At 44.4% G+C, this 141927-nt stretch overlaps 4 protein-coding genes and 1 non-coding gene across 18 annotated transcripts in view; 2 read left to right on the plus strand and 3 right to left on the minus strand.

Moving 5' to 3' along the window:
- The window catches only part of CD40LG (CD40 ligand), a 5290-nt gene extending 2476 nt beyond the window's left edge, over positions 1–2814 (plus strand). Inside the window, exons 3-6 of the mRNA XM_035541744.1 lie at positions 441–486; positions 732–779; positions 994–1056; positions 2447–2814. Of these exons, the coding sequence (XP_035397637.1) occupies positions 441–486; positions 732–779; positions 994–1056; positions 2447–2814 (525 nt within the window). The remainder of the gene's footprint in view (positions 1–440; positions 487–731; positions 780–993; positions 1057–2446) is intronic.
- A 4758-nt stretch (positions 2815–7572) lies between these two features.
- Positions 7573–46468, minus strand: ARHGEF6 (Rac/Cdc42 guanine nucleotide exchange factor 6). Of its 12 annotated transcripts, XM_035541729.2 has the most exons (22): positions 46240–46468; positions 45163–45246; positions 37470–37554; positions 32510–32637; positions 31895–32096; positions 29126–29196; positions 27590–27684; positions 26376–26471; positions 25607–25729; positions 24231–24369; positions 22341–22400; positions 19867–20013; positions 18853–18939; positions 17782–17860; positions 17274–17407; positions 16853–16978; positions 14189–14209; positions 13267–13360; positions 12195–12284; positions 11325–11424; positions 10342–10396; positions 7573–9941 (listed from the first exon to the last, which is right to left on the minus strand). In XM_035541729.2, the coding sequence occupies exons 1-22, from the start codon at positions 46402–46404 to the stop codon at positions 9801–9803; spliced, it is 2322 nt and encodes a 773-aa protein (XP_035397622.1). In that variant the 5' UTR covers positions 46405–46468; the 3' UTR covers positions 7573–9800. The 12 variants fall into 12 exon arrangements, with proteins under 12 accessions (XP_035397622.1, XP_035397623.1, XP_035397624.1 ...); XM_035541730.2 differs by lacking the exon at positions 14189–14209 and having other exon boundaries at positions 46240–46429; XM_035541731.1 differs by lacking the exon at positions 16853–16978 and having other exon boundaries at positions 46240–46419.
- A 356-nt stretch (positions 46469–46824) lies between these two features.
- RBMX (RNA binding motif protein X-linked) lies at positions 46825–64886 on the minus strand. 3 transcript variants are annotated; one of them, XR_007708808.1, is made up of 10 exons: positions 64726–64886; positions 63254–63380; positions 62955–63061; positions 57425–57596; positions 56239–56355; positions 55731–55845; positions 55487–55612; positions 55307–55395; positions 52589–52675; positions 46825–50308 (listed from the first exon to the last, which is right to left on the minus strand). XR_007708808.1 is itself a non-coding variant. In XM_035541742.2 (9 exons), the coding sequence occupies exons 2-9, from the start codon at positions 63360–63362 to the stop codon at positions 54499–54501; spliced, it is 1143 nt and encodes a 380-aa protein (XP_035397635.1). In that variant the 5' UTR covers positions 63363–63380; positions 64726–64885; the 3' UTR covers positions 54200–54498. The 3 variants fall into 3 exon arrangements, 2 of the variants coding, with proteins under 2 accessions (XP_035397635.1, XP_035397633.1); XM_035541742.2 differs by lacking the exons at positions 46825–50308; positions 52589–52675 and adding an exon at positions 54200–54806 and having other exon boundaries at positions 64726–64885; XM_035541740.2 differs by lacking the exons at positions 46825–50308; positions 52589–52675 and adding an exon at positions 54200–54806 and having other exon boundaries at positions 55307–55410; positions 64726–64885.
- On the minus strand, positions 63130–63201 carry LOC118245649 (small nucleolar RNA SNORD61). The gene has a single exon (XR_004777921.1). It is a non-coding gene; the product is annotated as a small nucleolar RNA SNORD61 (small nucleolar RNA).
- A 3489-nt stretch (positions 64887–68375) lies between the features above and the next one.
- LOC118245499 (transmembrane 9 superfamily member 2-like) lies at positions 68376–100439 on the plus strand. Its single transcript, XM_035541739.2, has 17 exons — positions 68376–68687; positions 69176–69243; positions 70595–70688; positions 72397–72524; positions 72747–72876; positions 75085–75212; positions 77605–77716; positions 80264–80343; positions 81241–81349; positions 85003–85135; positions 86651–86770; positions 86948–87005; positions 89037–89196; positions 89803–89954; positions 90864–90975; positions 92177–92348; positions 99822–100439. Exons 1-17 carry the CDS (start codon positions 68571–68573, stop codon positions 99887–99889), a joined length of 1941 nt encoding a protein of 646 aa, XP_035397632.1. The 5' UTR covers positions 68376–68570; the 3' UTR covers positions 99890–100439.
- The last annotated feature ends 41488 nt before the right edge of the window (positions 100440–141927 follow it).

Genomic DNA, 141927 nt, shown 5'->3' on the forward strand with positions numbered 1-141927 from the left:
AGGATGCTCGTGGCCACTTGATGGTGGGAGAACCTTTATGTTCTCTTTGCCTAGACATTGATGATGGTGCAGGGCTTGGGCCAGGCAGCACAGCTCCTGCGAGGAGGAGGAGGAGGAAGGTGTTATGCAAATGCCTCCCCATGGCTCAGGGACATCACCTCCCGCCAGTCCAGAGACTTTTCTCACTTGGGTGCAGAAGAGCCACCTTGCACAACATTTTAATTGCACAGCATTTTTTAAATTAATTGCACAGCATTTTAAACCTAAGAACAAAAGCCTTGCAACCCCGCCTTCTGCAAAAATCAGGGCAGACCATGGCCACGCACAGTCCTGGGGGGCTTGGTAGGCTTTTCCAATGTTTGATTTGTACATCTTAAAATATTATACTTTAGAAATGTAAGAATATATGTTTTGAATGTATATTTTTGCTGTTGTTTCAGGATGGGGCAGCCAACAAGGAGTGGCCAAAGTTTGAAATGCAAAGAGGTGAGTGTCCTGGTGCTGCTGGAGGGCAGGGAGATGAGCGGCTGCAGGGGAAAGGGTTTGGTCCTTTGGTGCCCATGGTGGGGTCAGCCGGGCATAGCAGGGCGTCCCCATGGGGGTAGGACTGTGCACGACACAGAGCTGGCAGAGACCGGGCACCAGGCATGGCTATCTCGCCAGTCAGCTGCACTGCACAAAGTCAATGAAAATGAACCCAAAATTAAAACCGCAACCTTTTCTCCTTGCAGGCCACGAGCACCCCCACTCGAAGAGCAGGAATGAGACATCTGTGGCAGGTAAGGAGCGGACACGTCCAGGTCCTGTCGTTGCTAAGAAGGGGCCAGACCTTGCCTCACTCAGGGGCTGCTTTGGAGACTGTGTCTCTGAGCTGGATTTGGCCCCTGGGGAAACCCCAAGGCTGGGAGGCACTGCTGTCCTAGTAGAGAGCCATGCTGCAGGGGGGAGAGAGGGTGCTCGGCCTTCAGTAACACTGGCCTTTCCCAATTTCAGCCGAGAAGAGGCAGCCGATTGCAGCCCACCTGGCAGGGCAGAGGAGCAGCAAGGCGGTGCCAGGTAAGGCAGATCCCTCGGTGCCACCAGGCAGGGCTGGGCATGGTGGTGGGTATCCAACAGGGACGGGGACACTGCACCTCCAGCACAGGAGCATGTCCCATGGCACAGCAAACCTCCCAGCTGCAAGAGCAGGGCTAGCCGAGGTGAATAAGAGTTTGCAAGGTCAGCCTCTCAATCTGGCAAGGATTTCTCAATCTGAGCATGTTTGATTTAATTCTGGAGTAACTGCCAGTAATCAGCAACTGCTCTTTCCATCTCTGACGCAGCAATTCACCCAGAGCTCAGTCTACCTGTGGAAAGCTCTGTGTTAGATAAGATCAAAGAAGCGAGATGCTAGCTGCATTTTAAAACTCCCCGCTCGAGCACTTGTTGCGATTACAAAGCAGGCTGACGCTGCCCCGCGCTCAGCAGGCTGCCTGGAGCTGACTCCGCAGCTCAGTGGTGGGGAGCAGGGGTGTCCCCGTGGGATGCACGGGCACAGACCACAGGCTGCGTGTGGTTCTCCCTGGAGCAGGGTTTGGAGCTGGTTTGCTCACTCTCACTGCTTGCATGATTGTCTCTGTAGGAAGGAGGTGCAGAACCCTTCCCAGAGCCGTAGCCCGGCTCAACACCCATGGCCATAGTTTCCTGGTTTCTGCCCCTCAGCTCTCTGTGCTGGCTCCAGTCAGAATTAATGTCCATGAGCTGCTCCAAGGACACCACTAGTGCCCCAAAAGCTATGGCAGCAGCAGGTCTGTGAGGTGAGCAGAGCTCTGGGAGGTGGGAGCAGCACGTACCATGCAAACCCTTGGAGCTCTGCACCCTGCCAGGGACCCAGTGCACCAAACCTGAGGGACGGTCATTTTTGTACTTCCCTGGAGAAGTCTTACCTTCTCCAGGAGCTGGCGAAGGCTAAGTGGAGAAAGGACTTTGGAAGAAATGCAGTTTTTCCAGCTTGGAAAAACTCTGTGGCTTGGGATGGCTGCCTCTGAATATATGAACTGAAGGGTGTTCTGGAAGTGCTTGCGGGGCTTGGAGGCTGGGCCACCAAAAGCCATGGAGATACCAGGGAACTTGGCCTGTAGTGGCAACTGTTTGCAGTCTTCCATCCCAAGTATTTCCACTTGGCTAGACAAAGGAAGCAAAGCGCTCCTCCACTCACATCATCAACACAAGGGCTTGTGGCAGGGCAGGCCAGCAACCAGAAACAGGGGTTAAGCACGCCCCGGCCTCGGAGACAGGGACCCCTGTCCCATGGGCTGGAGAAGGTGTCCTGAGATGGACAGCACCACCCTGCCTGCCCCATAGGGGATGGACGCTGTGATGTCCAATATCCATGGGGCTATCCCCCAAAAATCAGCCTCCCAAGCTGGATCTGTCCCAGCTCAACAGCCGTGCTTTCTCCTCACAGTGCTAGAGTGGAAGACGACGAGCTACGCCCCAATGAACAGCTTGATATCCTACCACGAGGGGAAGCTGAAGGTGGAGAAGGCAGGGCTCTACTACATCTACGCACAAGTCAGCTTCTGCACCAAGGCAGCGGCTTCGGCACCGTTTACCCTCTATATTTATTTGTACCTCCCCATGGAAGAGGACCGGCTCTTGCTGAAGGGACTCAACACGCACAGCACGTCCACGGCTGTTTGTGACCTCCAGTCCATCCGGGAGGGAGGTGTCTTTGAGCTCCGGGAGGGCGACATGATCTTTGTCAACGTGACAGACTCAACGATAGTGAACTACAGCCATGGCAGCACCTACTTTGGCATCTTCAAGCTGTAGGAGGGGGCCACTCCAAGCCGCCCCCCCCCCCAGGAGGCCCAGCCCGACTTTGTTGAGCCAAGTGGCTCTCCGTGTTTCCCGTATTTATGTTCCTCTGCCTCTTTATTGTCCTTGTTTGTTAATTTGTATATTTTGTTATTTATTAATGGGGGCCAAGGGGCCCTAAGAACAGAAATGGAACAAAGTTTGAAGCTGTCATTGTCTGCACTTTGCTGTTTTCTTTCATTGCTGACCATTTGGGAGGTGCTGGGGCTGTGTGCCACCGTGCCCCGCTCGCCTGGCAGGGAGGATGGCTCCGTTGTACCACATAAGCTTTATTTAGCAGGCTCTAGCAGCAGCCTTTCTTTCCTAACACCATAGGATGGCTCAGGGTACTCCCTCCACGCTAGGTTCATGCTTATCTCCTGTACCAATCTGCTTACAAAACATCAACGGAAAAAACATTAAAAGGCTTAGGAACGTCTCCTCTAAAGGAATCAATCAGCCATGCACTGTCCTTACGTGGTGGCTGCTGGTGATGCATCGTTGCCACCCTAACTGCCTGTGTTATCTTGAGAACTCCCTTTTTTCCACCCGTAGCTATCTACAGAGCTCAACAAGCCTTCTTGCTCAGAGTGGCATTGCCTTGGCCAGGTTTGCACTGGGCGGAATTCGCCCCACACCAGAGGGGCTATTGGTGGCCAAGGGGTGGCCGCTGATTTCAGCCCAGAGCTCTGGTAAGGCTCTGGTGGTGCTCTGCTCTTGGTGAGCTGAATGTGCTCATGAGGCTGTCCTCCTCCCAGGTTGAGGGTCCTCTGCCTGTGGATTATTTCAGACCCTGTGGAAGGGGCATTGGCCACCATGGTCAGATTTGGACCAGCTTCCTCCCCCGAGGCCTGTCTTCCCCTGGAAGGAGGACCAGGAAAGCACAGGGGTGGCAGAAACAGCTTTCTTCCAAGTCCTCCAAGAAGCACATGTAGAGCATCTCCCGGCTGTCCTCATGAGGATGGATGTGTCCACAGTGGCACATTTTCTGGTGCTGCAGGAGAGCAGGACAATGTAGACGGGCAGGACATGCTCTCAGGCAGGGGCACCCAGGTGACACAGCTCACCAGGGCATCCCCTGACCCTCTTCTCCAGCTTGACACACAGGGAGGGTGAGCTGAGCCATAGCAGGACACAAGGCTGCTGGTACAGTGATTTTAAATATCCAGGTGATACTCACCTGAGCACAAAGATTGGCAATACTCTTACAAGTCAGCAGGTCTGCAAGTGGAAGAGATTTCAGATTTGAGCACTCGTTAGGGTTTGCTTGGCTTGAGGCTGCGGACCTGCTCCTGCTGTAGTGCTCAACTGCAGGCAGCGCCAGGACGGACGGGGCAGTCGTTGCACAGGGCATTGCCAGTGGTGGGTGCCTGCCGCTGGTCCCTCCCAAATTCAGTAGAGGATTGCTCGGAGGCTGCCAGCCTGGTATCGCTGTAATTTAATTTGCAGTTTGGTGGCTGTTCTCCAAAGCTGTATAACTTTGCCAGAGAATGGACTGTTCTTGTCCAATGCTATGTATAAAACTGTTTATTTAACTAGAGCTAAAACTGCCTTGTGTTTGTGGACAGAAAAGAGAGACTAACCCAAAGTGCATGGGAAACTGCCTAGCGTGATGAGGTGAGTGTGGCCATGGTTGTTTTGCAGTTTATTTCGACATTTAGGGTCCCCCTTTCTGAGCACATCCAAAGCACCGTGCAGGCTGCATAGCTGTGTGCCCCACAACATGTGCTAGTGCAGGGCTTTGCACGCCACCACGCTACAACTAACGCAAGCAATGAATTAGGACATCTGCGGCTGGGCACTTTGCTTCGGATGCCACCGCCCCTTCTCACCTGGGGCTGGGGCTTGCTTGGGGCATGCTGAGGCTTCCTGGGGCCCTGCTCGGGGTCTGGGGGCTAAGAGGGCAGCAGGGCAGTGCAGGGGCACAGTGGGGACGGCCAGTCCCAAACACTTCCTGGGGCAGCCTCTGCACCCTTCTTGGGGCACAGTGGGATTTGGGGCTGGGCAGCGCTGGATGCATTTTGGCCAGGCTGGGCACATTTTGGCCAGGTTGGGCTGGAGCAGGGGGCAGGAGGGCAGTGATGAGGCATGAGGTACAGCTGTAGGGGCTCATTTAGGGGGATTTACAGCACCTGGCTAGAAGAGAAGATTCCTGCACCTACTTGGACCCTGCAGGGCTGTCTGCTTTGGATGCTGCGTCAGGTCAGATACTGCAGCTGCCATACACGGGGTGGCAGGGACTGGTCAGCACCTACACGGGCACAGGTTTGGCTGCGTCCCTGCTGCTGCCAAAACCCAGGCAGCCCCTGCAGGACGGGCTGGCGGGGGCAGTGAGGGGTGGCAGGGACGGTGTGGGGTTGGGGATGTGCGTGGCCACCGTGGGGATAGGGTCTTGAATACTTCAGGAGGGAAAAGAAAAAATGATCAAAGTGGTGCAGTCTGAGAAGGGAGAAAAAGCAGGATGGGTGCGAGTGGGTGGGGAGGGAAGTGCTTGCCCTCAGGCGCAGGAAACCTTCAGGAGCAGAAATGCTGTTGGGCTGAAAAACCACTAAATGAAATTGTGCAACAACAGCTGCTGCCTCCCCCTGCAAGTGGGGCTCCTTGCCTTGTGCCGCTGTCTTTCCTGGGGCTTTTGTTTCTTGCCTCTGTTTCTTCGCTTGCCAAAAATAGCCTGTGGGATGCAGATGAGAGGTAATGCGTGGGAGGGGAGGAGATGCGTGTGCTGCCATCCAGCTGTGAATTTGAGACCGTGGCCTTCTCCTGAGCGGCTTTGTTCTCCTCCCCTCCTCGGTGCCGTGGCGGACAGTTTTCCTCTCCCCGTGGAAAGTTTGAAGGTCGTCAATACATTGATTTTTCCCTCACTGTGGGGCCTCTCTGTCACTTCTCTGGGTGTGGAATTTATAGTTTGTGAGCTGATTTTTCTTTGTTCTGAGTAAAGTGAAAAGGGGCTGAGGGGGAGGTGAATACATTGGGCACATTGGCGGGAGTGGCACAGAGGGACATCGATGAGCCATGGCAGGAGAACAGCATGGTCATCTGCTGGGGATGGTGCTCATGTGGCTTTGCAAGTGTTGATCCCACTGGGAAATGTATTGGGTTTTAGGTTTGTATAAGAAATGAGGCTTTTGGTTTTGTTTGTTTTCCTCAAACAAAGGTCGTGATACCACTTTCCAAGTGGGGTCCCCCCCAGCTTGTGCCACCAAGCCTAGGGCTGTGTGGCTGTGATGTGGCTGCTGATACGACAAGCCTGCCCTAGCATCCCTTCCCGAATCATTCAGGCTGGAAAAGACCTCTAAGATCATCAAGTCCAACCATTAACCTAGCAAATGATCTTTTCCTGTCCCTAGAAAGACCAGCCCTGCTCGCCTGCTTCCCATTGCATTGCAGTCGCTGACCCCACACTGGGTGGCGGGACGCAGCGGGCGGTGCTCTGAGCGCCACGCAGCCCCGTGGGCGATGGGAGCCTTCACTTCCCTCATCCCTTTGGCTCAGGCTCGGGGGGGTTTTGTGGCAGTGCCACGTGCCAGGGAGGCTACTGTGAATTGGCACCTCCGGGGCTTCCCCAGTCACGCCGGTGGTTTGGGTTGCACAGATGAAGCTGGTTTTTGGTGTTTTCTTTCCTGGTCTGATTTCACACTGATGGTTGTTTGGTGCCAAACCCTACCGCTCGGAGGATGCTGGTGCTGCCTCCGTTATATTGCCTGTGCAAAGGGGACACTTGGGACCTGGCTTAACAGAAGGGGACAAATGGGCCCCATATTCAGTGGGAGAGTAGGATGGAGGTTTTCTGGCTAAGGCCTGGATTTGGCTTCATGGTGGCACAAGAGGGGAGATGTTCCCTCCAGAATGAGCCTGTGGGATGCCTTGTCCTTGCTCTTCTGACCAGTTCAGGTTTGGGGGCATCTGGGTCTGAATGTGGTCCTGTTCTGGCTCCGCAGTAATTCCCTGAAGCACCACTTGGGCTCAAACATGCTCCCTTGCAGACCTCAGTGTTTTCCACCCATGGTCAGTGTGTCTTGCTTGTTTTTCCTCTCTCCTGCTCTGACTGATGTGCTTGGAGAGGAAGAGCAGGGCTGGACCCTCCTGCATGCTGAGAACAGCCATCCTCAGCCATTCTCCTGCGCCACTGCTCTGCTGGCTCCGAGCATCAGCCACAGCCGAGCCCCAGACCCGCTTCAGGCACAGGTTGAGAATGTGGCATCCTCACCAAAGAGTTAAAAATACCAGCATGCAGGAGGTCTTGTCCAAGTGGTAGACCAAAGGAAATCCTGTCACCACACCTAATCCCCAGAAAAAAAAAAATAATAAAAAAAAAAATCTCAGGCAGGAAATGACTGATCTACAGCAACCAACTGGTGCAACGAAGAGCAATTTCTCCATAAAGCATCCCTGTTAGCAATGTGCATTTGGGACTTGAGGGAGGGAAATGCATCACCCTGCCCCAGGACCAACTCCCTCCCTGCTGTGGGGCCATGCAATGGTGGGAGCGACAGTCCAAATGCCAGCATGACCATTCGCACAAGCACCCCCCGGTGCCCAATGGACCAGAGGGGACGTGATGAAGCTGTGGGCGTTTTGATATCTTTTCTTAAATCAGGAATGCCCAGAGCAAGTGTTGGCTTTGCTTTCATTCTAATGTTTGCTGAGCGCTCAGCGAGGTTTTCGTACTGCACCCACTTGCTTCCCTGGGTGCAGCCCCAGAGAGAGGTGAGACAGACACAAAGGAAGCAGCACTGAGGGCTAAGAAGCGATTTTTATCCTTCTTTATTTGTTGAAAATGTCAATTTAAAAAACTGTTCAAAATAAAAACATGTTAGAAAAGTTGAACTTGCATAAGTAGTAACAGTAAATAAACCTACATGACAAAGATAAACTGGAAGGCAGCTGACACAACATCCATCTAAAGACGGACTCACTGGAACCTATTTACAAAGCACTGTAAACAAAGTAAATATGGAAACATTGCTGTCCATCTGGCATGGCTTCTTTTCCTTTTTATTTTCTCTTCTTTTTTTTTGGCTTCTAGCTCTTGACAAACGCCTGATCCAAAAATGTCCCAGTGTGCCCTCCATCACATTACATCTTAGAAACATGCATATGTACACAGCATGGATTTTAACTGAACTGTGGGCAGCAGGGAAACATTTCTACCTTCCCGTGGGAGTACAAATGGCCCTTGGTTGACTTCCTTGCACTGACTGCATATTGCTAGCCTCGTTTCTAGCCCACCCTCGAGCAGGCAGCTGGACTGGATGATGCTGGGGCATCTGGGCATGGCATCCCAGAACAGCGGTTCAGCTGTGCTAACTTGTGCAGCAAAGGTCGGTATCCTAGAAAATGATTATCCAGCACAGCAGAACTCAATTGTTGACCCAATCTTTCAACTGTGTACCCAGCCAAGGATGCAGAGAGCTGCTGTCTAACCAGGATGCCCTGGAGATAGCAAATGTAGCCAGAGGAAAAAAAAAAAAAAAGGCCCCTGTTTTGTCCTAGAAACAGCTTAAAGAGGGCTTCTTTTTACATTCCTTGTGATGATTCAGAGTCTAGCTCTCCCCAAACACCATTTGCTATGTTCTGGCTGAATTTTAATTGCGATGAGGGAGTTATTATTATTGCCTCTATTACATCCTTCATGAGCAATGTAACGGTATGACTAAGGAGCTGCAGTGTATCTGCACACCCTGGGACCATGCTGCCCTGTGATATACATAAGACTTATTATTAACTTTAACAGAAAGTTACTTGTATAATGCTGCTAAGGAAGGAAGGAAAACATCAGTTATAAACTAGGATGTAACACCAAATAAGATGAAGATAGCCGATACATATGCATGTTGTCCGTGTGCTGTGTTCGAGGAGCTGTGCATGGATCGGGAAGGTACTGCACGTCCTTGCCCCAGGAGCGTTACAGCTCTTGTCAAAGCCTGAATATAAATACCTTTCCTATCCCAAAAGTTCCTTTTTCCTAGAGCAAAGCCCCTTTGGGGCAATGGGGGAGAAGTGACCGTTGGCTGCACGTTCCTAGCCTTTGGGAAGGAGAGCCTAACGTGGGAAGAAGGGAGCGGGGGACAAGCATATTCGGGTGTTGTTTTTGCTGTCAAGCAGTGTTTGCATTTCATACAGAGAAAAGCATGTCCTGCAAGGGGAAGCACAGCAAAACTATAAACTCATACAATACCTGGACACTCAAAGTGAAAAGAAAGCAGGGTGTAGGAGTTTCAGGTCATGCTTAACGAAAGGGGTTGGGGACAGAACAGCAGTTACCTGTTGTGCTAATCACGAGCTGTTAGGAGGCAGTACTGTGCAACATACCTTCCCGTGCGCTCTGACAGGTGCTCCACATCTGACTTCCCCAAGGAGTTAAAATGTCTTCATGTTAATTGCACATTTTAATCAGTATCAAGGCCACACGGGAACCACAGTATTGCTGGGCTCTAGTTCGCTACAGTCAACTAATGGGGAAAAAAGAAGGTGGATGGGAAAAGCTTCCCCAGCTATGATTATCTGAAAAAAAGGAGCAAGGTGCTTTTTGGTTTCTGCTCAATGCCAACTCAGTAATGTTTTCATTCAATAAATAGGTACCGGTGCTTTTGAAAAGAATGAAAGCATTAAAAAGTGCTTAAGCTTCCTCTAGGAAACTGCTGCCATACCCTTTGTGAGCGGCAATCACTAGCAGAGATTGTGTTTGCTCCCAGTAGTAGGTACGATGAGGTATTAGTTGCTGCAGATGAATTGTGAATCATGGACCACTTGCTTACTGTTTTAGTTGTGATTGATTGTTTCTGTTTGCTTTATTTCCTTATTGGATGGAAGAAAAACTATTTTTTTTCTCTCTGACATTTTTTTGGTAACAAAATTCCCCAAACCAACAAAATAAGGAGCAAGAAGAGGCAAAGGATCCAGTTCTGCTTCCCAAAAAACACCTGAGGTCACGCACCACTGCCAGCAGCTTCTCCCCAAATTCAGGCAATCAGAGACGACTTGCGCCCCGTGTCCTCCCTGGCACACTCATCTGTCTGCTTCAGCAGCCTTCTGACCAGCTTCTCCAAGTCCTTCCTGGATTTGAGCTCTTCCTCCAAACACTGTTTCATCCTTTTGTTCTCCTACAAGGCGAAAAGTAAAAGAACAAAGATGCAGTTAATGCCCATGCACTTGATGCAATGAGGTAGTTCTGTTATCCTGGTTGCCTGTGGCTCAGGGGCAGTAAGATACCAGGGACATTTGGCACGTCAATGCTTGCCTGAGAGGATGAACACGCATTACATGTGCTCTGAGCTGTTCAAGCAGACCCTCACCACCTTACAGACATGCAAAGAAGTTCCAGGACTAAGCAGGTAGAAGCATCCTCCCGGAAACCTAGTTGCAAGCCTGGATGGAGGATCCTGTCAAGGCACCATCCAGCTGCACGCACGGAGCAGCTTCAGGATGGAACCAGCAATTGGTGTGACTTTTCCTGGGCATGGACCAGTCGACTCACAGCACAAACAAAACCACTCAAATTACCTGCTTCAGTTCCTTGACTTCATCTTTCAGTGCATAAACTGTGTCAACAAGGCTCCTGCAAAAAAAAAAAAGGCAAAACATCAAAAACCAAACTAAAACAGAACGAGCTGAAGTGCAGTAAAACAGCAACAGCCTGGGAGCTTTTGTGACTGAAGCACTCATGGGGAAGGTGCTTCCAGCTCCCTTTTCTCCACTGCAGGCATGGGACTGCCACTGGCATTGTTACCTATGAAGTCACCCTGGAAACAGAGCCCAGGAGCATTTATGGACCACCAGCCAAAAATTCAGGGCTCTTTTCTCAACACTGAAAAAAAAAAAAAAAAAGCAAACCAAGCAACCTTGTTCTGCTATCTTTAAGTTAACAACAAAGGTCTGTGGCTTTGGCTTCCTTGTTTATGCTACTGCAAAAAAAAAAAAAAAAAAAGGTTTTAAAATTCAAGTGCCTGAGCATCTTTTGTTAAATGGCCCTGATTCCTTGAGGTTGTGCTGATAAAAAAAACAAGCAAAAAAGGAATGTACTGCCTGGGTTAGAAAAGGAGGGGACCAACATCATAACCCAGATGCTGAAGCACTATGGAGCAGACTGGGAGCACTCACAGGCAGCATCACGCAGCCTCATGAGGGGTGGCAGCAGCCTGCTATGTCTGTAGCTTAAAAAAAAACAACAACAAAAAAAAACCCACTTGTTTGGTTCTGTCCTCCCTGACCCAGTTCAGTACATCCGGAGAAGCTCTGGGACTCAATAAACTGGCTCTCAAGACCCAGGCACATGCTCCCAGGAGGCTGCAGCCATGTCAGAGCAGCTGGGAATGTGGCTCTGGTCTTGAAAAGGGACAAAATAGCAACTGGAATAGCCCAGCATTTCTGGCACAGCCAGGACAAGGCTCCTGACCAGCTCCGCTTCTGTGGGCGGAGGACAGAGAGGACACTGGTTTTTAACCATCCTTCCAAAAAGTGACAGGGGAATCTGCAGCCTTGCTTACTTTTCCTCCGTGACAGTCTGGCCGTTGCTTCTTGTTTCCTCGATGATGATTTTCTCTTCCTCAGGAAGAAGGACTTGGGGGATGGATTCTTTACGGGAGCCTGTGTGCAAGAATTACTCATCATGAAGAAAAAGGGAGACTTTCCCTGGCGCCCACGCCGTGCCGGAGGCAGCACAGCAAACGCAGCCTTCGCTCACCCTGGGAGCGGGAGGCTCGGCAGGGTTAAATGCGGGCTGGTGTGCGCGGCTGAGCCAGAGCCAGGCCATGAAGGGAAAGTTTCCAAGAGTGCTCACGGCACCTAAAGCTACATCATTATTTATAAATTAAATCACTCAGTTCGGGTCCAGAGCTCTCAGAAGAAATACGGTCTCCCTTTTGTAAATGTGCCATTATTTGATAGTTCAGTGATTTAATTTGACATCTTACCAGCAATGACAAATAGCTATATTTCCAGAGTTTAAGATGCTAGATAGGTTCTTATGAAGTAGCTTGTTCTTAAATACGCAGCTGATTGAGAGATAATATTCATGCTTCCTTTCTAAAGCTATATGCAACCTGAGATTACTATCAGATTTTCAGTGCTGACAGCCACAGGCACTGACTAGGTTCGTTTAATTCCTAACAAGTGCTGCAAGTGCTGGTGAAGTAGCTGTCTCTCATCTACCCTCCTACCTGCTCATTCTGTGTTTAGAAGAAAAACAATGGCAACTAAACCACTAGGTAGATGAAGCTCCCTTATCTTGAAGATTGAACACCACACAGTTTCCTAGCATGAGTCTCATTGCTGTCTGATGCAACCATCTGTTTTTTCCCAGACAGGTTATCAGTGTTACAGGCAGAATGAACATTAAATAATCTGTTTGTGCCCACCTGAACTGAGAGCTTGCTGGAAGCCTGCCCCGGTACAGTATGCCTCGATCACCTTCAAGATCTGAGCGTCTTCTTCCAATGCAGCAGTACCTGTAAAACATTGCAGACAACAGCTGCCACAAAAAGCCAAGTGCTCTGGATTCTTCTCTCCCAGCCTTCCTGTTAAGGGACTTCAGAGCAAGACAGCATTGTTTCCTTGACTGACAGTCTTGGGGACTTTCCCTAATCCCTTTTTGAGTTCCCTTACATTTTCTGGCCTTTGCAACATCCTGTGACATCAAGCACCATGACTAAATGGTAGGAAAAAGCACTTCTAGGGCTCACCTTAGCAAAATTTGGGGAACGATGCCTGACTTTGGGTGCCAGCAGCACAGAGAGATGGGCAGGCAGAACAGCCTTCCTGGGAGGGCTTCCCAGAGGAGGGCAGTGCCCTGGGGATATCTGGTACAGCTACAACACAACAGGACTCTGAAAGGTGAAGTCTTCATTCCTAACCCTAGCTCGGTGCTGTCTTCAAGTGACCTCAGGTTCATACTGCAGCAGCGCACCACTGGCCTTTCACCCTTCCCTCCCCTGAGGAATATCCCAGACTGGCTTCAGGTAGCAGTCAGGACATCTTTCTTTGCAGGTGAACACCTCTGCAAGAACAGGGCCTTATTTTAATTCTGTTGTCCCCTGTGGAAACGGCTCCAGGACCTGACGGCATGGACAGGTAAGAGTTTGTCCCAGCTCAGACACATCTGGATGACCTTGGGTGTGCACTTTCAGTGCAGCTTTTAACTGCTTTGGCGTAATTTCTTGGCTTCGTAGCCACAGCAAGACCACCCAGAGCCACGTGATCTCACGGTAGGAATCACGATGAGGACAATCGTGCTGCCTGACAGTCACAGCTCGGAGGGGATCTGTATGTGCCTGGGAAAGGCTGCACCTGCAGCAGCCTCCCGTGCTCAGCAGCACGTAGGCTTGCTCGCGTGCCGCATTCAGCGCCATAAGAAAGGTTGTTCTCAAAGCCCTGTGGGGATTACTGAGCACAAAGAAACCACAGAAAAGAAGAGAAAAATTCAACACTTACTTTTCCTAATAACAAACTCTTCATCTGATGCTTTTCTCTCAGTTTTCCTTTTTGGAAGAAACTTCTTCATGGTTTTTGGACTTTTGCTGGAGTCCTACAGAGAAACAGACTCTTGTACTTGACCAGAATCAAAGGCAGCTCAAACAATGGAGCAGCTCAGGCTGAATGTGGCTATCTGTGCTATGCACAACACATTAGAGAACTACAAAGCAGACGACAATAAAGTTGGAGGACATTATGCTTTCTGCCTTTCCCATGCACTAGTCCTGTAGCCACTGCTCCCTCTAACAGCAGTGGGAATTGCACCTGCAGGTCCAGGTCCGGACACACTCCTTTAGCTAATATCCCTCAGCTAATATCCTTTGGCCAAAGAATTCCAACATATTCACAGCACTTTGGGTCTGTTTATCAACTCCACGATCTTTGTTAAAAAACCTTAAATACTGTTTATTTCCTTGACTCAATTTGATTTCTAATTAAAAGGAAGTGGGCAAATGACATCGTTTCTCAATGTACACAATTTGTTTGAGAGTATAAATACCCCCCAACATACACGGAAAACAAACAAATACACACAAAGTTAGTGTTTGCTTTGACTCCACAAGTAAGAAACACAAGCTTTTAGCTCCTTCACTGAGTTACAAGTCATGCTGATTTGGAGAGAATTAGTATATTAATAGGTTACATGCAGTACAAACTTTAAGGAATGACAAGCGGCAGGAGAGGCATGCCAGGAAGTTTAGTACCACAGTCCTAAATCCTTCTTGAAAGATCTCTCAAAATACATTTACCAGTCACCACTGACTCTCATGTTAACTTACTGATACAGCCAGGCAAAATTAGGGTCATGCAAGCACACGAAGCATGAACAGCAACAAGCAGTCTTTGCCACAGTAAGCCAAAGAGATGTATCTACCCTTACCTTTAAGATATAAGACATCCTCTACAATGAATATGCAAAGAAAGAGAAGATGAGTGTGAGAGACTGATGATTTTACTGACCAAGTCCATTAAATCAACATTTCTAAACCACATTTAAATGTTAGTGTTGTGATTAATTTGGCACACCCTCTGTACTGGTTTGGCTATCAACATGCAAAGAACGGTGTTATGCAAAACTGAAAAAGTTACATGTGAAACGCATGGTAAGTGGGCATTAATGCACTCTGAACACATCAAAATAGAGAACATGCCTCCTGTGTTAGTAGTAGATTTCTGTAGATATTGGTTGCTTAAGAGGAAAGTGCTTAAAATAGGCTAGCACGTACACAGCTGGTGCCAGTGCCGCAGCCACCCAGCCCGCCAGGCTCCGTCGAGCCCTGGGGATGAAGGGATGCGCTGCTCTGCCCGACCTGGTGACAATCCTCCAGGACTTTGTCTTCTCAAAGGGGACCCTCCTGGAGGGCACCTGCCATGCTCACTGGAAACCTGACAGTATCAGGCATTCGTGCAGCAGGATTTCCCTCCACACCCTGCAGAGGGTCCCGTCCATGGGATGCCCGGCACAGGGAGCCTCACCGCTCTCCTGCCAGTCTGGCCAACAAAAGCTAGAAATCCCGGTGTTAAAAACCCCTTCACCTAATGCAAAGCAGGCCGCTTAAAAATAGAAAAGGAAAAAAAAAAAAAGTGGAAATCATCTGTAAATCTTTTTCGCTTTGCTAACCTGAATCCGGACACACTGCTTTACCCACAGCACCTGCTCTGTCATTTCAAATGATTACTGGAAACAGAACAGGAAAAATGACCCAATTTCAATGGAAATAACAACAGTGCTGTGCGGTATGCAAGCAGGTTCTGGGGTTTCCTGAACACAACTAGGTATGAGGAAATGCACAAGACTATGCCATCCCATCCTACGTTACTAGAAGCCAATTAAAGTAACACTGGATGTCTGAAAATCTCTAATCTTTTAACCAAACTCCCCTACTCCCTTCCCTGCAAATAACATTTGATATTTGAATTCATTCATTATCTCTTTGTTATAGAAAGGTGACTTGTGCTGAGCTGTTAGCATAGTTCATTTTGTGCCCTACTTTAATTCTGGGCCAACAACTGAACTTATTTCGTGTTTGTCATCACAAGCTTGTGTCCACAGGCTGCATGTCCACACCCAACGCAAGGACGTGATATGCTTTTCTCTATCTGGGGACTTAGTAGCCTCTGCAGAGCCTTTAACTGAAGGCTCATTAGAGTCGGGGGGGATGCCTGTGACCACATTTTTGGTCCTTCCACGCCCTGCATGCTGCCATCCAGCCTGCAGCCCCATCCTGCCCCTGGAGCTCCCTGCCAGCACAGCCTCTCTTGAAAAACCTCTTGGCTCCTTTCTATGCAGCTGGTTTAACTCCTGCTGTGCGCAGCCGAGAATAACTGAGAAATTGCAGAGAGCTGTGGTATTAATGATATCACTCAATTTGTGGTTTTGCCCTACATCATAAATAAATACCATCCTTGCACTTTCATACAGAAAAATTTCTCCTCTAATTAAAGCCTTTCCTTATATTTTAATGCACCATGCAAGCGCAAGACTGTTTAGTCTACATCAGGGATTTGGAACATGCAAAGATTAAGCGTGGTTTCCAGCCTGCTTGTTTGGTTTCGGAACAATTTAATTCCCAAAGTTTAATGAATTTAATGTTTAATGTAATAATTAATGTTTAACGAATTTTAAGAAGTAAGCCTAACAAAACGCCGTGAAGCTACCTAGAATCTGCCTGGAGCAGAGGACCCACGGCCCCGCCGGCTGCCGGGCATTCCATTCCTTGGATGCTGGGGGGCTGAGCCTGACACGAGTCCCATCCCTGTCCCTGTCCCTGCTGGGAGCCTGGGCAGTGAAGCTCCCAGGCTGCTGTACCAAGAAAGGCTGGTGACTCAGAACCGGAGTGCTCATTCAGTAAAAGGAACGTTACAGAGTTACTGGTGAGTAATCCCAAAAGTTTACCACAAGGTAGGGAAGGACAGCGCTGCAGTTGCAACAGGGGTGAGAATGGGAGCTGGGGTTTATTTTGGGTTTCCCCACACCACCTCCTGCCTCCCAGGCTGGGGGTTGCTGCGGGGGAAGCGACACCCCAGCTGCTACATCCCAGCAAGTTACGGGTGTGCAAAGCACTGGGGTTGAGCACCCCACAAAAACATAGGTGGGAATCGTACAGAATACCAACAGGCCTTTTCCTCCTCGCGGTGAAGCAAGGCTGGGGGCTCGATCCTGAGCGCTGCTCTGACACAGCTCTGGCCAAACCCAGAGGAGGAGACCAGTGACATCCGGCAGGCGAGGTAGGGACGCTGCAAGCTACAGCAACAAAATCCCCTGCACCTGTTCCAAGAGCGCTGGCTACAGCAAACACCAGGGACAGGGCTGACTCTGCAAACACACGTGCTCATGCTTTGCTTGCAGCTCAAAGCCAGCTGCAGCGACAAGCATCCATCACTGGTTTGCACGACTGGGCATAGCTTTACACAGTATTTTTTCTCAGCATCCCTATTAACTAAAGGAGCAGCAAACCTGTGCCTTCGCGATGGGTAAGAAACCTGGGCACAAGCGCTAGGGATTGCCATGAAATCAGGGTCCTCTGCACGCACGCAGGATTACCTCCTTGTAACTCAGTGCCGCTGATGGTCTGAGTGGAGGAGCAGGACGGAGGCAGCTCAAGCTCCAAGGCTTGAGGATTTTGGGGGGTTCCAGAGGGCCACGGATCTGTCCGGTTGAGCTAAATGTCTGAGAAAATAGATGAGAAGCAGTGAAGATTGTTAGCCACCAAACAAAGTAGTCAAGCAGAGGGGGATGGACAAAGGTTCACCATGAATGCCTTTTAGACACCTAAGTTGCAACAAAATTAGGGCAGGATATATGAAAAATGGTACAAGCACCGCATGGTTATAAACAAAACTGCAGGATGTGAGAAGTTTTATAGCTGTATTACCTCAATATCGCAGCACGCTGCTGAAAAAGAGAGATCAGCCAGGGCTGAGAAACAACAGGCAGCAAACAGGCTGGGAGGCAGCACACTTACCGAATGAGCGCTCCAGGACTGCGTTTTGGATACGGTGTTGCACGTCCCTTTGGTCAGCCTTTGCAAGTGGTCAAGCCATTCGTGCAAATCCTGGCTGGTGCTGCAGGACACGGTGATCCGCTCTGTCATGTTCCCTGCAGCAGAGGGTCAAACCACCATCTTTAGCGAGTGGTAGAGATGCAGGAAGAAACATAGGAGGAGCTCAGCTCAGCAGGGCAGCAAGTGGCTCCTCTGTTTGCAAAGTTCAGTGGCCAGAGACCACAAAGATGTGGCTGCCTGTCCTGCTCCAGACTGCCAGTGCCCGGCAGCCTTGGAGCAGCACAGAGAAGCCAAGGGAACCGGCACTGGGAGGAGGTAGCCTCAACCAGGAGGGACATGCCCAGAACTCAGACAATGCGCAGGAAAAGAGCAAAAAGCACAGCATGGTGGTTGTGAGGAGGACTGGTATCACTGGTGGCAGCTGCTGTTCGGACTGGTAGGGACGGCCCCAGGCAGGGGCCCCACTCACCTGCGATTTCAAACACGTGCTCGTTTCCTTCGGCGTCTTCCAGCTTTGTCAGCGTCATTCCTGTTAAAGGCAGCTTTCCCTAGGAGAATTGAGGAGGAGTGAATGTCTGCATCTACTTCCAATGTCGTTCTGCTCCTTTCTGCTGACTCTTTGGGAACTGCCATTAAAAACTGATTTGCGAAGGCCTCAGACTGCAGGAAGAGTATCCTTTAATGTATGGATCTAGACTTCCCTGCACAATTAGGTCAAACCCCTGAGAAGAGGCTCCCATGACAACTGAGTCATCCCCAGCTCATCTGCCACCCTTTCTATTCATGAGGTGCAAACCCTTTTTACAAAGAAGTCAGGACTATCAACTTCCCCTCTTTTTTCTGAAAGCCTTCCCTGTCCCTCTGTTTTGCATGGCGCGCTGCCCGTTCACCTTACTCCCACTGGTGGGTAAAAACTAAAGACCCAGCCAAATCCTTCCCAAATCTTCACCGTCTGTCTCACCACCTTCTCATATGACAAATGACACATCAGCAGAGGAGTGTCCTTTTCCTGGAGGGCATTGATTGTTTCAGGCAACTGGAGAGAAGCCAAGCTCGAAAGAGCCCGATGGCAGCCATTCGGAAAAGTAAGACACCTGAAGCGCATCACTCGGGGTGCCTCACACACAGGAAATTTGGGCTTGTTTACAGTGGGCTTTATAATAGCGAGATACTGTACGGAGACAACACAACATTGACAGCCAACTGGCTGTCTGGGGCAAAACCCCACAGCTGGCTCCAGACACTTGACACACACACTGAATTCTTGAGAAGAGCATGAAAGATAGGGACTGGTGTGTTTTATTTTTATATTTTTTCTAATTTCAAAGTATTCACACTTACCAAATGCTGTCTAACCAGTTGTCAGGACAAAGCTACTTGCAGTAAGTGTCCTGGCATGCATGGCAAAACCAAGCCTTGGTTCCCAGCCCATTTACATAAAACAGAGATTTATGGAAGAAGGGGATTTGAATTTGATCAGAGATATCTGATTTCCTTTTTCACACCTAATGCCTTGCAACCTCAAATTAAGCATGCCTACCTGATAGATGAACCCGCTCATCCGTGGGCTTGCAGACAGCATGAGCAAAACATTGGAAAACAACAAGAAATACCGCTCTTCTTTCTCCTGCGGGGATAAGAATTTAGGTTAGTCCAGTCTGCAGTGTATCACAAGTACTTTCCTGCAGCAAAAGGCACCCACTGCAGCTGGAACCACAGCCTTAGAGAGATCAAACCCAAACCAATTATTTTGGCTTTTTTTCTTTACAGCATCTTACATCTATACTGGCTTTTCCAAGGGAGCCTGCATACATTTTTGTCTGCATCCTGCTAGTCCTAAAGATGTTTTTAATTTCCCCTTCCCATCATTTCAAAATGCCTCAGAAGACTAAGACCTTATGTCCCCAGCACTTCACGTCCCAAACAAAACTCTAGGACTAGACTCTGCCGAGTTTTGTTTTACAGGTCTTCCCTTCCCAGAGAAAAGTTGCTACAGCAAGCAAGTAATTCATCGATAGCAGGCACTTTCCCAGACAGCAAACACCAAACATGCGGTATTCGTGGGTCTAACACTATTGGCGAGCATCTGCTGAAAGCACAGGTGTGATACTTCAGGACCAGCGATGGGTTTGGCGGGGATCCCTCCGGTTCCCTGCTAAACACAGTCAGCTCTGGAGTGGAACACCATTACAGTCACCATGCTGCGCACAGGACGTGGCAAAATGATGATGCTAATGCACACGTTAAAGTCACTCTCATTTCTCAGTCACAGGGGGAAAGGAGGGGAATTAATGTGCTGTATGACACTAAGACACTTCTTTTGCTGGAAAAGTGTGTCACTGAAGGGCTGAAGCTAAGCAACCAGGTCTTGATACCTGACTCCAAAGACGTGCGCAGTTCCAGTCGTGCAGTGCTTGTCCAAGTAAAATTATGTATCGGCATTATTTGTGAGCTCTTTGCTGGCCTGGGGTCAGAGTAGTTGTCACCTTGCACAGCTGATCCCCCAAGCAGAGGGCATTTGGTCACAATGTCTTTACCTGGAAGCTGCACTCACCTCGCTCCCCCCACTCTGCACCATAACCTGGGACATGTAGATGATGTTCCCCATCGTTTTTATGTCCTCTCCTTCCCAGCGCTGAATGGATTCAGAAAGGATCTGCAGCTCAAGTTGTTTCCTCTTCCTCAGCTCCTGACACTGTGACTGGAAATCACCACGGTATGTTTTGTTAGCAAAAGTGCAGATGTGAACGCAGACCATCCCAAGGAAGATGGTTCCACCAGCCAAGCTTGCGTGTGGGCTCAGTGCTCAACAGATTGCACCACATGCAAAATTTGCCTGCAGTGCTCCAGGTTTCACCACTTTACCCCAAAAGAGACCCAGAACGATGAGACAAACTTAGCAAAGGTCGATAGTATTGGCCAGAGTTACACACACAAAACGCTTGCCATCTTGTGAAAGCATCACTATTTTTCAACCAGAAAAGCCTGCTTTGGCTCTATTACACAAACCTTGTCAAAAATCACACCACAGCAATTTATGATGTAATGAATATGTTAAAATGTCAAAGAAATTGCATACTGTACCGAGCAAACTTTTCTTTCCAAACCAGTTCTACCTCTGAGAGTATAGGGTCACATTTTCCAAACCAAGATAGCCACAGAGTTAAATGTTGCTAATTTTGCTGGTGTTCAGAAAGATTCGTCCAACTTTGCTGAAACAGCAAAAAGACTTATCCTTGCAGCACTGCAAAGCCCCCACAACCCAGATAGGCAGATATTTTCTTATCAAAATCTGCAAACCCAGAAGTGAGAACTTGGCACAGTATTTCAGCAATGCAGTACAGCAACACGAAAGGCAGCTTCTGAGGCTGCCGTAATTCAAAAGACTGCAGCGATACTTCCAGTTGTGGACTCAGAGCTCCATGGAGCAGCCAGTCTTGCAGCTGCTTTCAGCAAGCAAAGGACAATGCTGACCGAGCAAAGGCAGCCCTGCGAATCCAAGCAAAACTTGTTTTAACTGACCTTTCTGCCAATGGGAAAAATTGCTGCAAGGCCAAATCTGGGCTCAGTTTTCACCCACTGCTTGGTTTTTCCAAACCCTGGTTTCTGATGGAGATTTTCCTCCTTTCAGACTCAGGAAGGAGTCGAGTTTCATGCAAATTCTTTGACTATCCAGATCTTCAGGCATGCCCAAAGGAAAGGCTGCCCTGGGTCTAGTATGAAAAGACACAATTTTGTGGGGGCTTCCTCTGGTTTTGCAACTACCGGGTGCTTCGGCAGCTCCCTGACTGTCTGAATTCGAAGTTCTCAGGATGCAAATTCATACTAAATGCACAGCAGTCCACCACGATCTGTACAGAGGCACCAAATGGCAGAGTTCTGCAATTACTGCCCTGCCTTTGCCCAGGAGCCTCTGGTCCCAGGCACCACGCTTGTATTGCGAGGAGCATCTCTGCCCATCGAACCTCGAACCCATGCCAAACCCCTTTCGTTCTACCATAATTACACTGAATTGCTCAGTGCACTTCTCAAGTAAAAAAAAATACGAGCATTCCTAAAGATGAATGACATCTTATAATTTAACTGAATTATTCCCCTACTACCTACTAGAATTAATGGAACGGGAGCTGAGTTTCTAAGTAAATGTAACATGATCGCCCTTTCCTGTTTTCTATGAACTTTCTCCTCCGCATCTTTTATCTGCACTGCTAAGCACTGAAAGCCTGCATCTGCCATGCTAAGGAAGGAAGTTGGACCACATCTGGAGTGGTTATAGTGAAAGGTATTTATAGTGGCTACAGAGAGAAATGATAGCTTTTATAATAATTGAAAAAAAGCTTTGCTAGGTAAAACCTTTGTGCATGTGGATGGTTTTCACCCCTCTTTTTGATCTCATTGCACCAGGATTTTGAGGGGCATAGGTAATACAGTGCACAGAAACAGAGCTGGTACCTTCCTCTGACTCATCACTTTGCTGCCATTTGTCTTTTCCCCACTGACGGCCATGGCACCAGGAGCCACAAATATCTGCACCACGGCTAGGGCCTCCTGATGCCCGTGGAGCACATCTCAACAAAGCCCTGAGCTGTCCAGTGGCTCAGAGGGGACCCCTCGGCTGGCACCAGCATTTGAGTCAGACACCGGTACTACTCCTTCACAGCTCACCTTCAAGAGCAAGGGGCAGTATAGTTGTATAGTTTCAGGTGGCAAATGACCAGGGTAAAAAGGCAAAAGGAGATGAAAGGGTCCCAGCCCCCACCACTACCCATACATGGCCTTCTGTAGCACTGCGCAGAGCCAGAGACTTCTGCTGCTGGGACCACAGAGCCAGCGTGTAACTGCTGAAGCATGCAACCAGAGGGGCACTCTAGGCTTGAAACCTGAAATTAAGCATCTTTATCACCCATCTTTTCCATTCCAAAAGACCTTTCTTTTCTTTTAAATGAGGAGACAAATGTCAGGCTTGACTCATTCTTCATGAAATGCAGCTCTGAAATGGAGTGCTCTATTTTAAGAATTGCCACCTACCACAAGAGACTTGAAGGATGTGATGGCTTTCAAGATGTCTTCATGATCTGCATGCGCCTCCTAGTGAAGGGAGAGAAAAAACCCTGAATCACGAACAGCAACAGCCCTGCAAAGTGCCCAACATGACTGATGGCTCCAGTGCACCCAGGGCTTGCAGGGCCCCAGGGGCAGGCATCAGGGACTGCAGGGGGCAGCCCAAATCCCCCAGGTACCAGTGCTGGCTTCCTCACCACCCTGCTCAACTTGGCATCTTTTAAAGCAGCTATGCAATTCGATGATATCAGCCTATTTAATGAGTGTAAAGAGGCCAGAGCAAGACTAGAGATGATTTTACAACACTTAAGGAAAATAAATACAAACAGGCAGACCCGACAGGCAGGTAGGGTGGATTTCTAGTTTCACATTCACAAATGGAACTTCTATTAGTGTGCAAATATTCCAGCCATTGCACCATCAAGGGTGCAGTTTCCATGAACATCAGTGGGAGCTCCAACTCTGGGTTTAAGGGAGGGCACATCCCAGGCCAGGGAGGGGAAAGATGCTGCCTCTTATCTCTGGCTGCAGCTGCACGCTGGTACGCTCCCTGGGCATTCAGGGCCCTACATCACAAGCTCTTCACCATCCAGACCTCATGCCAAGCAAATCATAAGGTATTTAGGCTGTGATGGAGCTACCCCCATGGCTTTTCAGAGGCCTGCCCCATCTCCAGCTGTGCAGCAGTGCAGGGAACGTTGTGCTATACATCCACACTGCGTATACCCACATTGTATACATACATACGCTTCCCAGGGCATCACAGCTTAAACCTCAACCCTCCTTACTCATGCAATAAAACCTCTACTCCCAACACCCGGCTTAGAAACTAAAAGAAACAGGTGACGTGCGTGTCCCTGAATCCACTGCTGACCCTGACATGGCATTCTGCAAAGAGCACGCCGGTCCATGTATGGTCACAGTGGCTGCATCCAAGCTCAACTCTGCCCCTGCAGCTCAGCCAGGCCAGGCAAGAGGAGGGGAGGTCAGGTTTGCCTAAGGTGCAGGGTCTTACGCCCTTTCCTATAAAGAAAAACCTCTTGTTCAAACACAGTGGTTATAATCTTTTGGCTGGGACATGGATTCGAATGATCATGGCTAAGTCTGCTGAGTAATTAACTGGTGGTAATTAATATCAGAAGAGGGAAAAGCAAAAACATTTAAAACCAGATTGTTACGTCTTGCTTTCCTCACCTCCTGGTACTGGAGGTCTGCACCATGGCTGGAGCACACCACCAGGCGAGTAGCAGAGCCAAAGCAGTAAGGGACAGAGATGACAACAATGCCTGGGGGACAAACGTCCCAGAGCAGATCTGCTGCCCGCTGAGGAAGTCTCTACCCGCTGGCTGCTCTCCCTGCTCCCAGGCACTCGCTCCTCCGCCCCCGTGTCTGCACTGGCTGCCAGATCCACGCCTGTGTGCGCGACTCTGCTTCCAGCCCGGAGCGCAAGCCTTGGGCGAGGAATGGGGACATGCCTGTGTGCAGCAGGAGTGAGCAGCCAGGGATAGAAATCCCATAAAATGGTTATAAAAATACTGATTTATTAGGTGCTGGGCAAATAAATGCCAGCTGTAGCCTGACGCTGAATTCCACTTTGGGATTGGCCCATATTTGGCTCAGGCAAAGAGCAGGCGATGTCTTCCCACAGCTTCCCCCAGCCTCCCCCACCTTTCCTGCTCTGGGGCAGCTAACGTCCCATGCAGATATAACAGCCCCTTCCAGCTCCTTGGAGCGGGGGTTAAGTACATTTAGCAGTGTGATGCTTCAACACTAGGGGAAGGAGCAGAGATGCCTCCTGCAGTTTGGGGACAGCTCTTGCAGCACCCGGGGGCGCAGCCTGCCTGGTGTCCCACCTACCTCCATGTGCCGCTCCAGCTCCTGCAGAAGTGTCACGTATTTATCCAGCCTCAGGAAGGGTTTGCTGAGGCTCGTGGTTAAGATGAGAATGCCTGGGTTGGCCGCACCCTGGCTCTCCATGAACTTCTCCAGCTCATCACTATAAATAGATACAACAACAAGAAGCTGGGCTCACCACCGCTGAGGGCTGTGTTTTGCTGCCTCCCATTGCTCTCCTGAGGGCCAGGGCTCTCTTCTGAGCTGCACTTGACTTACAGGCGTTCCAGCCTCCCCTCCCAGTAACCACCTGCTAACACAGCAGCACAAGAGTCCGCTCCCTGGGGATGCTGCGTGGTGGTGGGTGTTTGTGCATGCAGTGCCTGGGGCACATCGGTGATGGCACAGCAGAGTGGCCCAGGGCGAGGTGTCTGGTTGATGGTGTGGGCTGGCTGACAGTGCTCATGCCATGCCAGAGGACGTGCAGCGATGCGGTGGGAGCTGTGCCACCGGGAACCCTCTGGGACGCTGCTGTTAGCACACACAACGCCCTTGTCAGCCCATTTGTCCAAGCTGATTCTTTAAGAAAAGGGGTCAGGCTAGTGAGAATCATTTACAGGAACCCGGATCTTTGTTAAGCTGAATTAAAGCTGGATTTCAGCAGGTAAGTAAATATGTTGCAAGCTTCCATTACAGAAACGGAAGAATTAAACAGTACAGCTGGGATCCTGCCTTTAACATCACTGTAGGGAGACAGCTAAGTTGCCTTAGGGATGACACAGTGGTAGCCTTTCAGCTTAGTGTGCTCTTTAGCATGACCTTACACAAATTCAGGTGTCTGCTCAAGTGGGACACGTTGTGAAGGAAGGCGTTATTACTGTGATCTATCAAAGAGTCTGCAAAGCAACCAGACAGCTGAACAGCAGCTCAATTATTAAACTGGGTAACTCTGGGTGGTTTTAACGAGCATCCTCCTTTTGTAAGAATGTGCCCCACACCATCTTGCCACAAGGGAACATCCCCCCCATCCGCAAGTGTGTGGGCACTGCAGCAGTGGGTCTGAAACAGCATGCGGGTCCTTAGCCTATAACAAGCACAGGAGCTGCTGCTGCAAGGGCTGAGGGAGGCAAAGGGTTATTGCCTCTGCTTTACGCAAGGCAAGAGAGCTCTGCATGCACAGACAGGACCTGTGAGACCAGCTCAGGTCAGTGCATGGCAGAGCTGCACGAGCTGACCAAAGCAGCAGGCGATGTCTGCATGCTGCAGCAGAGAGGCAATGCTGAAGAGCCCAAAGCCTGCTGTCAACGTGCGGGGCAAAAGCCATGCCGGCTCACGCACTAATGACAGAAGCAACTTTTAAAGGAGGAATTTCGGTCTGGGTCTCCTCCTGCATTACTCACCTGTGCTGCGTGAGGACATTGACTGCGGACGGGTGGTTAGCACAGTACGTCAGGTAGAGGGACCGGAACTGGGGCATCAGGTTCATAAAGCAGCCTCCCACGCGTTGCTGGTTCTCGGAGAGCCTACAAACACCAACACACCAGCACACTGTTATTGAGGCTCTTCATCTGCACCCTGCAGCTACGACACACTCACCCATCTGCCCAGGAGCCACCCACTGCATGGGGACACTCCCAGGTCACTGCAAGACTGGAGCAAACACCCATGCCTGACACTTGAGGAGGAGGAAGAAGGTCCTCAGGTGAGACTGGATGTCTGTGCTGCAGATAGTATCACAGCCCAGTACCAGCCCGGGACACAGGGTGACCCAGCCTGCCCTGTCCCACCGGCTGAGATGCAGATGGGATGCTGCAGCCCCCTGCGGCTGGTCTCTAAGGGAAAGGATTACCTCTGATAATTTACTTTTTGCTCACAGGCAATCCCACCTTCACGCCTACCATACCTCCCATCATGCATGTGTCTGCATCTTTGGGCTAGTGACACTCTGAAGTCAGCTGCTTCAGCAGACAGCTGAATAGTAGAAATGTCAACGTTTCTTCTACCTCCTGCCAAAGCACTACCTGTTGCCTTTCTTCAATCCTGTTATTTTCTTCTATATTTAACAAGCCTAAGACAGGAGCCAGGAGGAACGTTAATGAATGGGTCTTTCTATTATTTTTAGCTGCAGTTTAATAGCTTAACACCCTCACTGCCGTGGCACAAGCTTACTTTGCAACATCTTCCAAGGCTTGATTCAGCGTTTGCTGAAACGCGCTGATTTCTTCCACATTTCCCAACAATGATGCGATGTCCACAGCGCTGAGCCTAGAAGAGTCAAATCACCAATTAGCACCAAAGAGATGTTGGGCAGTGCCTCTGAGCACAGCTCTCAGGAGCACCCATGGTATCTGCAAGCAGCCCTTCCAAAAAGGCCTAAGAATTTCTGTTTCCCCAGATACACCATGGGGCACGGGGAAACACAAAACCCATGATCTGTGAGCTACAGAACACAGCCTCCTGGAGAAGATGTCTGCTGTCAAGGATTACCTTAATTGGATTTTAATCACTTAATCACGCTAATCTTCTCAGATGTTTAGCTGTCTAATAGACACAGACAGATGGGATTTCTACCAGGGGCGGGGAGGGAGGTGTGTGCACAGACACAAAGACCGTTTTGTCTTCATGGGCTCATGCTGTGGGTTTCTTACACGAGGAGGGTCCTGAAGTGCAGCCCCTCAGGTGGGGGTCGCTTTGTTCCCTAAGGCTGGATTTTTCCTAACCAAAAGTACCATGTCTGCTTCTGTCATCCTGCTTCTGTCACTCCCTTACACTCCTCGTTTCAGCCATTTGCCGCCTACAAGGTAGGCAGGCTGAGAGCATGGGAAATTTTCACAGCTGGAGATATCCCAATGCGAAGATTTGGCCAAGGAAGGCAAGACGTGGAGGGACTTTAGGCAGATCGCTGCATAGATGGGGAGACGGGGAGATCACTTCTTGCTCAGCAGCAGTTTGGGTTTAGCGAGAAGCAACCTAACCACAGGAATATGTGCTGTTGCTCACTAAACAAAGAGATGACTAGGAGGTGCCACCTGGGGCTGAGAAGTCACAGCAAGACAAATTACAAGGGAAGAAGCCATGCAAGGCACACCGCCAGGAAACATGCATGCCAGGACAGCCACACAGGAGCTTGCAGATGGAGGCAGCAGCCAGCCCTCGGTCGGACAGAAATGCCTGTCTCTAGCAGCTGAACGCCTGCATGATTGCTGAGGAATAGGAAAGAGCAGAAACCTGTACAAACGTGTGGGATTTTTCTGGTTCACAGAGAAGTTGTGAGGCTTTACGAGAATGGCAGTAACAGTCCCTAAACATTCAAAAGCAGGAAAGTAATGAACTATGGTCAATTTTACGGGGTTCTGTCCATCTCAGATGCCCTTATATCTTACTTATCATAAGACTGGAGGGGTCTTAAGTAAGTTCCCAGAAGTGACTGTAGTTCCTTCGCATAATCTCGTTCTGTTTCCAGAATATTTTGCAACACCTAGGGTGAGAGACAGAGCACTGAGTAGATCTTAGTACTAGGGACTAGTCAAAGGAACATGACATCAGCTTCCAAGTGTGGCAAACCACAGAAGTGTATTTTACGTCCATGAATGCATTTAAAATTGTTAATGCAGAACCCAGAATGCTCAGGAAAACCCTGGTGGTTCAATTTATGGATTTTACATTGCAAACCGGGGGAGGCCTGGACAGCAGGTGTTAAGGGCTGTTTCTTCTTCTCTGGCAAAGCATGAATATAATGTAAGTTCAGATCTGAGTTTAGTATTTGATTCCTGAGAGGCTCATGCCTAACCCTGCATGCAGAACTGGCTGCCAAGGTATGCAAACAAACGATTCGTGCATGCATCCTGGGACCACCATTTGCACAAAGGCAGGCAACGATTTAAACACAACAGTGGCCGGAATAAGGATGGCTCTTGAGACAGCTCAAGCCAGGGCACAGCTCACTGGCCACTGCAAGGAAGTGCCGAGTTTGGCTTGGCCCTGCGATTCCACCTCAGCAGCCAATTTGCCTCCAGCACAGGGTACATCAAACCCACGGCCCTCGCTCCCAGATTCTCAATGCAGGAAAAAAAAAAAACAACACACTCCAGTTTCTCAATGCAGAAGAGCTTTTGAGACAGTGGAGGTGGTTCCCAGCTGTCTGGAGATATTGTTTCTGCTTTGCTTTGTTTGAAATATATTTAGACATGCTGATGAGCATGTTTCACCTCCAGCACTGAGAGGCAGGGATGTCCACATGCATGCATTTTATCTGGCTTATACCGCAGGGCTTACTCAAGCCTGGAGGAAGGTACCTGCCCCCTCTGCCAGACATCACCACTCTGGTAGCGAGATGGCAGAACAGGCGATGTTTCTCTAACCTTTCTGCAGCCACCCTTCACAGCCTGGCATACCGACCTGCTCCAAAACCAAGCCAACAAGCCAGGCTGGGAGCTGTGACCACTGCCCCTTCTCGGGGGCTGCAGCTTCTGGCGGAGGCAGTGGGCAGACAGCTCGGGTGTAACACCTCCAGCCAAACCCAAAAAAGAGATCGTGGGTCACAGCCCTAATCTGGCTCGCCTTGCGCCATGACATTATCTCCCTACCTTTATCGATGGGAGATAGTAACAGACAGGAAAGGGCTGGGACTGAGATATCGTGCCTTATTCTCCAACACCGATCTCAAACTACCACCTCTGCTATGCTATCTTAGTTGCCTACTTTCAGCCTCTCCTCGTGACATTCTGCAGTGACTTCCACTTGTGGTTTATTGTCTTGATAGCCCTGAATCAAGCAAATGGCAACAGCTGCATTTTAAATACAGAGTCTCATCACCAATTGTTACAAATCGTTTCAATGATTTCTAAGGTAAGGAGACAGTTCAGAAGATTAATAATGTGCTACTTATTAAAATGTATGATCAGCACTTTAAAACTTACCACAGGGTAATAATTCTTTGTCAGCTGAGTGCTTTCAAGTCCTTTTAATGCTTTGGGAGAGAGTGGTTTATCTGTACAAAAAAACACATCAATAAATTATAGTGCACAGCTCTCATTCTAGCAGGAAGAGTCACTGCTGCATCATGTCCAGCAAACATAACATCACCCCTGTAAACACACAACTTCAGTTGCAGGGTTGGTTTTTCTGCTTCAGAAAATTCAGGAGCGAATCGACGACGTGCAGTCGCTGGCTGCAGCCGAGCGAGCCGCAGCCGTGGCACTGCACAGCACCTGGCAGCAACTCGCAGGTTTGCTCCCAAATCCCCGGCAGCAGCCCCGTGTCTGGCACTGCTTGGAGCTACAGTGCGCCTTCACCTGGCCCACAAAATTTGGGTTTTAAAAACGGGTGTCTACCAAAAATGCTGGATACAGCGTTTAGTTCCAGGCAATTCACAAACTGAAGCCAACGCCAATCAGTAAATTAACCCTGATCCACCCCTGCGGTCACCTGTGATGCAAAATCCGTGTGTGAATGAAGGCAGATTTGAAGAAAAAAAGCTCACGCAAACCTTGTCAATTCTTGTCGTCCTTTTCTTATGCATTTGCTGAATCGCTGCGGACGCCACACGTGCACACAGGCACGAACACACCCCCACACCAGTCCCCGCTCCGTTGCTCCTTCCCTCGCAAAGCGCATCCCCTGCCAGCAGACCCACCAACAAGCAGTGTGCGCTCTCAGCAGAGGAAGCAAGACCTCTGCTGCGCTGCTGCCAGGACATGCAGCTGGGAAACTCCCACATCTGCTGGGAGACGTTCCCGTCGCAGGCACGACCCAGGTGAGAGCGGCTTTGACACCTCTGGCCGGGCAGCCCAGAGGCACGGGCGCAGCTGCGGAGCCGGCCAGCCCACAGCCCCTCGGAGGGCTGCGCTGTGCAGGGCGGCCAGGCCGGCCTTTCTCCCTGTACGCACTGAGGGAAAGCAATTACTTTCATGCTGACAGCAGGGGAGAAGCTGAAATTGATAAATGTAGCTGCTGGGAAGCGCAGCTTGACGTATTGTCTAATTATTGCCCTTGTAGAGCTTCCTGTCACTTCCAGCCAGGAGCTCTGCGCCTCGTTTAAAGGCTCCGAGGAGCTTTGCTCCACGCAGCTAGTTATTTCGACCCAAAGGGCAGGCTTAGGACACAGTGGAAGTACAGACACTGCTGAAAAACGAGTGACTCTATTTAGAGTGACAAGTCTCGCGCTTCGGAGGCGAGGAGAGCAGCTCCCGCTGGCTTGCAGCAAGGGCTGTCCCCCGGGCAGCAGTCATGGTGGGTTAGCTGATGCTCCCTGCATCAGTCGCTGAAATACAGCCACGTGCCCTCGAGCAAGCGGAGACCGCTCTTTGGCTTTGTGCCTGCACCACGGGAACAAGCCCTGCTCCCACGTGAAGTGGGAAGACCGGGGGGCAAAAGCTTTGCACATACAAAAATCTGATGGACTCCTACATCGGGATCAATGGGGGATTCATCCGTGGCTTCAATGAGGTGCTGCTACTTCATGCAGCTCCCACCTGACTTATCCCGTGGGACTGAATTTTGCTCTCGTTTTATAAAGTGGTTCTCTTCTCCACTCACTGACTTAATTAGTGATTCCTGGGTTGTGCCAGACAAGGCTTCAATCTCTGCTGCAACGTCCTGCTCCAGCTCAGACATCATTTTCCCAGAGGGAAATAGTGGGAGATGAGATATCCTAACAAAGATCATTTCATTTAGAGTTAAATAAAAACTGGCCTAATTCTGAACACTTACTCATTACTTTTGTTCTTCCTTCCTCTTCTTTTTTGATTGCTAGTGTGGGAGTAAGGATGTCTAATGGGGGTTGCACATTTTGCAGCCCTTTAGCAGCCCACTCCTTATGTCTCACGGTGTTTGAGGCCAGGGCTGATCCTGACCCACACAAACAACACTGATCACACAACAGGTCTGCATCTATTGTAAGTCTTCAAGGCACGTTAAGAAAAAACAAGTTTACTGTCACACATCCTCAGAAGCACAACAGGGTGAACTGCTTGAATGGCTATGTAACACCAAGGGCAGTTCGCCAGGGGCATGCTTCATGTCATCGTCACCCCACATCTGGTTAAAATCACATCTCAGAAGATGTTAAGGACACTCGAGACAAAGCTCAATAAAGGCAAATGTCATCAGCTGGATTGTTCCCTCACTCTTCCCTCAATACTGCCTGTAGCTTCACAGCAGAAAATGCATCTGGGGGAAAACGTACTATGTGAAATCAGCCATTGTTATGCACAAAACCTTTCTTTCCCTACGGCCATACAGTTTTTGTTGCTTTCCTCACTGAGACTGGGAGTATCCATTCCACCACTGCCAGAAATGGCAGGATCAAAGGCAAATGCATTGCCTGCCCTAGGTCTCTAACAAAAAGCTAATTCTGTGTTTCGACACTGGAGCGACCTGACAGCTCCCCAGAACAGCGGGAGGCAAGCAGACCCACGGAGCAATCTCCAGCCTCGTCCTGCAGCGACGTGCCGCTGTGCTGCTGGGGCTCGGCAAAGCACACTGGGGAAGAGGGCAAAGCAGCTCTCAAAGAAGTCATGCGAAAGCCTGAGCTTTCCCCTCCTGGCGCCATTCATACTTCCATTAGCACTGCTGCTTTAAGCACACTAACGGTCCTTAATAAATAGCAGCAATTTCCCAAAGGCATAAGGATCTACACTGCATTATACCACTGTCATTCAATCAGCCCTTGAAAGCAATTTGCTTACCGGTGGATTTGATTTCTCTGACGTAGTTGCTTGGGAACCAGCCTGTTTTTCCATTCAAGGTCCCTTCCCACCAGCCCCCTTCTTCAACCCGGGTGACATAAATAATGTCTCCTTTGTTAACGGAGAGTTCATCCTCATTGGTCTGCTTAAAATTGAACCTGGCCTTTACCACCAGCTGATGACTGCCATTCTCGGTCATCTCCTAAGGAAAGAAACATGGAAAAACATTAGTGGATAGTCCAAAAAAGCAGAAGCCAGTAGGACAAGCCATTGTTCTTTGTTGTTACAGCTGGTTTTTTCAGTATTGCACTTCAAAACAGCAGTAACATCTTGCTCTTGTGTAATCACTCCCGCCAGAGGATCACAAGGTCCCTCCCAAGAATTAACTCAGTCTCACAGTGCATTGGGAAGCAGATAAGCATCGCCCTCTTCATTTCCCAGAGAGAAGCACCACAGTTTGAGAAGCCACCAGGCTCTCTCCAGCCTAGGCAGCAAAGCTGCGATGGAGATCAGGGCAGAACAAGCCACGCTGGCATGCTCGACCCAGAGGTACTGCTCACATCCCTCTGCCCCCACAGCCATTAAACCCTTAATAAAATTTTAAATAAAGGATACCACAGGCTTGGACTGCCTCCTTAACACCCTTGCTGACTGTGAAGCCGTGCTGTTGGAGTCAGCGTGGGCACCTCCAGCCGCAGAGCTAAGAGACGACAGATGCGAACATGGCCCTTTTGACGGCTGATCTGGTAAAGCAAAAACAACGTCTGAGATTTACCCTGCACTCCCCAATCCCTCTGCATCACACCAAGCAAAGAACGAAGCCCACGAAGGAAACAAGAACAGGGGACAACAGCTGGAGGAGCATCTATCAGAGCACAATACCTAAGGCACTCCCAATCAACAGTCAGGATGGTTTTGCTGGGCTGGGTTAACTCTTCCATGAGGGAAGAAGCTGAATTACATCCCAAGGCGCTCCTACATTACGCCAGCCCTGCGACCACATATCCAATTGCAGTATTTTTTTTGAAATCGCCCTTAAAACAGCTGAAAAATAAACTAATGCTTAGCCCGGTGCTGCCCAACTGGGAATGTCTCTGGGATCCAAGCAAGCACCACTGAAGGTGTTTCAAAGGTTAGCTCGCAAGTGAGCGCTCTTAGGTCACCTCTGCAGCTGCGGCGTGGGTTTCCTAAAAGGCTAACAGCTGTTCAACACATCCTTCTCTAGATAAGTCCTTCTGGGTTCAGTACACAGCTGAGAGAGGCTATGCACAATTTTGATTACTGTTCATGGACTGATGCCACGAGCCACGTGAGAGAGGGATTCGGGTTCCTCTGAGGAAGGACAGGAGCTTCGCCCCCAGGAGGCTGACAGCGCACAGAAAGGACGAAACCATCCCAGCAGCTCTCGGAGCTGCTTCCTTCACACGCTCCGAGCTCGTTGCTTTGCATACTGGTCTCTGGGCCTGATCCTGACACCGCATGCCCGATGATGGAAATAGTGCTGCTCTGACACAGATCTGTGTTTCACAATGAGCAATTTGCTTTTATATTGACACCGAGGAACTTGCCAGAGGGTAAAAAGTTTTGTGGTTGCAACTGCCCTGTGCTGAGAGAGAATCACCTGGAAGGGAAGCACCAGCCCCTGCAGGACCTCGCAGCACCTAGCCCTAATCCTGCTTGGATGCTGCACAGCTGTGAAAAGAGGAGTTTCGAGGCGCTGCGGTTTCCAGTAGTCCTCTGCTACTGTACCCCATGCCACGCTGTGGGAAAACAACCAGATCACCTCCTCTCTATGTGCCAGCAGGCAAAAATGAAGCAACAGCAGATATTATCATTTCAGGAAATTGTGTGGAGTACTTTGAGATTTCCCTTCTAGCTTCTTTTCAGATCTAAGAAAATGCCTGTATTCCAGAGAAGTTACTTTCCAACTGCAGTGTGGAGCTTGCATGCCCACAGATCACAAAAGCCCTGAGAAGAGCAGACTGCCGTCTGCAGGTGTCACTTTGCTGGGTGTGCAGGTCCTCTGGATAACATTGGGAGTTCTTCACTGAAAACGCTGCAACTGGAGAAGGTGATCAAGCGACCAAGCGCGTGCACGACTCAGAAAACACAAAGCTGAGACTGCTGTTTCCCTGTTATCCTCCAGTCTGAATGTCAATATGGAAAAATCATTCCAAAGGGGAAGCTTGGTGGGAGTTACTGGAACTCAGCTGGGCTTTTATTCTCCCAAGAGGATTTTTGTTTCAATAGAAAAACACCTCGTCCTTAGATCAGACCTGGAGCAACACAAAGTGCAAGCTCTTTGGAGAGGGGACTGCCTTCTGCTTTGTCTTTCTCTACAGTGCCTTGCACAATGGGACCAGGTCCGTGACTACGACTTCCAGGCGCCGCTGCCTTACAGGTCAACGGCCATACCTTAAACACACACTGGGCTGTCCAATCCCTGCTCCAACGATGGACAACGTTCATGCTAAATCACGTGTGCCATCAGTGAGTCAGTTTTCTCTCTCGCCCTGCTCATTACACAATTGCCTGATGACCACACAGTAAATTCCCAGCTCCCCAGACTGCAGCAGCAATAGCGAAGCCTCTTGGTATGGAAAACCCGCTTTGCAAACACAGGATTTTTTTTCTCTGAAGCACCCTGATATTTGAGCAGGAGTGGTTTCAGCTGCTCCCAGCAACACACAGACCAGGAGGGGTGGCCAGCTGCCAGTCTGAGATGTTCTTCCCTTGATTCCTTCTAAAAAGGGAGGGCGTAGACCGCGAGTCTAGACTTCTCTGCTTATTCAAGCAATCAGCCACAGTCCCACGGAAATGACTTGGTTGCTGCAGATTTTATGCTTCTCTCTGCCCCTCCCTATCTTCCAAAGCTTTTATAAATATCTGCAGCAACCTAGAAACAAATGTAAAACTGACTTTGACAGTTTGGCAGGGAAGTGTATCATTTATATTGCATCATGACAGCGTCCTATTTTATGCCTGGTCCAGCATGGAACACTGCTGCCATATGTTGCTTAAACTATGGTTAAAATAGCTGGGTTTTCTGCTCACATTCCTACACTATTTTGGGCAGAAGAGCCTAGCCTGATCCATCACAGCTGGTTTTCCTCCCCTGCCCTCTCTTTCAGATAAAAGCATCAAGCTCTGTGTTGCTGTTATCTGACAGACAGCTGCTGAATACTGAGTTTAACACTTCACCATGCTCCTAGTTATTTGCATAGCAAGACCCATGAAGACGTAAGGATTTGGACTTCACGTGGATGCTCAGAAACACGTTCTCACACCGCTTCCCTAGCTGTCATCTCCTTCTCGCCGTCTCCTACATGGGTGTCGGGTGCTCTGAGGGGAAGGGCTGTATGTGCAGCTCTGCCGGAGCCCTTGTGAGAGCAGAAGCTGAAGGAGCCCGCACCAGGCTGCTCCTGCCACCCCTTTCAGCCCTGGCGGACAGACAAACCGGGCCATCCGCAGTGGCGGCTTGTAGGATGCAGGCTCCTGTTTCTCAGGAACTTGGCCAAGCCACCAAAAAGCAAACGTTTTAGGCATGTATTTATTTTACCCTGTACTTTTCCCAAGGGTGCTCTCTGCCTGAGCAGCTAATTATATCACAGGCATTGCGCTTTTTAACATTTAAACAGAGAAAGCATATGCTCAAACAGATGTTTGCCATGAAACCAAGAGGATCCCAGCTCCCCCATAGCCCCTTGGGGAACACGTGATAGAAACTATTCCACTGCAAAGCCGTGTCCTGAGCTTCCCCCAGTGATTGCAAAAAAACAATTTGGGGCTGTTAATCCGGGGACTGCTGCAACACCAGCACGGCAGCCTCGCTGTCCCATCGTCACACAGGGAGCAAAGGCATGCTCCTTCTGCTCCAGCAACACGCCAGGAGAGGCAGGAAAGCCTCTGACTCTTCGCTCTCAGAATAGTGAAGCTAATGTCCATCACAATTACAGCGTTTGCAAAGGCTACTCCTTGTCTAGGTAATCTGCATTTTATACCCCCATCATATTGAACTGCGGGAATTTTCTAAATGGGGTCACCGGGTGCTGCCATTTACTGGGCCAGTGAGAGGCTGTAAGACGTGCTGAGGCTGCCTTCCCACCACTGACAGCTGGGGAGCGAGCCGGCGGCAGGGCTGAGGGCTGGCTGCAGAGGGGCAGTCTGGCAACCTGTGGCTCTTTGGAGCAGCACTGCACACCCACGCTCACGCTTACTTACGTGTGCGTGCGTGTGTGTACGTATATATATCATATACCCCTTGATGTTTATATAATATATACATTAGAGTTTATATAATAGTTTATATAAGTATAGTATGTATTATATATAAATATAAAAAGGATTTTATAAAACCTTGCATCAGAACAGAAAAGGGAAAAAGAAAGAAGAGGGTCCTGAGGTTGTTTAACTGAACACCCGAGCAGCTCTGCAGCACTGTGCTAGCAGATGAGAATCCCAAAGCAAAAACTAAATTGAAAAAGTGAAACAACTCAAAACCAAAACAAACTAAATTTAGACAAAACACAGTGAATCAACAGAAAAACCTGCCCATGAAAGGAAAATGGCGTTTTGGGTTTTGAATTTTTCTACTTTTAATCATCTAAAATGTAATCTCCCACAAGGAAATTGAACTCGCATCCTGGTGTTGGATTTTGGTGGGTGTGCAGGACTCTCTGTGCAAATCCATTTTGTATGACGGAGCGATAAGTGTTCTCCACCCTGAAACATCTCTCAAGCTCAGTGCAGACCTGTTCCTCAGCCCCTCAGTAAGGAGGCCCTGGTCCTTGCATCCCTCCCCTGAACACCACACCGGAACCCTTTCCTCTGTCAGTACAAAAGCAGGGAACTGTCTGTGAAAATACAGAAAACCTTTTTGTACCCCCCAGCAAACCTCTGCTTTCAAAGCCCAAGTGACTGAATATATTGGCATATAGCAGGCCGCAGAGAACGGCCAAACATTGGGGATGGAAAAAAGAGAAGATGATTTGCTTTGCTTCAGCAGCCTGCTCCTGCACTGAGTGAGACAGGAGAAGTCATCAGCCGCAATTGTCAGTGTTTGGTTCCCAATTATGGGATCCCACTCCACAGAGCCCCGAGGAGGAACATCAATACAATTGACTGAGCATCTGGCAACGTTGTTTGTTTTGACATTCAGTAAAGATATTACACAGATGGGTCTGTTTTTCTGCTCGGCTCTAAAACACACTATTTGAAATCTGACATCTGCATTTTGAGAGGTACATGCTAATTTACGTCGAGGCTCCTTTACAATGACCTACTTTGAGGTCCCTTAATGCTGTCAAAAATGAACAGAGGTTCCTTAGTGTAAAGTGATAATCTTGTTCTGCAAAGTGCATACAGCAACTCTGAAACACCACGTTTAAACCTGGAGTTGGTAGAAACATGAAGTATTGATCCTAACATTCAGTATCAGGCACACAATGCTGGCAGCACAATTTGACAAGCCTCCAGAAATTATCATAAACAATGAATTACCAAAAAACCCACCCCAGCATGCATACGAAATGGTATTTGAAAATACAACAGAAAAAAAACAAGAACTTTTTCTTACCTTCAGTAGCTTTATTTACAGCTGTTAATGTACTCAGGACCTTGGAGAACTGTTCTCCGGTGTACAAATCATGTGGATCAAATAGCTGCAAAAAAAGAACTTTGTCAGTTTAGCACAAAACATCTCACTCTCGCGTCTGAGCAGCACACGTTGCTGCATGGCACCAGAGATGATTAAGTAGCCCAAATGTTTCTGCAGGGGTAGGGGCTTTACTTGGGGCTGATCAGTCCCATTTCCTTTGGGGCTAGGGCATTGCTGGGGTGCCAGTGGCATGCGGGAAGGGCAGGGGCACCCATTGGCATACCGAGTGCAATGCTGCAGACACAGAGGGAAGCAATTGGTGCTGCCTGCAGAGAAGGGACTCCTTTGAAAATCGCTGAGAAGGTTACTGCTTGCCTTGAGGGAAGGAAAGATTTTGTTGCTATTTTTGTTATCTAAAGCTAAAGAGATTGAGGCTGTACATACACACACACACACACGCTTTCCACAGCAGAAGAAACAAACACACAGAATTTTCTGCTATTGCAGTATAGCACATAGAATACATTTACAATTTTTCACAGGAAGCAAGAAATGGTTATTTTATGTGCAAAAATCCCACTCTCAAGAATTTTGTGCTGCTGAGTCTCAATGACAAAACAGAAATACATGGATAGCAACGGCTTATTTTCTGTGACTGGCAAACCCGATCTTGTAAACCCAGCCCTCTACAAATCGCCCCCACCACAAAGAGGGGCAACCTGAGTTTCCAAAGCACTGCAATCCTCTCTAATACGGGAGAAAAGCCCTGGAGTTCAGACAGACTGTACAAACCCTTTCATTAATGAAGCAGAAATAAGTGATAGAAAAAGCCCCTGGTCGTGGTACCACCAAGACACCACCTGCTAATCCATGAATACATGCTGTCTTGCAGACAGAGGCTACAGATCTGCAAATCCAACAAGTACAAAAAGTGATTTTAAAGCTGTCCTGTCAAGACACCATCTACGCACAAATACTTCCAATGCACTAAGGAGTCTATCCTGCTAAATAAGTACAAGAGCATTAATTATCTTTAGGGTAGTACTGCCCTTTAAAATGGCCCTCTCTTGCTTTCCTCATACAGCTCCTTGGGTACGCTGGGCATATATCAAAGAGGAATGGGACTGGCCTGTTCTGCAGCCCTGGATGCTCGCGGCATCTCTTTCCCCGACACATCCGTGCAGCAAAAGTCCAACACGGGCAGTACAAGGCCACTCTTTGTTGATTATATTTTTAAAACCTGACTCAGACACTCAACACCGAGAGAAAGGCTTTAGCCAAGAGAAAGCAATTTAATCCGTGCTCAGAGGGGAAACACACTGCTGCGGCTCACACACCCAAACGTTACAAGCATTAAAATCAGCAGCTCTGATCGCGCCTACCGCTCCGCACAGTTCTGGGACGTCCCCACCTACCTCGGGCTGATCTGGAGCTCATCTATTGCCCGCTCTCACTCGGTTTTGCTCCTGCAGACCACGCAGACCCTGTCCCCCGTGCCAGCTGTCCACCGGAGTGAGAACTATTTTCCTGCCTCGCAGTGGCAACCGATGCTATCTGAGCATCGCCTCCAGCCCTGAGCAGCAATGTTAGAGCCTCCGTGGAAAGGGAGACGGTAATGGAGAGCCCCAGCGCACACTGACCCCGTTGGCAGCCGCTAGCGGATGCAACGTTACAGTAACGCGTCCTCACCCTCCTGCCAAGCAGAAGCGGAAAGTAAACAGCGAGGCTGCAGCGTTTGCATGCATCTCTCTGGTGTGTCATTTTCTCAGTCATGCCTTTTTTCTTCCACTTCAGTAAGTCCAGAAAAACAAGTCCTGCCTTGAATGAACGGTGTGTTTTTCTTAAAGGACCAAGGTGGAGAAATACTTCCCCAGTCCTTTAATGCACAAAATAATGCTGCAAGCTCAGAGTCATCAGACTGACAAAGTCCAGAGGAAAATGGTGGTGGTGGATACGCAAATAAATCCTAGCACGAAAGCAAGCAAACTTTTAGGACTTTTCTGCATGGAGACTTTGTCTGGAACAGCCACTGTGAAACAACGTGAAAAACTCTTCCAGTTGAGCCAGCGTAATTTAAATGTACTCTTCAGCTTGTTCCAGAATAAACTCACCTTATAGAAAAGTCCTCATTTATGAGCTAAAAGTCGCTTTTTCCAGTGCAATCCATCCATAATTCCATTCGTAACTACAAGACAAGCCTCAAGGCTGGACGAAAAACAGAGAGAGGGAGAGACCTTCTGCTATTAGCTCACGGAAGAGCTGGTGGATGGAAGCAAAACCCCACTTAAATCTACAGCTGCCTTTAGGGAATCTGGGTTAAAAAGCTTCTCCTACTTCCAGAATCGCAGACTGCGGCTCCTGGCAGTGAATCGCTCCGGCTGCTCTGCAAGCACCGCACCGCGGACGGACAGACGGACAGACGGACGGACAGACAGACGGACAGACAGACGGACGGACAGATGGACCGCACTGCTGCTGCCGGCCCTCGCAGCGAAGAGCGGGCTGGGGAGGAAGGGGACAGCCACCGGAGAAGCCCTTCCCTGCAGACACCTCCCTGACCCTCCAAAAAAACAAACCCACACACAAATCCAACCCAGCTGCACCCTTCAAGCCCCCGTCACTGAAAGCCCAGGAGGTGCAGAGAAGTTCGGGGAAGCCGGGCTGCGTTTCGAGCCGGAGCCGAGCCGCTTCACCCGCACGCAGCGACCCCCGCGCCCGGCCGCAACCCTGACAGAGCCCACGCTGCGTGCCAAGCCCACAGCTCGCCGCGACCGGACGCACCGACGGGGCCGGGACCGGGACCGGGACCGGGGCCGGGGAGGGCGCATGGCGATGCGCCCGTGGGCACACCCGTGGGTGCCACCCCCGAGGAGCGGCTGGGGACGCGCGTGGGGGCCGGCGGGGGCGACTCCGCGGGACTCACGGCGGGGGGGGGGCGGGCGGAGAGCCCCGGGGCATGGCGGCGGCGGCGGGCGGTGCTGCGGGCCGGGTGCCGGCCGCTGCGGCTCTGACCCGGAGCCGGATCGCGGCGCGGAGAAGGGGGAAGGGGAAGGGGAAGTGGCGGGCGGCGCCGCCGCCCCGCTCCGCCCCGCCGCGGCTCCCTCAGCCGGCCGCGGGTGGGAGGCAGCGGGAGGGCGAGGGGGGGGAACGGGAGATGGGGAAGGGGAAAGGAGGAAGGGATTGGGGGGGGGGGGTTAGGGAAAGCGAGGGAAAAGGAAGGAGGACAAGGAGAAAAAAAAAAAAAAGAGAGAAAGAAAAAGCGACAGGAAAGACGAAGGGGAAAGGATAGAAGGGAAAATGCAAGCCGTGGAAATGGTATTTACAGCGTTCTTGCAACACGGAGACACACTGCAGCAGGGCTGTGCTTGAGCCGCAGCTCAGCGGAGGCAGCGACATTCCCCGAAACAACGTGTCCTCGCACAGCAAGCGCAGCGCCTGCACTGCGTGTGCCCATCTGCTGGGGAACGCGCTCCTGCGGGGAGCGTGAAATTCCCCCGACACCTCCGCACAGCAGCGGGCTGCAGCACGGGAAGGAGATGAAGCGCCGCGCTGGCATCCCCTGCGGACCCCAGCTGTAGGCCCCTACCCCACGGGGGACGCAGGGGTTTCAGAGACACCCCGTACACCTCTGGGCTGGAGGTCTCCAGGTGCTGGGTCACTGTCTCGGCCATATCCATTCCCAGCGCTTGCACTGGTCGGTGCTGGGCAGGGGCTCTCGTTTTGACATTACCCAGCTAGGAAAGCAGGAGCAAAGACGAAGCAGTGCAGGCTTAGGAAGCACACGGATGGGGAGCCAAGAGGGTGACGATTTTTCAGCTGCCCTCCCAATGTCTCAGTCTAGAAAGACTTTGGTGAAAGTTGCAAGCACCTCCAACTTCAGAAATAGCTTCAGTTCCACCCACAATGCCTGTGACACGCTGCATGCTTCATGGTCATTCTGGACAGTCTGATTTAATCCAGATATTGATTTATCTTCAGAAACCAGTCTTAGTTCACAAAATCCAGCCCCTTGCCAGAAGTTTTGTGGTCATACTAGCAATAAAATGCTGCTGCTGAATGGAAGTTATGATCTCGTGATTCTTCAGCAGTAAGTGAAGCTATTTAGTTGTTGTTATATATGCATAGAGGTACCAACAGCAAAAGCAACTCATCGTTCCCATTTTTTGCCCTTAGAACAAGCTAGGCCTTTTTACCCGCCTCATCGTTTTTCTCTTTCCTTGTGATCCTTCTCCTTGATCTGCTACACTAGACTCCCTCTGGCCCTTGGGACAGACCCCCTTGCCTTCCAGTTTCCCCCTCGACCCACCAGCATCCAGCTGTCACTGCCTTAGCAGCACTCACTCACTGGGCCAGGTCTGGGGTCATTTACACAGCTCGGAGCCGAAGCCAGTGTAAACAAAGTGCAGCGAGGTTATCTGCACTGTTCCTCAGTCCAAACCACCACAGAAACCTCTAAGGACAGTTAAGCTCCAAGTAAGCACCCACATCCTCTGTCACAGCAGAGCTGGGCTGATAGGCATTCCTGTGACTTACAGCAAATTCTGGCATTGAAAAGCAGCAGGAAAATTCTAGACGCAGTCTCATTGTTTCACCTAATTATTACAGCACTTGTCTGGTTAGAAGTAGGTGTTGACTCCTCTGCTTGCCTCCTTTGTTTTAGGACTAACACATTTGAAGCAGCAAATCTTTGCAGAGGCTTCAGTCCTAGGCTGAAGCGAAGGAAGAGGTCGGGTACTTACACCCTGCAACGGGATGCACTATTCCAGCTCACCCCGCCAGCCTGTGGAGCTGCTGCAACTTTACAGAGCCACTCAAAGCAGAAAGGTCACAGTGTCCTTTTCCCTCCCTTCCACTGGGTCCAAGTGTACGTCCGACTGTTTGGTGCTGTTTGCCTTGCTGTATCTGTCTCCCACTTCCTGAGACTTGAGTTACCAGGACAACAAAGAAGGGTGGGAGGAAAGTGCACGCATGTAGCTCTGCGGGAGTAACCTCTCGGCATGCCCCCACCACAACAGAGAGCCAAGCAGCATCTACTCAGCGGAAGGTGGGACTTGGGTTTCAACTGCATTCTGTTGGAAAACCTACCTTCTGCACTAACCCACACCTTCCTAGCACACTAGCGACGCATCGTGAGGGGATGTATTCAGCTCCAAATGGCAGCTGTACAAAGGTGTGCGGTGACTGAAACAAATTTAAGGCATGGTATAAAGGTAGGGATTGCTGTAGTAAGGTACGACAAAGCCATGGGATGCTAGGAGGGGATGCTAATGTCATGAATGCTTGAGATTTCTCTGGATGAGCCTTTCATACAGGTCCTTATCCAGAGGAAGTTCTGGGCTCTGAATGTCCTCAAACATCCTCTTTTGCTCACATCTGCAACAGGAACAGAATCTCTGACCTTAACATGCACTTGTCAGTCTAAAGACAGGAGAAGTAGCTCAGCCCTAGTGCCAGGCTACTGTTTCCTACCTAAGAGTTCTGCGGCACTTGGAGAAGGGCTGAATTTGACAGAACCTTTAGGGTTTTGTTTTTTCAAATCCAAAGTTTGTGTAAGCAGCAGCATGGCAGTCAGGGAACTCAAACCTGTTATTAAACTAAAAGCTTTCCTGATGTTACCCTTTCCTCTAGCCCGGTTACTGGAGCAGAACAGATTTTCTGTCCTGTGTTCATTTTCCTCAGACCTGACACCAGATCACTACAACTTCATTGCTGATAGATCCTGGAACAAGAAGGTTCCCTGCCTGTTCTGATGCTCTCAGCATGCTTTCAGTGCAATGAGCTGGGCAGAAAATCCCTCTGAAAGGCAGCAGCCCTTCTCAAGGCAAACTAAGTATCAGACATGAGGGAGAGCCACCTATAGGCATCCTTTTAGAGTGCCATTGCCAAGACAGTCCAGACAGGGCAGTATTTGGGAGGAACACATGGCAGAAGGTTTTCAAGTTCCCTGTGGCTTTCCCTTTAGAGCACTCAGAAAAGCTGGTAATGTGGGAAGAGAAGAGTTGGAGAGAAAAGTAACACATGTACCATGTATTGTCCACCATCTCAGCTGTCCTGCCTTGAGCATCCCTCTTCACTTGGCATCCTAATCTGGCTACTATTTTTTTGGAAACAAATAATAAAAAAATCATTTTAGCTGGAGAGATCTGAGCATGAGCTTTTATTCAGTTTTTGAGGTCTCCTTTCAGCCGAGACAGGGGCAGCCACAAGAGTATTATCAAAGCTACTGAAGGATGAGAATATTTTAAAGATTAAGGGGGTTATAAATCAGAAACAGAAAAAAAACCCACCAAAGTTAGAACCATTTTCTTAAGTTAAAACAAGGAAGAAAAGGAATGGGGAAGATCAAAGCATCACCCGGAGCGAGATGCAGTGTTGCTAGTCCATAATACCTGAAAATCATGAAAAGACTGCAGTATTGCAGAAGTGGCTTAAATACTATGAGATGTTAAAGCACAACAGTTGAGGACTACTCCTGCCTTATCTTTTAGACGTTTAAGATTTCTATTTTGTGGTATTTTCCATCACAACCATTATGATTAGTTTTTAAATAGAAAAATAATCTCTCTGAAAATTTGAGAAAATCACATGGTCAAGTACCAGAAGACTGTCAACATTGATTTCTGATGTGACAGGCCTTCGGTGATTCTATATATATCTGCTCTTAAACTATGCTGCTGCAAAAGGCTTTTAGAAATGGATTACTGGGAAACAACAGGCTAGTGAAACAGTTCTGGAATAAGCAAATTTTCATGCTGGTTAGCTGAAAAGGTCTGTAGAGAAGAAAGGATCTTTGCTTGCTTAGACCTTCAAAGGAGACATGCAGGAACAGAGTTACCATGAATTGGACTTTCTCCTCACTGTCGTGCGTGAATGTTTTGCATAATGCCCAAGGATGCTGTTCCCTGCTTCTGGCAGATTTTGTCTTTTTCACAATGTTGGTATTTTAAACAAGATGTTGACAGCTCTTAATTACAGGCTTCTTTCTACCGTAGGAATGCCAGTGTGATACAAAAGTCTTTAAAATACATTTTAAATCCATATGCATTTAGTAAGAAATGTAATGGCACAATCAGCTGAAGTCTTAAGTCATTCATTTAGACTCTGATCTTGCAAATATGAATTATACTTAGGCATAAGAATCTGCATGAATATAGAATCAGGAATAGCCACTGATAAGGTACTCTTTGTCTTCATTAGGATTATTTATATGGATAAGGATCAATCTAATATTATGGCTTTGGCAGAATCTCATGCAACATTTGCAAAGGGATGAAAAATACTGCAGGATTAAGAATATTTCACCTTTATAGTAAAACAAGGCTAAAAACTGCAAGCCCTTGCCTCCAATAAAAAACAAAACAAAACAAGGCATGCACAGGTTCACCTGCTTAACTCTGTTTAGACAGAACTCCTGTTATTGACGCATGTATTTCTACCTGACCATTTAGATTCTTCTCAAAGATGTGGAGGAACCTGTTAAGCTCACAATCAATACACTTCAAGTTCTCCAGAAAGAATATTAAATTATTGATCCTCCTATTTATGTTATTAATACAAAAGACTAGGAATGACTACCAGTTCTGTCCATCTAGCATTTGGCTTCCATTCAGAAGGTTTATTAAACAAGCACAATATTACAACAAAATAATGTAAAGGATACAAGCTGACTTACCTCCACTTTAAGAAGTGCACAGCCTTTCAAGAATTCCTGGATATTACTGATGCAATCAGCTTCATTTTTTGGCTCCAGACAATACTAAAGAAACAAAATCCACTGAGATCATTGCATTACCTTCCATATAGCCTCTAGTCAGAAGGCCTGCATGAATATTGACACGTGTGTTTTATACTGAATTAGGGAAGCTTCTTAAGGGGGCGGATGGGGGTGGCAGGCAAGCTGTCGAACCAGGAAGACAGAGCCACTGGAGGAAGTGATGCATAAATTGAAATGGTCGGCATCTTGTTTTGAATGTCAGCATATGACAATGCCCTAAATGACAGGGGGAAATTGATGACTTCTAAGAACACACAGTCCCAAACCATCATATATAAGCAAAAGGAGCTAGCAAGTGTTGTTTTTTTCATAATAAAGGCTCCTGTTTTACAGGGTAGCCTTTTTTTTTTTTTTTTTGAATTTAACAGCTTCTCTTCTGTGTTGCCATTTCCTATCTCTCATTGGACTCCTTCCCTTTTTTTTTCTCCTGCAGTTACATAGCACTTTTGGACTGTCTGAATATATGCCTCGTAAAACTGTAATATGAGGTTCTCACATGATGTAAATGACTTCAGTACCAATGGATTTGCTGGACTTGGAACAGCTCAAAATTGCATGGATATAAGGTTAATTTATTCCTAATCTTGTTCTCTAGTGTACTTCCTGATTAGCAAAGTATTTTACAGTAAGAGTTCTGAAAGAGTATATTTACACTGTTGTAATTCATGGTATTTAAGTAAATACAAACAAACTGCATATCCTATTCAAAACCAGGATTTTCATCTCTGGTAGGCCCAGTATTTCCTGTCACTGAATGAACATGCGCTAACTCAGCCAACTGCAACCGTCTGGGGTTGTTTTTCTGGATGTCAAGAGACAAAATCAAAGAAGTAAGGCGAAATCGTATTCTGCTCTCAGGTATAACTAGCAACTTGAATGTTAATCATTCATCTAATCGATGAAGAAAAGAAAAAGGTATCTCAAAATGACCGTGCAGTTATTTCAGACTAGCAAAATACATCTTACGAGAATTACCTTTTCTGCAGATCCCGGAAGAAGTCGATTGATGAGTTTACAGAGCACGGTTCCATCTTTCAGAGAAGTTTTCAGAAACTCTTCTGGATCATCTACTATTTTCTTAGGGGAATTCAGAACTCCTAGTGAAATAAGCCACGTTACAATTTGCTCTTCTGGATTCATTGCCGAGACTTCTGCCACCAGCGCAGTTCTGGGCAGCAGCTTGCACTAACCCACATCCGTGATTACATCTTCCTGCCTCTTTTGCTGGTTGCAGAGCTCAAATGTGAAACAACTTTTTTTTTCTCCCTCCTTTTTGCTCAGCACCAATGCTCACCAAAGCTAAAGAATCAGAAGTAATGATACTTTAAGGTAAGAAACAACTTTTTTACAAAATGCTTTCTAGCGTGCTCTGTTAAAGAGAGACAGTGAAAGCAGACCTTCAACTACACGTTTAAATTATTGCAAACAGAAGTGTTTAATGTGGAGATTTTTATTCCACAATAAAGATCTTACCTACCGACCTTCTCCTTTTGCCAGACACTATCATCTCGTAAACCTGGTCTTCACTTGTGGCTATTGCCCAAAGTAGTAAACGTCTTTAACACACTGAGATATTTACAGAGTTAAATTGAAATTCCCACTAAACGTGACTGGGGGGGAACGTTACACTAACTTTGAATAACACTTTTAAACTTTTTCTCTAGTAAGCCTTGTTAGTAAAATTGCCATTTTAGTTACCTATTTTCAAGATGTTTTTTAAAAATAAATTATGATCACGCACTTAATGTACAAAAAAATTATTTTTTTCAACTGTTTTATGTAAGAAACAGATATAATCCAAAATGGTTCTTTGCATGAAATGTAATCTCTCAAAACAAATATCACAGGTAAGTCTGAAAGTTCACAACTAAGTCACCCAACGTTGAGAGTGAAAATTTCCAACTATTTTACTTGTCCTATTAAAATGGCACTTCCTACCAGCTCTTCAAGATCTACTGTCTAAAGAACAAGTGGTTTCAGTTTTTCACCCTGAACTGGGAGATATTAACCATCAATATTGGCCACATTAACTTAGACGAGCCCAGTCATTTTGCAATCGCCATTTGTAACTGCTTGCACCAGCACAAATAGAAAATAAAGCAATTTTCCCATCAGTTGATGATGCCTAACTAGAATATCATGGATTAAAGCAATAAAACAGGAACAAATTATCCCAGAGACAATAACTTCTCAATGACAATATTCGAAACCAACCCCTAACCTTGTTATTGCTTTCAAGACACCAGCTCTTCTAAACTGCTTACACAGTAATTTGAGGCATAGAGAGAAATAGAACAGCAACGTGAAAAACTACATACAATGAAAACGCATGGCTTTGTCTCTTCATTTTCCAGGTCTTATGCTTGGTACTTGGACCTACCTACTTATCACTTATAATAGCCACCAATACGAAATCAACATTGCCTTTTTAGGATTATACAGACTTTTGACCTCTAACAGGATGTGGAGATGAGTTCTACGTTGTGTGAAAATATAGCACATAGCAGCAGCCAGTGTGAACAGTAAAGCAGGCTGAAGCTAAATCACAAAACACCGCCATCTGGTAATGTGCATCTATAGCTATCCATATGTGTGCAAAATGTTTCAAATTAATTACAAGACCTTTAGTGTGTTTTTGTTGTTGCTGTTGGTTGGTTGGTTTGGTTTACGGTTCTTCTGAGCACTACTCTGTAGAACTGAATACAGGCAATCTCCATGTTCATAGCTTGCTTCTTCTTTTACCATACCTATAGTAGGTAAGACAACTGGCAACGTTCATTTATCCACTGGGGTCAACATATGTGTATAGGAACAATGTATGCATATGGAAGACACCCACTTCAGTGATCCAATTAGAACGTAGCAAGTTTCTGATATATAAGGCAAGAGATCACGTGCGTAGCAATTTCAGTAGATGGAGAATTACACACTTGCTTCACAGTCCATGTCACAAACCTGAACACAGAATACTTCACTCACTCTCTCCTCCAAAGCAAACTTTTTTTTTTCCCCATAGATTGGCAGTTTTAGAGATTTATGCCTGTTTTCATGTGTTGCAGCCAGGCATGTATTGTGCTAATGGTTTCAACTACAATTAAATGAAAATACTTCCTGCATCTTGAATACTTAACAAGAGCTTGAAAGGGTGACCTCTTACATATTCAGAAAACCCCCAAATTTAAAACATTGCAGGTAAGCCACTTCAAAGCCAACTTTTCAGAAAATCATCAGCATCCAATTAGTAATCTTCCAGTTTGTTCACCTACCCTCACGGTAGAATTAGGTCTGCTGCGGAACCCAGGATATGAAAGTATACCACCCACCAAGCAAGGAACAATTTCTTGTCTGGTCTTTGGAAAAAGCTTCAACATTGATTACTTACTTAAGAGGAACAAAACAAATGAATTGTCTACCATCCCTTGCAGAGTCAACCTCTACCCCCAAGTTACCAACAAGCTTTTATTTGCAGCCTGATTTACACCAATAACGACTATATTACAGTATTAGATTTTTTGTTTTGTTTTAAAGGAAGGAGGAGGTCTAGATCAAATTAACAAACAGCATATACAATCAGTAACAGGAGCAATTTGAGAACATTGTTCAGACATCAAGAAAACATTCTAGTGTGTGTACACAAGTCACTTTTACGTAACTCTCTTTTTTCGGCATAGAAGAAAACACCCAACAATGCTTTACATTTAAGCCATTGATTTTCAATGAAGTCTGAAACACAGCACATGAGCTAATGAGAATACACCAGTGATGTGAATTATGTAACATTTCCAGTACATATGAATCTTCTTTCATACAACTCATACGTTGGCATTAGCTTTCAATTATAATCTGGTTTAGCCTGAAGAGCAGTACTCAAGACTGTAAGCTACTGCTGAAAAAGAAGTCTTCTTACTGTTACAGAGTATGACCGCTTCTTTTCAAAGTAAGGTAAGTTCTCTGAGACCACAGACCACATCTTAACAGTACACCACCACTACGAAGTACTTGTTGGTAAACACTTCTACTATGCAAGTGTAGCTGAGTAACTGATTTTCTTAAGAACAAACACACAATGCTTTTATTTAACTGCTTATTTATTAGCCCTGGAAAATATTGTTATTATACCTACGTGCTATATACAGGCAGACTTACTACTAGAGTCTGCAGTCTGTAACCGAAGTTTAGTGATACTCTTATACCAAAAAAATAAGATAGTTTTAAATGCCTAGAAAGGGTATAAATGCTTTTTCTTTCTTAGCTACTCATTAGTAACAGAACTGTTTAAATGAAAAAAGTTTGTCTACTGTTGAAATACTATAAACTGTGTTAGCCACGACTAATTAGTTAGTTTTCTGTATGACATACCAATGCCTGAGGATTACTCTCACATACATTGGCACATCAACACATATTTAGGACAAAAATGCATCAAAACCAAGAAAATATTCTGAAGAAAACATCGTTTCTATGGAATTCTACACCTGTTAAGAGATGCACTGCTGGGTGGAGTTCTGTAAGAACCTAGTACACGCAAAAACAGATCATTCTCGAGATTTATCACTAACATCACCTCAGTACCTGAACACTTTCTTACTCTAATCCAGAAGGCTTGGACAATTATAAAACTGTTAATGTAAGAATACTGTAAAACTTCTGACGGTTTCTTTGTGAGGTAGAATTTGCAGCAATTTAGTCCTTTGCAATTTAGGTGACTACAACTTACTTTCATATAACTGGCTATTTTTCATCAGAGAGGGAAAACACTGCATGTAAATACCCTGGATTATTTTTCTGCTGCACAATCTACTGATGCATGTACGCTGAGACTCCTGGAAGATGTTCGCTGCAAGAGACAATAACTGATTTCCACCTATCTGAACAGTTTTTGTATCCAAGAGATTAGTAGCACTAGGCAATACCCTGAATGGTAACACAACCCTCTAAAACAAATACTGGGTAACACCATGGTCAAAAGACAAGTTTTGTCGGCTGCTTTATATTATCCTTCGCTTTTCCAAGCATATCCACTGCTGCACTGCCTTCTTCTAGTCTGAAAAAAAGGAAATTCAAGTTAGTATACTCTCAGAAACCAAGAAACACAAAAAAGCCAAATTGAGTTGTTTTTGTATATTCAACAAATACATTTGGCTTATTTCCAAACTGTCCCAGGATCATAAAATACATCAGAAGCTAACCACAATAATTAAAATGATCTGAAAACTATTTTTATTGATATGGAACAACAGTGTCTCTAGACTGACTACCAAGTAACGCCTCTGCAACACCCATGCATATCGTCCTCTCCAAGTCCTGTCTACCAGAAAAACCCACTGGTTTTTGACCACTCAAGAATCTTTTAAGAAACTGGTACACACAAAGGTACAGATTATAAATAATGTGCTATAAATTAAATAAAACGTAGGATAAAAAAGCAATCAGCTTCCTGAACTAGTACAGTTAGTATTTTTTAGGAAGTTACTATTACCTTTCCTGCCAGGTAGTCACTTAAATTCTATTTACTGCTCCTTAAACTAAGATTGTCATAATTCCTGTTAAAAACTTGGAAATGTTTATAAGCTGGAGAGTAGGCTGAGAAAGTGTGTTATTATTTTTGCTATCTTTATTAATTACAACATGGCCCACACTAAGCATTAGTAAGCGACAAAACACATCTAGTAAATTAAGAAAGCCCCCCTTAATTTTTAGAGAGCTTTTTCATTTGCCTAGAGCAAATCGGGGGGGGGAAATCCTCTACTTCCCAACTAATACAAAGAATTGAAGCTGACATGGCATATATGTATTATGAAGTTGAAAACATTCTGACACAATCTATATGATGATTTGGCAAAACCTTTTAAAGTCACTTAGGATGCTGCATATTAAAGACAGGCTGTCATCTCTGTTATAGAATTCATGACCTGGACCAGCCTCAAACATTAAGTTTGATAATTGACTCCTAATTTTTAGTAGGTGGGGAAGGGCGGGAAAAGAACTTAATTTATGATGTATTTTCCCATTTTTTGTTCATTGAGATTTTAACAGTAACAGCAAAATATTAAACTGGCCAGGTAACAGCTTTTATTTAACTATGTGCTTCCTCCAACTCGTATTAGAAAATACACTTGATGCTTCTGTATTTTATCTGAAATAAAATCCAGTACTCTGAAATGAAAGAGGAATTTGTCAGGAGCATGTACAAAGTATTACTGTAATATTCTGACAAAAACATTGTATATAGAATCTTAGAAAAAAACTGTAAGCAAACTGAGATTATAATACCACACAGTATGCAACAAAACCTATTCGTTCAAGATGGATCTTCCCTAAAATCAGTAATAATACATCAAATGAACAACACTATCAAGTACAGCTTTTTCTTCTCACCATTTCAAAGCTGGTTCTCAAAAGCAGCACTTGAAAGTAGCAACAAAATATGTTCTTATATTTATATAGTACTTTGAATACTAATAAAAAAAAATACATAAAAAATAATTCTGGCAAAACTTACCTAAATTTTAAATTTTTAAAATTTTAAATTTTAATTTTTTAAAAAACTATACACATTTCTTACATCAGTACTGCCCTTGAAAAAAGGACTTGTACATATCCTTCACTCTATGCTAGTTTTTAAAAGGCATTACACACATTTTTTTAAAATGATGTTTGTTTAGTGGACAAGTTTGTCAGGGCGCTACGTTAGCAGGGCAGCCACTACTGCTTTCTTTTTTCCTGGTAAGTATCAGAGAAACAGAACAGTGACACTTTCACATGAGGTCTGAACAGTTATTCCAACATCAACTTGTCCCTCCACTCACAGAGAAAAGTAACTTTAATGTGGTGGGCTTTGAAATCATGAAGTACAACTGACCTAAGAAGTTTAAAGCAATTTTTGACATGGGTGTAAGCCTGCAATTTAATCCAAGGACACTTGCAGAGATTAACTCCTAGTCAAAGACTACATTTTACTGTAACCATTAAATTCTACATTCTGCATATTTAACAAGACCAATTAAAGGTCTGTACCAACATCTATTATTTGTATTCATATTTTTTTGGTCTTATTTAGTGAAGATTGCTAGATTAAGTAAACTCCGCATCTTTATTTATTATGGACTTGTTATCATATTTTATTATCTGCTGTTCTTAAACTGCTGGTAAGATTGTCATTCCTAACTTGGCAATTACAAAGCCCAGCGAGACCGCCTCCTCCAAAATTTGCTTTCAGCAGATCATAAGGGATTATTTAGCCACCAAGACCATCCACCCAAATCTGTAAATACAGAACCACCAGAGATCTTCCATCCAGCTACTTCATTAGTACAATAATTACCTGTTCTATTAGTACAGGCACCACTCACGTCTGCCATCCACAGACGAACCAGCGTTACTTCAGTGTCATCTTCTAGAAATTATCACCCTGCAATCAAAGTAAGATATAACAAACTGAGAAGAGTACATTTTATAGTGCAAGTCAACCTACAGTGCTTCCCCCCATTTCAAGTCACAAGCTTGGGTTTGCAGATTAGTCTCTTGCAAGTTTTACTACTTCTCTTCTAAGTGGTGGAAGATTCACTGGCTTGGAATGGACTGGAATGACTTAGTGATAGGTTGCATGGCTTATGGATTCTCATTCCTTTTCAATGGTGCACTGCCATGTTAAATCCATAAGTTGAACGACAAAATTTACTGAGGACTAAACAGTAGCACAATGCTTTTGTTTTGTTTTTAGTTGGAGGTCTTCATGTCTATTACATTCAAGAGCATCTTTTGAACTTCGTGGCTTTACCTGAGTCATAACTTGCCCCAGGTTCTGCCACATGTGCTAGATATCCCTGTAACGTAGTGTCAAACTAAAGAGTCAGGCATCCAACTAAACGTCAAGTTTGCAATGGCTTGCTTCAAACTCCCAATAGCCGAGATGGTATTTGTCAATCTAAACCAATTCCTGATTTCACAAGGCTTTTATTTTTAAAATAATAGTATATGCAGCCTGTTTAAGCATCTTCACTGAGAGATACTGGGCACAAAATATCCCCTCCCAACCCTACTTCACAGTATTTTGTCTATAGCGAGCTGCATTCTCACGTCTTTAGTTTCAAAATCAGTGCCATAAATGCTTTTATCCAAGAAGAAATGTTGAATTTGGAGAACTTCTAATGCATTGAAGTTTTTCGTTTTCTTTTTTTTTTTAATCTAGACAGCACTTCCATTGCCATGACGTGCAGCTTGTCTTACTGTACTAGAAGACAACTTGATTCAATTTTGACTTAGACTGAAAAACTAGTTTGCTTTGCTTACCATCTTTGCTGTTTCACAGGCATTTGATGCTTTAAATCAGCTGTGGAATGCTGAAAGTTTCACTTGTTTTTATGAAGCCATAAGCCTTTGAGAAGTGGAGAGAAAGACTTCCTTGCTTATCTTATTTTCTCCTTTGGAATCAAAGATGCTCCTTTAAAAGTGAAACACTACAGAGTTGCAAAAATTTGAAACAGTATGAGTAAGCATCGTTTTGCAGCTTCTTTGATGGAATTGGTCAAACTTTTTATTTTTTTTACTTTTTTTCATACAGTATTCTGTAGCTGACTTACAAGTACATGGTTCATTTGGAGGGGACATCTTTTTTAATTCCCCATGGAACAGTAGGGAGGCAAAAAAAATAGTATTATCCACTTGCTTTTTCATTCAGGTTAATTGAATGATATCCTCTATTTTCTTTACACAAGGATCTGAAGGCATTTTGAACTGGGAACACTAACTTCAAATTCTAGACAAAACTGAACTTTGTGTGGAATATCCCCACCACCCTCCACATCACAACCAATACTTTAAGAATGAGACGCTGAATATGTAGAACAATCCAGCTCCATCCTAGATGGTTAGATGTTGTGTGGAAGATCGTAAGAACTGCTTATTCCATTCATGAGGAAAGTCAGATGGGAAGTGTGGCATTTCAGGGAAACTTTACTTTGAAAATTACAACACTAGTACACAGCTCAACTTTTATACATTTAACATCTGCCTTTTGAAAGAAATGTTAACAATTTTGAAATGAAATTAAACATTGGTTTAACTTTTCTTCACAAAAGCATAAAAGTCATGGAGGGGAAAACTTAACAGGCAACAATAAAAAAAAGGTAAAAACAACTTTTCCTTTTAGTAGTCCTCTGGTAGTAAAGATAGAACAACTTCCACTTTTTTGTTTGCGAAATTTATCTTGGTCCAAAAAATTTAAGAGTGTTTTTAGTATCTGCTTCTGCCTCCACCTCTGTCAGATCTGCTTCCGCCACGGCCACCACCTCTGGGTGCTCCGCGGCTTGAACTACTGTATGAATCACGAGGCGGTGGATAGCCCCTTTCCATGGATGGGGGAAGACCCCTGTCTTGTCTTCCAACACGATCACGGCCACTTGAGTAGACATCACTTCTGCTGCTTGAGTAACTTTCTCGGCTTCCATATCCATCACGTGTGCTGCCGTAATCATCATACCGACTGCTTCCACCATAAGATGGCGGGGGCCCTCGTGCAGGTGGAGCACTACGTGAGTTACCTGCAGGGTCAATGGTCAGGTAATATGGCAACACCATAAGTTATATATAACAATTTCAATCTGAATTTACAGAACTGCTGTATTAAATGTTTACTGTTACTCTTTTGTATGTATCGAGATGCTCTTTATCTAATCTGCCATGTTAAGGGTACTTAAAGTGGGAATTGAGTATCAGGCAGTGAGTGGATTTAAAGACTTTGAAGGAATGCAGACGGTGTTTATTCAGGCAGGCTCTTTACTGGGTATTCCAGAACAGCTTGTTACTTTAGAGAAGAAACTCAGACATTTTCCAGAGATAGTTGCAATTCTGAACTGTAGACTTTGCTTCTTTAGTTTATAGCTTATTTAACAAGACGATCAAATGATAACCAACAACTGCACTTTCACTGTAGGGGAAAAAAAGTGTGCCACTTCCCCCTAAAACATGAGCAACCTAGTAAGAGTCAGATTTTAATGACACCTGTAAAAATTACTACGTGAATCTCAAAATGAATTCTTACCATAACTCTCATATGAATCTCTGTAGGATCCTCCACTTGGATGATCGGAGTAGTCTCTGTCACGTCCACCACCGTATCCGTCACGATCACTGTAAGAGGAAAGACTACTGAGACTTAGTATAAGTCAGCTGGACCACAGCAGAAATAGAAAGACATGGACAAAAATCCAGTAGTAGATACCTATAGCCCCTCGAGGGGTATTCATCACGTGAACTGGAATGACCATAATCACGATATGCATAGTCCCGTGGAGGTGGCGCATAGTCCCTTGTATCCCTGGAACTGGGATAATCTCTGCTTGAGTAACTACAAAGAACAAGAATTGCGTTGTTAACTACTTGTCACACTTTGAAACAATCAGGGATCAAAATCCTTCTCAGAAGAACTTAAAATTAAGCCAAGCTAAATGAGTAAGAAAATTTACCCGTCTTTAGTGCTGTAGCCATCATCTCTTGGAGACATGTAGACATCTCTTCGTGATGGCATCGGTTCTCTGCGTGGAGGACCACCATAACTGTCTCTTCCACGTGACACAGGAGCTTAAGAGAAGCAACCCAAATTTTAGAATTTAACTAGCACTTGAACACACAGAAGACTCCTCAACACACAGAAGACTCCTCAAGGAAGTATTAGCAAAGTATTAGCAAACTGCTTACAGTGATTTAGGAACACCATCTGTAGTTCACCTTGCAATAATTTACAGTGCTGCTTTAAAACTATACAAGCAGAAATAACAGGAACATCTTTAGAATCACACTAAATTGTACAAACAGCTACAAAGTGGTGTAAATAAGAGAACTGACAGATTAGTGAAGAGAATGCACTAGCCCACAACAGATTTAACTTAAAATCAATGATTTGCATTAGTTTCTGAAGACTAAGGTACTGCAAGCTGGCTGACTAAGCAATAACGTAATTTATCAAGTTCTTACCTCTTCCTCCCATACTACTGCTACGCACTGGTCCTGAAGGTGCGGATCTTTTAGGTGGAGGGCCTCCACTTCGTGGAGGTGGACCTCTCTTCATGGGAAGTGGTCCTCGAGAAGACCCTAAAAGGGTAAGCCACACACCTCGTTACTTCTGTGATACTCACCTATATGCCCTTAAAAGCCTGAACTGCAATAACTGCTGTTACCACTACTGTGTCATCAACAGCAAACCTCTTAATTTTAGGCACCTAAAAACCCCTCCTCTTGTGTTTTGGCCACTGCTAGATACTACTGGCAGAATTGAGAGCATGCCAAATTAACTTTTTCACAGCTTAAATTCCTTTTAAGAATTATCTTACAGAAGTGAACCAAAAGCCACAGGGTGTGATGCAAGGGAGAAAGAAAACTGGTATCTGTCATCAGCCACAGCTTAAATGCTGAACAAGTTATTGTCCTCAGAAGACAAAAAGCCACCACCTGGGAAGATGTACTAGAGAAGATCCTACATAAAGAGGAAACAGAGGTTCTGTAGGACCTACTACACAGACTCTCCAAGAATGGAGTTTTTACTATTTCCATTTTTCCCCTCATTATACCTCAGGTGCTGCTTTATTTTTAAATGACTATTTTGATACTGAAAAGTCTCTAAACAAAGATATATCTAAGTTAAAGAACATCCAGTATCAAGTAGCATATTACCCCTGCACTTCAGAAAACTTCAACTGAAAACACTGTAACAAGTAATGCTTAACTTCCCTAATTGCCACTGTGACCCAGAAGGATCAGTCATTTAAACACCTACAGTTCACTGAGTTTAGACCACTTTCTACATAAGAACAGAAGGCAGTTCCCTGTCCCTGGTGGAAGAGAATCACTTTTTCAACTTGAATACCAGAAAACTTCCTTTCTCACGTGCAGGGCAGGAGTTTTGCTTTTCTTTCATAGCCAAAAGTCAGGTAGAGTGTTAGATGTAGAAGGGAATCTTCATATTTGAAAGCCTTTTTCTTAAGGTGTACTTGCCTAATCAAAAATTTGACTCAACTGCCGAGATCATATTTCATCATTTTTAATAATGAACAAGGAGTGCACTATTCAGCTCTTTGACTTTTTCCAGTAGGATTATTGTCATCTTCCAATGGGATTGTCTTGTATGTTGTCCAAGTATATAATGAGATAGGTAAATACATACCCAAGTGACTCCCTCTTGAAGGTGGTCCTCTTGCGCCACTTCCGCCTCTTCCACCTCTAAGGCCCCTGGGAGGACCTCTGCTTCGTGGAGGGGGTGGCGGCCCACGCCTACCACCACTTTCAAAGGAGGGCTTGGTTGCTTGTTCCACTTTAATTGCTTTCCCATCTAATGACTAAAGAAGAAGCTGCTTTACTTATTGCTCAGTCATGTTTGTATTTCTTAAATTAAGCCCCTCTTGCTTCACTATTATAGGGCTTCCATTTTATAAAGTTAGAGCAACTCTAGAACAGATTTCAGTCTTCAGTATTAGTCCCCACGTACTCAGCAGCATGTTGGGCCTATTTCTACAGTACTTCATTCTTGTTGTATTGATGAAAAATACAGAGCAGCATCGAAAAGGACTTTCGGTCAAAACAAAAGGGTCCAATGACTACGGCAGCCCCATGTCATTTATTCTGTAAATGAAATATGATTTATGAGCTCCAATTTACTTCCAATTGCCACGAACTTTTGTACCAAACTGACTGCACCAGTAGCTACAGGATTAAGCTGAAGGTATCTTAGCTTCAGTTGGGGTTTCTGGCAATGGGGAGGCCGTTTAAGTACATTTGCTTGATGTCCTGATTAAACGGTGATCGCTGAAGTATTTAGAAGTAATTTCAGCATCTACAAAGCAGACTGAGTATGGTAATTCACCCCTCTTTTCTACTGCTTCAAGCTGGGTTTTCAAAAAGAGGTGACTGCCACAAATTACTCTTACTTGCTTTCGCAGAGGGGACTTTTCTTTGAAGTGTATGTTTTTTCTGGAGCACAGACCTGCAGTAACAGGAACTCTGCAGCCAGCTTATTGTATCTCAAATATGAGCAGGTAGTAAGACATACCAAGTAACTTAAGTTTATCAGATTTCTGTATTGCCTTTCAGACACCTCACATTTGGTCAACCAAACAGAGCCAAGATCACAAGCTCTACTGAAGTTGGCTTATTGTACATTTATCCTGGCAAATATTTTTATTTGCCTTTTTGTTAAATATTTGACTCTGCTACAATACCTAATGAATTAGAAAAGAAGTGCTGTTAATTGCACTTCTTTACTGCAATAATGGTCAAAAACTGACTGCTAGTAGTATGTTACTCTTGACTGCTGGTGATTATTTACTGAGGTAAAACAATCTTCAATGAAATCTGTCCCTTTCTGAAATCATCCACTCCAGTAGCTCATGTATCCTGCCACCAGAGTTGTACCTACTGTTTGAAAAACGTGTGTGTATCCAAAGGTCTGACTTGATCCATTGTGGAAAAAAATACTAGCAAAATCACACTGGTCTTGTCTTTGACTTAATAGAAGTCTTTTAATTATATAAAGTTTCTCAAAAACACATCTGGCATGACAAGCTGAAACATTCCAGGAGAAAGCATTAATACCACTAATCCCTGGAACTTAGTTTGTATCTTAGTTTGTAATTTTACCATCACATCTCATATCTCAGTCATCCTTCTCAAAACTGGAAAAAGTAGGCTTGAAGCCTTAAACTTTGCCATCACAACCGCTGCTGTCCCATTTCATGAGAAATTCCTGACAGCTTGTTTGAATTTTGGAAACCTAATATCACCACTTTTCATTACCATGGGGTTTTGAGTATCTGGATGCCAAGTCGGTGTTTTTTGGTTTTTTTATTTGCTTTTCTAAATATAGGGAGCAGAGTTTTCCCAATGACTTCTACTATTTCCTTATGTCTTGAACCTATGCATCCTACCCAGGCAAAACACATTTCTTTTCAAAATGCTTTCCAGCAGTCCTGAAGTCCAAAAAGATCTTTTAAACCAGAAGGTATCTGTCAAAGTTTGTCCTATTTTAAAGCAGAGGGAACATTTTCATGTTATCAGTTTTCAGGTTAAGTAGAGAAAGTTCTCATCTTACTGAACAGATAAAACTCAGACAAGCCATCTCAGAATACGGAATTGTTTTTCCAATGGGCCCAAAGCGAAAAAAAAAAAAAGCTGTCAAAATGAACTTATTAGTTGGTGTTTATAATCTTGACACAGAGTGTTACAGCAGCATTTGTAGTATGATCCGGGCACCACTGAGTGGCATCACCTTGGTGCTAGAATGTAGGGAAGTCTACTGAACAGTCATCTAAGGCTAGTAGTAGATTTGCAATCATAATTAAAACTCCCGTATGTGGAATGAACAACCTGTACCATTTTGTATTGTGCCAGGGAGCCTCAAGCAAACAGAATTAGAGAACTGTCCTGCAAATTGCTCCCTTTCCAACAAAAGTTAAATGTAGTGTATTTGGAAGGTTTCAATGGCCGTAATTTGAGAGCTCCAAAGAAACTTGCATGAAACAGCAGCCTAACATCACATAGGGCTTCAATCTCAAATGGAAGATTTTACTATTGATGCTGCAGTGACTCCACCATTTCTGCATGTTCCTTGACATCACATCATGAAGGCTTCCTTCCACCAAATACATTCAAGAACTGAAGGTAATTTCCTATCAGGCTGAGCTTCTGCATATTGTATCAATTCTTCACCAGAAGAATGGGAAATAAATTTCTGACGATTAGACGAAGGCAATCTTCTCTAGTGCTGAGTACAGTTTAGACTGTCATTTGGATTGTAGTATTTGCTTCCAACATCTCAACACGCTCCAGCTGGCTTGGCAGGTCTTCAAATGGAAGAATGGAATGCTTCAAATGGAATTTTATCTCTGGCTTGTCCCGGATGTTTCTCTAAGGTCATATTCTCTTTAATTATAGATTATTTTTTTCCCCTCAGGACTTAAAACCAGAAGATCACAACAGCCTACTTCATAGAATGTTCAATACATACTTGGAGTATTCACACTTGTATTTAGACAAGCAGGTCCATTTCATGACATCAGGATGTTGATGTTACTACCATGCAATTAAGGTTTTTCCTGAAGAATTCGCTATAAGATACTTCTAACATTTTTACTGTGCTGCTCAGGCTAAGATTGATCCAATTCTGCAGAGAAAGTTTAAATTGAAAAAATTGCCCTTCCCCCAAAACTATTATCTCCTGACCTTCTTCAGGACTAAAATTTTCAACAAGCATGCTGAGACTAGTTTATGCCTGTTCCATTTTAAAGTGAGCTATTTAGCCCTTTTCTTCCCTTCCCCCGTCCCTAACACGGCAACTGCAGATACACTCTTGCAGAAATCATTGAAGTCAGCCTCTTCTACTGGCTGCAAATTTGATTTTTCTTTGGAATGACAGAATGAGCTATACACAGGCCACACAGAACCTTCTTCCCTGGCTAGACTGTAACTTACTCCTTATAGACTGCTTGAACTACTGTCTGCACAGTACTGCTGCTGCTGCGTCTTTTGAAGTGCCTGTAATTTTCATGAGAACTCCAACCCATCGCTTCCAAACGTGAAGAGAAGCTTCTATTTCAGACAGATTAGAATGATCTCTTCCCACAGCATGCCTCAAGCATCACAGCTCTTCAGATCTAGAGTACAGAGTCTTTTTGAAGTACAAGCATCACTTATTGTCTAGAAGGCTTTCTCAAGATGAGGACGAGAGGCTACCTCCCAATCATCTTCCACATCTTCCATACCCATGGTTAAACCATGCTAGACCACTACAGAATTGGCATGATATATAGCAACACCTACAAGATTTATGTTAAACGGTCATTCTTGGCCAAATCCTGAGTGAGGAAGTTCTTTTCATACTTCAGTGTTCAGATTTCAAAGCAGATGGAGGCATGTTTAGTTTTCCAGCTCTGAAGACAGAATCCATTAGAATGATGACCCACAAGGCAGTACTTTCTAACAGTTCTTGAGTGATGCATATGGTGCAGTCCAAAACAGGCATCTCAGACAAGCATTAAATTTCATTTAGCTACTTTACTAAGCATTATTTTCATGAATGTTTCCAATGTGATCGAAAAGACAGTACTAAAGATCTAGACCAGTTGGTGATTTATTTTCAGAGGCATTAAATGAAAACGGTGCACTCCGCAAACAGTTCCTAGGATTAGTGACTAAACTCCTTTCAGTCTGACAGTTAGTTGTTGGTGCTTCAAGTTACCACATGTGAGGGTTCAGTGGAATGATTAATTCAGAGGAAATCAGGGTTTCAGAACTGCAGGTAAACAGGTCTTCAGAACTGTAGCAAACTACACAACGGGAGGTACATTCAGTAAGGAACGCACCTTTAAGGATGTTTAGACCAGCAATAGAAAGGACGTTATCTGACTTGTCACTCTCCACCTTGAGAAAAACGACTAACTTGAATAAGACAAAGCAAGTCTCTGAAGAAAGCAACACTAACCATCATGAGACTGTCCTCAAGCACACAGGAACTAAGAAGCACACACAGCAGACAGCCCACTATAACACAAACCAAGGAATAACTACATTTTACTATATGCGTTCTCTGTGAACACTAGAAAAAGATTTTTTTATTGCCAGAAGCGCAAATATTTATATGCATTACCTATGGACTGCAATAACGGACATTTTTCTTTCAATTCAATATCTTGCACCAACAGCTACCAAAAACTCAAGTGTTATTCAATCATTGTAAGTAGAAGCTTTTTTAACCTTACAAGAAAGCACCACCAGAAGCACTGCTTACAGAAAGGCCGATTCAGCATGACCTTAACACCTGACCTGTTCAGATTATGCATTAAAGACCAGCGATTGAAATTCAAGTTAACTGAGATGACAGCTTGCACTGTCTAAAAAGACAGCATCTCTTTGAAGATAGGCTGCTGTTGACCGTTAAGTTACAGACTTGCATCTAGCTTTTCAAACACATCCTGAAACAGACACAGATCACAATAGCTTGTTGAAGGAATTCACGCTATCCTGATGCTAATCTCAGAAGTCTTTGTTCCAAATTTTCAGGTTTGATTTTCTTTTACAAACATTAAATACATATTAGTTATTTAGTATTTTCTCCAGTAAGTCATATAGTTCCACTGTAGGGTGTAAACAAGCGATTCAATTGCTAGTTAACTACAGAACTATTTCACAGTAACTGGAAAGATGCTCCACATACATACCAAGCGGGTTGACGATGCAACTCGCATATGTAAGGACACCTACAAATTAAGGGTGCATCAATGCACCACAGAGTAGGGAAGTCATGTTAAACCCACGTTACAGGGAACATTCATAGTTTTCAGGTAAGTCACTTCCCCAAATTGTAGTTTCTACAGCACTACATTCAAATACAGTTTAAAAAAGCATCATAGAACAGAAAATAGTGAAGAGCAGTCTACTAGAAAACCATCCATCACCAATTGAAAAAGTATGACTGACTGATGGCCAGGCTTCACTTTCTACTGTCATATCCAGGATCAGGAGAAAGTGATTCCAACGTCATGGAAGCTCAGAAGTAATACATTTTGACAGATTTAAAGCTATGACTTGTCTCCAAGATCTTCTAGTCCATTGTCTTTCCCAGTCTTATTATTAGTTAATTTATTCCATAGATCAGTATTTCTGGTTAGTAGCAACAGCAAAGTGTAATTGATCTTAATTCCTACCTTTCCATTCATGTCTCTGGCAGCATCTTTTGCGTCTGCTGGACTCTCGAACGTTACAAATGCAAACCCTCTGGACTTGTTGGTTTCACGATCTTTCATCAAGAGGACTGTGGAAATAAAGCTATGTTATTCTTTTTCCATAATTAGGTTACAACACAGCCTTTATTTAACCTTTAAGCTCAGAACTTCTTAGAGGACACGAAGGTATCATCATTTCAGATGATCAACACCAAAGAGTCATCACAGCTAAGTTTTTTTTAATCTTAAAGTAGCAAGAGTTTTTTTCTTATTGTTTTTACCTTCCACAATGCGTCCATATTTGCCAAATACAGCCTCAAGGGCTTTTTCATTTGTCTCTGTGTTCAGGCCCCCGATGAACAGTTTTCCAGGACGATCTGCTTCAACCATTTTGATGCCACGAATGACCTATTAAAAGCATATGGCTGTCATTAACAAAACATTAAACTAAAAGAGACTTCCAGACAACCCCATGGAATATTCAACTTTCCTCATACATTCAAGGAAATTTTTCTTGAACGGGACGTCAAGTAAGAGATTTGATGTATAACAGACAAAAAAAAAGTAAGAGGCTAAGGCAAATAGCTATTTCAAATAGAGTACGTCAACTTTGAGAAGTGAAGCAAAGCACTGCTGAAAACAGTTTTAACATCAAATAATATTGGGGAACACGGAAAAGCAGGTTTTTTTGGCCTTGATAATAAACCTAGCAGTTGCTCTTAAGCCCTGCCACAAGTTTTCCAAGAAATATACTTAATATGTCAAGATAAAACCAAAGTACTTAATTTAAAGCCAGGTGGGCCAGTACTCCGAATTAAGCACAATCTTTTAAGTTATTTTAAGAACATCGAGGCTACGCCAGCGTCTCGGCCTACGGAACGCATCAGCCTGAACAGATACCACTCCATCACTGCAACCCTACGCGGGCTTAGGGGAGTGGGAAGAGCCCAGAACAAAGACAAAGCACAGCCTCAGAATGCCTGGCAAAGCGCCTGACGCCTGGGGCCAAGCGTTACCCGCACGCCTGCGGGCCGCTGGCGGGAAAGCCCGCAGCGGGGCGCACCAAGGGCCTGCTCCGCTCCCTGCGCACACGGGGCGCGCAGACAAAGCAGCCCCCCGAGGCGCGGGCTGCCGGGGGCCGGAGGGGCCGGGCCGGGCCCCCTCAGCCGCGCGGGCGGCCGCAGAAGCCGCGGGGGCCGCCCCCTCCGTGCCCCGCGGAGCCGCCGGGAAGGGGAGGGGGAGGAGGAGGACAAGGAGGGGGGGCGGCAGACCCTCGGCGCTCTCCACACACCTCCACAAAATGGCGGCCACCTCCGGCGGGGACTCCTCTCCCTACCGGCGCCAGACGACCGCCTGGGCGCTGACCCGAGCGCGCAGCCCGACCGCATCCCCTTCCCTCCGCACGCCCCTCCTGTGTCCTCCCCGGGGACGCGGCGAGCCCGCGGCGGGACCCCGCGCGGAACCCCCGCACCTAAAATGGCGGCCGCAGCGCGCCTCGCACGCCTGGGACCCCCCCGCGGCCCGCCGCGGCCGCGCTGCTCCCTCGGCGCCGCGCGGGGCGGGCAGGCGGCCAGGCCCGGCTCCGCCGCGCCTCGGGCCCGCAGCGGCGGCCGCGCGGAGCCCGGCTGCCTCACCTACGCACCGCGCTCGCTACCGCGCCGCCGCCTTCCGCGGCCGGCCCCCAGGCGGCCACGGCAGCGGCACCCCGCTTCCCCGGTGCCCGGAGCCCCCGGAGCCGCCCGGCAGCACTCACCCCCGCTCCCGCCGTGCCGCAACTGCGCAATGAGAGCGAACAAAGGCGCTGCAGGCCTTTATAGCGCTGACGTCACCGGCCGGCCGGGGCCCCGGATGCACGCGGCGCCGGAGTGGGGGGGCCGGGGTCTCCCTGGGGCCGCCTCGGGCCCTGCGCCCCGGGAGCACGGGGAGGCCAGGGGCTCCGCGCCCGGGCCCCGCGCCGCCCCGGGGTACGGTAGGAGCGGGGCTTTCTCGGCCCGGCTGGAGCCACGTTCTGCAGCCGCGCCGCGCTTCTGCCTTTGTCTGCAGGCGCCTGAGCTCGGGAGGCGCGGCCGCTCCTCGCCTTGCGCTGGGACGGGCCACCCGGAGCGGTCGCTTCGCTGCTTTGGAAACAACTCGCAGTAGGGTCAAACTCCGTGGAAGTGCCTGTGTGGGAGTTTAACACTTAGAGCGGTCTCAAGGCACTATTAGTTAATATATGTGTACGTCACATGGCAGGCTTATGTCAATACCCCTTCCTCAGAGACCTATGGTAAACTGAAACAAGCCTGGTTTAAAATGAAATGCGTTGTTCGTCACACGGAGTTTTCCGCTATTTCAACTAACTCCAATTTTAATTATGCCTGAAGTTTAATTGTGGCCATTTTGCCGAGTAAATTTGATAGCTGAAAAGTTAGAAAGAAGTCTGTGCGTACAGAAATTTGCTAGGTTTCCATAATTTGAATTTTGTGTTTCATCTAAACTGTCAATGAGGCCTATTTTCTTAGAGTCAACCCAGTGTAAATATCATTCAGTCTTTTAATTTAAAAGCAAAAATGGATTTTTCTGTTACCTTCTTAAAAATAAGTGACAAAACCAAAAGGGAAGTTGCTTGATTATTTATTCTGTGAGGTTTTAAACCCGATAGCTATTTTGTAAGTCCTTTCTCAATTTGTTATCTTTTACAAAAATTCAAAAAGCCTAGCTGGTTGCCAGGATTACTAATGTCTTTCATACTCTTTGAAGGTCCCTTAAATTGATTTCTGCAAGATGCAAAAACTAGGGAATTGTAGATTCCTTGAATGTTTTAGGGGGTTCATATAGTTTCTAACTCATCCTTGTACATTAAGGGAATGGTGACAAGATGTATTGCAGTAAATTAATACACCTGGTTCCTATGCTGAAATCCTACTAGTTAAAAACCAGGGAACTCAGAACCCCACGTGAAGCTCCCTCATCTCAGGTTTGAGTAATAAATAGGATGCCAGCAGCCAGTCCTTGTGCGTTCCTAGGGATGGATTTGCTGTACCAAGGGATGTTAGCTGGATGTTAGCTGTGAGGAGCCAGTTTCCAGAGCCGCTCCATGTTCTGGTACGGCATCTGCATCAGTGGCATCAGGTCACCAATGGCTTTTCCTAGGGCTTCTCAAAGTAATCGGAAGTGGTGGTGTAGTTTTCCAGGCCGTGTTGTCCTGTGGCAGTCATAGGAGACAAAGAATATGGGTCCAGCTGCACATTCTCATCCATTTTCTTAGCACTTGCCCAAGCCCTCTGTGTCTTGTATTCACCAATGTGGCATTCTTCAGACTGTCCTTCCTCAGAGGTGCCACAGAGTCCACAGACTCTATTCATTCTGCCCAGTGCAGTTACAGTCACGTGGCTACATAATTGTCACATCCTGATAAGAAAACACCAGACCCTATTCTTATCTTCAATTTTTCAGTCCCTTCTGTTCAGTTACTGACATTCAACTGCCCTATGTGTTGGTGAGAACAGAAGGCAACATTGCTTCAGACTACCTCATAGATCTGCTGAGAATACAAAAGAAGGTAGCTCTCAAACACTCTGGACTGTAGTATGTATTTAAAAGATAACTTTTCAGCATAGATGGTAAAAGTTTCTGGATGATATTACTGTCCATTGGAAAAGGGAAAGATGACCTTCTGTAATTCACGCAGACGGGCAGTACTTTGGATCCCCCTTTAGATCCTGCATTTTTTCATCAAACATATTGGCCTTTCACCAAGTTCATCATACTTTGGGCTTAATCTAGATAAAGGGATCAGGAGAGCTGGGGGATGAGGACTACTGAATACAAAAATAATCCAATCACATAAGACTTGTTTTGGGGTTTTTGTTTGTTTGTTTGGCTTCATTTTTAGAAAACCAGGCTAACGAGCATAGATAATCACAGAAACAGATCTGCATGCACCACACATAATCAAATAAGCCTGAAACAAAATATAGAGAACAAACTGCGTATCTTCCAAATGTCTGAGCAGAGAAAGAATTAAAAGTATGTCAGAAAATGTAATCAGAATGAATAAAAAAGGAACATAATTCCCTCCAGATATATAGTCAAAAACTAATAACTGAAAAGATCAGATTAATACTTCCATGACAAAGAACAATTTTCTGGGCAGCTGTCACTTGCTAGGTATTTGTAGAAAATCAGTATTTTTGCTCTGTGAAATTCAGGATAGAGTGGATCAAAGCAGCACAAACCAATTGTTTCTGGGATTAACTTTGTCAACTTTCTCTAAACCGCAACTCCACTATGTGTTTCTCCCAAATAACCTATTTGGGATCTAGTTGTGCTCCCTTTCAGATTAGCAATACAAGGTGGATCACAATTCCCTGATCTATAATTGAAGCTTCTTGAAATGACAACTCAGCTTCCCCAGATTCAACAGAAAAGACACGCGAGATAAGCAATTATTACCCTTCCTTTATTCCTTCTCCTTTTGCTCAGTGCAAAATGGTAAGGGCAACACACCACTGAGTTACGAGTTGGATAAAATTGTTGTACATAGTTTTGCATGGGAAATGCAAATAGATAGATTGGAAACCAGAGAGGCAACAGTTTGCCTCAACAGGAATTACAGAAAGGAAGATGGAGACATTCCCTACCCTGTATCAACAGCGATACTTTTAGCTTAATGTCTCAGCAGTGAGTTTACCTCTTGCCACAGTGGCATGGAGCTTGGATTGCAGCCAGTGCTTTCACCTGCCCTGCTTCTCAGACAGGCTTTGCAGCTGTCCCCGAGCACTGCTCCTGCCGTTGCTACCTGAACAAGCGATCCTGGAGCCTCACGCCATGTTCGTGGCACCGCTGTAGCCGCACTGTAGCGGGAAGGAGCCAGGCAACACCAAGGGCTGGTGTGCATCCCACTGTTACTGGCTGTAAGCATCACAAGGTGATGAACCAGATATCCAGACAAACAAACAAACAACAAAAATAAAATACACTAAACCAAAAAACAACCAACAAACAACGTCCCCCTGCTCCCCCTACAAACCCCACCACATTTAATTCTTGAAAGTGATGGTTGCAACCACAGGTTGCAATATCTGGGATTTCCACCCCTAATTTCTGAGCTGGTAAAGATCTAATTTAAATTTTTCTCTGCTATGCAGGGGGCTAGAACCTGGAAAGAGGTTCTGGTACTTATCACCCATAGGAGGCTTTAGGAAAAAGAGCATCTTTCTATTTATCGTGAAACTGAAAATAAATAGGGAGCACTGCAGAGGGTACAGCTGCGTGGAACCCAGTGCCAGCAGAGGGGTAAGAGCTACGCTCTTAGAACAAGAACTGAAGTGAACGTGGAAGGCGAGGAAGAGGAGAAATCGCTTCCCCCAAAACGTCCCAGAGTAACGCCAACCTCCGTGAGGAGCGGAGCGGCCGCGCCCCGCAGCGCCCTACCTCAAGATGGCGCCCAGCCCCTCACCCGGCACCACGCAGGCGCCGCGGCCCCAACGCCGTTGTGACGCCGCCGCTGCTGGCCTCTGCCTGGGCTGGGGCTGCCTCCGCAAGGCGCTGCCGGGGGGGGCGGGAGTCGGGGCTGCCGCTTCGGCTCATGCTGCCTTCGCCCCCTGAGGCTGGAAGATGAGGCTGCTGGCGGCCGGCATCTTGCTGCTGGCCCATCTCTGCACCGCCTTCTACCTGCCCGGCCTGGCTCCCGTCAGCTTCTGCGACGACGACAAGGAGAGCGAAGGCTGCAAGGTGAGAGCCCTCGCGGGAGGCCCGCCGGGGCTCCCCCCTGGATGCGGAGGCACCGAGCGGGCTTGACGGGGTTCCTGCGACCGGGAGGGGCTGCCGAGGAACCCTTCAGGCGCCCGGCGTGAGCCCCGGCCGGTCCCTCTCGGGAGGCAACCTTTGCTCCGGGAAGTGACACCCGCCGCCTTCTCCCCAGCACACCTGGCATTTCCCCCGGGGGGGCGGAATTCTCCCTTTCCCGCCCAATTTTTCAGTCATTACTCAAAAAAAAATCAAATTTCCCTTCATTGCTGCAGCCTCCTGTGGTGGACCCGGTGCTCTTGGGGGTTGGCTGTGGCGTGGCCCAGCGCCGCGGTCGGGGCCTGTCAGAAGAGTGTAGTAACTCTGCCGTGCTGTAACTTTGATTAGCTCCTGACAGTTGGTGATGCGCTTCGTGTTGGCCGTGCATCTGATTTTGCAGATTTGTATTTTCACACTTCTTTTCTCCGTTTCAGTCACTAATTGAGCTCTTTGTGAACAGACTGGACTCAGTTGAATCGGTTCTGCCATATGAGTATGATGCGTAAGTACATCACAACTGGCTTGCAGAAGCATTTGGAAAGTCTGTTTTCTGTTCTTAGTAAAGTGATACAACCCATAATACAAGTACTCTTGTTTCTTGTAAGCCTTGTTTTGGATGTACAGAAGGGATTGTTTTGGATGTACAGACATCAGAGCAAATCCAGTACTCAACAGCAGGACTAAAATGCAAAAGTGGAGAGGATGAAGGCCAACCCTGTGCCTCCTGACCACCTTCTGTTATTGTTAAAGATGAGGTTGTTGAGTTTCTACAGGTTTTTTTTTTGCATTTAAGCTCAGTTTTAGATTTAGCATAGACTGTTTGACACATTTGAAACTCCTTCCTATTTGTCAAATCCAGGAAGACAGGATCTTTGTGTTCTTGGTTTGTGGCAACTAAAGTAATTGAAAGAAGAGTCACTGTTATTTTTCTTTTACCGCCAAAGCTCTGTATGTAATTTTTGGGTTTTATTTTCACTTTGATTCTTGTTGGTGAATACTGTAACTATCTACAAAAGCACTTCTAGTAAGCAGTTATATGCAATCAATAAAATTGCCTTGCTGTTTAACATAGAGAAAAGAGAAACTTGCTGTTAATGTAGCTCTAACGCTGTGTAATGCAACAGTAGCAACAAGGCCACAGGCTAGCTCAAAAAGCCAACAATATCTCTATTTGCACTAAAGTTTATGAAAGCCAATGAATTTAGGCCCACACGTTGAGGAAAAGTACTTATTCAGCAAAGATAAGTGAATTTCTTTTTTTCATAACCTACAGCTGACCATGTTTAAATAATAAAGACTCAGAATGGTTATATTCTCTTTCCTATATTCAGCTGTTTCAGACTACATTGAGTCAAAAAGAGTTGGTGAATGGCATTTGGCAGTATGGCACATTAATATTGGAAGTACTTACCTTCTTTGGAACATGTTTCATATTAAAGAATCTTTGTAAAAAGCCCTTTAAGAATGGGGGGTGGTTATTTTTCTTTTTTTTCCTTTTTTTTCCAAGAGAATGGACAGACAGTCTGTGACAGGTTCTTTTTTTTAATGTGAAACATGATATTGTTTGTTTAAACTCTACTTGAAAAGACTGTTTAGACTAAAAGCCACCTGTTTTGTTAAATATACTTTACCTTTGAAATATCTTGGTTGAAACTGACATCAGATAGGAATATTTCTATTTAGTATATACAGAAGCACTTCTATTTTTATTAACAGCTGCAGACCTACTGAAAGAAACGTGAAAACTGCAATGTTAAGGACAAAACTTAAGAAATTGTTTTAGGCTATTATTTACAATTATATGCTAATTAAAAATTAAAGGTTATCTTTTCTACTTTTTTTTTTTTTTCCAGTTTTGACTTCTGTCAAGATAAGGAAGAGAAAAGACCATCAGAAAATCTTGGGCAAGTGCTGTTTGGAGAGAGGATAGCATCATCTCCATATAAGGTTGTTCCATCCCTTAAATACAATCCTGTTTAAATTTGATAGCTCTCTTTTTGTTGGCTGTAGTCCGTAGATATAGCTGAAGACATGGCTGAAGAATTAATGTTTGTGTGGGTTTTTTGTTTTCGTTTTTCATTTAAACTTTGTACAGTTTATGCAATAAAAATGAACAAAAAAGAAATCCTTCCAGTCCCAAAAGCATCAAAGGGTGGCTAATTAAAGTTAGGAAGCTGTGAGCCAGTAATCACTCTTCTTTCCTGTTTCTCTATGATAGAGGAATCGAGAAGCTAAGTAGTTCTCGAACAGCTGTGTGTATAGCCTAGAGTGTTAGGTGATCTGAAATCATTATTTTTTGAGCTGTAATATAGGAGGCTATAAACTGTTGGTTCAGGAAATGTTTGTCATATATCTTGGTTGTGCTGTCAGGCAACTTCCAGAGTGGGAAGGGAAGCCAAGCTGGGACTCGTTTCCAGCTTTCCCTGCTTGTATGCATTTAAAATCTGTTGTCTAAAACCAACATTTTCATTTTTGAAGCATGCCATTTGAAATCTTCCATAAAATAAAGATGTGCAAGTATTCCATAGATTAGGTATTTTTCTGTCTTGTGCACTGTGTTACCAATGACAAAAAAGTAGCATCTGTCAAGTACTGGCCGATCAGATTGGGAAAATTATTGGCAATAAAGGAGATATGGTCAAACTGTGGCTCTTAACGCTTGAAAACTGTGTGCTGTTCAAGTGCGCTTTCCAAACTGGGATTTGTTGGTGAAACTGAAAACTGGGCTATGCTTGTCTGTGAGGTTACTGGGTAATCCAAATCTCTGTGAGACAATCAGGCAGCAGAGTTTGAGTCTACTGCTGCTCAGTCGTTAGGGACCTAGTCACATCTTTTCATAGGACTGTTAAGAAGGTGATGACTCCTCCCTTGTGTAAACTACTCCTAGGGGTCTCATTCTCCTTGATTCTCTGAGCTAATGTAATTTTGAGTCATGCCACTGCTAACCGCAAGAAGTTTTTAAGTACAAAGTATGATGTGTCATTTGGGCTTGATACTTGTAGTTTAAGAATTGTAACAGTTATGTCTTTGAAATGGCTGTATACTACAGTAATTAAAAAATGCCCTGTTATTGGTTAGCACTTAAGCCTTGCTAATGGTAGAATTTTCAGTCATGGTCTTAGTTATGTTAGCTCAGTAACAGGTAAATTCTAACTGGGTTAGAATACCAGTTTGATATACAAATGTGAGCATGTTAGCATTAGGTGGTATCTGCCCTTGAAGCGTAGACGTTGTGCAACATGTTGCATTTTTGGCAGCCTTGTCTGATAACTTAATCATGGGGAAACACAGCTAAAATTAAAGCAGAACATTCAAAAAAGATTTAGTTAAAAGTCTGGTGTAACAGATGATGAAACAGTCAAAATAAACTGTTAAAATAAGAAAGCAATACCTTTTCTGCTAACTTTAAAATGTTGATCATCTGAAGGTAATTTATCTGGGCTGTTGTAGACGTTTAGCAACATGAAAGGGGAATACAGTTTCCAGATATACAGAACTCTTGAAATTTAGTTAAAGCAATTTATTGTATGGGGAATTCTACCTCAAACTTTCGTGTCAAGGATGTATGTCAAATAAGTCAGCTGTACATGAGAAAAGTCTGGACAGATTATTGAAGCAAAACTTAAATTACTCTTTTTGTATACTTTCATACCAGTTCACTTTTAAGAAGCAGGAAACATGCAAGAAAGTTTGTACAAGGTCTTATGACCCAGAAAACAGTGCTGATAGAAGCAAGCTGGCTTTTTTGAAGAAAGGAATGCAGTTGAACTATCAACATCACTGGTAAGCTGAGATGTGTGCTTGAGCTTTTTTCGTGTTCCTTTTTTAGCATCATGTTATTTTTCTTCTAAGTGGTTGCTTTCTTCCTTCTTCTATCTGATTGTTGTCCTCTACTGTGCATCTTGTGGGTGCTACTGAAAACCGTGCATTACATGGATGCTAAATGTCAGTATGAAATGAGGTGCATCTCTTCTGAGGACTTGTTCTTTGATGATTTCTTTATAGGATTATTGATAACATGCCTGTAACATGGTGCTATGATGTGGAAGATGGACAAAAATACTGTAATCCAGGATTCCCAATAGGATGTTTTGTTACTCCAGATGGTAGAGTTAAAGATGCTTGTGTTATAAATGTAAGTGGTGGAACTTTTTTGTTTAGTATGGTAGATATAATTTCATTGAGAGTTTTATTTTTAAGCTTTGTTTTCCTGAAAAAGAATAGGTATCCTCCTAAGTATAGTTAATATTCAGAATGCGGGCACTGAAAAAACTGAATGCTTCTTTTGTATGCAGTGTCTCACTGATACAAGTGTCAAGAAAGACACTTTGTATGTTTGTCTACACGATGCTATAAAATAACTGTTTTGATGTCTGAAAGCCGTGGAAAACTCAGAGTTTTTGTTCTGAAATATCATATGTATCCATCCCCGCACCTATTAATTCTGTGTCCACGCAACTTGAATTGTATCTGTGTGCAAGACCTTTTATGGATTTCACATACAAGCTGTCTAGTGAAGATCTAGAAATGAACAGTGTTCTAGTTGCACAACTTATGTCTAGCACAGTTTACAACCTAAATATCTCAGGATTTTTCCCAGATGGCTGGAAGATAACACAGCTGTGATAGAGAAAAGAATTATATTCACAACAGTTTGAAATGTGTCGCTCATCCTGGGAGTTGTATGGTGAACTACTGCTGTTACATATATTAGTGGTGCAGTTCTGAGGCAGAGGACCACCCTCTTGAGGGAGCTGTTTGCTGTAGCTGTGCTCTGCCACATAACTTACTGCTTGTATGTAGTGCAATCAATTTACTTGTATTCACAGGTGATGCATTTATCATGCATGTTCACTTAACTCTGGTCAGTGATTTGAATAACCTGCTGTAGTTAGGTGTTCGACTCTATTACTTTGTGATGTTATACCGTAGGGTTATGGAGAAGATTGATTTTATGTTACATTGATACTGGTGTATGCTGTCTTGGAAGCTATGTGGTACATGGAAAATGTTTGTGGCAAAGTCAGCAACTTAAAAAAATCTTTTCTTTTTTTTTTTTTCTTTTTTTTTTTTTTGGTAGGATGAGCTTCATACATAAGTGGCAATGGTTGAATTTCCTAGTGAGTGCTTAGGGAGCTTGTATGGTATATCCATGAAATGCTGCACACATTGGGTGTGCTAGCTATGGTGTGGGTGCTTTGCTAGTGTAGCTGCAATACCGAGCTTCGGTTTTAGTCTGTAGCATCTCATTGCAATGAGAATGTTGCAAAGCATGGCAGTAGAAGAAAGAATTGTTACCTGGGCAAATAAGAACCTAGCACAGGGAATATGACTGATCTCTGGACTGAGTTGGGGAATATCATCCTCCTCAGGAAGTATACCTAAATAACTATTTCGGAAGATGTAATTACCCCTTCAAAATGGGGCAGAAAAGAGGTTGTTATCACGCAGTGTCAGAACTACTGTTCATCCTCACATTTATGCAGCTAACAAACTATATTACTGCCTCGGCTGCTACTTTAAATTGGAGGGAAAAGGTACCTAAAGATAGGGTTATAGTATGATACAGGCATGATTCTAGTCTTCTTCTGGCAGTTAAAGATGAGGAATCCAGATAACTTTAGTGCAAGACACTAATGTTTTGCCGAGAGGGGCAGGAGAGGAATATTTTATGGCAGTTGGAAAGTGGCTAACATAGAAAACCAAGAAAGGAACTTTAAACTTGGAAACTCAACTGGAAGTCCATCATCCTGGTCCCTTAATTCAAGTGAAAGTTATGGTTAAAGTTTTCTAAACAATGACAATTGTGAGAAGAAAGGAAAATTCAAGTCAACTTGAATTGACTCAGGTATCTTCTGTGATTTTTTTGAATATGAACTTTATATAGCTCTTCAATTCCAAATTCTGGAAGGATATGGATGACAAAGCAGAACAGCTACTGAAAGTGAAAGGTATTTTTTTGAAGCAGAACCTGTTTTGTCAGCTTCAGTAGCTGGAGTGTCTACCAGGTCGGCTGTATGTCTTGGGCGGGAGTGGTGGTGAATCTGAATTACTTGCAGCTTGAATAAGATCTTTGAACTTGTTTTGGCAACTTTGTACAAAAATAGTGTCAAATGCTTTTAAATCTTAATAGAAACACGTGATGATTTAACTATTATGTGGGTTTTATTTAGATAACATACTACAATGTACTATTTAAGAAAATGTGTATATATTTTATACAAGCATGTAGAAAAACGTTTTTCCTGCTCCTTTATTGGACAGTAGTCTCATTCTAAAATTCATGACTGCATTGCGCCCTCTCCTGCTGGAAGTTTCTTAAGCTTTTGATGATATTTTTTAGTCAGAGTTTAACAAGAAGAACACTTTCTACCTCTTCAACCACGTTGACATAACAATCATGTACCATAGTGGGAAGGATGAAAACTGGCCTGGTGCAAGACTGGTGATGGCACGACTGAGACCACAAAGGTAATTCTGCGTTAGAGCAGCAAATTCTAATACTGAGGAATCTATCAGTAGTTGCAAACTTTGAAATGATGCTTGGTGTTACTAAGTTCTGAGGAACCAGTTATTTTGAACTCTGGTGAAGTTTTCAGTATAGTGGTTCACAGCTGGAACTGTGTTTGCAAAGAGCAGTTCCATGACTGTAAATATCATATAACTTTGCTTTTCAGATGTTCTCCAAAGTCCATCCTGATTGGAAAAACCACTTTTGTGGAGTCTTATAACCTGACACAAACAATAGAAGCATTCTCATGTTTATGTTGATTTGCGTATGGCTGGGTATTTTTTTTCCTTTAACAAACATGTTTTAGATACACAAGAAACATCTATTAATTGAGTTAAAGTTTCCCTTGTCATCTCTCTTATTTTTGCTGCACTGCACCCCAAATGTGCTCTGTACAAAGGTACAGTATTTGTACAGATATACTTTTTTCTGCGTTAGTTTGGATACTGAGGTACAAGTGAAGTACCAAGTTAATACTGCCATTCAAAACAGCAGAATATCTGAGAAGACTGACCTATCTTCTTATAAGTAGCTTTTTGGTTTCTGCACTACTAGGTTGACCAAGAAAGGAGATGCAAGAATTCAGAGGTCGGACCGAAGTGATTACTTTGGCCTATTGCCAGTTTGCTCATGCATAGTTAATACTTATATTTGAGAACTGCAGTTCAGTCTTCCCCTTTTTCTATAGGGATTAAGTACATTCTTAAATTACGTGACTACAACTTCTCAAATTATACAGATGTGTATGATCCGTGTAGAGATTTGGGTGTAGTTGTTGTTTTTTTTTCTGTTGCCATGGTATGGTGTATTTTTAGTGAATTATACTTGCTATGCGTGTTTATTCCTTCCATTTTCCTCTGCTCCCAGATGGTGGCAAGAAGATTCTACCAACCTTCTCCATTTTTGTTTAATGCTTTATTGGTTGCGTCCTGAATGGTTCAAAAGAGAACTTGATTGTAATGCAAACCACAAGGGGGCACAGTTAGGTTGCACATAACCTTAATTTTGCCATTCTGTGACCTGATGTTTTGCTTGGTGCTTTGCTTCAACCTTTAGTCTCTCCCAATGGGGAGTATTTGAGGTTGGAGCACCCTAGACTGTTCATGAAAGTTTTTATTATCTTGTAGCTTGACTCAGTTGTTGACATGTAATAATGCATATAACGAATAATTGTTTAGCTACGCTGGGTAACTACATCTTGGTCGAGAGGATGTGAGAGGGAAGCTATTTTCCAGTGTTAGAAAAGGTTCACAAGAGTAAATTCAACCAAACCTTAAGGTTTCTTTGATTTTGTGCTTCTATAGCTGTAGTATTTCTAAGGTGCAACAGAGAAGGGTTTGTGCGTTTGAACTGTAGAATGTTGTTCGGAGTTGTTCTATATTTTTCTGAGTATTAAAGACTGAAGAGAGGTGAAATTAAACTACTTGTATAGGAATGGAAAATGAAAAGGTTTACGCAGTCGCTTCTGTTGCCCCAGTGTTTAAAAATAAATAAAAGGCATTCGCAAATCCACTAAAAATAAAATATACAACCTTCCCCTAATGACACTTGAGGGAAGGTAAGAACCTGTGGGAGACTGATAAAGTCTCCATCTTCCTTGTTGACAAGCATATACTGATGTTAAGTCCCTCACCAATAACACGGTCTTGTTTAAAATGTGGAGGGGAGGTATGATGGCAGAGAAAGGGGTATTTCATGTTAAAACTTACCTTCGTACCAGGTAAAGATCTTCAGGTTTCATGGTCCTGTTAATCAAGCAGCATATTAGCTTAGGACTAGGATGCTGTTCTGATGTGGCAAAAAAAAAAAAAAAAAAGTGGGTCGGGCGAAACTATATCTCCCATAGTTTTGGAGGTCTTCGTTTCTTGTCTCTCACATCCTTGACAATCCTGAGCATACCTGTCATGTTCTCAAGTGCCCAAAAGTCTGAACAGGTATTAACTGAACTTAAGATAGTGATCCAAATCCCTGGGGTGCTTTCTAGGGAGATTTTAAGTCACTGCAAGTGCTGGTGAGAAACAGTGTTCAGCTCTGCTATAACTCTATAAGGTTGTTACAGAAATTGTGAATAATGATGCCTAATTATATAAACGTATTTCTTCCATATTATCTGTAGCTACAAACATAAGAGATAATAGAGGTATCTTTGAAGATCTTTGACCTTTAGTGGTAGAAGCATGGAAAAGCAAATTCTCAAGGAAGTTGAATAGCTGATTCAAAATTGTATACAGCGCTCTCCCTGTTCTTTTTTTCCAATAAAAACCCATTCTGATTACCTTTAAAAAGAAATTGTGAAAATTCATGCTTTTGATTAGATGCAATTTTATTTTATTTAACTATTTTTTTCCTTAGCTACAAACATACAGATGAAAACAACTTAAGCTGTGAAGGTCCACCTATGGAGATTCCTGGAGAATTCAACAACAAACTGAATTTGATCTATACTTACTCGGTGACATTTGAAGTAAGTATTGAATCTGTTATACATAATTCCCCAAAAGTACAAACCCAGAAAAACTGGATAATTTGCTAAGAGCCATAACTGGGTTAAAACAGCATCAATTCCATAAGGACGATCTTGTGATGCAAAACTACTATGTTTCCATTGCTGTAGTTTAAGTGACACTTGGAATACATAGAGACCTTTTGCCTTCATCCCCCCACCATCATTACCATCATTTAGGATTCTCTGGGTCAAATATCCTCAAATTTTATTTGTAGCTGCAATCTTTACTGTCTTATTGAGAACCAGATCTTTTGGTATTAGAAAACAAGCGGAAAAAATGTAGACTTCAGTTTTGCCCTGTTTTATTCAATCTAATGACTTTCTGTTAGTAATAACTTGAAGAGTTCTGTTCCTTGAGTTATACTGTGTTTTTCAGGGTTCAGTCTGGTTAGCGTGAGTCTTGTGGTGAAGAAATGTTTATATAATATTTGGAAATACTTCTGCATTAAGGATTTAGCATATCATAAAGCTGTCTTTGTAGTGAAGTTGCAGTTTTTGTCTGATGGTGCCATGCTTTCATTTGGTAGCTTTTTTTTTTTTTTTTTTTTGAGTAGGGTGCCATTTGTCTTTTAGAGTATTATGCTTTATTCAGCCTGCTACAAGTTAGGCTGGAGCAAATCTGGCTTTTTTGCTACTGTGTCTTTACCCCAGCATGGAAAGTGAGCCTCCTGTGGGGGTGAGAATAATGTGATTTGAGCTATTGCAAACCTCGGTGCCTCACTTCCAGTCTGTCCTGAAGGCATGGTTATTCTTCTGATGTAAGACACTGATCTTAAAGGATTTGGCTTGAGACCACCAGCTTATTTTGCATAGGCAGTCAAGCCGCCATCATGTGATAACAGCTTTCGTTGTACCAAATGGAATTTGATTTGAACCAGTGACCTTGAGGTGCAAGGCTCTATATGCAGTTACTTTTCCCTTGAGACACTCAATCCTCCTTAGACTCTCTGATTTTACTACGTGAATGAACCTCCTGTCTATTAACATTTTTGTTTAAATTTCGATGATGAATTGCCATGTAGACTTGCAATGTGCACTTTGTCCTGTTATCGACGCAATGTGTTAGGTGTTTGGGCTATTTACTCTCTTTTTCTTGGGAATAGAGCAGGTAAGGCTGAACTGCTGTTGGTTCAGATGCTTCCAGCAGATGGCACTCAAGGCTCTTCAAAATTGACTTTTCTGTTATCCATTAGCTTTGATTTGAAATGAAAGAAAAAATAAAATATATCAGGCATTATCAATAGTTTCAAAATAAATTAAAAGGGTAGTATTCATCAGTGAAAAATATTTTAAAAGATGAGAACGTTAGTTTCAGTAATCTTGAAGACATAAACAGGTAAAATGCATTTATGGTCTTTTTTGATATGAGAGCTGATTTCTGATGAGAAAGCTTTGGTGTCTGTTCTAATTCGTTATAAAAGGCCAAGTATTCAGCTTCGTGTGTGTGCAGGGTATACAATTGTGCCTCACATGTTTAATACACAACTGTACAAAAGTTGAGCACTTTGATACTCAAATAACAAACTTTAAAACCACCCTTCTGGAATATCTGTCCCAAGTATCCGTGCGCCACTGATCAACTACAGATTGTGCCAGTAAAGAGTAACTTGTGGCAATTTCAGCCACTTAGTTGTATTGGTGCAATTCATTGTAACGTTTTTTTGATCCAGAACATGACCTGAAACTTAAATCCTAGGCCATTGTCAGTATAGTCTAAATTTTGATAATTAACTGTACAGATTTATCACCTGGTAAATAAGCAAAAAAATTCGTATGAACTTCACACCACTCAGGAGACAGAGTTTGGTAGCAGGACCGCAAATGTACCTTCCATGGGACTAGCTGGTGGAGGACAGGGCTTGGAGGTCAGAAGTTATCGCTTGTACAGCTTTCACATTAAGCATCTAGAGGAGGAGATAGGAGAGGATGGAAGTCTCTTTTGAAGAGGAAACTTGCTGAATGATTTCTTCTTATATCCTTCAAAGGGAAAATGGAAATCAAAGTTGTCAGTGGGTGTGTTGTCAGGAGTGGAAAATAGTCTGTGTCATACACCATTATGGCAGGGAGCAAGAAAGTTTGTGCTAAACACAGTAAAGATGATGAGAAAGGGAAAATTCCAGGGAAAACTAGAAACATGCTCATAAAGTGCGTTGAACAAAGTTGAAGTTTCATGTCATGGGCTATGCTGGGAATATCTTGTAGCAATGGCATGATTGTATTTGGGAGTTGCAGGCAGCTACATATCGAATCATGGGAAGATGAAGCTTAGTGAAGCCCCATTTGAAGGTAGATTCATTTCAATAAATGAAATATTCTTGGAAAGGCTCAAGAGATGAAAAGAATTATTAATGCACGAGGGAGGTCTAACATCCAGGGCTGATACCAAGCTTAGATATTAATGCTGAATGGAAGGTTTCTGGAAGAGATTTTGTGTGCTTATTCCTTCTCAGAGACTGCAACAAACTTGTACTTGTCTCTATTAATTGCTATTTAATTTCTTTATAGGAAAAGAATAATATTAAGTGGGCTTCCAGATGGGATTACATTTTGGAGTCCATGCCACACACAAACATCCAGTGGTTTAGGTATGACTTCCATTTATGCAGCGAATAACCTTGCTGGGGAGCACAAAGGCTTCTTATTTGTGCTTCTAGAGATACGTAACTTCTGCTGTGGTAAAACAAAGTCTGTTAGTCTTCAGGCAAGCAAACTTTCTTGTTTTCATATGTGGAGTGACTTATCAGTCTTGCATCTCTTGGGAGCAACCGTAGTATTGCATTTCACCAAAGGAATGCAACATTAGTGTCCAAAAGGAAGGCAACCTCTATGGTCTTACTTCTTCATCTCCATTTTGTAAAACTTCTGAGAAGTTGCTGCTCGGCAGTGTTGTTATTGTTACTGGCTTTTGCCATTTGTGAAGTAAGAGGTACATATGTGCACTGCACATTTTGTACAGAGCAGCTGCAAACAAAAAAAAAAAAGGGCTTCTTTTATGAGTAAAATATATCAAGTATATAATTTGTGTTGAAATGATAATGTTTTGCAATATTAAGTGTTTGAAAAGGCTGATCAGATTAACTATGTATCCAGAAAATACTAACTGGCATGATATAGATTTGATTGGCTCATACATGTAAAATCAGCTTTGAGAGCTGTAGCTGTTTCACTAGGAAAATACCTTTGGAGCTATATAAAAAGGAAGGTGAAGAAATGCAATATGTAACTGTATTGAGAATTAACAACATAAATAGTATTCTTGCTTCTGTCTCCTAAGAAGTCATAAAGGTACACAACTTAAAATGGTGTATCTTCTCTGTATGAGAAAGTACTAAAAGGTCTGATGGAATGTCTTGTCTAATACCTGAGTATCTGAGGCTATTCCTATTGACTTGAGCTGTACATGTGGTTTTGAATTGGAGTGCGTGTCCTGAAACCTGAATAAGTGGACTGAAAGCCTGACTTTTTTTTTTCTTTACCTACAGTATAATGAATTCCCTCGTAATTGTTCTCTTCTTATCTGGCATGGTGGCTATGATCATTCTGCGGACCCTTCATAAAGATATTGCAAGATACAACCAGATTGACTCTTCTGTGAGTAAGATTTACAGCTTTTGTATATGTGAGCATGTTTTCTGGCAATGGGGATATCTCTCAAATAGTTTGTATACAATCTGAAGAGATGTATAACTATCTAGAATTTGAAACATAATTTATCTGGGAGTTAAAAATAGCTTTATTGCTATTTTGTCCCTCCTAACAGAAGGAATAAATGGGCAGATATGACAGTCATTCTTGGGCGTCGTTTGATGAACTTTTAATCTGCAAGGACAGACTTCAGCTTTAGGAAGTAGGTGGAGTGATTCACAGATTTATTTTTTTGCTAGTGAACAAACTCATTTTTAAAACGTAAGTCCCTTTGTTCCAAAGTCTTAACAAAGGAAAGCTGGTGGTTTTTTTTATTTTGTTTTTGACATAGATTTTCACAACATACCAACAGCCACAGGACACACTGCAGACATTGAAAAGCTGAAGGAAAGTGTTCTGTCAGTGGCTCACCATCAGAAGGTGTCAATTGCTCTGAGTCCTATGACTGCATTATGGAGTCAGTCAGGATGTACGGAGGGTAGCATGACACTGATCTAAGCAGCCAGTAATGTTCTTTATGGAATCTGCATCACTGGAGATACTCGGAAGCCATCCGGACATGGTTCTGGGTAACCTGCTCTAGGTGGCCCACCTTGAGCATGGGGGTTGGACAGGATGACTTCCAGAAATCCATTCCGACCTCAGCCAGTCAGTGATTCTATGACTGGCAACCTGGGATTATACAGAAGATTCCCCGTCAGTGCAGCCCTGTTTGTAGTCACGTTACATAGGTTTAGCACAGGAGCTGTGCTGTAACTGTTGTAGGTATATGTGCAGCACAGAAACAAAGATTTTGCAATCCATTTGGCATGTTTTCTCTCTAAAAATGTGTTTTAAAGTTTGAACAGCCAAACTTGTGAAGAGCAGATATTTTTATTGATAGCTGTGTTTTCCCCTCTTGATGAGAGATCAGGCTTAAAAACTACTGCAGCCAGGTGTTGTGTCTATCTGAAGCTGCAATAAGAAGCTCCATTGTTGTAACTTTTTCAGTTCCACGGTGGTATTTTTTTGTAGTAGTTTGTCAGGTAGCTTGTCCAGAAAGCAAATGTGCTAGCATGTGACTTGAAAAGTTTAGAAAATTTGTGGTCTAACTCTCATAAGAAATATCATTCTATGTATCTTTGTAAGGTAAGTGAAATCCTTTAAAAGTAACACAGTTATAGCAAAAAAAGATTAAAATAAATAAATAAAAATTAAACTAAGGGCTAATAATGGAGTAAAATTAATGTGAGGAACAGTATTTTCTTACTAAATGTGACAGGAGAGATTCTGATTAACGTAGACTAATACAAATTGATGTTGCCTTCTGTCAGTGGCTAGAAAGTGTGATGGAATCATGTACTTCCCCTCCACTGAGGAGATCACAGTATTGTATTTTGTGTGCAGCATGACTTCAGTACATTTTCAAGTAGCCTCTAGCTGTGTTAGAACTACTTGGTGTATGTAACTGGTTTTTTTCCTAATACAATTATCCCTGTAATCCCTGTGTCAAACTGAACCTGGTTTGTGTGACCAAAGCTTGTTGCTGACTGCCTGAATCCGTTACAAGTTCTTTTGAAATATTTACCCCTTCAGAATGTGAAGGGGCAAGTCTCTATGGTGGCTTGCTGCCTTGGAAGAGAATATAACTGCGTGTGAGGGGAAAAAAAAAAGACTTGACCAGTTGACTGAGAGTGAAAGACTGAGTGAAAATTTACTCTTTCTAATTGGTAGAAGTGGTATTTGCAAGCCAAAGATGAGAAGTAATGTCAGGTACTACAAAGGTTTGAATTTGCACTGTCGTTGCTGTCTATCTGGATAAAAAAAAAATACTTTAAATGCACAAAAATGTTTCATATTGAAGCTGAAACATCTGAAAGTACTTTTATTCTTCTGTGTGTTTTTGATATTTAATGTCTTTTGTTAATGCAAATGCAGACAGTAATTAAAGTGGAAGAATTTTTCCATGTTCTTTAACTGCTCATTTTTATGAAGCTCCTGTTTGATCTCTCAATTAAATCATGTTCAGTATCTTATACTGTGTTGTCTTTTTATTAGTTGGTCATTCTTAATGTGATAAAGAGCAAGACTTTTAAAAGTTTGATTAGTTTTTACGGATAACAGCAGGGGTAGGTGCGACTTTCAAAAAGCCACTTTTTTGTATTCTAGCCAGTGTAAGAGACTTAAAGATCTGTTGTAGTTCAAGGAGCTGATTTTAAAAAGGTGTGAAATAATGGTGCAAAAGAAGGCCCAGGCTGAGGAAGATGCAGTGAAGGAGATTAGTAATCTCATTTAGGGAATGCTGATGGTTCACTTGAACTGGTGGTTCACTGGAACACTTGAAGAGAGAGAAATGCGTGGGCCATCCATTCCAAACCTGCACATTTTCGTCAGGAACTAAAGTACTAAGTGTTTATGCTTAGTGTTCACCATTTTGAAAACAGATAAGGATTTAGCTTCAGATGGTAACCTTTTACATTCTTTCATTCCTTACAGTTACCTGGGAAAAATCTTCCTTCTGTCTTTACTTTCTTATCTCCTGAACTTCAACTAATTGTGGTGACTTATAGGAAAGTGTGTTTTTTATTCTTCTTTAACTAAACAAACCTTTCTTTACTGGAAGAGTACTGATGTGTTGGAATTATACCGAGATACCTGGTATCCTGTTCTTTACGGGCATAGTTATAATCAAAGTGTTATCTTGTGTTTAAGAGACATTTCTCAATTTTTGATACACCAGACTTCTGAGAGTAATTTCTAGCTAACAAATGCAGGCAGAGGTATCAGCATAAGGAAGACAAAGATAAGATGCTTTGTGTCATTCACCGGTTTGGTCTGTATTCTTTGTTGCACCATTTCTTGCGTGCTGTGATTTTGGTGTTTAAACAGTCCAGTGAACTATATGCAATTCTCTTGGGTTGAATGAAACCTGTAGCTTTTAACTGTATGAGGAAGAGAGAAGTCTTCTTGAGTGGTTGTTTGCTTGCGGTTGTGTGTTTAGGTTTTGTTTTCTGTGAGGGGGAGGTATTTGTTTTTAGCAACTTCATTGAAAAGCTGTATTCTTCAGCAGTGGTTCCTTAGTACCAATGGACTAAGGATTCCTCCCTCCCCCCATGCCATCCATCCATTCACTTCTGTCAGTGGGACAAAGAATGTTTGTACTTGCCCCTAGTGAGTCTAGGGAGCAGACTTTCTTCTGGAGTACAGGGAACAGACCACTTAATCCTTTTCAGTATTGTCATTGAGACTGATATGCTTTGGAAGAGGAAAAAAAAAAAAAAAAGAAAGCTTAGCTTGAACTACATTGAATTGCTATAATCCAAGTTAAATTAAATGAAATGTTTTGTTTTGGTTTAAATTTAGAATGATGTTACATGGTTTGGCTAATTACACTTTGTTTTTTCTTGCTCTGAGATGAGGATTTTCGTGATAAATCCTGCCTTTTTCTTTCACTGAACCATTAGGGGGTTATAAAAATCAATGAGTGATGAATCAGACGCAATTAGTCTGTCTCTAGAACTAAACTGGAGGTTAATCAAACTCTAAATATGTATTTCACATCTTGTTAATTCACTACTGCGTTATGTATTTTTGCTAAAGACATTGTTGATTTTGTACAGGAAGATGCCCAAGAGGAATTCGGCTGGAAGCTGGTTCACGGAGATGTGTTTAGACCTCCAAGGAAGGGAATGTTACTGTCTGTCTTCTTGGGCCAAGGAACACAGATTTTCATTATGACATTTATTACTTTATGTAAGTAACTTTAGTTTATTAAGGTGATATGTTTGTAGCGCAACAGTGTAAGAAAGATGCAATGTTTTTACACAAATATTAGAAGCCTTCTTTTGGAAGTGAAGTCCTTCCTTTAATAAAATAAACTATCAATGCTGTTTCATAACAGTAATCTAGATAGCTTCAGTAATGTTACTGGAAACGATCCTGTTCAAAATGTTGTGGTACCTGGACTAGTTCAGATTCATGATTACAGAATTGAATCTTCCCTGTTACAAGCTTCTTTAAAAACAAAACAACAACAACAAAAAAAAAACACAGTTTGTCATGGTGTAAATTATCTAAGGATCCAGTTATGCAAGTTCAAAGACGTATAATCAAAGCTTTAATGTTCTCAGAACACTTTCTATCTAATACGTTTGACACAACAGCCTGCAGCCATGCAGAAATCAGAGCTAGAATGCATGCCGATGAAATAATACTGACACAACATTGAGATAATGACAGCCTGCAATAAATAACTAGACATGTACGTGACTTTGGTACCTGTCACAAGTCAGTGTTTTATTATGTTATCTATAAAGCATATTACCATTCGTTTTTCTTTAATTTTTTTGGGATTTTTCTAGACATCATGGTCTTTCAGTGCTACCACAGAACGGCTCCTTTTTTTTCTATTCATTAAGTGATACTATAAGATTAATACAAACTTCACATTATTTTCTTCGCGGGTTTGTCCTTCATTATTAATTACAGCTCTTTTTAACTTACTTAACTGCGGTAGTTTTTTGCCCAACCAGAGTGCGTAGAAAGAAATTGGGGTAGGAGGGGGGGGAATCCTCTTTCTGCTACAAACAAAACTTTCTGCTAGTGATCACTAAGAAACTTCTTTTCTGAGTATCTCGCTGTGCTGGCCTCTGTAATTAGTTTGGACTCAGACAATTTTTTTTTTAATAGACAGGCTTATTTTCAAGGTAATGCGTTCTTGAGATAAGTGTTGTCCATCGTGGTGGCTGAGTGCTTTTGTGGTTTTCCAAGCAACTGACTTAGTCTTTCATCTTCATGCTTATTTCTATCTTAAAAGGCAAACAAACCACAACCCTTAGCTCTGTCAAATTTTTCGGCTTCTCCAGACCTACTGTTCTCACATCTGCTTTATGCCGCATACTAAACTTCTCGTATTACTTACCATGTGTGAGTAGTGGCCATGCGTGTTTACAGCAGAAACGTGGGATGTTGGAAGCAGACTTCTTCAAGCTGCATTGTGGTTCAAGTTCATTGCTCGTCTTTGGGGAGGGGGGCTGTTTTTTAGTCTGCTGGCTATGAGACACTTCCCGTAAAAGTTGAGGTGGAAATAATGCTTTGTTATGAAGGAAACATTGACGGTGGGGGTACTGTCATATGATGAGATATAAGAGAACTCAAACATGTAGTCTTCATCTGAATGGTGGTGGAATGGGGTAAGCCTATACTCTGATATGTCTTACAGGAGTATCTGATGTTTCAACGAATATTTAAATCTCTCTGTATCTTTAGTCCTAGCTTGCCTTGGTTTTCTTTCTCCTGCCAACCGTGGTGCTTTGATGACCTGTGCAGTTGTATTGTGGGTCTTACTAGGAACTCCAGCTGGTTATGTGTCTGCTAGAATGTACAAGAGTAAGTAGAAGCATTTGTTTAATGTGGCACAGCAGGTTAAACTCAGAATTGCTGAGCTTAATATAAACTTCAGACTGGAGCTCATGTCTCAGACAATAAACCTGCTTCTTGCTGCCCTGCTGTAAAACAGTTGGAAAAAGTCCACACCTTGAAATTATTTTTACTTCTTCCCCTCAGCATTTAGAGGCGAGAAGTGGAAGACAAACGTTTTGCTTACAGCTCTGCTTTGTCCTGGGTAAGTGTTTCCCCTTGTTCTTAGAATTCCTCTTGGCCTTAGAATTCTTTTGAGTGACCGGTTGAAAAATGTTGCTTAGGAAGTTAACTTTGGCAATGTAGCTCTGTTTTAATAGGCAGTAAATCTTAAGCCAAAACAGGTCTAAGAATCTGGAGAAGTTTAGTATGCTTCCAGGTGAGAATAATGCAGAGATTCTCTAAAGCTGTAAGCCTTTATATAAATGTAGGTAATGTCCAGTTTCTGAGATTGCTGTGGTTGTGTATCATACTATGGCCAATGCTGTTGTGCTTGGGAAGAGTGACAGTCCTCCTACCTTTCGTTTTCTCGTAGCTCTCAAGACCTTTTGTGAGAATTAGGTCAGTGAAGAAAGGGAATAGAAACTAATTTCTTCTGCAAGTCTTCTGTATTTCGTGGTTTCAGCTTTGGCTACATGAAGTTATCCTTTGACAAATGCCCTTGGCAAAGGTTAAGGAAAAGGTTATAAATTTCTTAAGGTATTTCTGCCAAAAAAAAAGAAGTATAAGTTGATTTCAACTAACATAGAGCTTCATCAAATGAAATGTAATGTGTTCGATAACAACTGAGGGTAGTATTTCTATGAGGAGATCTTATTTCTAAACACAATGTGCTTCAGTCTCCCTGCTGTCATTGAGATATTATCTTGAGAGAGAAGAAACTATTTATCGGTGGAAGAAATATTGTTGTGATCATTTAAACTCCCAAATAAATTAAGTTTCACAGAGGAAGTAAAATGATTGGGGGTGGTAAAATAGGAACAGATGTCTTGATTATGCTATGCTAGTTCAGTGAATTTGCATAACATCATAAACAACCTAAGGCACTTACAGTCTCAGTAGACTGATGGGTGTTCATATATGCGGTATTTTTTTCTAACTTTGGAGGGGGTAAGTGGGGTCTGCATTAAAAGCATGGGTAGATTATAAAATGGATTTATTTTTTATTCGACAGGATGCATACACCATAGGTAACTTTGAATGTGCTTATTTAACATGTCTATTCCCCCAAACGGTTTTGCAAATTTTTGGCTTCTTCTGCCTGCCTATTAATCTAGTCAAACCCTCTCTCCCCTTCCTTTCTTAATTAAATAGGGTGGAATGTGCATGTTTACTTAAGGGTAGTATAAATTCTGCCTCAGGAACCCTTTTTTAACAAAACCCAGAGAATGGTGCATTTTGCTGTGGCCCTTCCTGAGGCTGAATCTTCGTGAATTCAGAAGATTCAGAACACAGGACAGTGGGAATTCAAGCAGGCTTTTAAATGGCGTTCCCTTGCAGAACGTTAGAACATTTTGTTTTACTTTCAGAATGGGATGTTTGAAATCTTCATCATACGTCTTGGAGTTGTTTTTCTAAGATGTTTAGAAAATGAGGCGTATGCACTCAATGTGGGAGGAAAGAACAGGTCTGTAGATATGCCATAACTGATGACATATTTGTTTAACTTCTCCGAAAGTGTGAGCTACTTAACTGTGTAACTTCACGGGGTGTTAATACAAAGACTCTTGAGAGATCTTCCCCATAACAATCCATCCTTCTGCTGCAATGTTGTAGCGTGGTGTATGTTTGTTGTGAGACTGACGTGGCCTCCTAATTAGGAGATTTTTCTATCACTATGGTTTTTTTTCAGAGAGAATTTACTGATTAGAAAGGACCTTTGTAAAGGAATTAAAAACTGGCAATATTAGGAAAGTTGATTCAGATTTTTTTAGTTTTTTTAAAAACTAGTCTTTTAGCATAGATTTTATAATGGAATCTTTCAGTTACTTTTTTTGTTTTATGTGTAGTATCTTTAGATAGTGGCTTTACCATAGATACCTGCACTAGAGGCATTGAGTGTTGCAAGCATTTTTATATCAACTGCACTATTGCTGAAAGTAACTGACTGTTAGAGAATGAAAGATTGCAAGAAGCAACGTTTTTCTTATGCAGGCCTTTAGCTGGCTTGGTTTTAATACTAACTGATATTTATTATTTCCTGAGTGTTTTTTATATTATCTGATCTTTTTTTCAGAATTGTCTTTGCTGATTTCTTCATTATGAATCTCATTCTGTGGGTAAAAGGATCCTCCGCTGCCATCCCTTTTGGTACTTTGGTTGCTATCCTAGCCATGTGGTTTGGAATTTCAGTCCCACTAACCTTTATTGGTGCATATTTTGGCTTCAAAGAGAAGGTAGGGCTCTTTGTATACACTTTTGAAATACACTTGTCTTCTGCAGTTGAGCCATTGAATCCCTAATACAAGAACTGGTTTGACTGAAATACAGCACTGTGACTGAAGTGATGTTTCAATTTCTCATGATTTTGAAACTCTGTACGTGCTCATAAAAAAGCTGCATCAAACTTTTCTTCTGACTACTGGAATCAGAATTTGATAGTGCTCTTGTAGAGGTCTTAAGCGCTTGTTTCTTCTACTTCAGCAGTACTTCACCCTTTTCAGTTTTGAAGTAACTTCAATTTGTGTTTCAGCGGTTTGAGATAATGCCAGGCAACTAAGTTTTATTTTATTTTTTTTCAATTAAAGACAGCAGAGTTCTTTCCTCTGTGTTCTAACTTGCTTAATGACCAATGGCTGGAGTGTTTAAACTGTGTGTATTTTTCCTAATGATAGATATCAGGTTTGTAGGGTTTTTTTTTGGTTTGGTAACTTGTGATAGCTTATGGATGAAAATAATTGAAAGTTAAGTTTATCAAATCTTTAGATACTTAATACTAGGGAAAAGTAATCTTATTTATGATGTAACAATTTATCTTTTAATCATGTTAATTTCATTCAAAGCCTATTGAACACCCAGTTCGTACAAACCAGATTCCTCGCCAAATTCCGGAACAGTCCTTTTTCACAAAACCATTGCCTGGTATCATAATGGGTGGCATCTTGCCCTTTGGCTGTATTTTCATTCAACTCTTTTTCATTCTGAATAGCATTTGGTGAGTATTGCTTTGTTGTTATTGCTGCTCTAGTTACACTGGTTTGATAGCGAGCACTCTGAGTTTGAACATTCTAAGCCAGTTAACATGAGGGATAACAGATTCTTCGTGCAGACTTTTTTGGAATTTCCAGAATCTGCATATTTTTTTCCTATGCTTAAAAATTAAAAAAAAAAAAAAATAGTAGTTATTATTGACACCCATGAAGCATGAAATTAGAGTCCCAGTTGTCTTGTTTTATCTTTCTGGCTCTGAACAGCATATACACGGTTTCTTGCTGCAGTGCTTAGGTAGAGCTTAAGCTATTGTATAACTATATTGTGATCTATGAAACTAATACTATCTAGCAGCTTTAGCTCTTAAATCAGATCAATATATTGGGATTCCATCTTCTGCAAAACAAGGACTCCACCCCTTCTGAAACATCCACAACAGTCATGAATCTTGTCAAAACCTGGTTAAGCAGGTGGATAGAGAATTGACAGTAAAGTCTTTCATAACTATCACAATGTAAATATGAAGAGTTTAATATTTCATTCCATGGAAAATATTAATATTAAAGTGCCAGTTTTTTCCAACCGTCCTTGGTCTATCCTGAGATTTCTTGCAGAACATTTTTCTAAATAAATTCTTAAATGTAAATATATTAGACATACCAGACTTTCACATTAGTCCTCAACAGAACTATGAACTCTGTAGTATACCTGTGCTGGAAAATGTAATTGACATATAAACAGGTACACTCTGGAGCTTTTATAGTTGAAATTTTTTTCCTAACTGTATGGGTGTGTTGATTTTTTGTTTGTTTTTATTAGCTTATTATAGGGCCATGTAACACTGTAAGTTAACTCAGAACTTCAGCTAAAAATGATACTCTTATTTATTTATTTATTTATTTATTTATTTTAGGTCTCATCAAATGTACTACATGTTTGGTTTCCTGTTCCTAGTTTTTATAATTCTTCTAATTACGTGTTCTGAGGCTACAGTTTTGCTGTGCTACTTCCATCTCTGTGCAGAGGTAAAAAGTACAGTTCTGATGTAGATATCATTTTTAGCTAGAATATGTTAGAAGTAGAATTGAGGTATTCACATACACTGTGGTGTGCTGGATGCCATAAATGGCTTGTATTGTCAGCCCTTGACATGCCTATCCTAGCCACTTCTCTGAAATGCACCTCCTGCTTCAGAAAGTTCTTGTAGTTTTTCCAGTGGTACTACAACTATCGTTATAAAGTGCCTGCCTCCTTTAATGGTGCAGGCGTTTCTGGAAGTACATGGACATCAGCACTAGCCTTCTAGGCATACTGTTTCTGTTCATAAGTAGGCTGAGTAGGAAGACTGCTATGCAAACTTGTCATAATAGACTTCAGGCTTTATTTGATGGTGGCTTTAGCTTAGTGGTAGAAAGCAATGGGTGTGCAAAGGGGAGAAATTTTTCAAGTTGACTTACGAGGTTTGAGTGTACTTCAGGTTTTATTAGACTTTTTTTCAGCACTGAAATTTATATCATTAAAAGGTATCTTTCCTTTAATGTTTGGGAGAAGGTAAAACCTGAGGTTTGTCCTGTCAAGCACTGCATAATGCCATTATGATACGGTTTCAGCATCCAGTTAAAGGTTTTGTGTGTTGACCAGGAGAGATTTACAAAAACTCTCAGCATCTATAACATTTGTATGCATTGCAAGTAGGGAGAACTTCGGTCTTTAGTATCTGTTCCTTGCAGTTAGTGTCTAGTCTGCTTGCAATTAAACTGCATACTAGAGTGCCTGTGCTGCCTTTTTTTTTATGGTGATATGTTACGATTTGTAAAGTTGCCAATCTGAGAATGAGCACTAACAACTTTAAGATTAATCCATTGGAGCAAAAAGTCTCTGCATACATGTGGCTGATAAGTAATATTGGTACAAATATGGCAGGAAAATCTACATTTACTTAAGACAGTGTAGACTGGACCTGTATTTTCTGCAACCACCTGCAGTAGATAAGCACAAATAAACAGCCTTGATCCTAGAATAATTCAATGTTCATGTTGGAAGCAGTACAGCGGACTTTGAGGGGGAAAAAAAAAACTAGTTATGCACTATGTTGGGTTTTTTTGGAGATACCTTTGATTCTTCCAAACTTGTTTCATGAAACAACGCTATTTTTCTAAAAACAGATTGTTTATTTTTTGTTTTCTATGTGGTGTCTCCTACTGAATGGTTTATTGTTTCTTTCAGGATTATCATTGGTGGTGGCGATCGTTTCTGACAAGCAGCTTTACAGCTGTTTATCTCTTTATCTATGCAGTTCATTACTTCTTCTCTAAACTCCAGATAACAGGAACTGCTAGCACCATTTTATACTTTGGTTACACAATGATCATGGTCTTGATTTTCTTCCTTTTCACAGGTGAGTATAGCATTCAATGTAAAACGAATGCAGGGGTTTCATTATTTGTCTAAATTTCACCTAACATTTCATGTTTCAGTCTGAAACATTAAATACAATTTATGACTCCTTGGTCAGTATTACTTTTATGGTTTGTGAAACCACAGTGAGATATTCTTAGAGGCTTTTTGTTTAACTTGAAATTACTTTTATAGTGCAATTTTCCTTTATTGCACATTATATTAGCAGCGAGTTCAAACCATTGTATTTTCAAAGAGCCTTTCTTGTTCACTTTGATATCAGGGGTATTTAACTTAATTTTTGATTTCATAATTGGTTCTATTTCTGTAGTTAAAGATTGTACTCAGTATATGGAGGATAAAAGATGTTTTCATCTTTCACTATTAGCAGGTGAAGCAGAATGGTACTGGATGACAATAGTGAGCTCTAGTACTGTTAGAGATAGGTGAATTGTGTACCTGTTGAATTGTGGCACCCCTTCTTAACGGCACGAAAACACCTTAACTGGAGGAACCTTTTTGAAATACAGCTTTCCATTTTAGTAATCCAGTTTCTGTTCCTGATGGTACTCATGCAGACTAAGTGCCTTTCACATAATTACTCCAATATTCATAGTCATGTGGCTCAAAATATAGTTTTGAGGTTGATTTGATGGGAAAGCCATGCCAGTTTTACCATGTGAAATTAGAAGCTCTTTGAAGCTTCTCATAGCCAGGAGTGTTCTATATTGGTGTTCTTCACTGCTGCTGTTCTGTACGTAGTTTTAACGCATGAAGTTATCTATTACTCTACTTGACATGGGAAAGTACTGCAGTGGTAGAACTAGAAAAAATGCTAGTTCATGTATAATGAATTGCTTATAAAACCAGCCTTACGTTCATTCCTGAAATTTGTTCCAAAAGAAAAGGATCTCGTTGTGGATGGTACGATGGTTCACATTGTTACTTCTTAACATCTGCCTGATTATCAAAGCCTGCTGTAAATACTTTCTGTTGTCTTCATGGAATGTGTCACTTAACTCCCTTGATGCAATTGAGAAAAGAGTGGCTAAAATAAGTAATGAAAGAAGCCTTAGCATCATACTTTGTAAGTTCAGCGGTGAGAAGGACCTCCTTCATCTTAGTGTCTTTAACACTAGTTGAGTATGTAAAAAAAGATAGCACTATTCATATTAAAATGCTGAAGAAAATTACTGTGTTTGAGAAAAACAAATACTCTCTAGAAATTAAATTTAATAATAATAACTGTTACCTATTCCTAGATCTTTATTGTTTCTTGTTATTTAGAACTGTCTTCTAAGGAAAGTCAAAAGAAGCTTTAAAAACAAAAAAAGGAAAACAAGGAGGACTTAATTCTTCTAATTCTTTATTATTAGAAGGCAAACACAGAAGTTGACATATTGCCAGTTAAAACCCTGCTTAAATCCTGGCAAAACAGACAAGCTCCAGATGTCCTCTATAATATGTGTGTATATATATATAAATATAAAAAATAGATTTATTAAAAAGAAATTAAAAAAACCCACCCTGTAGTCTGAAATGTTTTAATTACTTTTAAACTAAGGCAATATGTTAACGTGTCTGGGTTTTAGCATAGGTTAGCTGCTATTCTGCCAATTTCAATTTCACTTACAAGATGCAAATTGGTAGAATTAAAAAATATCCCTTTCATATATAAAACGTTAATTGAAACTGTCATGGCAGCTGCTGAAATGGCATTAAAAGCTTCAGATGTGCTGATCCTGGAGTTCTTGATGTGGAGACCAGTGAGGCCCCAAAAGTACAATAATAAATAATAAACTGTGCTGCTGTTACTGCTGTGATGCTGTCATTTTTAGTTATTTACTTATTTTTAAATATGTTGGTGGCTGTGCTATATTTGTAGTTCATGAGGAAAGCTTTTACGTGGTCACTTTAAAAAAAAAAAAGTTGTAGAATAGCTAGTCACTAGAAAGGTGAAAGATGTGTAGAGTGTGTAATAAATCTTTGCTAATTTAAAATGCAGTAATAATTTTCTTTCCTGTATTCAGTTTGGTAGTTGATGTTTGGGCTGAAATTTAAGCTATTGCAGATAAATGATTCAAAGTTCGATGTTTTCAGCTTTATTTTGTAGAATATTCCTTAATAACACTTGCTTTGGAAAGTAAGGGTCCTTCACAAGTTTATGGAGGTTAAATAGTTTACTAACATTAACTTGGCACGCTGTTTGTAGTAATAGCATTCTTCCTGTACGTATGTTCCCAAAATGGGACCTTGGCCTGTTCCGCTTAAGTTAGCAGTAGGCATTCTGGTTTTCTGTGTTGCATGCTAGGTCTCAGCAGCTGTGACAGAAATATGAAGGGCAGTGTTAATACCTCCTACGCGGCAGTGTGTTATGTTACCGTGAATGTTACAGAAAAGATTGTAGTGAATAACTATATAGGAACTGAATACTTGTATGGCAACAATGACAATAATATAATCTGGTGAAGAATAAGCGTGCACACCCAAACAAGACAATTGTATTTCAATGTGCAGCTAATCTTTCAAGAAGGAATAAGTATGGTTAAATGTGGATAGCTACATCATTACATGCATTTTATGCTAGGAGACGAAAAATGCTGATCGTAGTCAAAGCATGTTGCTTTAGTGACCTCTATTTTTGAACATCATTTTCACTTGTGGGTTAATGCCATTTTCAAAATTGAGTTTTGATCTTCTGGGTAGATTGTGTTTAGAATCTGAGATTCTGAAGCACCCACCACTGTGCAATGATTGAAACCAGTATGATACAGAGAGCTTTTAAGGTACATAAGAAGTATCAGCCAAGTGCAGAGTGCTTTTCTATTTGCTTTCTTACAAATTGTTCGTGCTTTGAATTCTTTTTTCTTCATTAAACAATAAAGCTAGAAGAGATGAATAGAGCAGAAAAGTCTGCTTAATGTAGTTCGGCATTATTCTGTGGAATAATCCTTGTTTTTAATGTTGAATCTAAACTAGTTTACTAATAACCTTCCTTTAACCAGTTAGATGCTAGCTTTTGATCTTCTTTCTCATATAAGAAAACTGTTGCTGAGAGAGAGTGTATATTACAGGCCAGAGTATTCAACACTATAGGAACTGGAGGCCAAAAACTCAAAGAAACAACTGAGATGTCAGTGTCTCCCTAGTAAGTATAAACAGGTGCATTGGACGTATTTTGCTTCCTGGATGGAGAAACTACTCAAGACATCTTCACAACTAGGTACTTGAATTTTAAATATCTCGCACGAAAATGATCTTTTAGCTGTGCCTCCCTAGGAAGAAGAGTCACGTGCAGTGGGCTGCAGTGCACTAGGATGGTATCAGCCTCCTAGACTAGCAGGGGTTATTTAGAGAGGCAGGATCTTAAGATATGAAGGTCACCAACTTGGGGAAAAATAAAGGCTTATTCTGCGAAAGTGAGTTCTTAAATGTATGTTGTTCAAATGCTTTTTCATATAACTGAAGCTGCTGAGTACTTGTGATTGGTTAAGGTAGACATTACCCACAAAATTAATTGATCATGTTGAATTAAAACAAATAGATTTTACAGGCTCAGTGGAGGAATTGGTGTCAGGCTTGGTATCTTTGTGCTGTGACATTTAATAGATTTGCATATTAAAGCTGTGAAAACCTTACAATGGAAAGGAGTTTAGACCAATCGTAGAATAACTTTAGAGGTTACTTCTTTGAACTACTGGCGTTTTTTTTTGTTTTGTTTTTGAAAGTACTTACTGCTAGAATTTCACAGCTCTAAGGGAAAAAAGGCTTTATGTCTTTATGTATCTGTTTTCTGTTTTGTTGCGTTCATTGATGTGTGTCAGTGAAGCGGCAAGCTGAAGAGGTATGCTCTTTGTTGATAGTGCCTCAAGACTTTGATTTCAGTTTGAATGTGTTTGAAAGAAACATATGTAAGCAAGATGCTTGGGTGATTACAGCTTATCTAGGTAGTCCTGGTATTCTAATCAGAGAAGCATAATTTGAAAATTTGAGAGGGATGATTTTTATTTAGGAACAGGATGTGCTTAGAAAAATGCTCGAGATTGAAGAGCTGAGTGCTTTTCAAGAAAATACACTTCGAGCCATGCTAGTTTGGATGGCAAAGTTGTACTGTAAGTAGTGCAACCAGTAATGACAACTTTACTGGGTAGAGCGACAGGTGTAGGGAACTGGTTGTATGCTTATCTGTATTAAAATTAACTTTAGTTAAAGCAAAAGAGGAATCTGAGAACCTGCTACCCGAGTCATCACTGTCCTAAAGGTCCAGTATGTTGAAGCTTTTGTATAAAGTGCTAAAATTTGTAACAAATGGCAGATTTGTGAAATGGTCTAAAATGTAGGAAACATTCTGGCTAGAATTTTTTTTAACAAACCAAACTAGGTCAGAGTTGTTTTTCCCCAGTCATTACTCATTTGAATATCCCTTTCTAATTTGGATATTTACTGCTCTATAGAAAATTGGAAACCTTCTGACAAAATTTGTGGACCTCTTTAGAGGTTCAGGGAATCATCGGCACCTATAGGTCTGAGGTGGGGGGAAAAAACCTGAATGTCAGTGGAACCAGACACTGTACTGCTTACATTCTTTAAAAAAAAAAATAAAATAAATAATAAGCTTTTCATTGCACTAACATAAGCAATGCTGTAGGTAAGGTAGCTATACAAGAAAACCTTATAAATAATGTTTCTTAACTTATGTCAGTTTCTGTCCATTAATACTGATGGTGTAATATCAGCACACCCATGCACTGACCTTTCTGGTCTGTAGAGCTATCCACACCTGAAATTTGTAGGATACATTTGTGTCCGTGGGGAAGAAGAAATTACTGTCCTGGTAAGCCCTAATTATAGATGTGGGACTAAAGCACTGTGGAAGTAATAACAGAAGGAAACTCTGCTGACAAAGAAGGTAATGAGTACATAAGGCTGTATTTTAGGTGATGAGTCTAGCCTTTCTCTCTTGAGCTTGTAAGTTCATGCTTCAAATCCGGTGTCTGACAAACATTACCACTTACTGCTTGTGTTACAAAACACTGACTTACTCTAATTCCAATACATTGGCAAAATTTCTGATAAAGTTTAAAAAAAAAAATAAAGTGGGGGGAACTTGGTCTTTGATTAGCTAAACAGGCCTTTTTAAGAGGGAAGCTGAAAATCAGTGTTACTGAAACCTGTGAAAATCTGTTTATAGATGAAATGGTTGTTCGCAGTGTGAAGTCTGCTGATTCTGCTATAAATGAAGCTATGTTTTTTAGAAAGCTGGTGTATCATAAAAATTCAGAACGACAAGGATTGGAGGAAAATGCTGTGCATTTAGAGTATGTTCCCATATTAAGTTATGACATGTTCAGAAAACTGGTAAATCTCATTCCTGTGTTAAAGTTCTACCATTTTCTTATGATATTACAATTCTGTTGTAGAACAGCAGATAGATTTTAAGGTATGTCATCTGTTAAACATTTGGAAGAAACATTGCTTTCAAAGCCATAGAAGGCTCAAAGTGGGCTATATTATAAAAACAACTAGAAAGCAGATGCTGACAACCATTATTAGGAAAAGAAAACATGAGAGTAAGACTTAGAGTAACAATGCTGATATTGGAGTATTGCACACAGTAGGAAGGAACGAGAATTGACCATAAACTGCAAAGACTTCGCGATGTCAGGCCTACAAAGGAATTAAATTCCTTCTGTGGTTAGTGTCTGATCTCCTATGAAGAGCAGTAAATCTGCTGTCTCCTACTGTTTCAGAGGATGATAACTGCAAACTCAGAGGGAAAGGGTAATCTGTGGCACATAATAGTAGGCTGTCAAAAAGCCTTTAACTGCAAATATACGTGGTAGCACGAAGGACACAAGAATGGGCATATAGATAATAAGCATCCAAAGACAGATTCCTCACTTATCAAATGCATAGATGCAATCTGAAAGAGAGAAAGTGTAATGAATGCAGAAGAGACAAATACCTAATAATGAACCTACTAGTTAGTACACCAGTCTCAGTGAAATAATGAAAAGGGTTGGAGCTGATGTTAAACGTGGGCTGTAGAAATAGAAAATGAGGAATGTAAAATTGGTGGAGCTGAATGCATCATCTTGAAAGTGACGGTAGTGTAGCTAATAAGGGTTGTCACAGGGATGGTGTGTAGTTGTGTCTTTGAGAGCGAGTTCAGATGAAACTGAGACTTTTTTTTTTTTACTGATAAAGATTAGTATCTGCATAGCAATTTACACATAGGTAAAAGCATGAGAAACAATGTGTCACTTCCCAAAGTAGCTTAAGACTTAACTGTATGGGAGTCAATGTCTCCTTGTGTAGTAAGTTTTTAAAGGAATTCATAAATAAATGTGCTGGACAATGTCTTTGCAGTTGTCCCTTAATAGTTCCTGTGGGATGAAAAACACAGTCTTGTTCTTCAGGTTAAAAACAGAAAACTGGTATAGCCAATCTCATTCAGTGTTGTCATATCTCTTCGTCATCTTAATCTGGGGCACATGTCAAGTCCTATGGCTTGAGTTACCAAAGTACAAAGTGCTTGCAGAAGGTTATTTTTTTTATTTTTTTTCCTGCTTCTGTTGGGTTTGATGGCTAAAGAAATGGATTGGTAAGAACTCGAGGAAGGTTATACCCAAGAACCTTAACAGCAGTACTCCAAGTCAGGGGTGTGAGAACAGAGCAAGCATGTTAGTGGCACTTTTTCCCAGCCTTCCATCACCTGTGGCTCAAGGGTTTTTTTAGCACTTGAAATGGTGTCTGTGTAATTAATAGCCTTTGGATTTCTTTGTTCATTAATTTGTTCAGTTGACTGAAACACTCTGTGTTTTTAGGATCCATAGTGACCTGTGGCAAGCAAATCCACAGCTTGAATATACTTTACATAAAAATTGTTCATTTTGGTTTGAGCTTGCTACTGCTAGTTTTGTTTGATTCTTGCTCCTAACTGCTGTAGTGCTCAGAGCATTGTTTTAGCAAAAGGAAGTAACGGGATATAGAGTTAGATCATTGCTCTTGAGTGTCAGTAGAGCACAATGAACAGAAAACCAGGCCAGGTGACTTTTCTGAAGGTCATGTTTTCTAGCATAAGTCATAGATGACCATGAGATACTGTAGTCCTTAAAAAAAAATCAAAACAAAAACAAACAAAAATGGAATGATTTAGGTAAATGTTGACTGTGCTTGTATATAAAAATCATTTTCTTAAATGGTGCTTGTGTGCCCGCTAGTGGTGATAGCAGCACCACCTTCAGTACATTAAATGTCCATTAAGTAGTCTGGTCCTAAAAGTCATCTTTGATCTAAATAAATAACTTAGCCTGGGGATGAGCGTGTGTTGTTAAATTTAACAAGTGTTGTTATTTTGGATAGTTAACTGGATTACAATGTTATATTTTGTCCTGCTGGGATATACTTGTTAAATTTTTCTCTCAGCACAGTCTGGAGGATTAAACTAAGCATTTTCACTTTCTCATTTTAGGAACTATTGGATTTTTTGCCTGCTTCTGGTTTGTAAGTAAGATTTACAGTGTTGTGAAAGTGGACTGAAAAGCTTCAAAGTGTCTTCTGAACATATCTCCCTTGCTGTTTGATATTTTTTTACCATGTATTGAGAAACGCACTGTGTAATTCTAATTTGTAAAAGCTGAACAGCAGACTACAGCTTAAAATACTTTTTTTTTTAATGGAAGGAAATGGCACCATTGGGAAAAAAAATGTTTACATCAGTATGCTCATTGAACATGTTAATTCTAATCATTCTAAAACTTGTATCCAAAATTTGATTTAGAAGAAATAAAACCCCTGTGAACTAGTTTATTTGAGAAATGAGTGCATTATACCAGTCCTCCAGCTGAAATTTCTTGTATTGTTTTTTTGTAACGTTTTTTGGTTTCCAATTATATACCATCAAAGCACAGGACTGTCAAGTAAATCTATGTAAAATGTGAATTTTTAACTTAACTATGATTGTACATATTATCCTACACCTTCTGTACAACTAGATATCTTCTTACAACTGTACATGCTCTTAGTGTAACGCAGACTTTATTAAAAATATCGACACTGGTTTTTGTTCAAATAAAACTGCACAACTCCACCTGACTTGTTTCCTTTTTTGTTAATTAGGCCTTCGCTATTTGAACACAGATCACATTAGCTTAACCCATTGATAGCTGTCCAATTTATATTGCTTATAAGTAGCTTGGCTATGACTTCCATGCACTATTTTTCTTATATGGCTGGAAATTGTCTCTGCAAGCAGGACTGCTATGCTACTTGAGTCCATGTCTCTAGGATGGCCAGAGGCTTCTGAAATTGCTAGGCTTCTGAAATTGCTGTGCTTCAGCTGTGCGCTTACTTTCTCTCCAAAGCATTTTTGATTTGCAAATCTTTGCTTTCTATACTAGAGCAAATTCCCTTTCCCTTCTTTTAGCAGTCTGAAACACGCATCTCATTGTTCTTCATCCTAGGAAAACTCTGCAACTTGTCAGAAAGTTTAGCCATGAATCTAGTGGGCTTGAGAACTGATGATTCTTAAAGGTGAAACCTTTTCTTTCCACTCTGCAGAGCTGTGCTTAAATGCTGGATTACATGATATGGAGTATTTTAATAGCTTCTTCAGTTACAAGATTGCAGGCATTCTTCTCTCAGGAATGTCAAGGCTTTAAAGAGACTCTCCAACATCTTGAATTGCACTTGAGGCTGAGCAGAAAGTCACTGCAGACATAATTCAAATGGCTGTGTTACTGGCCCTGCTGGAGATGAATAAGGGGATGTTCACTCAGATTAATGGGTGAAATACTCAAAGCTTATTAACTGGCATATGGAAACATTCATTGCTGGAAGCTGCTTTTCAAGGTCTAAGCCAGCAATTTAACAAGACCCAAAATGACTCCATATCTTTTCATAGTCATATAAATACCAGGTAATTGTAGTTAGTGTTTAATATCCTTTCAAAACTGTAACTTTGGTATGAGGATTTCAAGTTTCACCTCTTGTAGTTGTTCCTTCCAGGTTACTTATGTGTGGGACAGATCACCTGGCTAAGCAGATATACCTGGCTACGTCTGCAGAACGGTGACTGTGACATAAAAAAAAAAAAAAAAAATTAAAAATCCTGGCTCTTGGGGAACAGGATATGAATATATAGTTCAGGTGAGAGGAAGCTTGGATGGAGTGTGTAGCCACAGTGGAAACCTCACTGCTCAAGCAATTAGAGCATTAACTGAGGAGTGGCTGTGTTGTACTGTTGTCCTCAGGGTTATACTAATAACTCTGTTTCAAGCTGATGCTTTTCTGCTGCTTTCAAATTCTTACAAGTTTGGGAAGACTGCTGGTAGGTCCCACAGAGCACATAAGCTATATATATATTTTTTTTCTTTTTCCAAAACAAGACAGGGAACAATTCCAAATGAAAGCTTACAGAGTACATACAACAAGAATACGTTATTGCATGTACTTTTAGGAGTTCTTCTCATAAAACTATGACAATACAATAAATTTTATTCTGTGGAACACCAGCTTTAGACAAATTGATTAAAAAAAGATCCAAGCACTTTAAAGTTAGTGTATCAGGAGGAACTGGCAACTGTAAAGATTGTTTCAAGTGAGGTTCAGGTATGCTTTTGATCACAACTTGGCCTCCCAACTGTTTTACCACCAAAATCTCTGCTTCCCCTTCTGTTTCGCCCAGAGGTAGAAACCTACAGAGCTGCCATGAGAGAGATTGTCTTGCAAGTCCAAGAACACCGTTCCCTCTTTAAAGACTTAATGCTCATATTGAAATTAATGTTGCTCTGTTTAAAAAGGTCCTTTCTATTAAATCATATATTTAATATTTTTTATTTTATTGAATTCATTAAAAAAGAAAAAAAAAAGAATCGCTGGCTGAAGCTCCTTTTCAATTTTACATGTTCAAAGGCAAATGAATTCACGAGAGAATTTGGAGCTACAATTGGCATAAAATGCTGGCAGGAAATTTTGCCAGATTAATAAATATGTGTTTCACAAGAGGCAAAATAAAAAGAGTTGTAAAATTATATTCACAATGCTTTCTCTGCTTTACTGTGAATACTAGTGAGTTAAAAAGTAAAGCTGACTTAAGTAAGTTTCTGAAGCTTGCAAGTAGACTAGAGCCATGGCTGTAAAAGAAAAGTCAGTCATTCTCATGCAGTCATCAAAAAACATTTTTGGCTTTTTTTGTAATAGGTCCCATTCTTGCAAGTCTGAAATTTCATAATTCAACAGCCTTTGTAACGGAGACAAAATGTTATGGAACACTAATGCCTAAAACAATCAGAAAAATGCTTTAGTGGTGCTTAGGGACATGGTTTAGTGGGTGACATTGGTGGTAGGGGAATGGTTGGACCAGATGATCTTAGAGGTCTATTCCAACCTTTATGATTCTTCAATTTTTTTTTGTGGCAAAGACAATTATTCTGCTATTATGGCCTGTCATGGGCTGTATGCTTATGTATATTTAAAGTGAATTTTTAAGGTGTCTTTCTTTTTTTTTTTTTTTTCTTTTAAGCATGCTGCAAGGGTGAGCTGGGCCAGGCTGTATCATGACTAGTGACTGAACGGTGGCTATTAGAGTCCAGAGAGGAGGTGGCAACTGGAACCACAGTCACTGATGCATGTTTCAAGACAGTTTGTCCATTGTCATTTTCCCATCAGCAGGCAGCTATGAGATTTGCTGTCACTACTGTGCTCTGCTTGACGAAGACACAATTACCCTTCTTGTCTCTTGAAGTCCTCCACGTCTGAATATTGTTGCTGGCCCCAGATTTGGGATTTGTGCAGTTTGGAAAGAATCTGGACATAACCCTTGGAAAGAATTTTCTGGCATCTGTTTGACCGAGGAAAAGTTGAAAGCTGTCTTTTGGCTTTCCACCTCCCCTAGAGAAAGTCACAAGGCTGCAAGTTAAACGCAGGTTGTTAGGAGCATGTATCAATTTAAAGGTTGTGTGCTTACCTAGCCAGAAAGCAATAGACAAACTTATTGGTTTTAATTTTATTTGGCACAGGATAGGCTTTATTAATGTGGCTTTTCAGTAAGACTCAATGCTCTTTAGGAGTTTCAGAGGGAGATGGGTGAGGATCTTGTTCACTGTATGTTCAATCTGCCATGGGTTCTGAAGATGAAATGGTCAGCGTGGGGACATGGATGTTTTAAGTACCCAGGTTACTAGTAACTGGAGTGTGATCTCTAACACATTTTATATTAACTGGTGAATAATAGCTGTCATATGGAAATAGCTGTCACTCATCTACTCTATATAGAACAATGGACTTAGTAAAGCATTCCCTATCCTGTTGCAGATACTTAAGCCTTTCTGCACTCTATTAAAAAAAAATCAAGCTAAGGTTTAGTTTTCCTGAAGTAGAAGTATAGGTATCTACATCTCATTTTTGCAGTCCTCCCGGTAATGGGACTCAGAAGATGAAGTAAAGCATCTCCCTTGTGAGACTCTTCTTGTAATAAACACCCAAATCCAGCAAAGTTTGCAGAATGTCATGTTTGTCATATTTTAAGTAAAACTTGACAAGTTACAAAAGAGCCTCAAAGAAGGAAGGAATTTCAGTGCTGTTTTACATTTCATTCTACTTGCTTGAATAGTGTTGAACAGACACAACTTCATCTTCACTCCCAGTTCACAATGAAAATGTCAGAACAAGGCTGTGCTGATGTACAGCGAGGGTAAGAGTCAGGTGCCAATATGCATATGGGATTCATGTGTTACCTATTTAAGCCTCTTCGAGTACTGCAAAACTGTGCTGCTCTGGGGGAGCTATGAATATGTGAGGTGCTCGTGTTCAATCAGCAGGCATACATGCTAGTAAGATGCACTAAAAACAATAAGAAAAGCAAAGTAAAACTCCTCTGAGGAAGACTTTTTGTTGTATGTCAGTCTGCACTATGGACAGTCATATTGTTTCTTAAAACCCATTAAATTTATCAATAGTGTATGATTGTGCAAAATGGTACAAATTGTGGATAAAAACCCATGCACATACGGGTTTTTAGCATTCGCTAAAACTGCTCTTCCCTGGCAGTCCTGACTTTGACAGGAAAGACTGTGAGCAGCCCAGAGTGTGTACGAAAGCACCCTGTATCACACACAAAGTTAGTTTTTTTTTTCTCATTCTTTTCTAGTGCCCAGAGGCTCCAACCCAGTTTAGGTCAGCTTCCCACTTCCCCACAATGGTTGGTGTCTCAGGGGTGAAAACGAGAGCAGGAGCAAGCGGCTGGGGAGGGCCAGATGTGCTCCGAGAGGATTTAGTGTCTTGGCAGCCCCTGTTCCCGAGGGGTTGCTGCTCCCTGGGGTCCAGCTGCTCTGGTTCTCGTCCCAGGTGTCATTTTGGGACTCGCTGGTCTCCTGCCTACTGCTCACATCTGGTATGAACACACACTGAAGTGAAGAGGGACTGGGGGTCTTTATCCCAGCCAGACTGAAAACTGGGTCCAGGCACACATACAGGGGTGCAGGGTGGAGGCAGCATTACCCCCTGTCCCTTTTGCCAGGGGGATGCAACAAAGCCAGGAGGGAAAAGTGTTACAAGAAGAGATCAACCTCTTTGTTTTAGCCTCTTTGTTAAGAGCAAAATGGTGAGTTGACGCAGTGAGATTCGCTTGTGGAGAACGAACTTTCTGTGGCAGAGAGCAGGTAGGAAAGGATTTAACAACAGCCTAAGCTTTCCAGTGGGAGAACAACCAGCCATGCAACTTGCCTGGAGATGTGCAGTATCCTTCTTAGTACATTTACTTTACACCCAGGTGGGATGTCTTTGATGGGATAAAAGGAGGATGGATGTCTTTCATGTTCTATCGAGATGCTGCAAGCCTGTACCCAAAACCTCAGGTCAGAGTCACTGTCGATTTTGGCATCCAAAGTAGCTACAGTTACGGTGCTCACAGTGCGGTACTTTATCTTCCCAATCTAGATGCCTCCTAGTTACAACACTAATTAACATTGCTCATATAAAATGGAAAGCCCTTAGACTTTCCATGAAGTTATTAGTGCCAGGATTTTATAGATAACATTAGCCTCTGTGGAGTTTACCAAAGGTAATTTATGTTCTATTTGCAAGCAAAGGAAAACTCTTAGTTGTTTGACATCATAAAACAATAAAACCAGGAGATTTATTGCAGGGGCAGGCGGAACAGGGCCCTTGAGCTGCTTTGTTTATCATAAAAAGTCAGGTTAATCAGATGTGCACATGTGCCTCCCGTATTTTCTGGTTCAGTTTTCCTCCCTGTGCTGCTCCTTGACAGGCTTCGCAAAATCTGAAAAGGCGTGGGAGCCCTAGAAAAAAAAAAAAAGTGGATTCTATAGTATGAGGATTATATTTGTGCATCTAGAGGGTATATATCTTCCTCTTGAGATACCGTTAATAGAGAAAAGACATGTAACTGAGCTGTAACTTCTCTCAGCAAAGGGCAACGTAGGAAATCCCTGCAGCTGTGCCACTGCTCCTGGTGTGCTGCTGAAGGTGCAACGCCAGCACCTTGGGAACGCTCATCCCCGACGATGACAGCTCCAGGCAAAAAGAGACATAGGGAGGAAACCTGAGTGTCCAGGCTGTATTAGTTAGCTTCATAAAAGACAATCCCTCTTCCAGAGGAGCTTTGCTCACCGCTGTCCTGAGACCATCGTGGCTGCAACAGCCCTGCCTCTTCTTTAGGGGCTTTCTGAGGTCCTGATGTGAGTAATATGTGGGCATTTTTGGGGGTTGCAGGAAAACGCTACTGCCTTGAAGGTGCTGTGGCTGGCAGAAAGAAAGTGTTTTCCCCAAACTGTGCAGGCCAGGGCTGAATTTGGCTCAGCTCAGCAGCAGATGCTGCTGGTGCCTTTCCCTGCCCAGGTGCCTCATTGTCTGTCAGTCATGCATTTGGGGTTAAACAAGCCAGATCCAGAGACTGGAGGAAGAAGAAACCATCCAGATCATCAGATTGGCAGGGACCAATGTGTAGCTTCTCCTCTGCCTTAGCACAGGGTATTTTTTTCCAACAAATTTCCTACTGCTGCAGGCACTCTCAGGGTGATCTCCATTCTGCCTGGAAATTAGGGAAACTGAGGCAGAGGGAGGAGAAAAGCAAGTAAGGTGGTTTAGCACATGTCTCCATGGGTTGTGTGAACAGTCCCAGCACCAAAACCAAGCAGTGAATTGGTGCTACTTGTGCAGCTGTGGGTGGTTAAGCAGCAAAGCTCACAAGGCCCCTGACTGCCATAGTGAGTGCTCCCAGGTGCAGTGTGGGGAGAAGCTAGGGCAGGATGTGTGTGCTGGGGGAGCTTCTGCTGATCCTGTGGTACCAAGCAGCAGGCGATAACGTGAGTTAAATGGTGTACTTTTTGAGTTTTTCCTCTCTGAATGGGGTCCTAGGAAAGAGGAGGGTGTTTGTGGCAGTGCTTGGGCACAAGGGTTGCCTGGTCAGAAGTGGGGAGGTGGGAGCTGGCTTCTGGGGCTCCTTACAAGCTGGGGGTGCCTCCGGGCTGGGAGGGTGGCTGTGCTGTGGTGGGGCCCGGCAGGGTGTCCCCAGGCTGCAATGGTACTGCCACAGTAAGTGCCACTGGCCATGCAGGGCCTCAGGGTGGGGAAAGGGTTGTCCTGAGCTTGACTGAGACCAAATAACTTTGGGGCGAAGTGCCTAAACTGTGAAACTTAAAGTGAGCGATGCGTGTTCCCTCTGTGAGCAGGGAAGTTTCTCTGCCTTGAGTGTCAAACCGGGAGGAGGGGGCTTACCTCGTGGTGGCAGTGAGAGCAGGTGGCTGGCCTTCAGAGGTGGTAGGGCAGGCGTGTTCCTGCCATGGGTGCCGAGGTGTTGTGGGTGACACCAGCTTTTGGTTGCATAGGAGAGGTGACTGGCGGTTGTGCCACATCTAGCTCTTGTCCTGTTGTGGTGTGGCCAGCGGGGATGCATCTATAACATGTTCAGGGCTTGCACTACGTGAAAGAGTGGGCTGAGGTGGCTGTGGGCATCGTCCTACCTGCAGGCCTTACAGGACAATGTGATGGGGGATGCAGGGAGGGTGATTTTTACCTCCCAAACTTCTGACTGTACCCCAAAAGGTTACAGAAGAAAGTTCTTTTGGGGTCCCTGGGCGGGTCTGTGGTCTACAGGCCAAACTCAGCAAGGGCTCCTACCTCCCACTCCCTCTTTGCACGTCAGATGCTGGGGGTGCTCTTTGCAGGCAATCCTCTGTGCGTGCTGACTGGGGGTGTCTGGCCTTCACAAACGTGCTTGCTGCCTACTGGGGATCTCATTAGCTGCTCCTTGGGACCCAGCCACAGGGATGGGCCCCTTTATTTCCCCCTTCTTCAGGCTCTGAATGACTCTGGAGTTTTCTTCCTTCTCTTTCCCTTAATGAGCTGTGTTGCATGGAGCTAAGTGGGGAACGTGCAGGCACGGATCTCTTGGCTGAAAGAGTCTAATTGCTAGAACTGGAATGAAATAGCCATTGGAGTGTTTGCTGCTAATTAATTATTGTTTGTGGCTGCTCAGAAGTGGGAGGGTACAATTGCGGTGTAACAGACTTAACAGCGCTCAAAGAACTCCTGTTTATAGCTGGGGGACCTGAGTGCTGATGATTACTGGGGGTGTGTTGTGCTGATCTCCTATGCTAAGGACCCCCCCTGTTTTTTCACCTTTTTGACAAAGTTTTATGTCCCCCGCTTGCTTGTTTTAGCTAGTCTAAAATGGCTGGTGTCTCCTTTACCAGTCAAACTGTGCATGGTAGGAAGTATCAAAGAACTAGTTAACCTGCAAGCCTGCTTAATAATATCACAAAAAAAAAATATCGTTGCTAAATACGGGACATATCTTTTGTCTGGCTTCCTCACTTCTTAATTTGGAAAAGGTGGAAAGCTGGTGGGGAGAAGAGGAGAAATCTGCACATAGAACCAGCAGACTGATGGCTGACAACAAGTGCTTGTGATTTACAATGGGGTAATTTTCCAGCAGCCATAGTTTGTGTTAGCACAAACGAGAATTGATGGCAGCTTGAGTTAACAGTCTGTGCAGAGAGGAACTGGCACGTGGTGGCTTTGATCTCCTCTGCCACAGGAGCAGCCGCTTGTCCAGCCACCCAGAAGGAGCTGGTGAGCTCTGACCCTGCTGCAGCTGCCCGGACAAAGTGGGAAAGGTGGAAAAGTGTTGGAGCAATCCCTGGAAAGCACTGAGTGGAGCAGAGCCCAGCAAGTGCCCAGGATGGCTGGGAGAAAACTTCCTCTTGCTTTCCCTTGATTCCTCCATGTGCTGCTTCTTTCCAGCCACAACGCCTGGCTCCTCTGCTGTGCAGGGCACCCCAAACCCTGTCTGTGTTGTGCCACTTCTTCTGTATCATGCCTTGCTCCACAAAGCACTGGTGGATCAGTGAAAGATGGTAAATATGTTCCAAGATGCGATGTGTTGCCAAACATCAGGATGATGTTGAGCCTATTGGACAAGGACCCGGATGGAGAGGGGGTGGTTTGAAGCAGGATTTAAAAATAAATAAATAAATAAATAAAGGGAAAACATCTGTGCTCCTCTCCCTTGCTAATTGCCAGGGGTTATTTGGGGGACTCCACCTAGCCCTATCTCTGCGAGGATGCAGAGGCTAGGGCAGGAGCATTGTCCCTGCGGAGCTGGAGTAAGGTGGATGCTGTGTGCATGGGGCTGCCTGGCAGCAATGGAGGCGTGATCAGTGGGGCACTAATGTAGTGCGTGGGGAGAGCAGCACCAAACGTGGGGCAGGCTGAGGCTGCATATGGTTCCCAGGCTGGGCACTCTGCTCTCCATGAGGCACCCTTAATTCTTTGTTGGATGATTTTCTCAGCTCTAGCTGCTATGTAAAGAGATTTTATTCCAATGTGGTTTATTTTCAATAATTAAAGGGGATAATAGTACAATTACTGGTAAAGTATATTGCTTATAGTGTAAATGTTCTTTGTTTTAAGATTTTCCCCCAAAGTTCTTCAGCATTTCTTGTTAGGAAATGACACATACAAGTCTCTGAAAAGTGGCAGTGAGAGGAGCTAGTGGGAAGAGTCTGAAATAAGTAAATACGAATTATTTTTTTTTTTAAATTTAAAACTTCACTCTCTGGCTGTTTCTTGCCATGGTATCTGACTAATTATCATGTTACCAAAGGAATGCACAAACCTGCAAGCCTTGGTGTTTGGAGTGTCTTGACAGGTCTGCTTTTTTTATTTTTGATGGAAATAGATATAACTTTGCTATTATCAGTCTGGTTCTCTTTTGAATTTTGAATTACTTTTTTTTTTTTAAACTAATAGTCTGTTTTATGTAAACCTCTTAGAGATTAAGAGTTGATTTCAAAGATCATCCTCTATAAAGTCCCTTGATCATATTTTATGGTTCCTGTGACTCATGGGTGTAATCTCATATCCCTGGGATATTTATGACATGTTCGCCTAATTCCCCGTTGTAGCTAATCTCACTTCTCTACCTTAAAAATATTAAAATATCTTTAAAGCAAGACTGGTAAAAAGGCAACTTTTACAGCCAATCTTCAGCTCCAATTGCTCCTGCTGGGGAAGTCATAATGATGAATTTGTGACATAATTTCTGCGGCAACATGCTGGGATTTCATAAATGGGGATGGTGATTATAGAGCAGGATCAGGTGAAGCTGGATTGTGATGGAAAAAGCCCTGATTCAAATGCAAATTGTTCAATAATGGCATAGGGGATACCAGAAATTACTGGCAATTTATTTTATTTGGGTTAAGCTCCTCATTCAGTCTTCTCTGGTCGGTAAGTCACTCTTTTAAGGAAACAAGCAAAAGAAATGGCTAGAAAACAAATCTTCCTCCTCTTGAGAGAATGAAATTGTTCTAATTCACTAATAATTAATCAGTTAGTGTAATTGTTATTAACATTCAGCATTTCTACGACTCGTCCTATTCAAGACTCTCCAAGTGCTTCACAGACCCTAATTGATTCCACCTTCCCTGGAGCAGGATCCCATAATCTACCCCAATTCCTGGAGACAGCGAGGAGCACAGGCTAGGCACAGAGGCTAAATGATTTTCCCAAGGTTGGACAGGGAGCTGGAGTTCAGGTGTACATTTCATAGACCAGCCACTACCTAGCTGGGTTTCGGCAGTCGCACGGTGAATGCTGGCACCACGAGGTGATGTGATGCTGGTTGCAGCCTTGGAACAAATCTGGCAGTGTTCAGCTGTTTGGCACGAGGAGCGAGAGCTGGTGCAGCTGTCACCAGCCCCATGGGCATGTGTCAGCAGTGACACCAGCAGAACTGGCTGCTAGTTGGTTATTCTTTATGACATTAGAAGCAAGCTGGCTTGTTTGGGGTGGCTTTTTTTTTTTTTTTCCCAAATAGCTTGGAATTTAAACTGTTTAGCCAAGGATTAAACTAATTGCTTCTGCAAAATGCTGTTCCCACACCATCTAGTGCGCATCTGTTAAGTGGGGAGGGATAACTGAACCAGTTGCCAGATGGTCCCCTGGATTTGAGTGGCCAGGAGCCAAGGAGCCGCCAGTTGGTGGTTTGTGGGGTTCTAGCAAAGAAGTCACGCTACGTGCACATTCCCCTCGGTTACTCCTTTCTGCCTTAATGAAGATACTGTCTAATGCAATAAAGCAGCCATTAGCCTCCTCCCTGCCCTCCCCTCTCCCCAAAAGCAGCCAGTTTTTAAAGTCTGATCTGATCTGACTGGAGCAGGCTTTTCCAGGAGCTTTTCCAGGGTTCTCTGCACGCTATGTGTGCAAATGCACTTTCTCAAGTACACGAGGTATTCAGCCTCCTGCCGCCAGCTGCCTCTTTCTGCACTGTAAGAGAAAGGTGCTGTCACAATGCAACTGCTGTCTGAAAGTGTTTGCACCTTTATTGGTAGCAAGTCAGGAAGACTTCGTTGTTTACCCTTGATTAGTCAATGACACCTCCAAAAGACATCAGCATTTTTAAACTCCAACCCAGGAGTTGCATGTAATGCTTTGTTAAAAAGCACATCATATTTGCTGTGCTTGAAGGAAGACAGTCATGCACTGGTGGAAGGGAGCGTTAGATCAGCATCTGAAAGGCTGCCTGTAGTAGGTGAACCCCAGCACCCTTGTTTAAAATTCAGAGCATCTTTCCTGGGGCTGCACCACTGCTTGGGAACCTCGAAGGTGACAACCAGGCAATGTGTTTTGTGCGGGACTGCTGCTGGGGCCAGCCCTGGCATCCAAAATCTGACCAGGACTTGGGTCTTGTTTGGTTTCTGACAATGCAGAGCTAGACCAGAATGGGGATTGCATGTGGTGGGTGCTGGAGTCACTTCCAGGTGTAGGACTGCTGGCTCCCTGGGGACGCTGGTGCATGGCTCTTGCTGCTCCCTGGGACGTAGGGTGGTGATGGCCAGCTTGAGCTGTGTTTCCACTCAGTCTTTGTGCTGGCAAGGCTTCCTCTTGCCTAGGAGTCACAGGAATCCAAAGCTGCATGCTGGGTTAGGGAGGGACGGAGCTGGGAGCAGGCGTTTTCTTTTTGGCAGAGTGTTTACTGAGAAATATAAGGTTTATGTGATTTATGTTGAAGTCCACAGTATGAATACTTTGCTGGATTCTCTGCGGTGTGGTACGATGCTGTTACTTTCCTACCTGGGTTGAAGTTGGCATGCAGTACTGTGCACAAATCTGCCTGGATGAAATCCTGGTCAGTAAAAATAATTAATAAAAGCAGTGGGTGCATTTGGGAGGTGACTGTAATCAAATCCAACAGCTCTGGAAAACCAGAGCCTGGAATTTAAGAAGCGTTTGGACTGTGCACTTAGTCACATGGTCTAAAATTTTGGGTAGACCTCTGTGGTGCCAGGAGTTGGACTCAATGATCCTTATGGGTCCCTTCCAACTCGGGATATTCTATGATCTAGAGCCTGCAGTGGTCCATAGGGAAGCTCCCACTGAAGCGGGTGGATTTTACAAGTGGAAAGTCCCTCCCTCTGGGGGGTTTGTCTGTGCTGCCCTGCGAAGGGAAGGGGCATGGGCTCTGCCCACAGCTGCCACAATGGGTATGGAGCGGAAAGCACTCGACTTGAGGCGAGTCAGCTAAAAAGGGGCTTTGCTCTTTGAGGAGGTCTGGTGTGGTGCATTACAGAATGTTTTCCCCCCTTACGCCAGTAGATGTGTCGCTGCCTGGCTGGGTGACCCTGCTGGAGCGGGGGCTGCGGAGCTCTCCTTGGGGACAGCCGCTCAGAGGGAACGTGCAGCAGACTGAGTTACAGGCTTTGAGGAGAATTTACAGCTTCAACATTAAAAAGCACTTTGGCAGCAGAAAGTTTGGGTTTTTGGTTTGCTGTCAAAAAAGCGGTGGAAGTGGACAAGTTCCAACCAAAACCACTTGCTGGTGGGGAAGTCGGCAACAGTTCCCTCTCTTTCCATCTATAAGTGAGAGAGAATCACAGCGTTTCCAAAGCCTTCTCTGCTTCCATTTGGCTCTGTTGATGAAGGAGTTAAATGGAGTGCTTAGCAACTGGGAGGTGAATTCCTTTTCCCTTAAAGAAGGGGTTTGGTAAGAGGAAGAGGTGGGGTGTGTGTGTGTGTGTGTGCGCCCCCAGTGTTGGGCTCACAGCTTACAAATCTACCCAGGGCTGCTGAGAAACTCCTGGTGTTGCAAAGTAGTGGCTGTCTCCTGCTGTGGTCTGTGCTGATGGAGAGGGGCTCTTTGGGCTGAGGTGCTGCCCTGGGCATGAGGAAGTAAAAGAGCCCCTTGCTCTGTGCCTGGGGAGGGATTTTGCCAAGTCGGACCCAGCCTTCAGGAGAGGCAATGCCTGTGTGGAGGCTCACTTGGGACGCAGCATCGCTTGGAGAAAGTTTGCGCGGCTCCTAGCACAAGCAGGGCCAGCACTGAGAGGCGTCTTGTATAGGCTCTGGCCCCAGAAAGCTTTATTCCAGTCTCTCTAGGCTTGCCATGGAGCGCTGGGGTGTGTGGCAAGCCCTGACAGTGCCTCTCACTCAGTGGCTTCCCTGGGCAGGAGCTGCATGGGGATGAGAATAGCACAGGGCTATATACGGAGATGTTTGTGCTGCGGTTAAAACCCACGTCCTTTTGTTCCTCCTCTGGAGGAACGGGATGTTCCCTGCCAAAGCACCGTCCTCTGGAGGAATGATGCCTGCTGGCACTGCTGCCCTGTCAGAAAGAGCCCCAGGAGTTGCGGGGCACCTATGCCTTTTCCCACTAAAGCCGAAGCAAAGGGGAAAGTCTTCTGGGGAAAAATATGCCTGAACACTTGGGGTTTGGGTAGGGATGTGGGCAGGAGCAGGGGAGGCAGTAGAGGTGTGCGTGGAGGGTCTCTAATTGTTTTTCATTCTCACCTGGGGGATGTTCGTGCTTCCTCATCTGCCCCAGCCCCAGGAGTGCCATGGAGCTGGCTTATGGAGGCAGCCAGCACTGCGCTGTGCTGGATGTGGCCCTGGGCCTCCTGGCAGCTCAGGGCTTGTGCAGGCAATGATGCAGACTGGTGGTGAGGAAACAAATGCAGTAAAAAAGAGGCACTTCTATTCCTGGCAGTGGCTGTTGGGGACATTGTGGATGCTTTGGCACCCTTTTTGCAGTGCCTGTACTGTCAGTGCGTTTCGGTGTGCAGGGGGTCCCACAGGAGGGGTAAGCAGCAGTGGGGGTAGCAACAGGGGAGGGGCTGGGACCCTCCTGCAGTGGAGGGGTGGTTCCAGCTGAGCCTTTCAGACCTCCCAACAAAGAAGGGTGTTGGGTGGGGGAAGATGGTTGGGTTATTCTTTTCCTCTGGTAGCCGTGAGCCTCTGGTGGAGGGTTGGAGCTGGCCTGCGGCAGGAGCTGCTGGACCACATCCATTGCCGTGTGGTGGCTCTCCTGGCATCCTTCCTGCCTCACCCCACACCACCCTTTTCTTGTGCCTGCTCGGTTTCCCCTGCTCCTGCCTGCAGCTCACACATGCGGCACTGGGGGAGGACAAAATGTGCGTGTGGTGCTGGAGGAAGGAGGAGGTGAATGGAGATTTGAGCTCAGAAAGGAGTTTGGTCTGCTGTGCACTTGTAGGGATGCAGATAAGGTCTCGGCTGAACTTTCTGAGGAATACAAAGGAGAAAATAGCATGCTGACTGTCAAGCGCTCTGTGCTGCTGCTTGGATGTTCAAAGGGCAGGGCCCAGGGGGTGCCCTAGGAAGAATATTGGATATATCACCAAGTCAGTGCACGTGGGTGTGCAGACTCCATTGGTGCAGTCATACTCTGACCTGCAGGTCCCTGGGAAGGGAGCTGGTGCACCTCTGTCCTTGGGAGGCACTTCTGAGAAATACAGGATGAAAAGTGAAACATGCCTTTATGGTTGTTTTTAAGGATGAATCAAAGAGAGAAAGGCAAACTGAGATACCGAGAAGGTGCACATATGGAAGAAGCTCCTTTATTGAAATTACAGGCACACAAATCCAGAAAAGCCTCATGGGTTGGGTCTAAGAAGCTTACCAAAATCAGCACCTAATCAGTGTGATCCGTCCTTGCCCAGGCTACAGGGTAACTGACCTTCAGAAACTCAGGCCTGGGATGAGCATGGCAATCCCTGGCAGCACGCGAGGAGCCCTGCTCTGCAAGGATGTGACCTGGGTCAGAAGAGTGAAGGAAATGGTCAAGGGCAAGTACAAACCCCAGCCCCTCAGAGTCCCAGCTCCCTGAGACAAAACTGAGCTGCGATGCTTACAAAAGTTTCTTCAGAAATGATTGATTGTGAAATGTTAGCTTTGGTGTCTGTACCCATCCATTGCATTTTCACCAGGTACAGAGGCTAAGGTTTGCCATAGCAGTTCTGCACAGAGGATCCTTGCAGAATGTGAAAGCCCCACGCAGCTTGGAAATGCCAGCCTGGCTTTTTGCAAGCAATCCTGCTGTGCAGAGCTGCGTCACTGTCATGCATCCAAGCCATTAACGTGCAACGAAATTTGGGAGATCATCACTCGGAGCTCCACATCTTCCACGTAATGGTCTTGATTCCTCCCAGCTCATTTGGAATGTGTTTGGGGGTCAGATGAGAAATGGAGCGGGATCAGAGTTAGCCTGGGGGAAGCTCCCACTTACGTGCGTTTCTCTCTTTCCAAAAAGAAGACTCCAGCATATACATGCATAGCAGAAAGTGGTCTGGGCAAAGAATGCGCCCTCAAAGCAATTCCAGTTCTGTCTTGGGGATGCGCCTTGCGTTTTGCATACATTGAACTTGGTCCAACATGCTCTGCATGTTCGAATATGGCTTCATGAGCACGTTCAAATGAGAGACTAGTATTAGTAGGCACTCTCGCTTCAATTTATGCTAAAAGCCAACAGATGGGGGAAGTAAAATGCCAGGAAACCAGGCCCCCGATCAGGTGGTGTTAGCTGTGCTCATACTGTATTTAGACAATAGGCTGTATTGCGTATTTGGAGACTGATCTTGTGAAAATGAAACCCTGCTGGTGCTAACCCACAGAGGCTTTGCACACTGGGAAAATGGCCAAATTCCTCTGGAAAATGGTGAATCTCCAGCTGGGGGAATTAATGAAAATTCACTTTTGCCAAAAAGCAGAATTTCATCTTTTTGCATGACAGAGTGGCTCTTGCTGCTGGAGACTCCCCCTTTCCTGCCACCCCATCTCGTGCACACATGGCAGTCAAATACCCAAAACTGCTGCAGGGAAGAAGAGTAATTTGTTCCTTGTATCTGCTAGGGCTAAGGCAAGGAGTCAGGGGTTTGGGCTGCAGCAGGAACGTGTGGGCTTCATGCCTGGAAATCCGTCTGAGATGTTAGGAGTCACCAGGGATGGAATTGCCCAGGGCATTTCTGGCACTGGAGGGCTTGAGGACAGCATGGTAAATGTGTTTGCAGGGATGCAGGCTTACACGATCTTGAGGTGGGGGAACAGACCAGGGAATCTCTCTTCTTGCTCCATTCCCTATAATTTCTGAGATGGCTGGCTGTGTAGCTCTCCTGCTCCCAGCGCTGGCCTCATCCCTGAGCTCCTTTGTTTCTGGAGAGCTTTGTAGTGGGTTGGCTGTTTAGTGGTTGGATCCGGCTTGGTTTTGACCCTTCTGCAACCCTTTCTCTCCAGCCAATGCGAGACTAAGCTTTTGCTCTTCATACCAGCTGTGTTAAATGAGCTCCCAAAAATCCCCTGCTCCATCCTATCCGCTTGCTCAGGCTGACTTCAAGGAGACCAAATTTGCAAGGACCACATGCATAAGGCAGGATATCTAGAGAGCAACAACTTATCCATGGTCAAGACTTTCAGGAAACTTTGACCTAAATAAGAAAACTAGTCTGGGAAAGTTGTTTTCTTCTCTAATTTCCAGCACGTGGTTCCTGAAGTGGGTGTGCATTTCCCTTGCATTATGCGAGGAAAGGAGAGGAGCTGAGCTAGATTGCAGCAGCTGGGCTGTTGACACAGGCAAGATAGCCAAGCAACTCATACAGACACCAATCCTGTCACTGTTTTGGCTTTTGAAGTGCAGTATGAACACTTGAAGGATTTAGCTCTTAGCAGAGCTCGTTTACCTCTTTCTGAGCAGAAACCTGATCAGTGTTCTTGTAAAGCCACGTGCTATCTTCAGCAGCTCCTGGTGAAGTTTCTTGTTGATCTCTCTTAGTCAAACTGTCTGATAATCACAACTGGAATGTGAAGCCAGTTTTATCTTCAAATGCAATAGTTACATGTGGAAGGGAGAATATAGCAATGTGTCGCTGTATCATGTCTTGCAGCCCTGCTGAAGGAGAGCAGGCAGAAGAATGATCTGGAGGATGGGGCACAGCTGTGTTGGAGACAACCACTGTTCTTCCTTTTAAAATCCAACCTTTGTCTTTGGTACCGGATTACTTTTATTTTTTTTTTATGGTAGGAAAAAGGGGAAATTCTGATTTGTATTGTGAATGGGTGGGGGAGATCTGGGATTACACCTTCCGTGCCTATCTTGAAGGACTTGCAATGGGTCGCACTTGGGGGAAATCTGCCTAACTAAAAAGACAATATCTGGGCCTACAGTTTCAACCTCCTTGAACTATATTGTGTGCTCCCTGATGAATAACCTGCAGAAGGGTTTTTGTCTGTAGGGGAAGGCATATGGTAGTGCAGTTGTAGCCAGGGATGAGCGAGGGCCTTGCTTCTAGCTCAGGTATGCGGCAATAGCTCACGTGCATGCCTCCAGCAGGTGAGTTTGCCCGGTCTGGGACTTGGGGTTTGGGAAGCCTGGTGGCAGTGGCCCACAGAGGCACCAAGAGTTGCTGCAATGCTGGTGGGTGGCCAGGTGGGAACCTCCCCTTGCTTCTCCCTTTGCATGGGAGGGATGTTCCTGTGGGGACCTTTTGGCACCTTACACGAGGGCTTCCTTGCAGATCTCTGGCCACTGTGGGCTCTGCTGTGACTGTGGAGCTCCTGGGGCCAGCACCCTGCCTGCAGCTGTGCTGCTGGTCTTGGGAATTGCCACGCCGCCTTTAACAAATAGGGGCTGCGGGGAGAAATGAGAACATCTTTAACCACCCCAGAGAGATTTGGGTCGTGCTTATGACTTGGATGTTTGCTTGATGAACAGTGAATTGACGCAGTCCCCCCTGCCCCTTTCCAGCCCTTGGGAACCACTTGTGAAATGAATAGCAATTGTTCTCTGCTCAATTAGTCATCCGTAAGTGAATGCCTCGTGGTGGCCGTCCCCAGAAAGGCGTGCAATTGATGCATTTCACCAATGGCTACACCAGAAGGATCTCTCTCTGCATGGCAAAGTACAGGGAAAAGATACAATGGCTGCTAAGTTGTCCTCGGCCTCTTGAGAGGAAGCGTGCTGCAGTTGTTGTATGGGGTGCCGCTGAACCAAGTGTGGTGCTCTTGAAACATATTGAGCTTATTAGAAGTGCATGTCGACTCTGGGACTTCGGTCTGACTGCATGGCAAAACAGTTAGGCCAACGAATATGTGATAATGTTTTTTATAAATGTGATAATTAGATAAAAGAAGGGGGAGTTGGAGTTTAGACTCGAAGACACTAATTAAATTCACATTGACAAATCAACATATTGGTCTCATATGGATTAAAGCAGCCCTGAAATGATTCTTTTGTTTAGATTACACTAATTAAATTCACACATTTTGCCAATCCACAACAGTTACCTTAAAGCACAGACAGCTGAAGCTAAAGCTCTGAGATGCATTTCAGTGAGCGTGCTGAAGTTGGAGCATTTTTTGCAGAGCTAATAGCTGAGAATCTTAAGAAATTTGGGGGCTAATAGTTTGTGGAAAATTTTATACCCTCGCAACCAAATGCTGTCAGAATGATGCATGCTTTTACTTAAACGCTGAGTGCTTAACTGCAGTTTTAAATTATGCTCACTGATGAGGTAATAAAGTATTTCAGTAAATATGTCTCAGAGGAGAACTTGGGAAGGAAAAAACACACATATTCCCAGTAGCCAGTTTGTTCAGGTCAGTATTTAAAAACCATAGGTCACACATCAGAGAATTATGGCCTGCTGCTGGCAATATTTTTGGAAGTTAGGACTTCATAAATATATCAGCTACTTAATGCAGGGCTGCCCCACAGCAGTTTCTGAGCAAAAGCCAAGGGATATGAGCTTAAAAAAAAAAAAAAGCTAATATATGTTTCTGCAATAGTCAGTTTCTTTCAGGTTAAGGCTTACAAGACTGCTTTTTGGGCGCAGGGCACTGGGCTGAGCACAGCCCTGGTACCTGAGCAGCAGCTGCTGGCTGTCCTGTACAGGCAGGGTGGGTGAATGCCTTGAAGGTGCTTGTAGGGTTGCAGGCTGGTCTGAGGGCACAGAGCATCCTTCCCTGCAACGCCGCTGCCTTTCCGTCCTCCTGCAGCTGGAGGGGACCCTGACCACGGCCTGGGCTGGAGGCTTTTCCCCATCAGCACTGCAAGGCTGTGTTTGGCACTGCACGGTCTGGACAAACCACGTCTCCCATCCTTAAGGACAAAATCTCAGTGCAAGCAAGCCTTGCTGCCTTTCCTCCAAGGTGTGAGGCCCCCGCAATAATCCCGAGTCATCACCATCTAGTCATTAGCAAATATTCTATTTTCTGTCAGTAAACACAATTTAAGCACTTAGCAGCTAAGCTTCTTAAGATTCATAGCTGATGAGGGAGCAATTAGGACAGGATTTTAATGAATACACACGAACCGGGGGGCTCCCGCGGGGGGAATGGCGAGGTTCGCGAGCTCGGTCTAGAAAAGCGTGCAGACACACAGCAGTAAAACACACTTTAACAGGAACTCTTTACTTTGGGGCTAATTATACTAATCTTTGCTGTGTTATCTGTTTAAACTCTGGCTGTCAAGCAGGCAGCTGGCCCAGCTCCTGCCCATGGCTGCCCCTGCAGCCACCCGGAGTGGGGAGAGGGGGGTTGCACAGCGATTGGTGTGTGCTATTGCAACAACTTCCAGTAGTCGAGGAAATAGGGTGAGACTTCTTCTGTCCGTGTGCCTCCCAGAAGGTTTGATAGTCAGAGGGTTTGATGACTTGTGCGGAGAGACTCGGGTTTTTTTTCACTTCAGGTGTTTCCAGCTGCAAATGATGGTGAGACTGCAGGGCAGTGGGAAACCAAAGGCAAAGGGCCCTGCTTGGGGAGAGGAGGGTGGCAGTGCTTCTCACAAATAGGTTTTCATCTTTTTCTTCTGTTTCTTAAAGCACCAAGATTCGGACTGGATGTAGAGTGCTTTAGAAATGCAAATTTCATTAGTTTCTCTCTGCCATCAGTGCAGGTGAATTGCGTATCACGCAAGTGATGCAGGCACATAGGGTAAAGGAGCACCTTGGTGGATAAAATCAGCACCTCTGGGTCTCCTCCCTCCCTGCTCTGCTTTGAGCAGCTGTGGGGGCAGCTGGGGGAGGGCTTGTGCCTAGGGATGGTGCTGTGCCCCGAGTCCTCCTAGCCACAGCGTGGGTTACTCATGGGGAAGGACAGGGGATGGCATGGTGGCTTTCCATGTAGTGACCAGCTCCAGGGCCCGTTGCAGTGCAACATGTAGCAGCTGTAGGTCCTTGTCAACTTCAAAGGCCTTTACAGATGTTAATTAACTAATCCTGCCTAATATGATCTGTTTGTCAGTGACTTACACTTGCTCACCCACAGCCACACTGGGGAGTGGGTTGGCTGTTGCTGCGTGGGTAAGGTAAGGGGTCATCCTGGGGATTGTCCGATAGCACTCCTTGTGGATTTTTTTTTTTTATTTTTGGAAAAGATATGCGTTAATTGCAATAGAGGGCTTCTGGGATGCTCAGGCTCTGGCTGGCAGGGTGCCAGACAGGGAGGTGGCACTGGGTACCCAGGTGGGACCCAGCAGGGCACTTGTGTCTCTGGGGTGGGCAAAAGCTCCTGTTGGAGCACCTAAAGCTCCTTAAAGCCCCTGGCTTTGTCTGGGCGTGCTGCGGGGGTTGCTGCAGCTAAAGCTGCAGTTCTTGTTCAGCTCTGCTGGTGACAGTGTTGTCTGAGCAAAAAGCTCCGGCCCCTCTCAGTGCTGCGGTTGCGTCCCTGGGACAGCCTGACTGGGGACAGACAGACAGCATTGGGCCAGGGGGGTGGGAGAGGAGGTCGGGTTGGAATGGGAGGAAACAGGTAAGGAGGAGGGAAGATGAGCAGGAAGATCAGAGAAATTTTGGCTTAACACCCAGACGCTAGGTGTACTAAATTTAGCCAAAGTTCAGACCAGTACTGCTGTGACCAGCCTCAAAATGTCCCTTGTACCCGAACGCTTTCCAGGACTCAGTCTACATGCAGGGAGGTCCCCGAGGTGCTGGGCTGCTTCAGACCTCTGATGGCAGGGATTTTTGTGGCATTGCACCAAACAGCCGTATCGAGATGCTGTACGGTCACATGGAAGCGAGAGGTGGCAGCTGGTCTGGAGCCACCCCAACGCTGGAGGGCAGGAATGCATTCTTTTACCTGGTAGCTCACAGCAGGCATGGAGCACTGTCCAAAACAAGATATTTGCACAAGTTCATGTCCTTCCCATGCCTTGCCGTACCCAGGCACCTCAGCTGTGTAATTCCACCCTGCAGGATCTGTCAGAGACAGCACCCCCAGCCTGCTGCTGGCGGTGAGCTCTGCCTTTGGGCCTGCTGTGAGCGGCCACCTGGCATATAAGGTGTGTCAGAATGGTGCACAGTGAATGGGAACTTTGGGAAGTGGTTAGTTAACGAATTAAATAATTGCACATTGCCCTTCTCCCTTCATGTAAGCATAATGAATGCACAATTCAGGTAATAAGCAGAAACCAAGAGCCCACAGTACCTGCCTCTGGGCTGCGAGAGCAGAGGAGCCCTTGGGGCTTGGTGTGACCCCGGCCTGATTCAGACCATGAATGTCAGCTGGTGCTTCCAGTCCTTGGGAAACCAGGCTGCTCTTAGTTGTCACCTGCCCTCTCCCTTGGCAAGTGTGCCTTTCTCCTGATTATCCCTGGAATTTAGATGTAATATGGCTCTAAACATAAATTTCCCCAGCCTGAAGGAGGCTGACAGGTATCTCAGTTGTCTTTTGGGGTTGTAGCAATTCTGTTGTGGCCTTCTTGCAGGCTTCAATCCTAAAGCTGTCCCTTCTCTTTTTTTTAGAGTAAGCTTTTCTCCAAAAAGAGACCATCATAATAATTTGCTTAAGACTCAGATTCACAGCAGCAAGTAAGATATAATTGCACCCTTTGATCTTCAAAGATCTCATCCAGTGTCTGCTGAAGTCAGTGAAAGCCACTCTGCTCGACTTCAATGAATGTTTATGATACACAACTCTGAAATATCCTTCTATTTTATCTATGTATGTCTGATGTCTCTCTGCTGAAAATAAACTTCAGTGTTTAAGTTTGGGCATTTTAACATAATTGTACGTGGCATGAAAGTGTTTCATATTTGAACATGAAAGAAGTAAAATTTGTTTGCCCAAAAAAACAACTGCTACTAAAGAAGTGTGTGGCATCAAGCCCAGATCACCTAAGAGGAGTTTGTGCAACACTTGTAGCTGCATCAGCATTGCAGAAACAAGTGCTCAGTTGCTAATGAGCTGCCTGCCAAGCAGTGATGCTGCCATCTGAAAACCTTCCTGGTCCTTGGCACCTGCCTGTGAAAGAGATGTACAATATACAAGCCCAGAAAACTATTTTAATTATGCCAGATTAATTTTGCATATAGTCCAGTGTTTTGGCCTACTTTAAAAGCAGATCTGTCGATGTAAGTGCACTAAATAATTATGACATTTACCTCCTGTGTGTGGGGTTTGGTGTTTTCCATCCTCAGCAGCAAATGTTACGGACTAGTCTGGAGGGGAAGGTTTTAACAGCATGAGGAATTTGTAATAGAAATCAAATATTAGTACAAGCAAGATGGTATCTTGGCCAAATGAGACTTGATTACATTATTAATCTTGATAGTTATACATGATTTTGTGTGCATGTGATTTGAATACTGGATTAAAAAGCCAGGAGATAAGCCACTAGAATGATTTGGTTTCTTGGGAAATCCCAGTAAAAAGGTGCATTTACTACTGATCAAAACTTCCATAGACTCTGGGTAAGCTTACAGGATTTTGTCCTACCTGGATACTGAAGGGGGTCCTTCCCTGCAGAAATCCCATACCAGAGACCCATTGTAGAGGTCACGTGCAGCGCAGCAAAACAACTTGGCGTGTGCTCAAGCATCCTGGCCACCAAGGGGGAACTGAGCCCCTTGTTGCTGCTAAGCACGTGCTTTGATGAGCAGGAATGGTTTTAATGACACACTAATGACTGCCAGAATTACAGCATCAGCATTTTCTTCAAACGTGTCATCACCTAATGGTACGTACCCTCTTGTGTGCAGCCATCACTGTGCCACCTTGTTTTCTCTTTTTCCAGTCTAACTCGTCTCGCCCTATTTTCCTCTGTTATTGCTTTGCACAACTTCAAACACCCCTCTCCATTTTGTGGTGCTTGGGGTCAGGGGAGCATCTGCTTGACCTGATGTGTTAAGAATCCAGTCGGCTGGGCCCCAGACATCTCAAAGACCAAATACCTTGCATTTGGTTGATGTGTTTGACATCTGATAGGTTACTTTCTCTATCCCTCCTTTTGATTTCCTATTTTTGTATGGACTAGTTTAATGGGGGGGAAGTCTGTGTTTAGTTTTTCTATATTCACTTTTCAATGGGATTACTGTAGCTCTTCTACGCGCTTTTTGAAGGCTGCTTGTGGACTCTGTAGCTCAGCAAAGCAGAGCACTGCAAGAAAAGGTAACTTCTGTTTAAAAAAAAATCAACAACAACAACAAAACACTAAAACCTTGCTTTGCAGACTGATTTTCATTGCAGCAGCACAGTTTTTACTCTGAGTCCCTTAGAGTCTGTTAGGAATCTGCTATGAATGGAGAAAAAGCCCCTAGAGAGTCTTTGAAAAGGTAAACACATGCCTGTGTTCAGCGCGTGTGAGGAAAATACGACAGTGCATAATCTGCAGTTAAAATAAGAATTACCAGCTCCTCTAAGAGACTGAGGTTTTAGACCAGGTGGAAAGATTAGTGAGTCTTAGTTATTATCATCCCCTTTGAATTTATCATCTTAGGCACCTGCTAACTGTTAATTTTGGGACAGTAACAGGATGAGCATATCCGTGTCTCTTCATGGCATGTAATGCAGCAGTGCTTCTAAGAGCTCAGCCTAAGGCTCTCCATAGAGACACCAAACTTAAGGACTGCAAGCAATTATTTTAAATGCATGATAATCATTCCATTCATTCCCCGCTCCTTAAAAACAAAGCCCGTATTGGTGCATCCCACAGGGATGCTGGTCCTCTGACAGCTCCTGCTCACAAGGTGACAGGTGCTGCATGGGTGATTTTCCCACCAGAAGGATTTGGGCTTACTGTTGCCACCACATGTGCAAGGCTTTCTTATGTTAGGAGCAACTTTAGGAGCCAGACAGAGCCACTGTGAGACGGACACCGCTGTGGAGAATGTGCCTGTTGGTGGCAATGGTGTTGCATGTCAGGATTGGGCCAAGACACAGAAACCTAAAGCTGTATCACAACCAAAGAGCACAACTGCCACCAGGAATGTTTTTGAGCTCCTGCCATGAAAGATTACATTACATACAGCCGGGATAAACTGGACACAGCTTGGTTTTAATGGTGCAACAGTGACAACCAGTGGCCAGCTGGGCTAATCCAAGATGAGTGCCATCTCTGCAGGCCAGGCTGAGCACCCTGGGGTGGCACTGGCAGGGCTCTGCCCCAGCGGTGGGAGATGGGGGGTTGCCAGCACCTCCCACAAGTGGCAGCCTCCCATGTTTTCTGCTGCAAGGTTGGGTGAGGCGCCAGCACAGTGGCTCTGGGCTGGGTGTCTGGTACCAGGGACCTGGCAGCTGTAACACGGTTTGAGTGTAAATGGCTAGAGCACGGGCAGGGGAAGGGTTTGGGATTAAGCCTCTGACGGCATGGATCTGCTAGTCTGCCAAAACCTTTATTTCCTGATTGCATCCCTGCATGCTGCAAGTGCGTGTGACTTCAAGTACAACAGAAATGGCGCATGCTTAAAGACTTGCATTGTGCCTACAGGAGGGAGGGAAGCAACAAATGTCTGTTCCCCAGAGGTCTGCATGTCACCCAGCAGCTCTGCTGGGAGGTTTGCATCCCACAGGTGTATGGGTTGTCCCAAGCAACCTGGCCACCAGAGCCTTTGCAATGGGACATCCCAGAGCAAAGGCACTGTCTTTAGAAGATGTTTTGACTTGAATAGCATTGTCCCCTTATCTGCTGGAACAAGACTATTTGGGGCAGGGGCAAAGCAGACACATCCTGCCTGCCCTGTGCCTCAGAGCAGTTCCCTCCTTGCAGCCTCAGCTCGCTGTTTGCTCATTTTGGTTTTTCCCTCCCACCCCAAAGAAGTCATTCAAGCTATCAAGTACTTGTCTGGCTCTTTGTGTGTGGGGCCCCATGCCATCAGAAATGCTTTTATCCCAATAAAAGCAGAAATCCCAGTGCCTGCCTCCACCGAGGCTCTGCTGCATCTTGCTTGCAGGATCCTGGTGGGCTCAGGACCATGTTCAGCATGTGGTTTTACCGTAGCCTGTTCCCACTTAGAGAAGTTGGCAGCTGATGAGCTTGAGGTCCTTGTGCTCTGCATTTGCCATCTGTTTTGGTCAGGTCTCAGTCCCTTCCTGGGGCCACTGCTGGGCGTGCACGTGGAGTGGGCAGCCTGGGCTTCTCCCCTGTGTGTTTGGCAGTGCAAAGGCTGGTCTCCTTGCTGCTCATGGATCAAGAGTCTATACAGATATAACCAGATATGTACAGGGAAAATGTGTTTTCCTAAGCGAGGACTTGAACAACTCAATAGAGCTAAGGTCTGGACTGATCTTGAGAATATGGGAATAAGGTAAGCTACTTGCAGGCTGACACAGCCCAAGGATGTTGACCCATCTTGCACTCCGCGGGTATCTGCAATGCCTCTGAGATGCAAGCAGCAGCTTTGGGCCGTTCAGCGAGCAAATTCTGCTGGAATCCAAGGCTCTGGAGCTGCATGCATGGGGAAAACCCTCAGGTCTTGGCACAACGTGAACATATGCATCCTAATTTAGGGCGAATTGATCATAGAGGCATCAGAGCACCCAAGCACTGAGCTGCACCCGGGGTTTAGCTCCAAGCCGTTCAGCATCCTGCTCCTCAGCTGGGAGAGGGAATGCAGAGCACGGTGGCAGCGCGGGCGCATGCAGAGCCAGCGGCACGGCAGCGCATCCCGTGGTGCCGGGCATCGCGGCGCAGGCTTGTGTTACGCTCTGCTCCACTTCTGAGCCCTGTTTCTCTGCCCAGATTGGGCTAAAAGTAAAAAAGTAAAACAGGAGGTGAAAACCCTTACTTCTGTTTGTTAATCTTTCTTTCTTTCTCCTTTCTTTCTTTTTTCTTTCTTTCTTTTTTCTTTTTTTTTTTTATTAGCAGGGCTCCTTTTTTCTCTCTCTTTTGCCTCAATAGAAAGAAAAAAGTTTTGTCAGCACTCCTGTTTCTTTTGTTGTTTTCTTTTTCTCAGAAGTCTTTTCTGCTTTTATCCTAATCCCAGGCATGCATGAGGGAACAGTTGTGCTCTGTTGTTTGTCTGTTCTGCTAGTTTTGAACCAGTAGGGCTCCCGCTTTGTTCTCTTTATTTTCTGAACACAGAAAGGTAAAAGAGTAGGAATAGTGATTGAAACTCTTAAGAAGAGAAACCTTCGATATTTATTTATTTAGATTTAATTCATTTTTTGCTGTGTTGGTAATAATTAAGGCATGATGACAAATAAAAAAAAAAATAAAAGAGGGGAAAAAGAAAAGGGAAAAGGAAATAAACCTCTTCTCACCCCTCCGAGATCAGAGTTTTTTTGCCCAGGACATTTTAAACTCATACCCCTCAAGACCATGTATTTTTAACCACATTGGTCAGTTTATTCACTCTCTGAAACCAGACGGCAATTTAACTTACATTTTTTTTCCAGCATGCAGAATCATTCATTTGTAGAGATGGTTTTGGGATTCAAACACAGACTTGGAAAGCATCATTAGGCTGTTTTACCTGATGTGATGTCAGTCTGACTTTCAGCTCAGATCTGGGTTTTTAACCGTATATTTATGGCCTTAAATCCACCCTCACGCTTTCCAGCTATTTGGGGTGGGTGTTGCAGAACTGTTAGTGGGAGCTTGTGTGGATTTTCCTATTTTTCGGTATTTCTTTACTATCTTGGCATACCAGATGATAAATGGCCCAAAACATTTTAACAAATTAAACTAAAAGTAAGCACCAATCCATCTGTTTCTGTTTCATCCCTGCAAAATAAACCTTTTATGATTTTGGTATCCAACATGTGCTTGTTCTCTGTTGCCATGGAGATGCTGTAGGCCTGAAATGTTTTCACAGGCTCTTACGATGAAGTTTTTGAAAACTGTTTTGATTAATTTTTCCTCCACTTCAACTTCTCCCTCACTTAAACTGTTTTCCCTTTTGTTTCACACTTGATTTATGGCAGGTCGCTGTCATTTAAATAGATGCGCGTTTTGAAATTCCTTCTTTCTGTTCTAATGCAAAGAAAAAAATAGCCCATGCAAGTCATGCTGAAAGACTTGGTTATTGTTGCTTGTTGGATTTCTGCTCTCTGTGGTTGTCGGGCCTAATTCAAAGTAATTCAGGCTACTCAGTGGGGGCAGTGCATAGCTCCACAGGAAATTATGATAGCAAAAGTCTTCCTGTAGAGCTCTACACTTGGCACTACAAAGTGCCTCAGGCTGCAGTTACCTGAATAGGGTTGAATTAGACCAGACAACCGCATCATCCCACTTCTTAATCTATTAGAGCGATATACAAGTGGCAATTGTTGATTGCAAAAATGGGATTAAGAGGCTCTTCAAGTGAATTGATTTTCTTGTGAGAACAAAAAGAGGAAAGAGAAGGCTCGTTTGAATCACACAGCCAGAAAGTTTCGTGAATGGGTTCCACTCCAAATGTTAGAATTAAAGCAATCAGTGTTTCCCCATGGAGTGCGCAGGTGAGAGGAATAAACTGCTGAAAAATAGAAAATGATGTCTAAAACTAAGTTTGTGGTGCCCTGGCCAAGCGCTGGCTCCCCCCCTTCCCTCTTTCCCTCCTCCCGGCACCAACACAAATCCTTCTTTCAGCCAAAGACTTTGCTGCTGTTCAACAGCCTCTGCTTATCAGTCTAATCTTTATTTTTACCAGCACTTTTCACTTCTGCTTTAACTTGGGGAAGCAAAGGGGAGGAAAGCTGCTTCGACTCCTGGTTTTCCCTGAACCTTCCCATCTATTCTCCCTCCCCAGCCCCAACCAAAGCACCCCGATGTCCTTGTTGCAGCAGGTCTCACCGTCTGCTTTGGGCTGGAAGCTGGGGTGCCCCACGTGCGTGCTGCCATCCCCAGGTCGAAGTCTCACTGTGTGGGGAAGGTAGGGGCTGAGGCGTCCCCAGGCCAGGCGCCTTGCTGGGTGCTGTGAGGGCAGTGCCAGCTGTCAGCAGCTCCCCAGGCGTGGGGGACAGAGGTGACACTGGTCGGAGTGGGTGGCGGGGAGCGCGGTGTGGGGACGAGCCGCCGCATGGATGGGAGGAGATGGCGAGGGCAAGAGACCCACCCTCCCACTGTATTTGGAGGGGTGGAAGTGAATTTGGAGCAAAACCACCATCCCGATGCTTTACTTGAGGATTCTTGGTGAAGCTTTTCTTTCGGGTAGGCAGGGGTAGGAAAGGGCTGGGTCATGTTGGCATCAGAGGTGCTTTCTATAGCCAGTGCACCCGATGTGTGTGTTCACAAGTGCAGTGACTCCAAATAAACCAAGATGACAAAACGTGCCTCCCGTTGAAGGCTGCATCTGTGCTTCCGCTATGGCTCTGACCCCCCCCAGCAGCTGCCCCACGTCCCTCCCCTGCACACTGCAGCCCTGTTTGCCTCTCTTTCAGCTGTAACAGTTTCACAGGCTGTAATTTCTGAAGATCCGGTTCTCTCTTCATCTCTGCCCCCCTCCCAGGGAAGGACTTTTCCAAAATCTCAGCAGTGGGATGCCAGGAGCACTGGGCAGGTGTCTGCATCCACAGGGAGCAAGTGGGTGCGAATTCCCTCTTTGCAATAACATTACTTCTATAACTGCTATTAATTGCTCCATATTTAATTACCTAAGATTGCATCAGGTCTGTGTTTGCACACGCTATCAATTATGTCATAATAAATGAATTTCCTTTTCAAGATCCCCCCTAGCCGATGGCTGGGCTTCTGTTCCTCCTTGACTGTTCTGACTTTGAACAGGTTTATTCAGCTGTTGTCTGCTAAGCCCTACAGAAAAGAACAATAGCTTCTGATCTGCCTTTTATGGGTTATTGGGAACTGGTGGTCCGCACTACAGCTTTGGTCAGTGATTAACCAGAGTGAAAACAAACTACACAAGGCTAAGTTGATGTTGGAGGAGGAATGAACCCACTTCATTAAGGCTTTAAGAGGAAACCTTTTCTTCTTCAATGCTTGTTCACAACTTTTCAGGTCTCTATTTAATCACGTAATTCTCTCTAAGTAGGAAGAGAAGCTTGCCTCACAGCGAGAGGTCTTTTGCCACATGACAACTTAGAAAGATAAATTATATATAAATATCTTCATGGTTTTGTGGAGAAGAAGCCAAATTCAGTTTTGCTGTGTGAAGCTAATTTACTACTTTCTTAGGTGCTGTGTGCTTTGCAACATCCTGTTGTGGCAGGGCAAATCTTTGCTATTATTGCCTTAACTTTTGGCGTGTGTGTGTGAAAATCATATCTGGGCAGAGCTGGGTGTGGGCGGCCGACAAGGACCAAGGGCAGAAGGAGAGGCAGTGATAACAGCATCCCTCCCATGCAATGCCATGATGGAGGTGCCCGTTAGGATGGGATAAGCCTAATGGATGAGATAACGGATGGGGAAACCCGTCTGTTAGGTTGGGTTTATCCCATCACCTAGGGAAACCGCACCTCCCTGTGCCCTGGGTGTGCCTCTGTGGTTGGCATTCCAGTTGCCCAAGGGAGCTGGGTGCTGGAACAAAAGGCAGGAGATTTGGGATGGGTGAATTTGGTGCTGATGGCCCCTAGTTGTCAGTGTGCACGGTGTGCGGGGCCCAGCCCTCATGCTGGGCTGAGCAATCGCCCAAAGCGCATCACATCAGGGCGGCCCATGTGCTTTTGTTTAGCGTAACTTATTATTTTTTTTAGCGTGGCAGTTAATTATGGTTTGGGGAACATATGACTTGGACTCAAAGCTCAGAGGTGATAAATCAGTCTGCTGACTCCTCTGGGGCCATCCGGCAGCAGCAAAGCTTGTTGTTCCCGCAGGCCCCCCGCTGTCGGTGTGAGCCCCAACAAGCAGCTGGTGCTGGGATGAGGTTGGGTTGCTGCTGGGTGGTCACAGGTCTCCTGGTGCTCTAACTGAACCCTCAGAGGTCTCTGTGGAGATGTGTAGGAGACCTCACAGAGCAGAGGTGATGCTACCTCTGGGCACCTTGCATGGGTAGGGCAGCCCGCTTTTGCTGTGATTTACTGAAACCTCAAAACTCCACGCCCAACACCCCAAATTCAGTGTAAAGCCTGGATCGGAGCGGTCAAAATCCCCAGCTGCAGCTGTAAGGAGAGCAGGGAGCACCCTGGTGCCTGGATCCTCTCCAGGGCTGCTCCCTGCTGCCTCTGTGCTGCAGCCCTGTTCCTAAATTCCCTTTCTTGCTCTGGGTTGCCAGGAACAGATGCAGCCTTTGCTCTTCTGTCTGCCCTGAGTGACACGCAGTGCTGAGCCTGGAGCGTGGGACGAGTGCTGGCCTGGCTGGGTGACACCTGAGGAGCAATTTCTGGTCCCCTCCTGGGGAATCGGTAGCTGCAGCTACACAGGTGGGGAGATACAGGGACAAAGCAGGCAACACATCTGGGAAGGAGACCTATCACTTCCCGTAAAGTCAAGAAAAGTAATAGGTGACAGCTTCTTCCTTAGACGTAACAGAGATGGCACAATCTTTCCTCCAGCTATGCATCGCAAAGCAGCATCTTGCGCAAAACTATCGTTTTGTTTTCTCCAGGTGTTCTGTAAACTGATTAATTTTGGGTACAGAAATGTTTAAATACTTCATCAGCTGAATCCTTTGAACTTGAATTAGAGGAGCTTGTTGAAATAATGCAGTGAAGCATTTTTGGTAGGAGTGGAGGGCAGGGGGAAGGAAGGCTGCAGCGTGCTGGGGAGCAGCACTGCTCTGCTACAGGTGAGGATCGAGCCCAGTACAGGGTGTGGGTACTAAATGACAGTACTAAGCCGTCTCAATTAATAATTAAAATATATGTTTAAATAATGCATCAAGGGAAATCGCTTAAATTGCAAACTTGAGATTTTGGGGTAAGTTCACATTCAGACTCAGGCTTCAAATGTGGGAAGAATTCAGGTATCTAACGTAGTGACATGAAACAGGGATTTCAAAAGCTTCAGCTTTCGTCTTGAAATGATGAAAAGAGTGGTAGGAAAAGAGACTGCCGAGCTCCTCAGAGTGTTTGTGAACAAAATAGCACCTTTTGGGGAAACAAAGGCAAGCCTTCAGAGTCTATCAAGCAGTTTATGCCCAGACTGCTGCAAAAATTGGGCAGCAAAAAGCGTGAGAGATCCTTTAGATGATTCCTCAAGAGGGAAGGCTAAACTACGGCCTGAACAGAGAGAACAAGGCAGATGTGCCTTGGAAGAGGGGATTATCAGACTAGTGTCCACTTAGGAGTCTGCAGATGAATGAGGATGAGGAGAAGGAGCTGAAGCTGGGTGAGACTTCCCACGATGTTCCATATCTGGCGCGGAGCTCTCCTTGCAGGCGGCTCAGGGCTCACGGTGTTGGCCCGGGATGTGCCAGGGAGCTGGGGCCATAAGGGAGATGTGGCACCGAGACTTGCTGGGGGCTGGCATGAGGCAGTGCAGCGGGACAGCGTGCCACGGAGAGTGGGGAAGAAGCCCCATCCAAGCTGGCTTTGCTGCAGTGTGATTGCATCTCCTGGTCTCCACTGCATCTCTTCTGCCAGCCGGTGCCACTTTGCCCACGCTGGGCTGTTCCTGTCCCCATGCAGGGCTTCCCACAGGCTGGGAAGGGCCTGTTTGTGCATAGGAAGCTTTTTCAGATAAAAGTTTGGAGGCCAGGAGAAGCCGCCAAACTCTTCATTGCTGCCTGTGCAATTCTGCTCCTTAGCAGAAAATCCTTCCCTGCTGCCTGGGCTGAGTGACAGCTCACCAAAGACTTGCCGGTGCTGCTGGACACACAGGCAGATAACTGCAGATCTTTATTTTTCAGCACAGTGTGTGCTCAGAGACCGAGGGATGTTGAGCATCACTTCTGGGCAGGGCACTGGGGCACAGTGCCACCGTCCCAGGGATGGGGATACTGCCAGCAGGGCAGCTCCTTCACTGCTGGGTGTTTGCGGGGAGGTGAAACCACCTCCCGCTGCCCACCCCCAAATCCTCCTCTCCCCAGGTCCCATGGGGATGGGGCCGGGTGGCGGCCGTACATCCTAACTAATTGTCCCCATTGTTTTGCTCTCGCGGCCATAGCGCTCGGCCGTGCTGACGTCTGTCTGGTTCGACTCCAAACATAAAAAATCTCCCGGGCTGAATAGAGAGCATGCCTTGGTGCAAAAGGACGGCTTTCTCTTCACACATGAGGGGTTTGCTCCATTATGCTTTGACGTCCTGCAAAGAAGCTGCCTCAGCGTCAATGGCATCTAACACGGTGACACATGTAGGGCCTGAGGTCTCCGGGAGCAGGTTTAAATAGGAGCATTGAATCTGCCTGCCCGCATGCATGTGACTGTCCGTGGCGGGAGCCAGCCATCGATTGAGCTGTCAATGCATGCAGATGGACCAAAGTTTGGACTTTCTGTCCTGCGTGAAGCATCAGGCTTGGGGAGCTGGAGGTTTCTCAGAGGCACCGCCTTCTCCTGGCAAACAGGCGCTGCTGCCCAGCGCACAGAGCAGCAGTGGCCGAGGGGTGCCAGGGCTGCTGGAGCCGCTCGGGGAGCGGCTGCGGGGTGCAGGACTTGGGGGGTGCATCGCTGCTGCTCTGCCACCCGGGGCCATCTCCAACCTGTTGAAAGGAAGTTGCTTAAACTTCGTCTGCGTAGCTGAGTGCTGCACAAAGGAAAACGTCTCAGTTCAGGGTTGTTATTATTAGACTCTCGGGCTTTGGAGATGTTGTATCTGATGGAGAGAGAGAAGTAGGCAGTGTTTATCCAACAGAGGAAAGTGTTTAACCATAAGCACGTCTCTAATTTCTGCTTACAGTCCTAATCACAAGCGGGTCTGAGCATCAAAGGCAATTTTGCTGATGCTGACACAACAGGGATTTCATTCCCTCTGCTAGGGGACAAGAAGAGGCCCTGAGGGCTAAGGACAATTTTTCCCCAGATCTGCAGCCATTGGCCCAGACTTCTCTAGCTGGAGATGTCCTCAGAGGCCACGGTTCAGTGCTGAAGCAGGTGAGGGCTGTGCCTGCTGCTGAGCTCTCCAGCATCGCAGTTACCTTTTGTACAGCAAGCGTCTGGGTGGGCTGGCTGGTCCGAAGGCACCTCCTCCAGCTGGGAAAAACAAGTTTGTGTATGACACAGCTATGCTTTTTTTTTTATGTGCGCTAGAGTTTGTCCATCTGCTAGGTGCCCATCAACATTTTCTGGACAACAGAGAAGTGATGTTTGGGAAGCTGGAGCAATGTGCACAACTGTGACGTGATCCCGTGGAAGGGCATGCTCCATGGGGGGATACAGCCATGACCCAGATTTAAGGTTATTCAGTGTCTATTGATTTTTGCTGCTCTTTGTGGCCCCAGGACCTTACTTTTCATCTGGCAGCAGCTGGATGGAGGCTCCTGTTGGAGGGGGAGGCTTGCATTGAGCAGCTCTGGAAAGCATGTGCTGCAAGGGTGGCAGAGCTGCTGGTCCTGGGACTTAGCGACTCTGGAATGGAGAAGAACAAGGAAGTGTATGGCAGCTTTGAGCCACGCTGGGTCAGGGAGATAACATACAACCTTTGCTTCCCTGTGAGTAGGAGAACTTTTTATTCAAAAACCTGCTTTGGCAAAACCTCTTTGGCAAATGCACACAGTAGAGTGAGTTTGGGAAAGGGTTTGGAGGGTACTTGTCTGAGTGATGACTGGCAAAGTTGGGCTTTCCTTGCACTCGTGGGGAGCCTTGAACCTTGCTGGGATGTTGCCGTGATAAGGCCTGGAGGTGACGCCAGGGCCTGTAGTGTCACAAAGGTCCTTTGCGATCCTCGACTGTGGGGACAGGGGGCCTCCGGCAGTGCCACTGCTCCGCGTGGGACCAGCTGCAAGCCCTGCAGCCGGATGCCTGTTCCCACGGCAGGTCCCTGCCTGGCAGGTGACAGCCTTGGCCTGATCCTGGGTCCCCCACATGGCCAAGGAGAGCTGGCCCGGGGTGCTGAGTGGCTCTGCACCTGCTGGGGCAAATCCTGCTGGAAAGCTGACGCCTGCGCGAGGATTCATGTCTACGATTGTGGGGACGCTGCGACCAGACGCAGCCCGGAGCTGGATTAACTTCAAACCCCCAAAAGGGAGGGGGAAAAAATTGCTTCCCTGGCTGTGCATGGCGAGTTCCTGGCTCCTATGCGTCAGGATTAGTGCTCCACAAAGGGCGGGTAGGAGCATTATAGTGCAATGTAGACTCTCCATAGGAGGCACCCATACATCCCAGCTGCGGGGAGGGGAAGGGGGAGGCATCTGTGGCCCGGCCAAATTTGCCGAGGAGCCAGATCGCCCCAGACACGGGTGTCAAAAGCGAAAACGCGGCGCAGGCGCGTGCAGGTAACGTCCCTTGCTGCTTCCCTGTGTGCGTCCTGGGGTGCTTGCTCCCAGTCCGGCCCTCCTCCATCTCCCTCTTTGAATCGCGAGCGGTTGCAGAATGCTTTGCCTGTTGCCATTTTGTTTTGATTTGAAGGCAGAGAAACGGAATTAGGGCAGGTTAAAGGACTGCAAAGTCCTTCCTTGGTGGGAAGAGAAAACTGTATTTGTGCATGTGTCGGTGTACAGGAGTGGTGTCTACTGGGAGCTGTAGTTAGCGAGGGCTGGTAACTGTGCACGGTCAAGTGTGAAACAAGAGCCGAGGTTAATGCCGCAGAGAAGCTCACACGGTTTCTTTGCGGGCGGGCTGATGTTGGCTGGGCTCCTGTCCACGCGGTCCAGTGGGCTGGGGAAGAGTTTCTTGTGGGAGTGTGTTTTCCCCCCTCGCCAGTATTTGCTTTCTTAATGAAAGGGAGCACTCTTCTTAGAGAGCAAGTGGGTAGCTTCTGCTGGGTCAAGCACTATCGCTTGCTTGGTGCTGCTCTTTGCAGGTGAGGTTTCCATCCCCTCCTGAGGCGGGGCACGGGGCTCAGTGCTGGTCATCAGCCAGCAAAACAGGGTGTTCCCCAGCGAGCTGCTTGGGGAGCCGGCGTCTAAAGAACGCCTGAGGCTTTCAGAGAGAGACGGGAGCAGGGGGCTCTCACGGGGGGCACGCAGGGCATGCAGCGCCGCAGCTGGGGCTGGAGGAAGACGCCTACGAGCGTGGCGATGCCTCCATGGGCACCCACTGTGTCCTCCTGGGGCTGGGAGAAACTGGGAAGCAGCGGAGGGGCTCTGGGGAATTAGTTACTGGGGCTTAACTCGCTTCATCTTGCCCTGGAAAAGTGGCAGACGTGAGCACATCTGTAATTATCTATACAATTATATATGTATATAAAGTCTGAAGACTTTTTGTGAATAGGGATCTTGGAGGGTAAATACAGGACTGAAACCCAAGAATCTTAATTTTGCCTCAAATTTTGGCTATACTGTTTCTATAGAGACCAAAAGGAAGCTTTGGCTCCCCCACTCAGCTATTAAAGTTTAGTGCATTGAAAACTGTCTTCATGCTGTGATACCCTTTCAAGGAGTAGAATAGGGTCTGAGCTAATCCATGAAAGTTGTCATGCTATGAACTAGTAGTCAAGCTTTTTCCTTTCAATTGAGTCTAAAACTATACTGTACTTCACACTTGATTGGCCCTTCAGATGGCAGGACTCAATAACCCTGCTGGAAATAAGCTCGTCTTCACACAGTGATGTTGAACGTGGAAAGATCTTGTTTCTGTGGCATAATTACTAGTGCTGCAATATGAAAGTCATCAGGATGAGATTTTTTTTTTTTTTTGTCTAATTAATAGAAATCAAACTTTGCTTCCTTCTCCTTAAAGCACCCTGGGCAAGGTTTCGGTGCGTGCACCGCAGCGATGCTCTGGGCACGCTGTCTGCTGAGAACCTGGACCTGAGCAAAGGCTCCCACCACCTTGGGAGCCTTCCTCTCCTCAGTTTTGCATGCACAAACGTAGCAAGGCAAAGTCACCATCCGCAAACCAGCCTCAGCCTTCCCCCATTGAGTGTACTGTAGCAAAGGTAATGAATGGGTCTATTTTTTTCTTTCTTTCTTTTTTTTTTTTTTTTCCTCCCATCTAGGCTATCAAGATAACTGTATAAAGCAGGATTGGGGCAATTTTTCTAATGGAAATCAGCACCTCCTTTGACCTCAGCTGCTACTTGTGTGTGTTCACACGGGATAGATTGATAACCGGCAATAGGGGACCATCACCATAGGTGCAGTAGCTGCAAGGGTCTCGATTGAGATCTCACCAGTGTGAAGTTACTGTATTTTTATGATTAAATTTTGAAATGTGAAAATGCCTTGAACTGTGTAGACCAAAAGGGGGCACCAAGGTATTAAAAAAAAAAGTGATGCTGGTTTTGGTAGTTTACCTTTATAAACTGGATTGGTCTCTGTTATAGATTTCTTGCCTAGCATAGTTACTAAATAAAAACAACAAAAAAAAAAGAAACAAAAAACAACAAAAAGCCCCTCTCTTCTGAAAGTTTGCATGAATTTCCAGCACTTTCACTATGCCACTATGACACTTTGATGCAATTAGGGAGCTGCTCTGGGGATTTCTCTTCGTCTTTTTTGTTCGTTTGTTTGGTTTTGGTTTTGTTAACATTTGTCGTTAGTTTAAGATTTTGAGAGTTTCTAAGTGTACAGTTCGGCTGTGTGTGCTTTCTTAATCCAGGAGCAATGCTTTAAAGAAAAAAAAGGAAAATACTAATATAATAGTACAAATTTTTAAAGCATTATCTGCCTTTTCTGTATAATTCAAAGCTCCCTTCTGCTGCCACTTTTAAACACAAGTTTGCTGTTTTCTTTTGGTTTCACTCACCCACTTACCTCGGTGTAAGAGGATTTCTCCTTGTCTGGGTGTGAGATGAGATGGAGGGCACAGGTATGGGTGGTGTTACCCTGCTCTCTCCATTTGGAGAGGCAGATTTTATTGCAAACAGCCTAATTTCTGGCTTGTTCAGCAAAGCTTTGTGGTCAGGACAAGGCACAGACATTTGAAGAAATTGTGCCCTGTGAATAACAGGACATGGAAGCGTCTGTTCTCCCACCACTGTGAGAGGAGAACGAAAGAGCAGAACCAACGCGTATTTCGTTCATTTTCAGTCCTCGTCCTGTAGACAGATTTGGTTAAAAGCATTCTTGGTGTGAATTAATGTGGCATAGGAAGTGTGTGGAGCAATTGTGTTCTCAATTGTTTTTTTTTTTTTTTCTTCCGTTGATTATGCAGTATTTTATGATGTATGGTATGTTTATAATCTCAAATTTTTACAAGCATCTAACACATAAGCTGCCCGACAGATGATTATAGCTATTTTGTGATCACTGATTTTTATTTGCACCTTTGTAGCTATGCTAGTACAAAATCCTTTCATAAAATTGTCAGATGCAATTATTTTTCACACCAAACTGGGACAAGCTTGCTTTCCTTATTTTATAAAACCACCTTTATTGGCTTTTAAATTATAATCTAAAAATGAAAGATGTGATGTTTTCAAGCACTGAATATAATGTTTTATAGTTTAATTTGTACTGAGACCTAAGCCTTATTTTTAGTTTTGTTATGGTACCTTATTTATTGGCTCATATATTATATAATGCAAGGCAACTGAATAGCTTAGGTTACATTAATAACTTTGATACATGTGGCTAATTAGTTTCTATTTTCTATGGATCTCAATTTGAAAAAAAAAAAACAAAAAACAAAAAAAACCCCTACATATCTATTTTAGATTTCAGCAGTAATGCTAAATGTAGCAGTTACCTAAATAGAACAAATCATGCAAAGTTGTGAAATTTATTTTTTAAATATAACTGTCTTGGTGTTTTAAAATGTGGCTCTCACTTTGATATCTCATGATTTGCTCACAAAAGGATACTGTTATCTTATGTGCCCACCATTTATTAACACCACCTTCCAAACAGCAGTGCACTAACCCATTTTGTTCTGTGATTTAAGAAACGGCATTTTGATCCCATCCCTCTCAAGAAATGAGAAGTAGTTTCTGTTTAGGTTGCAAGTGGTTTATGAGAGAGTGCAGAAAGAGGAGAGACTTGAAATACCATAAACTATATTGAGTAATTTAGTTGGAATAGTAATTTCTTGAATACTTAGTTTTCCTCTTCAGGTTTTGTTACAATTTTAACTTACTCCATATTTTGAGACTGCTTTTACAGTATTATTCTAATTTAGCTTTTCAAGCTAACTTGTACAAAATAGTTTCTGGAACTTAATCAATTTCCTTCTGTCTCTGCAGTTTACTTTGAAAAATATTCACTACAAGCGTTAGATTTTAGCTTTTCTTTTGATACAATTAAAAAAAGAAAAGTCCTCGTCTTGAAAGCACTAAAACCCTGTGAGGGTACGTTCTGCTGTGCTGTTTGGCGAATCGTAAATCTGGGCTGAACAACTCCTATCAGGTTTTAAAGGTCTGTCAGAATTTATTAAACCAGTTAACAAGAACGTGAAGGTAAAGAAAAACCGTTCAAATGTGAACATGAAGCACTTCAATCACTATCTGCTGAAAGCTGATTTATCAGGTTAAATTCCATTTCTGTGATGAACAGCATTTTGCTCTGGAATAGAGTGTCTTGTAACTTGAAAATATATATATTTTTTTCAGGGAAGTAGATAGGGAAAAAAACACAAGAAAAGCATTCTCAGTTTTGCCCTGGGTATTTGCTATAAATGCAGAATTAGGTTTTCTTTTTCCATTTCAGAGACCAAGAGATAAACATGACCTCTTTCACTCCCATGCAACTCAGATTAATTCAAAGTGCATATGTATAAAATGTGTGGGCAGATTTTAAGAGCAGATTGCCCCCCTTGATTTACATCTATAAACTATGTGGAAAAAATATTTGAAAATTGGCTACTGCAAATACCTCAGGCGTTGTTTTATTTTTTCTTATCCCACATGTGTGTGCATTACAAGGGCAGCGGGGACCTGTGCTGCTGCTTGGACTCTGCACTTCGTACTAAGTTGCTGCCAGAATTCCATTCCTTGCAGCACTGGAGAGGGGGAAAAAATCTACCTTTGCGCTACTTTACTGTAATTGCAATTTCACTGAATTCAGCTTCATTGCAGTGAGTAAATTTACTGCTGATTTCTAGTATGCTCTGTAAGAACGGGGGCAGGTTTTTGTTTTGTTTAAAAGCAAACCAACAAGCGAAAAGCCAAGCTGCGTGCAAACAATTTCAGCCCCCCCCCCCCCTTTTTGGTTAAATACTGAGAGTACCGGTTCTCTATGCCTGTGGTTGTACATTGGGAGGCTGTGAACCTTTAAAGAGCTGGGAAAGCACATCATTAGAGTAGTAATCCAGCTGTATTTTAATTTTCAGGGTACGGCACAGCACTCATTTGCTGTGTCTCTCTGTCTCCCTAATGTTAGCACAGAAAGGAAACTTAATCTCTCAAATGACCCTGCTTCTGTTCTTCAGCTCATAAAAGTGTTGTTTTTTTTTTTTTTTTTAAAAAAAAGTCAAGCCAGAGACTCCTAAATGTTGGCAGACCCTGTAAATTACACAGGAGCACCGACAGGATACACCTTCCGTGGAGCAGATTTGTGTCTGACTCTGAGTTTTATTCCCATTTGTGAGTTTAAGTGACACACTTGATACCAGCTCAATGTATCTGCACGTACAGTATTTGATCTATAACAAATTGTTTTATTATGCACAACAACTGGAGATAATTATGATGGAATACAAAATTTTAAATGAATTCCATTGCGTTGGATGCCTCATTACCTACACAGAGAGGAAATCATCTGTATTTCTGGCTGCAGAAGCAGAGAGACACAATTTAATCAACACATTTAGGAATAAAATACTAATGTCTTATTCCAAAGTGGGCAAATTAAATGCACAACAGAGGAACAGTTTTAATGTTGCCACATATAATTAGCGACTCAAATGTAGGCAGATATCGTTATATTGTTTTGCTCACTGCTGATTAACCTAATATTGATACAGGCTAAGGGAAGAAATGGGTTCTAGCAGGGTAGTTAGGACAGGAGCCTCAAATATGAGCTGGATTCAGTGGTTTTACAAAAATGTGTGAAGGAAAAAAATGCCATTCCATTCTGCTCCTTGCTTTGACACTGCCTAAATTAAATGCAGAGTTGCACTGGCTTTGCACGTTGTTTTTTAGCTCGTTTGACATTTAATACTGTTGTATCGGGACCGCTCATCTTAGCTGAGATACTGAGGGAAAATGCCCAATTTAGACCAAATGTGAGGGGAACATTATCACGAAGCCAATATCTGTGGAGGCTGTGAAGGGAGAGGGCACGGGCGGTTTGTGCGTGCCCCGAGGACGGGGCCGGGGAGAGGTTTTGCAGCGATGCCGTGAGCGTGGCGTGAGGACCGGAGCAGGTCTCCAGCACGGCTTGCTGCCGACTGTAAATGCTCTTCTTTCAGTAATTGGTACTTTGTAATGCAGACGGATAAAATGTGCTTTCTCCATAAAACTCTAATTAATCTTGTGTATAAAGTATATTTTAAAAGTTGATTGTAAACAACACAGTTCTCCGGGCTTTTTACTGTCACTGCGGCTGCAATAGCTAGCACATTCAATAAATGTCATGTTATTGTATGTCTGAAGTTCAAAAAAAAGGGGGGGAGTTTAGTTGCAAACTGTAATTAAATCCAGCGGGAAGTATTTCCTGAATGGCAGAGACCTTTCACACTCTGTTACCTAATTCTTTACAGGTGATTTTTTTCCCCTCTTTTGGCACTGTGAAGCAGTAGTCATAGCAAACTGGTTGGATTTCAGGGCAAGAAAATGCTCTCTGCCATCTCACAGCAAAACTAGTAAATGTCCTTTGAGGAAAAGCAATTTTAGATTCACCCCCACACACACAAGAAGGAAAATGTGACCGAAGGGCCTGGAAGCGAGTGATTTTTACCACCAAACCCCCACTTTCAGTTTAAAAGAGCTTGACGTGAGGCTGCGCTTTTCCCTTTTGTGTCGGAAATCAGCAGCGCGGGGAAGGGGCTGCTCCCTGTGGATGCTCCCTGCAGCCGCCGGGTTCCCTGCCACGCGGGCAGGGGATGCTCTGCCCTGGGGTGGGCTGGGGGCTCTCGCCCCCGATGGCTGCAGAAGCCCCCGTGCCCAGGATGGCCTCCTCTTGCCTAAGGAGGAACCCTCCTCTCCCCTGAAACTCCCTTGCTGGAAAAAGGGCTTTCCCAGGCGAAATAACTTACACCGGGAGGAGCCTTTTGTGGCCAGGCTCTCATATTGTTCGTTTAGAAAGTGGCCCTTTTCCCCTTGCTCCCCAAAGGATAAAGCAACGCAAGGAAATAGAAATGGCACGGCAGTGGCTGGGGCTGCTGCACGCAGGTCTGATTTGATACATGAGATCAGTTCCTACGGCAAAAATCTGCTCTGGTTCCTTCAGAGCTGTGCGCTGAGGTTCTTGCCCAGTGTTTTGATAATGCCTTCTGAAAAGCGAGCGACTAGAGAGTCAGTTAAAACCATATTTCTTCCAGGCAAATAAATGTATAAATGCTCCCCAAACGCGCTTACAAGCAGAAATGTCAGCTAGAGTTCTCCAGATATTTTGATGTCAATGCGATATCATTTGCATTGACAAAGATGGAAATTTAAAGTAATGACCTGGTACAGCAGCCTTCAAAATTGTGGATAAAAATTCAGCAAAATTTTTCACTGTTGATAGAAAAGGTTGCTTTCACTTTGAAAGATCTAAATAAAAAAGCTG

The sequence above is a fragment of the Cygnus atratus genome, chromosome 13, assembly GCF_013377495.2.
Source record: "Cygnus atratus isolate AKBS03 ecotype Queensland, Australia chromosome 13, CAtr_DNAZoo_HiC_assembly, whole genome shotgun sequence".
NCBI lineage: Eukaryota > Metazoa > Chordata > Aves > Anseriformes > Anatidae > Cygnus > Cygnus atratus.

What these genes read in the sequence shown, in the direction of transcription:
- RBMX (XM_035541740.2), bottom strand. Translation starts at nt 63,362, where the DNA reads ATGGTTGAAGCAGATCGTCCTGGAAAACTGTTCATCGGGGGCCTGAAC. An exon ending in CAGTAGTATGGGAGGAAGAG is followed by an intron (nt 55,846 to 56,238) that starts GTAAGAACTTGA and finishes GCTTCTCTTAAG; the next exon opens with CTCCTGTGTCACGTGGAAGA. An exon ending in GGCTACAGCACTAAAGACGG is followed by an intron (nt 55,613 to 55,730) that starts GTAAATTTTCTT and finishes TGTTCTTTGTAG; the next exon opens with TTACTCAAGCAGAGATTATC.
- LOC118245499 (XM_035541739.2), top strand. Translation starts at nt 68,571, where the DNA reads ATGAGGCTGCTGGCGGCCGGCATCTTGCTGCTGGCCCATCTCTGCACC. An exon ending in TAGCATCATCTCCATATAAG is followed by an intron (nt 70,689 to 72,396) that starts GTTGTTCCATCC and finishes CTTTCATACCAG; the next exon opens with TTCACTTTTAAGAAGCAGGA. An exon ending in AAGATGCTTGTGTTATAAAT is followed by an intron (nt 72,877 to 75,084) that starts GTAAGTGGTGGA and finishes GATATTTTTTAG; the next exon opens with TCAGAGTTTAACAAGAAGAA.
- ARHGEF6 (XM_035541729.2), bottom strand. Translation starts at nt 46,404, where the DNA reads ATGAATCCAGAAGAGCAAATTGTAACGTGGCTTATTTCACTAGGAGTT. An exon ending in TGTAAATAAAGCTACTGAAG is followed by an intron (nt 32,638 to 37,469) that starts GTAAGAAAAAGT and finishes TTGCTTTACCAG; the next exon opens with ATCAGCCGTCAAAAGGGCCA. An exon ending in CGGCACTGAGTTACAAGGAG is followed by an intron (nt 14,210 to 16,852) that starts GTAATCCTGCGT and finishes TATTCATTGTAG; the next exon opens with AGGATGTCTTATATCTTAAA.